The sequence below is a fragment of the Limanda limanda genome, chromosome 18 (assembly GCF_963576545.1).
Source record: "Limanda limanda chromosome 18, fLimLim1.1, whole genome shotgun sequence".
Lineage (NCBI taxonomy): Eukaryota > Metazoa > Chordata > Actinopteri > Pleuronectiformes > Pleuronectidae > Limanda > Limanda limanda.
Window position 1 is genome coordinate 14,796,172 of NC_083653.1, and position 138,504 is coordinate 14,934,675.

The window sequence follows — 138,504 nt, forward strand, 5'->3', positions numbered from 1 at the left end:
TTAATTTCATTATTAAGATTAACTGCTGTAGTGTGTGTGTGTCTGTTTGTGTGTGTGTGTGTCTTTCTACAGTCGGTGGGTAGAGTTTTGTACGTTTACGATTTTTTCCGGTGCCTAAACGGTGTCACAAACAATACTTTCCCTTAAAAAAAGAAAAAACACGAAATGATGGTTGACAATCGCAAATTGGAAGTTGAATCAAACAAATGAACTGTTAACAGTTTTAAGTATAAAACTTCACTTATATATTCAAGTAAATACCTTAATTTGATGAAAATCCGCAAAACTATAGAGACAAGAATGTGTGAGAGATGCTGTGAGGCAGGAGGCACAAAATAGAATGGGGGAGACTGGTGATAGAGTTTTGGGCTGAGAGTGGTTCCTATGGCAAAGTTTGGTTTTGCTGTGGCATACTGCATAATGTATGAGCATATTGTCATCGCTTTATCTGTGAATCTTCTGCTTTCCAAGGTACTGACCTGAGCTGATGGATAGAGAGAACAGGAGTGGCATCAGATTAAGGAAATGTGTGCACACAAGTAGCTACAGGCTGTGATGCTGAGAGCGTTGGAAGTTCCAGCTCCTTCAGGTGGTAGTTGAATTAAACACGTGCTTTGCTGAGAGCGGCTGGGCTGTCACTTTTAATAAATGCATGCAGAGTAAACAAACTTTTATTTTGTAGCCGCGTACGGCTCTGAGTGTGTGACAGTGAAGCACAGTCCAAACCAACAGCTCAGGTGTGACCTCACAGATGATGCAGTATCTAAGAATGGACATTTCAGAAAATGCTAAAAATATTGTCACAAGGAAGTATTGTCACCTCTGTCTATTTGTTGGTTGGTTTGTCAGTGAGGTCACACAGAATCTACTGGACAGATTTCCACAAAACCTGGTGGTAGGATGTGGTATGGTGTCAGGGAACAACACATTATATTTCAGTGAAGATTTAGACATATTCACCAGAGTTCCCCAGAGACTCATTCATGGATATTGAGGAAAGAAATCAGGCATATTAAGGAGCTCATATCAGAGTGCAGATCTAAATAAAAGACTGGATCTCGTGAAATTAAAAGAGTTTCATAAGGGGACAGTTGGGCCTCGGCTTAAGACAGTTTTGACTGTAGCAGTCATTAAATCATATTTGTTTCTTCAAACCAAGTTTATATTTAGTTAATTATATTTTAAACTACCCAATAAGAGTGTTTCATTTAAAAGCATAAGGGCTCCGGATAACAGAAGTTTCTTTCCGCTTGGCAGGTGTCTGCAAAAAACTGTGCTCTCACCACATTATTTTATACGTCGGACCAATTCTTTACATCTCAGCACTCAGCTCTGCTTCAGTGTGAAGATGCACAACTGTCTTGGCTCAGCGATGATTCCTCACTGGGTAAATTAAAGCTGAGGCCTGGCACTTTGACCTTGTTGTCAATGTTTCATTTCTAATCCAATGCCTCCAGTTCGGAGCCAAAACAACAACAAAAATGTGTCACTGTCCAAATACTTTCAGATTACACTGTATGTTTTCCTGGCTATCCAGTCACATGCTGTTCCGTATAATCCAATCTGACTCCTCGCTCCCTTCATCCCCGCAAACACCCACAATCCACCTGTACGCAGTCACGCTATAAGGGGTCAAGTGAGGGGGGAGAGAAAGACAGAAAATGGGATAAACGAGTGTGAGAGGTGTGACAGAGAGAAGTTTGAAGAGGAGCTTCCTGTCCCCTCAGTTAACTCACACTCACTCCTCCTCTCGGGCCTGAGGATTGAATTTCAGCTGCAAACAAATGCACAACACACATGAAGTATGCACACACACACACACACACACACACACACACACAGTGTGACTCACATGAGCCATTCACTTTAATTACGCTGCACACCAATGGGAGCGAGCAGGAGAAATAGAGAGGGGGAAGGGAGAGTGAAAAGGAAGAGGGAGTAATTTCCCTCCCTCTCATTCACAAAGATTTGCTCACCTCTCTCTCTTAAACATGCACACACACAAACACAAACACACACACACACACACACACACACACACACACACATCGCTCTACCTCCTGAGGCCTTGTGCATAATTATGACTCACAATCCACACTATTGTCACCCAGAATGCACTGTGTTATTACACAGATTCACGACAGAGACGATATATGTGACCTCACACCTGACTCTGCATGTTTCATCGTGTGCAGCATCCTTCTCCATTTTGCGTTGTGTACGTCGCTCTGCATTATGACGAACGCGGCTGTTATGACTCACACAGTGTGTCAGCTACAACCCCTGCATCATGCAAATATACACAAGTAACTGGAGGGCCATCGATTTCCCCTGAGCAAGCAGAGGAACTAAAGCTGCCACCGCTGAACTTCCAATGTTTACTATCACAGATGTCTGTGCATTCTTGTTTCTACCCCATTAACAAAATCTCGCTCATGAAACGCGGTTTACAATTCAGCTCTCGAGTGCAACATGAATGCGGAATTGATGGCGGGCAATAAAAACATCACAGCTCTATGCAGCTTTTAGTAGAAAGACTCAACCTTGTGTTTATGTAATTGAAAATCCCAAGTCTGCCTTCTGGATTATATCTCGTCCCCAAAGGGCTTTGTTGTTGTTCCGCACAAAATTGGAAAGTGGTGGATGATGGGTGTTGGAAGCACAGAACGGCACTGCTCTCCAAAGCCTTACATTAGATTCACTGTTGTCAGTATTTAACAAACCTCTCTAACATTATTGAAGTACTATGAATTGGCTACAAATTATCCCTAAAAAAGGTTGAACATGATTTAAGCACTTTGAGAACATTTTTTGATCATTTTGAGTCACAGTATTTTCCAACTTCAGAATTGTGCCTTTACAATAGAATTACATAAAACCTTAATCCGGGTGACATTGAGTTTCTTTCTCAAGGTAGTTACTTTTAATGGCACTAACTATATTCAGTATATACCAGTATATAATCAGTGGTAAATATAGGTAATTGTTTGAAACATAACTGAAAAAAATGTGAGTTTACATCAATCATTGTCGTCTAAAAGTGTAACTTAGGCCTTGCAGACTACTTCACACCTTATTATCCTTATAATGTGGTGCAATGATGTTAAATTTAGTCGCAAACCTAAAGTAGTGCTGACCAAACGTCAAGAAACAGGGATATATTGACATTGTTGTTGTTGTTTCTGTTGATGCTCATTTCACAAAGCCACAGTGGGCATACACAAGGTATCACCTTCACATTTCATACCTATACAAATAATCAAACCTTTATTAGGTACTGACAGGTTGTCTCTTTTTAGGGTGAAGTCACTAGCAAACAAAGTTTGCGACATTGTCATTCTCTTTTAACTCTGTTTTTGGTCTCCACCTCCTCTGTAATATCAGGCTCTTCAGCTGCTACATACAGGTAGTGTGTGCTGGGTTTGTCAAAGCATTAGTCTCTGGGAACAACGCTAATGGCAGCGGTGAGACTGAACCAGAAAAGTAAAGTTGTCATTAAAAAACATGCTAAATCACTCTGTAGAGGGTCTGTGGAGCTCTTTCACATTCACCGCCATTCAAAAATATTTATTATAGCATCTTTCACTATTCCCCAGATGGTGCTTTAATGGGTTGGAAGGCTTGTAACATTGAAAACTGATGTTGGACTTGTTTTTAGGGCCGTAAACTTTTTATTAAAAAAAGCTGTGCGGTGATTATAAAGTCGAGGGACTAATTTCTGTGGTTCAAAAATGAATCCCATGAGACCATTGTTTGGAGCCTGCAAATACCTGGACTTCAAGGTTGAAAACGTGATGAGGGTTTCGTCGAGAGTGCGCACCTGTAAAACTACAAAGCACACAGCTGTGCACTGAGACCAACACACAGACAGGAATCCAACCTCACTGATACAGCGGACATTGACCATGACATTAACATGATTTAATGTAGGTCAGGCACCAGATGCACTCACTATTGGTTCACAGTATTTTGTAAATGCTCATTGCCCTCTCACACCAGAAACCTCTCTGAAGCCTCTTCAACACACCTACAGTGCATTCATGTAACTTCAGGTTGGTACAAATGTGCAATGAGGGTTAAACTGACACCTCTACAGGTTCACCCTTGTCCTGCATCATGACAGCGCACAGCTACAACTAATGCTGCTATTAATATGGGTCACACACATACCACCGACTGCGCCTGTCAATACCCATCAGACCACACTAATGATGAGGGATCGATGGAGGCAGCACCGCACTTTCACAGCATAATGAAACACGCCAGTCCACGCAAATGGAGGAGGTGGCCACCATAGGCAAGACTAGGGCTGCAGGCGGGACCACACATCAATCCTGTGGTCGGGAAATATTTAAAAGCACCTCATTTAAAAAACAACAACTTCTAAGTAGTACTAGCTGCAGTCATTTGAAGCACTGATGGATAATTATTAAGATGTTATGAATGATTTCTTTATAGAATGTTGATTGTATCAGTCGTGTCAGTGAGGAAACAAAGTTTTGGAAAGTATAACAGAAATGATCAGTTGGAAAGTAACTTTTCCCTTTTAAAACAGAAGTATTGAGAAACAAGAGTCTTATTTAAGAAACTGAAAAAAAAGTAAAAGGAATTTACAGAAAAAAGTAATTTAAAGAGAAAATGGTTTGTGGGTAGTAAAGCTGAGTTACAGTTGATCCAGTCAGAGCAGTGGGGCGATTTACATTTACAGTTAATTAGCTTTCTTTTCTTTTCTAATTACTTCTGCCAAGGAGGTTATGTTTTTATAGCTGTTTGTGTGTAGCCGGATTACGCAAAAAGTACTGAACCGATTTCTTTAATCTTGGTTGAAGGGTAGGTTGTGGGCCAAGACAGAACCCAATTTAACTTTCTTAAACATTGTGAGAGGGTGTGAGCATGAGTTCACAGTTACTCAAAGCAAAATGTGTTGTCTTCAGTAGATCCCCAAAATATTCAAAGTGCAATGAAACAAAATTAACGGGCTTCTATCAAGTTCACGTTCATGTGTTAGCGTTTTGTAGTTTTTTAGTCATAAACCAAAGGATTTAGAAACATTTAAATTGTGACCTGGTGGTGGCACTAGATCACCACAGTCTCCAGATATTATAATCTATTCAAATGGGATCAATAACAGGTTGCACGGAATTTAAAGGCAACAGCTGAACTGTTTTGTCCAGTGATCAATTTCAGATCTATGTGTTCACTAAGGAGACTGCTGAGGTATCAGGTCTGTAACTGAGCAGCTGAGGAGTCGAGAGTCAACTGTATTGTGCACAAAAAGCAGCAAACAAGTGAATGATCATATATCCAAGAGCAGCCATTGTGTCAGACCAGGAGTTTAACAGCCTATTAATCAATAAGTGGGAGCGAGAGAGAGCTGGTGGAGATGGACGCTGGGAAGATAAAATGTTCAGCCTCAAGCAGAGTAATCACACAGACAGGCTCCATCAAGTCGGGGGATCAGCCCGTCAACATAAATCCCAGACAAGAGTCACCAACTGTGGCTTCTCCGTCTCAGGATTTCCTCCCAGAGACCGACATCACCTTCCACCTCCTCCCAGCTGGAGGTAACTCACACAGATAAAAGTAATCTTGACAAATGGGAAACAGATACAGCAACAGGCTGCTGTTGACTCTATGGGACTGAAACCAGAAGAGAAGAGCAGAAATAGGATTAGATCAGTTTAAACAACGGAAGACTATTCTGCAAAACCAAAGAGAATTCAACTGGATATAAAATAACATTTATTTACATGTTGTGGCATTTATTACTAACTTCATAAATTATTTTTAGAAATGTCTGAAGTGTATGTGATTGAATTTATATGTACTTTTGAGGTTTATACATAGTTTATGCTGTACTATTAGCTTTTGAAATTATATTTTCCCATATATATAAAGAGACAATAACAACTACATACAGGCCAATAGGTGGCGATAAAGTCTACATCGACGATCTGTCAAATACCAAAGAAGAGCGCTGTGGTCCCATGGTGCTATGTAATGCTGGTAATGTGATGCTAAATTTAGCTGTAAACTTAGTAAGACGTAGCAGTGCTAACCAAATGTAGAAAGAAACAGTTTATAACCACCATTTTTGTTGCCCCTTACACAGAGAAACATTGGGCATGTGCAAAGTAAGCTGGACATCATTGTTTCCCAAACACTACGTTTTACAGTTACACACAAATACACAGAAGTTTTTTTTTATATAAAACTGAAAAAGCTATCAATGACCTGTGTCCTTTAAAAACACTTCAAAATAGAAAAGCACTTAACTGACTAAACTGCACCAAATTTCACACACTTATAGATATTAGTTCCCTAAATGTGCCTGATCACAAAAATCTTGGGGGGAAAAACCATGGGAAAAACAATCTCACAAAATTAAACAAAGTGAAAACACTGTTCTAGGATCCACCCCCTGAACCGAATCCTCAAATACTGGTTTAATGTGTAATTAAGCTAAAAAACAAACTAAAGAAGCAGCCTCCTATGGTGGAGGTAACAACTCAGTTTCCTTGACTTGATACTCCAGTCAGTGCATGTGACCTTGAATAATGTATGCTTGGACAGCAACTCACAGCTCTGAGGTCAATACTCATTAGATCACAGCACATAACATCAGGTCATGTCCCACTGCATACTATAGCAGGAGACTGGCGGCTACACACACACACACACACACAAACACACACACGCACGCACACACAACCGGCTGCTGGGCACCCTCAGACACAATCATCAGAACCAGTTTACTTGCTAATTTCTGCATATCTTTAATTCCCCAAACATCAGGAGAGACGCAGGTACAGACACGACCACACACTGATTAACACACACACTCAGTTGCATCCAGCTGAGCTGCAACAAACTATGAAGTGGTGGATGTTGTGGCCTGAGTCACAGTCTATGTTGCCACCTACAGTGCACCTCGCAAAGCACAGAGCTGCTCATCACAAATTAAAATGTGTTGCAGCGGCTGACAGAGAAAACCTACAATAGCAGCGGACAGCTTGTCAGAGTAGTTTAGATAAAAACCCAGACTCCACAGTTGAACATCTTTGCGTTTCAGTATGTGTTGATGATGACTTATATGGTTTAGTTCCTTAAATAATACAGGTATGAAGCTGAGCTATAAACTCTGAGTATTTTTTTGGCCAAGTGACATAATAAAGTGTACACCTAAAAAAGCTGTTGACATTGGGCACCTAAAAATGTTGTTGTACATTCTTTGTTGGTATATTGTATTGTACTCCTTTTCGGGGGGTGTCAAACACTTAGATGCAATGCCATTCACAGAGGAAATCAAGGAGCTGTTTACAGCTGGACAATAACCGTTATAACTTTATTTATATAGCAACTTTCAAAACACAGGCTTACAGGTTAAAAATTAAGATTTGAAGGCAACTAGTTGTAATAAAGATTGTAAAATTCAGAGTAGTTTGAAGATCTCACAACATTAGGGCAATAATATATTTTACAAAAAGATTACAGTAAGAAAACTGCCTTATTTAAATACTAAGATCAGCAGGTGGAAATATATATTCATAATAATAATAATAAAAAAATGAAAGACCCTAAAATGTTTGTTTCATTGACGTGCACTGGTGCAATTGTTACTGTTTCTGCAATGTCTGTTAATCTGTTGTAGCGTAAATGGAAAAAAGTCATTGGGTATTTTGGTCCAAATTTGCCATCTTCTACGTATCAGGCTACAATATTAACATACATCATTATATGAAGCTTTGCTCAAAGGCACGTCAGCTAGTTTAAGAGTGTTTGGTATCATTAGAATAAAAAGGGCTGAGAGGATAGAGCACAGAGAGACTGAATGTTGTGAAGGTGTTGACTGATAAAACCACCACTGACCTTTGGTCAAAATCCCACTCTGACCTTGGGGCACACACACACACACACACACACACACACACACACACACACACTGATCCACACAGATTTCAGTGCCAGCAGTAATTAGACAGAGCCCAGGCCTCCTCCTGTTCGTGGTGAGCCTGTGCCAAAAAGCCAGTTCTCCACCCACGCTGTGCAGCAGCAGTCTCGCCTCTGATTGGCTGCAGGCCTGAGGGCCCTGCCAGTAACGCCTCAGCTGATAGGCTCCGGGAGTCGGCCACTCAACCCGGCGCTTACACCCCCACTGAGAGGGCTGCTTCTGGAAGCTGTGCTGAATCCTCTCCGCTGATTGGTCCACAGCTGGGAAGGTGTGAGCGAGCGTGCCTGTGCGTGAGCGTGCGTGGGTTTCGGCTTCGCAAAGTGTGCGCGCTCACACAGAGGTGTGTTGATAATAACAACCACGTGCGATTCTGTTGAATCAAAGGACCAGACCTATGTCACAATCAAGTATGTCCATCAATTGGGATGAGCGTAGCCTGGTTTCCATGACAACACCCCCCTTTTTCTGCTGACAAACCTCCACGTGACACATCACGGAGCTGGAGTCAGGGATGAGAGCTGGAGGAGAGGATGAGAGCTGGAGGAGAGGATGCTCGCTCCGTGTCTGCGCTCGCTCCTCATACAAATCTATTAAAGCTCTGTGTGTGTGTCTCCCAACAGGTGACCCGAGCCGTGCGTGTTCGTGTCACACACCTTTCGTGCTGCGCTGCCACATCCCATCCCATCACATCCCAGGCCTCTGCACGAAGCTGCGCCAGTAAAACCAACAGTACGTCTGCGAACAGGACTCTTTGGGCTTATCTCAGATCCGCTAATATCCCCTCAGAATAATGCGCAGTGAAATCTCTGCGCATCTTCTTCGCTGCAGCCGGAGAGCAAATAACGCATGTGCCTGTGCTCGCTTACCTCATCTTGCCCTGCTGTCCGTGTGGATGAGACGTGCAGTCTCTCCGCTCCGTGCTGTGCCCTTCACTCCAGCTCCAGCTGTGTTAGAAAAGGAGAGAAATGGTCCAGATGTTGCAGCTGCAGCTGTGTGGTAAAAACGCGCAGATGTTGAGGGAGGAAACCAGGCGACAGGGTGTGGAGGAATCAAAGGCTGCACGGATTGCCACAGTGTTCGGGTCTGTCCTGTTAGGAAAAAGAAAAGAGTGGGTTTCTCCGGGCTGCGTCAGGAGGAGGCTGCTGGTTCAGGCCATCTCAGAGAGCTGCACGCCGCTGTCCGAGGGACGAGGAGCCGGGCGGGGAGTGTGGGGACAGCGGCTCAATGTGAGGTGCCATCTTTTTCCTCACTCCAACCACTGGGAGGCAGGATGGAGAGAGAGAGAGAGAGAGAGAGAGAGATAGAGCGAGAGAGCGAGAGAGGGGCAGCTGAAATATTAATGTGCTGGTTTTGCTGCACGACTGCGCCCCCGGTGGTGGTGCAGCGACCGCGCAGGCAGGTATAAAAAGCAAACGCACACTGATTCATTTAGAGAGGAAGTTTAATAGAAAATGAAAATAACACACATACAAAATCTGAGTGAATTTATTAACTACAGAACAATAGAGTTTTACTGGAGTATCAGTGATGTGATTGGATATAAAGTCATTACCACAATCTTTAAGTGTGTGTGTGTGTGTGTGTGTGTGTGTGTGTGTGTGTGTGTGTGTGTGTGTGTGTGTGTGTGTGTGTGTGTGTGTGTGTATGCGCGTGTGTGTGTGTGTGTGTTCCTGTACTCATTTATTTGTGAGCACCATTCTAAGCATAGACCCGATTGAGGACATTTTTGGAAAGAGAGGACATATTGACCTCACTTTTTCAATGGGCTGTTTAAGGGTTAAGACTTGGTTTTAGGGTTAGAATTAGGGTTAGTCGTTTAGTCAGTGAGTGTTTGTATCCTTCGAAGCAAAGGAAGTGGTCTTCATGGTGGTCTTCAGAGGCTGAACCACAATGAGACAGTCTGGCCTACAGAGAATGTCCCTGGTTGGTGTCACCAGCTCGTCATCCCGCCCTTATTGCTGTTACCTAGCAACAGGGCTGGAGTCGGACACAGCTAGAAAGTTTCTATGCCCCTTGGTTTTTTAACATGTGTAATGTTAGCTTGAGTTGAGGTGTGAAATGGATCTTTGACATGTACTTAAGCTAACCATTTATCCATTACCCTTAGCTTTTGCAACCAGTAATTTCAACCATGGACTGTGTATAGAGATGGACGACGTGACGGCTCCTCAAAAAGTGAAGCCAAAACATCTCTGCCGCTAGTGGGTGGGACATTGGACAAACTAAAAAGTCAATGCAAATGCTGAATAAAAACTTTTTATACAGTCTATGTGTGTAATGTTTCCATAATACTCTTACACACACCATGCAACACAAATTCACATTATAAGATACCTATGATATCTCCTTCTTTGTCATCACTTATAAAATTCTGGGATTTCTAACCTCTCTCTGTAACTCTCTGAACGATGAATGAGACTGATGGCTGAGCCCATTCAACATTACTACACGCTGTAGTACAGAGTAAGAGCCTGATATAAAATGACAGAATGTATGGGGCACACACACCTGTCGACAGGCTGGCCCGACAAGCTTTAACATCTGTGCGTGTCTGCGTCAGCCAGCTGCTGTTTCCTCACATGGAGGGCAGACGTAACTCTGCTCTCTCTTTCCTGCTGGAAAACAAATCTATGGATTTCCTTGTTCAGGTCTTAAAGTGCCTCTGTGGTTTCTCTATTAGTGTTGAGTGTTTAAAATGATGCACTTACAGATTCACTTCTTGACTGTGTGTTCCATCTGTGATTAAAATGTTTTAAATCATGTGATATAATGGTTTGACATTGTGATAGAATTTCCTGTTGTCTGTTATTCGTCAAAAATTAAGTTAAGACTGGAAATTGACTTTAGGGTCAAAGGTCAGATAAAAGTATCTTCCTAAGAAGCGGTACATGAATGCATTACTAGTACATATGTACCAACGTGTTAAGCTGGACATTGTACTATTTTAAAGGTAGTGTTTTCTTTAAATCAGCCGCTCATGAAAAGAGATTAGAAACAAAAATTTGGGAAATAAATTTTACTTTTAAACAGAATGTGCTCTATACGTATTGTACATAAATCATCTAGGTTGTTATTTTAGTATTTTTCATATAACTGGTTTGGTTTAGGTTTTTCGTATTTACTATCTAAAGTGCATCAGAATATATTTTTAGTTGGTGCTATACAAATTCAATTTAACTAAATTAGATTTTCCCTCATTTTCACAATAGTTATTACATCACCATTTGTCTTTTTGGTGATATTCTCTTTTGTCGGTGATGCCTCCCTATTTTGTACTTTCCTCATTTAGTGGAATCCTGTTTAATCATCCATATTTGCAAGAAGACAAATACTGATTGTACTGGAATGTATCACACTAGGATTCAGACAGTTAAATCCACATGTTGGTCATGAAAGTGGAATATGCTTTTCTTATCTGCATCTAAAGCTGACCAAAGAAAAAAGCACACAAACAAGAACTTTTTATTTTTTTTTATTTTGTTTTTAACTTCAAATTTAGTTTTTAAACTATACCTAAACTCTAAAAACAGTTTTTATTCTACATCTTAACTTCAGACACAGGCTAAGGCTAAACTTCAAGCCAACCTGTAGTTGCAGTTGTTCCTTCTCACCAGCAGAGGTCCTTCTTGTTTCCAACGAGCACAAGAATTTCCCCTGTGGTTCTTGCGGCGACTTAGGAAAATATTTGAGGCCACACACTGGGTTTGTGATCATAAAAAGTTCAGAGCTTGTTTTAAGAGAACTTTCATTTTATTCAGTTAAATCTGGAGCCTCTGTTAACAACCACATGATGTTACCTTTTATTGTTACTGTATCCCAGTGTGTGTTGGGGGCTTTAATCTCCACAGGAGGGCGCTGAGGGTGGGCACTCACTTTACTCACTTTATTACAACTCACACATGTTTTTGAAAGGTCTTGGATTTGACTGTAATATCTCCAAATGAGGCTAAACTGATTCTGAGAGGTCAGAATTAAAGGCTTCTCACCCACTGTGAGGCAGAATTCATCCCTGGAACATCAGCAGGACCCTCAGCATTAATGTGAATGAGGAGCAGAGTGAGCACAAGATGCCAGAGCAATTTTGATTGCACCTTTAGATGTATAGTCAGTTGTCGACCTGATATTTATTCAGCTCCTCTAAGGATCATCTTGTGTTAGTTGGACTCTCAGAGGCAGTGGAAAATGTGCGGCTCAGAGCTCGATTATTTGCCTTGTCTTTATTTGACTGTTTATCCAAATGAAAAGGTTGTGGCACATGAAACGACTTTCAGCAGTTTCCTGTTCATCCCAGCACTCATTCGCTCTGTGCCCTGCAGTCCCTTTGTCAAAGACCGCTTTTCAGAGAAGGGCTGATTGGACTGACTCTGCCAGGACTTTTCATTAAAGCTGCTTTTAGACACTTAAGTCACTTAAGGCCGGAGAGTTTCCTGAGAAGGGGATGTATGTGACAACGCACATGTCTGAGTCAGTTACTTTCTAGAACCTTCCCTGGCATTCAGGTTAGGGTGGGGGGTGAGGGGGTTGGGTACCAGCTTCTGCCAACTTACAACGCCAACCCTTCACATACTGTACAAACACACACACACACACACACACACACACACACACACACAGTCACAGCAGCAGACAGCATAAAATAAAGTCATCCCGCTTGTGATCAGAACACAGTTGTTTATTGTTTTTTACTGAACTAGGAGCATTTTAGGTGAAGGTAAGATTTAACATTGACTACAAAACTGATAATATCACAGCAAGCAGGTAGGGAGATGGAGACGGAGATGGAGAGACACACAACCACACACACACACACACTCACACACAGATTCCCTCTTACATCACACAGTCAGTGCTCAAAGACGACTACAGACAAAGAAACATCCGTACAGCCAGACAAAGTGAAGACTTGAACACAGAAACACTGAAACAAGATACAGGAACTAACATGTGAGAAACAGAAACTACACAGTGCTCCTTAAAGTTTTCACACTACCCTGAAAATAAATATGAATATATATTAATGCCATAAAACCCTGTAGTGACTCATTTAATTAATCAGACTTGTTAATGGGAATGTGTGGAGATGCTGTACTGTAGATCTCAGAATGTAATTATAATCAATTTGAACTCAACGTCTTGTTTTTCCAAGATTAGAATCAAGTCTTCACTTGCAGTTTCTGTTCACATGGTAAATTGAGGCTTTAAATAATTATTATGCGTAAAATTAATGACAAAGTTGGAGTAATTCTATCTCCATCCTCTCTCCTCAGTAACAAATCTGAAAGTAGTGGCTGGGTGACTTAATGGGGCTCTTGTGGCTGGACGTGTCCTGGTGCGTGCTCTGGCTGGTCGTAGTCTTCTGCAGGTTCAGGGTCAAGGACGGGGTGGACCTCCTCTTCTCCGTCTTGCCGCCCCCCCTCGCCTGGGGGTTGCCAGGCCCGGCAGCGGGCCCGCTGCCGCCGGGCACCTTGGACGCCGACTTGGTGGTCTCAGAAGATCCAGTCTTTCTTGCTTGGGGGCTCAGATAGATCTGCATAGTCACTAAGTGAAGTGGTGAAGTGAGGTGTGGAGGTGGTGAGTGAAGAGACCGGAGAGGAGGGGAGGTGTGAGGGCAGATAGAGATGGGGTAACACAAAAAAAGACGTGAAAATAAGGGCGCAGGGGAGAGGAAGGACACGCAAGTCATGGTGAGATGTGAGGAAAATGAGGCACGAGCATAAAATAACAACTCAAAAACAATGTTCTCAATTTTACATGATGTTATAGATGATTTCCTGTATTGTCAGGGGCGAAGTCTACCTTTGCACTGTGTCACACGTCTGGTTCCTGAATCCAAGATAATAGAAAACATGAGATTAGTTTACATTCAGCAATTCCAGACTTCCTTTGTTCTTATGTCTCGACACATCTCCTCTATGGAGGCTCGATCAGCAGCTGTTTCACATTCCTGTTATGAGGCTGCATGCTGCTAGTTACAGGAGGGAATATTAAATAAGAACCAACTGCAGAGAAGCAGAGACGGTTTCTCTCTTACCTGCACTTACTGCATCCTCCTTAGTCAGGCTGCTGCTGCTGCTATAATGAGAAAGAGAGAGAGACAGAAATACTGAGTGTCTGTAAATCTGAAAAAGATTTCAACAGGTGAAATGCATCATATTGGATAAAGGCTAAGCATGAGAGCATCCGTTGAAACAGATAAGGAAGACGTATTCATGTTAAAAATTTTAACTTAGTACTTGAAAAGGTTTACATCCTATAATGTTCAGGAAACACATCCTCAAACTCTACATCGCTGCAGCTCCTCTTTTCAGCCTCTGTCTGAAATGTGTGTTTTTAGCTCCTGTCTCTCTTTGACAAAATTGACAAGGCATTTTATGTGCTTCATTTTAAGACTTGAAATACTGCAAAGTTTCACAGGTCTGAAGAATGAATCTTCATCTTACCCATATATATTGGGATTGTAAATAGCCATGATTTATTTTAGAGATTTGATTGGAACCTGATCAGTCAGGAATAACTGAGCTGCCCCAAAATCAATAGAAAATTGATGTACATCGATCGCTCACAAGAAGTGAATATGGGGACATTTTTATAGCAACAGGACGAGACAATGAAGGATTTTAAGACGGTGAGACCATATCCTGAAACACCAGTTAGCTTAATAGACAGAAGATAACAGGCAGTTTTACTTTCACTGGACATTTAAGTTTTGTGTAAAACGGAGAAGAGCTTCTCACCATTCCTTTTTACATGAGGAGGCTGCAGACGAGGGCCGTGATTTGGGCGTCTTACATGGGCTGTCCTTCACACTCCCAGCTGGGCTCTTCACACCACTGGAAGGAAAGGAACGAGCACTGTAAGATCATGGCTCTGTATATAAATATACACATTATCTCTATATATAGAGAGAGAAAGAAATGGAGAGAATAAGAGAGTAGAGTCAGTCAGTCGTCATCAGCAGTGATGACGACACCTCCCCCCCACATCCTACCACTCGATGGACATTCTTAAGTGGATGGAGATTTAACTCTCTCTGTGCAATCATATCAGCGTCCCCCAGATATCCCAGCAGCAGAGGCACGTTCAGATTCCACAGAGAGAAGCCATCACACTCCCTGGCTAATGCCATGTAATGACTGTATCATTCCAAAGGTAATTGAGAGGAAGAGAGGTGCCATAAATGGTTTCCTGCTTTATTGCTTTGAAATAAAGGCGAGTGTTGGAATAATTATTGAGAATCAATCCGGGCTGAGGTGAGGAGGGTGAAGCTGGAGAAGCTGAAGTGTGAGCTGCTTCATTTAACAGTTTTACATTAAGAGTGTACACAGAGGCTTCTTCATTGTTGTGTGTGCGACTGGGATGAGATGAATACCAGTGGGATTATTATTCCAACATGAAATCAATCAAACGTTTTTCTATTTTTGCTTTACTGTGCAAATCTTGATAAAGATAATGTATATTTTTTTAAAAGATTTCTCTTAGTAATAGTGATTAAAGAATAGATCAAGATAAACAACATTAACTTCTGTGTGGATAGGAGAGAGTCTCATTAGATCTTATCACAGCCTGATGTTTGGACACTGTGCAGTGATGTTTAACCTGCGAGGGGGTGTGGGGCTGTAGTTCCTGGCTGTGGAGCTGGAGGGCAGCGTGGAGCTCTTCTTCAGGGAGGCAGAACTCGTGGAGACCATGGGATGCCTGGAGGGCAGAGCCAGAGAGACTGGTCTGGCTGTGGGGGAACACACAACATGTTGGGTGATGAATGTGTGTTAGTGTATGCTGCTGAGGATCTTATGAATAGTCTGTTTCACTCTTCTGCCAATGTAAAGCCCTCTGCGATGTCGATTCTGAAAAGTGCTCTACAAATTAATTGTATTATTATTAATGTTATTGTTATTATTATTTTAGCGTGTAAAAGATTAAATCTTATGTTCGTAGGGATTGTTTTTACTGCTCTGTTTGTCGACTGAACAAATTAGACCCATTTTGGAATTTGAAATCATTGGAATTGGATTGTTTACACATGTTTCTATACATACATATGAAGCAATTGTATAAGAACAACACAATAAGCTAATTTAATCTTCTGGATTCTTTCCCAGATATTTGTCTGTTTTAGGTATAAATCCCATCAGTCAGATCCTTCCGATTTCAAAATACTGCAAATTTTTGTTTAAAACAAATCTTTTACTATAACTTATTTCTTGTAATTGTTTTTATGTACAGTGAAAACATCATGTTGGTGGGGATGATGCACTGACAGCTAAAGTAATTGTGATTATCCAATCACGCTGAGTGACTTTGCTCTCATTCAGGTGGATGCACTCGCAAAACAATGAGCGTAACCGGTTTAACTTATTCTTCTGATGAAAACAACAACGACCCACTAAAAAAATCGATGTCTTCCAAATAAAGTACAGGTCTACAAAATAAAAAACTGCTGTCCACATCGACACACAACACGGATACAGACAATCATCCACACACAGATCTTGGCTCACCTTTACCACCGGGCGCCCTCCTGCCAGCAGTGGCGGCGGCGGCAGCAGCCTGGTGCTCCTCAGAGATGTTGAGCCTCTTGAGGACGTCAGACAGCGCCATCTTCAACAGCTGGATCTCATCTTCCTGCATCTGCATCCTCTGCTCCAGGTAGGTCAGCCGGTCAGCCACATCCAGACCACTGGCTGCTGAGCTGCGGTCATCTGGAGGAAGAAGAGAAAACAGCATGTATAGGTGTTAGACAGGTAGGTCGGCAGGAAGGAAAGAAAAAAGGAAGGAAGGAAGGAAGGAAAGTTGATGGATGGATAGATGGATAGATGGATACATAGATAGAGGGATGGATAGATAGATAGAAGGATAGAGGGGTGCGTGACATGTTTGAACCAGGACAAAGCTTTTCAATGATATTACATAAGTGATAACAGGGTTAAAGAGGGTGACTCATCCATTACCTGCGTCCAAATCATCTCTCATTGTATTTCAATTAACAGATTTCATATAGCAAAACAAAGGGGGCTGACAAAACAAAACAGGAAAGACCCTGTAAACCAACCGATGCTGCAGAGGGTGACAGTTACACACACACACACACACACACACACACACACACACACACACACACACACACAAACACACACACTCACACTCACACTCACACTCACACTCACACACACTCACACTCACACTCACACACACACAGACACACACGCACACACAGGAAGGGAAAGTTGCCAAGAAAGTGAAAGAAATGAATATGCAAGTGACTCATAGTGAAACCACACCATGGTTTGGTACGAGAAAATCTTGAGCTTCGAAAAAAAGTAATCCTCCTGCCCCCATTTCGCTGTCTGCTCTTTTAAAACCTGTAATCTTGTGAAGGAATATAATAAAACATAAGAATATTACTTTTCCTCTAAGCCAAATATTGGTTCAGCCTGAGGCATTATCCGCTGGATGAAATGCTACCATGCCATAAACGCTGTTGTGTGAACAAAATATGAAAAGGAATAATCAGAGAAAGGAATAAGCTCTTTAGCATCTTCTGTTCATGTAGCAGAAATCGTGTTAATGAGGTCACGGCACAGCTGGACACAGCAGATTATCCACAGTGTCAATACACAGCAGCGTGTAAACAAAGGCACATATGCAAAACACTCAGTACCAGATAAACTTTCTCTTTCCACACGCATTAATCATCACCAGCGACAGAAACAATAGTTCAGAGGTTGATACCATGGGAGACTCTGGAAGTCTGTGAGGGGTCAGGGGTCCTCTGATGGCCGGACGGGCCTTCCACCATTGCTGCCACCGCCCCAGACGTCTTCCTCCTCTTCCTCTCCTCTCGCGAGCACAATCTCTTTCCTCCTCTGGCCCCGCTCAGATACGCTGGATCTCCCTCCATCTGATTTTGATCCACTTGCCTGTGTCCACTAAGATCTCATCTCATGTCACACACACACAAAGGGATCTTCCTTTCTGGTCTTTCACCCGCCTCTGTTTACAGCATCCAAGTCATCTGCCGCAGGAGATGAGGTGACTGATGATTTGATCCTCTCACATTTCCTCAGTGGTCACCCCATACACTCTGGACGCAGTGATGTGTATGACAGGGCTTAAAGCTCCTCTGCTCAGGGTGTGTGCCTTGTATAAAGGTGGGGGTGGGGCTGACAAAATGCTTAAAAACTCAGCAGTTCAGGCTAAATTGTCTGTGCACGTGTGTTTGTGTGTACTTCTGTGTGGTTGTGTGTGTGTGTGTGTGTGTGTGTGTGTGTGTGTGTGTGTGTGTGTGTGTGTGTTCAGACTATGATGATAATCCCTCAGACTGAGCCTCTTTGACCCAGCCCCCCACACACAAATCCCATGTCAGAGTGAGACACAGAGAGGAAACAGTAATAAACCTATGGTGTGGCCTGTTCTTGTGACGTGTGGTTGTAAACATCTTGTTCAGCCACAGAGACTCAGAGGTGACAACACGTCAGTGACAGTGAAGATGAGGCAGAGGCAGAAAGAAAAAAGCAGGTGGAAGTTATTCCCTTGTGTTTTTTAGCTGAAGTTAATTACGTAAGGGATCAGATGCATGTTCTTTAATTGTGTATTTATTTATTCATAATTTATTAAACTTTATTAAGTGCATCTTCAAGTATACTGCACAAATGGTCCGATGGTAATGGACTAATGGTTCAAATAAATGTACAAAAGTAAGGTACAATGGCATAAATAGGTAAGATCAATAGTAACCTCTAGTTATTAATACAATTTTAGATTGAAGTATTGGACGAATGGTAAAAATAGATTGATACAAAAGTAATGGATAAACGGAAGTTTATCAAATATTAGAAAACACTTTATTGGACGTGTTCTTTTGTTATTTGGTCTAGGTCCCATCTGCTAACATGGAAGAGGCAGGCCTTTATGGCCTGTAATCAAGCCACCCACCAGGGGGCTTCACTTTCGGGAAGCGGTCTTTATAAACAGTCTGTAGTTGAAATTAATGGTTGTGAAATGGATAAATGATGAATAAATGTAAAGTATCTAAAATAACCATAAGTCAAAACGTATCGCAACACACCACCATTATTATATCTCAAAAAAGCCTCTTATTACGTCTCCAAACGTGCTGTGAAATGCATGTTCAAACTGATTCATCCTCCCTCCCTCTATTCCCTCTATAAATCTGTGGAGATATGAGTCTTTCCTCCTGACAGGCAGCGATGATCAGCTGTGGACTGGGGCTCTAATCGGCAGAGCATGCAGCTGTAATCTGTCTCTCATGGAGAGTTGTGATCGTGTAGGCCTGTGATTTTTCTGTGTCTCCTCTTGTCCTGGCCGTGACATCATCCTCGTGCCACCTCCACACACCCCATATGGGATTGGGATTAGAATAGCACATAATCCCGCTGCTGTAAAAGGGAATTAGCAGCCCAAAGCTCAATCACTGCACTAACTCATGCTACACAAAGGGAAGGCAGGCTCCCCGGATACCTTTCATGCAAATGTGAACACGGACACACACATGCTTTAAGTCTATTTCTGTGCCTGTGACTCACACACTCACATTCACACATGTGCACGAGAGTCAGGGCCGCAGCAGCAGCCCTAAAAAATAGCATACGCCTGTTATAGATGTTGGCTAAAATGAAAATACATCGCAGAGAAGCAGTGGAGTGTTTTAATCTCGGCTCACAGATGGTGTTTCTTGAACGAAGACGCAGCATCTGTCTGCTCACATCAGCACAACGTGCACGGTGACACACACGGGCCACGTGGGCACGAGCAATCCTTCACTTATTAGTCCACTGATACTAATATCCCCGGGGGCACAGGGGGCAGTTCCCCCCTAAAATCTGCTCGGCCGAGCCACATTCCACACACCCACACACTGAGGGCGCCGCGTGTGATGCATCACACAGGTATGCAGGACTGCAGCTTAATTTAACCTGCCTGTTCAGTGCTGGTGTTAAACAGCGGCAGAGAAGACAGATGGATTTACACCCAATGCATTTCGGGAGGTTGTGACTTCCGTGATCTCAATTAAACCCGGATTTGTACAATAAATTGTCAGTCGGAGGTTCTTTCGTGCTGTGTGAGTCACATTTTCTGTGTTAATGGTATATATATTCCTCCAAGACTCACCTGTCATGAAATGTTGGAGATTCATTTATTTTTAACTCACCAAACCCTTAAAATCTGTCTATTTCTTGAAAATAACATGCCCACAACCAATAGAGTAAATCTCTGCAACCACAGGCTCTATATTAAGTATAGTAATATCGGTAGTATCAGTATAAGTGTTGCAAGGTCAGAGTAAATGAAGACGAAAAGCAACATAAATGAAAGATTTCATGTCTGGTTTTTATAGAATTATAGAATGAAATTACTCAGTTGGAACCCAAAACCTTAAGTAATCTATTGCAAAACATCTCAATTTAATGGGGGCCAAATTTAATTTGAATAAAGTGAAGCAGAGGAAAGTCAGACAGGTTCTAGTAGAGATGTAATCTCCAAAATGGCCCAACTTTAGCACCATGCGTGCCAGTTGAGATTTCTCACTTTAAAACTAATTTATTTTCAATTGTGTGTCGCTGTAAGTGTTTATTTCATCTTATACAACAGTTTATGCTGTATAAGCTCCCTGAATACATCAACAGCTCTGTGTGTCGGGCTGCCAGTGACGCAAGAGCTGCCAGTGACAATATAACTTAGATCCGTTGAGTTTTTTTCTGCTGACAAAGCTGAAGCAACATAAATGAATCTGTTTAGAAGTGTATAAACCACAAATGGTTATACATTCATATAGAGAACTATACAAGTTTAGCTCCGTTTTTTTTAATAGTATCAGGTTTTTGGGTAATTAAACTTTTTAAGCTTAACTTGTCAATGCTTGGATCTAACAAACTTATAGAGTGTATATATTATATAGTTAATAAATCTGCCTAATAAACTTACATAATAATCATCACCATAACAATAATAGAATGTAATTTGTTTGCACTTTCCTAAACAGTGTTACAAAGTGCTAACAAGCAAAGGTAAAAAAAATAACAAAACAAATGGAAACAACTCAATAAATGCAAATCAAACATTCCAAAAAGAGAAAGCTTTTAAGATGAGATTTTAAATAATAAAAAGTTCAAACCGTATGTCTAACATCTAATGCCACTTGGCCTTGTACCTGTCATGAAGTCGGTGTCCGGTGCCAGCAGTGAGTCGCTGTTGTAGCTCTCCTTCAGCGAGGGCCTCCTCATCAGGCCGTGATCCGTCTCCTCCATCCCCAGGCCCTGGTCCACCAGCTCCTCCATGAGAGCGTCCCCCTCCACCGCTGTGCCCGCCGCCATGGTCCCTGACACACTCCGTCGGTCTTCCTGAGTTAGTGAGCCTCAGGCTCCTGCTAAGCCTTGTACGCTTCACTGCTGAGATAATTCACCTTCCCTAAACCACCGGTGGACACCACCTCTCCGTTTCCCTCCCTCCCTCTCTGTCCCCCGCTGTGCAGGGAGAGGGTGATGTCACTCAGAGGACAGATTAAGGACCTGTAAGCCATCTGAAGCTCAGGACAAGACTAAGGGATCTGTGCTGGGCTGTGTGTCTCTTGTGCACATGGATGGATAATGAGAAAACAGGCCCCTGGGATCAGACGGGTTAAAGGCCCCCCCATCCCTCCGCTTCAGGACCACTGAGCCTGAAAGAGACACAATAACCTGCCAACAATATAATCAGTTGTTGTCTTTTGTGTCCTGTTGTAGCTTTGTGTCCTGTTTTGTAACTTTGTGGTCATTAAGTGCCCCTTTTTGTCCTTCTTGACTCTGCTTGTGGTAATTTTGTGCCTCTTTTTGTCAGTTTTTGTCTTTTTGTAGAAAGTCTTTTTTCTCTTTATGCTCATTTGGTGGACATTTTTTTCTCTTTGGGATAATTTTGTGCTTTTTTGGGTAGTTATTTGTCCCTTTTTGTCATGTTTGAGACCGTTTGTGGTCTTTTTTGTCTTTGACTTGTATTTTGTGTCTCTTGGGTCATTTTGAATCCCTACTCAACCAGTTTTCTCTCTATGGTCGTGTGATTTTCTTTATAGTAATTTTTCATGGACATTTTTGGTCTCTTCTTTGTAGTTTTGAGCTCTTTTAGCCTCTTGTGCCCATATTTTGTCTCTTTGAGATCATTTTGAGTCTAGAGAATTGTGTCAATTTTTGTCATTTTGGACAACCTTCTATTTTCTGGTCATTTCTGCATCCTTACTTATTATGTTCTGTATCCCAATGGTAATGTTGTGCATTGTTGTATACACTTTGTGAATCTTCATGGATTATTATGCTATGCTTTATTACCATTTCTTCATCTCTCTATATCTCAGTTTGTGTCCTTTCAGTTATTTTGTGTATCTTTATACAGAAGCTGTGGTCGTCATGGTCAGGATGTCATGGCCTCTGGGGTTCATGTTCCTTGTAGTCCTATTTGATAATCCATCTATATTTGTAGAGCATGTAGACGGGGGGTCAGGAGGCCTCAGACAGGGCAAAGACTTTCACATTAAAGACCTCAAAATAACTTCCTCAAAGATAAGTCACATAACACCGCTGTCAGCAAACAAGCAGCTCCTGCTTCAAGGAGGAGAGCAACGAGTAACAATTACTGACCCGTGCGCTGAGAAAACACACACACTCCCGACAAAAACACACACACACAGCAGGGTGGGACCATGCAATTTGCTGTTGCACACAAAGTTGCAGCCAAGCACACAATTATACCCCCCTGAAGAGCTTACATCATGCTACCATCCGGCGTGTCCAGCCCTGGTGCACTGTAAGGATGATGAGATTCAGAGATTAGGGAGCACAACTTGATTAATTACAGTCATCAGGAGGACAATAAGCCGGACGTGGTAATTAGACCGACAGAGAAAGACAACAGGAGCAGATGAAAAGCCAGTTAGGTGATTGTGTTGGGTCTCCCCCGGTGTAAGCTGGTTTTCTGTCTATTTTGCACTCGCTGCTCGGATTCTTTCTCCAACAGATGCTTCTCTTTGCTGATCAGTCAGAGCCTCCTCATCCCCATAGAGGAATTTAATTTGTTTCCTATCATGTAAAAAAATTTACTTTTCACTATAATTATTTTCCTGGCGTTTTATAAAAATCTTCAGACAAAAGATGGTAACCGGGATCAAACATATACAGGACATGCTGTGTGTAAACTTCCTGTTCCTCCCATTCTCATGTTTTCCCCCTCGATTTATTTGGTTTCTCTTCTCCTCACACTTCCTGTTGGTAATTAGGTAAATGCTGAGGTGGAACTATTTAGTGTAAATGTATGTTAATAAATGTAAGAAAACAATGAGAAAGATAAACAGTCACTTAATATGTATCTGTGTGGACGGTTGATTCTCCCATAATAACAGGCTACAGGGTACTACAATTAATTATCATACTTAAGATATTCAAATAACAGCTCTGATGGGCCAGAGTACACAGCACATAGAATAATAAACATGAATATTGCAGATAGAAAATCATATATAAAGGATTATGTAAGAATATGAGTAAGGCTGATTATTAAGATTTAAATCATATTAAAAAATACAAATTTGGCCTGTTATTATCTAAAATATAATTATGGATCCCTGTAGTATTTGTAAATACCCTGAACACAAACCCCTGTAGATTACATAACTGTAAATGCCTGTGTGTCTTTCCTTGTCAAATAATTATGATAATCATATCAAATATATAATTATTAAACATATAATTATTTTCCTCTATCTCCACCAATGCAATTCCAATGGAGCACCGTGCCACTACCTGACAACACACAGTATTCTACATACTAGACTCAAGCATTAACAATGAATAGATATTTTACCAGGCACAACCAATCCTTTTAATCATTGAGTACATGCCTAGTTTTAAAAGAAGTAACAAATACTTCTGCTAATGTTAATCAGTTGGTCTTCATGAAGGAAGTCCTCTCATTGTGCAGCCCTACATTTCACACTTAAGCAAAGTATAAGAACTCAATTACAAGTAATTTAACTTAGTTCAGCCGTGGTTGTTTGTCATATAGTTATATAGTTATGAAGGACATTTTAATGAGTGGCTGGTCCTTTCAAATTCAATTGGGTTGTTTGAGGGTTGATACCTGGTTTTAGGGTTAGGCAGTTAGTTGTGATGGTAAAGGGTAAGGAGCTAGGTAATGTGTTACGTCAATGAGTTTCCTTACAACTATAGAGAGACGTGCATGCATGTGTGTGTCAGTGTGCGAGTTGCATGAGGTCTAAACAATGGACGAAGGCCACAGACAGATAACAATTCTGCTGACAGGGGAGAAGAGACAGGGAATCATGTGAGTAAGACAGGAGAAAGTTCAAATCAATCTACACACTGATGCCTCACCATTTACAGATAACCGGCCAGTGTATTGGTCCTGGTTACTATCTGTATACAGAGGTCACAGAGGTCACAGACGGTCTGACCCTGACCCCTGCATATAGTCTCACTACTGACCTCCTGTGGGTATTGTACTTAATAACAGCTGGTTGCTTAAGGAATTTCATTGATTTCATTTAGAACACATGCAATGAGAAGTTTTAATACAGAATGTTGTTATATAGAGATAGTTGATACATACACTGACGTTAGATCCACTGCAAAATAATATTAACCTGTTGGTAAAGGTCCTTCAAAGAGAAATAGGTGACCTTTACAAATACTTGAATGAATGTTGGAACAAGTTGACGGGTCATGTTTAAAAGGAAGAAGAAATGAAAACACAGACACAATTTTCACAAAGGACTTAAAATTTATAAATATTCTTTGAATGGAACATTAAATCAGAGGGATGTTATAATAATTCTTCCAACAAATAAAAATCCAAGCAATTTTCAGAGAGCATGACAAAGTGACAATATTCTGATACACACATCGCTTCTCTACTCCAAAAATATCTAGACTCTTTACTGTATATCCCCTGTTTTTTTCCAGGTATATGTCGACAACAAGCATCAGCACAGACACAGAAAGCAGAATCTCATGGGTTGGTCGGGTGCTTTTGTTTGGACTCACTGAGGGAACGCACTTCCTGTGTGGCACCAAAAGAAGGTCATCCAGCGTTTGACCCTGGCCACCAAACCATCTCCTGAGTGACTGCCCTGCCCTGTTGCCATGGCAACAAGGGATGCAACTGTGGAAAATTAAGTTACATCAATAATAACATTCAGTCTGGTCCATGTTTTTAGCAGAGCTGACCAGACTTATGACTACCTCCAGGAAGTTCACTCTCAGTAGCCAAAAGATAAAAATTCAAGGCCATAGAACGAGGGAGGAAATTGTTGGACAGCGTTGGGATGTGGCCATGAGTCACACAGGAATTCCTGCCCTCTAGGGGCCAAACACCATCAATGCACATCTGGGAGAAAGGCAGCGGTGGCCAGCTGATGAGGACTGAGGGAGAAGCTGCTCAGTAGATCCTTAATTTGATTTTCTCATTAAGTATATAAAAAATCCTAAATTCAATCTCAGCCCACTGCTAAACCTCGTCATTTTAATGACTTCCATAAGGGGCTGTAGGAAAATGATTTGTGTGAAGGAAGATACATCTTAAAATTTGTGTAATAAATTCAATAAAAAACAAACGTCCACAGCCACATCAATATGTTGTTTAGACCCTTTTCTTTTTTGGCCGCTATGAAAACTGGACTTAAATTATGCAAGCAATTATTTAAAATATAATTATGAAACAAAAGAAAGCTAAAACAAACTCTCCTGCTCTCACAAATAAAGACTATCCTTATCCCTTATTCCTGACTCAAATTGAAAAATATAGTATTGGGCTAAATTCAGAGAAGTTAAACAAGGATGTTAAGTCATTGTCAATTTAATGACTTCAATGAGGAGGGAGATTTACTTGTGTTGGGATGAACCTAAAAAATGGATTTCAAATGAAAAAATATAATTATGTAACAAAGGGAAGTTATATCACCCTCCCCTGCTCCCCAAAATAATACAGAGTACACTTGCTGAGCAAAAATAAAGATTAAAACTTCATCTGACTGCATCATCCTCCGTAGTAATTTGTCCACAGTCCCAACATTGGGCTAAACTTAGAAAAGTAAACTAGACCTGGAGGTCAGAGGACGTCCCGTCCTGTCTCAGGTGTACCGTTGCCCTGATAGGACGAACTGATAAAAGCTCAGGTGACCACGTCGCCACGGCATTCTCCCAACTGTTGCACTTAAGGTCGGTCAAGTTGAGCAGGAGAGCTTGAAGTTCCACAGGCCTCAGGTTCAGTCTTGACTTTTTTTCAGAGTATCTAAAACAGGGAATCTGATCAAATGTTCAAATTTGTGTCGACTTCTGCTCTCCTGTCTGTCAGAGCGTGATATGGGTCTGGTCTTCAGCCCCCGACAGCAAAATGATTCAAAGTAAACAACATTTACATCTCCGTCGACAACCACTGCGCAAATCATTTAATCTCTAAACTCATAAATTACAAATAAACAGAAATCATTTAAATCCTGGAGAACAAAGAAACAAGATATAGTTCATCAATTAGACACAATATTTCCAAATAAGTTAAATTGAAATCTTAATATATTGTACTGTTTACTCCATTTAAATATTTTTTTTTTTACTTTAAATATAACTTTTACAGATCTTGCAAAAATACTACGCTGTGCATCGGCTGTCTGCTTGTTTTAAAGAGTGCCCAGTGCTTCCTGGATTCAGATATGTACACTTCAATAGAAATCGGCTGCAAGGGAATTTTCCTCACTGCTTTTTATCTACAGCCTCAGATTATACGACAGCATCGGCTCCCATCGTTCTTCTCTTCTTTTTCATTTGGTCAAATCTCAATTAACGCTCTGATGATTTTAAAACTAATTTGTTATACAGAAATAAATAATAATGCATATTCTTTTCTTGATCCTTTTTTTAAGTTCACTTTCCAAAAATAGCAAGTCTAAAAATATATTGCATATGCCATCTTAGGAAATCGACATAATAAAATATTCTTAATAAGGAGAAATTCTAAAGTAGGAGAATATATATATATTACTTCTTTGAAGAATCTGGGCTTTTTAATAGAAACCAAGAAAAAACAAACCTATTGAGCAGGATTTGATTTTGGAATCGGTGTTCGGAGTCATGATGCTCGAATAGAGAGAAAGTTAAAGATGGCTTTAAAGTGTTGGAAACGTTTACTGCTTGTCCAATAACGTTGGAATTCAGGGCATTTGCTGTGCAGTAAAGCAATCGGGTAATCGTTAGGTTGGTTTGTTTGTTTAAAAGGTACACACACTCCGACTCTTTTTGCTGAGCGACAGTAAAACACTTGCAGGTTCAAAAGGCAATGAAAGAGTTGCGGTGTGAAAAGGCGCCACGACTCAAATAAGTATCAAGCCCGAAGCCCACCAGCAACCCACCCTTCAATCCAAACACACGTCTAACACGGTGCTTTGTTCATTATATAGGCTGTGCATAAAGATGGATGACATGACAGCTCCCCAAATGTGAAGCCAAAGTATCTCGAATGCCCTCTAGTGGTGGGCTGCAGTATAGGTATACACCCCACCTTCTCCATGTTAGTGAATGACTCAAACAAAAAGTCAAATAAATGAAGTTCATGATGGTTTCTGTAATATTAGGTAGTTCTTTGTTCATTTCCCCAGTAAATTTGGTTTTTAATTTGTTCTTCAATGCTATAAAAACGGGGTGAAATGTTATGATTGACAGCTGAGTATGACTAGCGATTGGTCGAGCATGTGTATCTGCAGGCTCTCGCTACCACAGCTCCATTCCCTGATTGCTACCCCAAATGACATCATCAGCACAATATGGCGGCGCTCATATTCAAGATATTTTGGCTTCGTTTGTTGTATAGCGGGAGGAAGAGGAGACGTGTCGTCCATCTTTATCTACAATCTGAGTCAGGTCTCAAGCAGATCCCTTTCTGAAACCTCAGCACATCAACAGTGAGGATACATAATACATACATACATATATATATTGTATATTTATATAAGTATGTCAGAGCTGATTTTAAAAAAATCTAATGGAATGACTATTAATATACATATACTGTATATGTATACTGTTTATATTCCATGGGATTCAACAGGTTGTGCATCAGGTAACATGACAAACACACTGGCCAACTCCTCTACTGGTGAAATCATCGAAATATACAGTTTGCACTGACAAAAGCAGCCATGACATCGTTACCATTTCCTTCTCTACAAAACACACACACAGACCCACACACGCACGCACGCACACATTGATAATGATAAACAGTACGTTTCCCCAGGACAATATTAGTAGCTAGAACAAAAATGAAAAAAAAAAATCATGTTTGTTGTAATTAAGGAATGGATTAGTGCAATATAACACGGGAACGAGGGCAGGGGTGCCGAAGAGAAGAAGAGAAGTGCGAGGGAGGAGACGGGGACTCTGGCTTGTGTGACATCCTTTGGTTTGTCTTTGGGGAAAGAGGAGGAGGAGGAAGAGGAAGAAAAATCAGTATGGGTGTAGAATTAGAACGGATAGAATAGACATTTCCCAGGTGTTGTGGCACTTCAGGAAGCAAGGTGAGCAGCTAGAGCAAAGCAGGTCGACAACATGAAAAGTGCACTGGGTTTGTAACCAGTGTAGAGCTGCAACGATCAGTCGATAGATGTCAAATTAATCCGCTCGTATTTTGATGATCTTATCTTCAATCGAAGCCATTTAAAATCTTTGGGTTTTTGACAAGACACTTTTTATGACACAGGCCATTTTTCATGAGTTTGATGCAATTTATCAACAAAACCGTGAACAGATGATGAAAATACTTATTAGTTGCAGCCCTAAACCAGTGCATTTTCATGCCACAGCTGTCAATTGATCGGCAGCAAAATCCTACTTCTGGGGACAAGAGTAAATCCAATCTACCACTTCCTTATCGTGTGTGGTGAGACTAGCTGCCTAATGTTCTACCTGCAAGTTATAAGGCAAGTCACAGGGAACAGCACAGGTAAAAAAAATGACAATAAAAGAAAAGCAATGAATGATGGCCCTCCTCTTAATAAGCCTCTACAGGGCAGAGGAGGGTCTCGAATCTTCAGCAAGGGCTCTCTCTCTCTCTCTCTCTCTCTCTCTCTCTCTCTCTCTCTCTCTCTCTCTCTCTCTCTCTCTCTCTCTCTCTCTCTCTCTCTCTCTCTCTCTCTCTCTCTCTCTCTCTCTCTCTCTCTCTCTCTCTCTCTCTCTCTCTCTCTCTCTCTCTCTCTCTCTCTCTCTCTCTCTCTCTCTCTCTCTCTCTCTCTCTCTCTCTCTCTCTCTCTCTCTCTCTCTCTCTCTCTCTCTCTCTCTCTCTCTCTCTCTCGGATCCTCTAAGATCCTATTTGGAACAAAGGCTTCTTCAAACAAGGTCTGTGGCTGAGAAGAAAAACGAGTCTGAGGATCAACTGTGGTTCTAGTCATAGGCACAGTTTGGACTTCAAGGTTGGGGGTTCACAAGATACATCTAGGGGAAATGTAGTGTGTACAACATGAAAACGAAAATAATAATCATAATACCAGCAGGTGAACTTTCATAACCTGGCTAATAGGCCCAATGAGCTATGTAATATTGCGAGAATTCACATAGAAACCGAACTTGCAACACACCCAAGAGCACACAGTTTGCTGTCATGCACAATAAAGCACAAGACTGTAGCTCTCGTCTGCGGAGAACTGTGTGCTTCTCATCAAGGAGCGCTGCACGCGGTTCTACGATGAAAGGTGCAGCAAGTACAAAGTAGAGATCTTTTATGTTATTGTGAGTGTGTATAAAGATTTTGGTTCATTAGGAGACTGTGACTGGATAAATTGGACTACGGCGGGTCGCCACAGTCTAAGCTATTCATGGGAAACACGGTATTATTGTAAAACCCCTCAACCAGCCAAAAGTGTGCCTGTGGTCATAGTTGAGTTTGTTTTCATTAGTAGAATCAGTTTAGAGCCATGACCCCAGGTTAAAGAACCTTTAAACTAGAGTTGAGTTTGGTAATTAAAGGGTCTGTCTCACATACCCTCTTCAGGTAATTTAGTTTGAGAGGAGCGTCACTCAAGATGAAAATGTCAGTGAGCTGAAGCACAAAGGAGAGAGGAGGGTAGAAGAGAGAGAGAGTCCCACTTCCTCTAAAGCTGCTTGTTTGGTTTGATTGCCTGAAAGCCTCCTAAAAAAAAGCATCACACACACCCACATTTATCCATTTATCCATACTGACAACCCTCGCTCTGCCACTCGCTCACACTGAGACAAACTCAAATCAGGGGAAATAAGACGACACTCTCCATTAGCTGCTCCTCCACACTGGCTGGTTGAACACCGTTAACATCGAGCTGACAGTGCAGGCTTGTCTTCCCCAGAAGCACCTTAGAGGCAAACCATCCCTGAGCCATTGGTTTACAAATGGAACAAACATGATTGTTGTGCTAAGATGCTTTGGGGGAAATGCGGTCCTGACAGCAGCCAAGTCCAGCCTGGTGTTCAGCATTCCTGGCAGGCAAAGAGGAGGGGGAGACACAACCTTTTATGTAACTTCGGAGTGCTGTGGAAGCCAAAAAAATCCAAGCTGATGGACGAAAAGTGCCCTCCTCACTGTTCCAAAGCAGGAAATATCGGTGCCCTGACTGAGACAGATTCATCTATCACATAGTATCCCCCCTCTGTAGTTGACTAAAGGGATCTGTGCTTCTTAAAAACACTTTTTGCATCACCAACCCAACCCCATCATCCCCCTTCCTTCTGACCGTGAGGTCCACAGCAGAAAAGACCAGGGTGTTTGCTCCTTCGGGACTTGATGATTAATTCATAGATGCGACAAACCCTCTTCCCTCTACTGCAGGTTCTTGAGGATGCGTCCGAAGCGGAAGTCGTAGACGTGCCGGCAGAGATACACCAGCTCGGGGTCAACGTCTGTGGGCACACAGCGGTGGGAGGGGGGGGCAAAGTCCGAGCGGCAGGGCACCATGCTGGCGCTGCCAGATGGGGCACCTTCGGCACGCCGCTTCACCAAGGCACAATATCTAGGAAAAAAAACGGAGAGCAGGGAAAAAAATCAACAGGCGACGTTTAAAATCAAATATGTCCTCATGTTAGTAGGATTATCTGAAGAGCACAAGCTAAACAACTCGAAACAGATATTTGGAAATGATTTCTAAGCAAATATTCATGTCCAGTGTTCCCCTTAAATTCATTAACAGTTGCAGTGTCACCGATGTGTGATATGAAAGTCAGAAAAACCGGCTTCTGCATATCTCAGACGCTGAGGTGTTGATTAAAAGGAAAGACTTCTGAACAGACTTTCTGCTGACATATATTGCTGTGAGTGTGAGCATGTGTGTGTGAGTGTGAGCGTGTGAGTACTTACCTACAGTACTGGGCTAGTGGGAGAACATAGCATCTGTCTTCTATGCAGGCCACACTATTTTCATCCTGATGCCGAGAGGCAAAAATCTCATTCTGAAAGCAACAGTGGGTGGACAGTGTCACATCAATAAAAGTGTTTACTCTTGTGCGAGCTGAGGAAATTACAAGGATTTTTTTACTATTGTGAGCACAGACAGTCATAATTGTTCATGCAGAATAGGACTGTTTCGGTGTGTTTCTACGCTTTGATCTGAGATAAAACGCAAACAAACAACATACGCTGTAAACATGAGAAGAGTTTCACTAGGAACACTTTCTCTTCTCTTATTCTGTTTGACTGAGGCAGAGCTATCATCATTGTGCTTACGCTTAAGACTTAACCAACTATCGACAGTTTCAGGTCTGTGAGAGAAAGATAATGATGTCTCCTGCAGCAGTCAGCGTCTAAATATTTGTGCTGAGACAAGCAATTCTGTTCAGCTCCTCGCACACAGTTTTCTGACAAATCAGGACATTATCCCTCACTTATAAATAAATAATTGATAATCACAAAATTTTAACAAAGCAGATCAATAAATATTTAATACAAGTCATGCAATCGACAGTACCTGCTCTGATCTGAGAGAATAATATTTTCTGGCAAACTAAAATAAATAATGTTTCAAATTAAAAACTATAATGCCAAGGACGGTATTTGTCTTAAACTGATTATTATAAAACTTACTCAACAGACCATATCATTTAATGTCTTTTACAAAACTGGGTTGTATGTGTTCACTTTTGGGCTGGGAAATAAAATAATATCCATAATTATTGAAATATGAATACAACATAAATGTATATGGATACAACACTTATTCATTGTGTAGGCACAATGTGAATGTATAACACATAATTTATCTATAAATTATATAACCATCAGAATCCAATCATCTTTTATCTTTTGATGCTTTTGCCAAATTTGAAAAAAATTCCCTTGAGGTTTTCCTGAAATATTGTGTTCATGGGAAGTAATGGATGACACACACAGAAAACCAATAAAACTAAATGCCTCCAGCCACAGCTGGAATGAAAATTACACTGTGAAATAAAATCATAGTATTTTAACATTAAAAAAGCTGCAAATGAATACAAATAACTTGCAGCATAATCTGCTTTAGTGAGAGAATAAGGAAAAACATTCTGAAAAATGTAAATTATAACCAATTATTTCACAATGTTATGTTTAGGTTATAAACAAAGTCTTCAAATGGATGTTTTTTTCCATAACGTCTTACTTTTTAAATCAATATTATACCTTTGGGTCTCTATAAAGTCCTGAGAAGGCATTATGTTACTTAACTGAATCATATTAAATGTAACAATACTTTAATACTTAACACGTAGCAGTTTGTAGCTTAATTACAGGTTAAGTGATTTGTGTTTAAGATGGCACACACAGTTTTTTATGCAAGATGTGGCTGTTTTCCTGCTGAACTGTAATCTAACCAGCGGGAAAAATGGAGTTGCTCTGCTCTATTCTAGCCTTACCTCACAGTGTGCGCTGGGATCTCGGCCTCCCTGGGTGTGCTCAGGTCGGTAGTACCAGAAAAGACTCATCATCAGCTCTCCTGAGGCAGCGAGTTGAGACGAACACAGAACACACAGAGGTAACAGGTAAACAACCGTGGCCAGATACAACTTCAACCATCCATCCATGCTCAAAAACCATCGCATCCTAAATGATCTGCCCCCTCCTCTTCTCCTTTACCTGTTTTGGGGTCCTCCCACAGCGATGATATCTTGGCAACATATGGGAGGGTTTTCTTCCTGGGGCCCGATCGTAGCAGCACTGTGTCTCTGACATGTATCACTTCACCGTCCCTCTCCACTCCTTCATAACACTGCCGCAGGGCAGTCTCATCCTCCCCCTGCGACAGACACATACACAACGAAAAGGACCCATATAATAATCTTTATAGGGAAAATGTATTTCTTGAGTTCACGGTTACCTTTCACCTCCAAATTTAAACCAGCTCCTACTTTTGCCTAATTGAATGTTTGTGTCAAATTTGAAGATATTCCCTCAAGGTGCTACTGAGATTTCACGTTCACTTTAATATGACGGAGTGACAACTGAAAAAATTATGCCTCCAGCAACGGCTTTTGCTGGTGCAGAGGCATAACAAAATAATGTGTCACACAAAGCTGTTTGGTCAAAACACAATTATCTTCTCCCACATGAGCTGATTTCTTTTTTGCGAGGCAGCTGTGTGGATGCTGAGTTTTCTACTAACAGGGTGAAATCAGGTAACGGTATACAAGAGAGTGAGAGAGACAACCAGACAAGAGGCTCTCTAATAGTAGCTCATCTTAGTTGTACACAGACACATTCCCAAATAACGTACCGCAATGAAGACATCCCTCTCAGTGGGCACTCCAACAGTCCGCCAGCCGTTGGTGGCGCGTCTGCGGCTGATTTTCTTATGTTTGGTGCTGGTCCAGCTTGGCACAGGTGATGACTGTTTCTGAGGCAGCCGTGTTCGACCTATGGACAGAGAGCCGTTGGAGGGCTTGCTGCTCTGAGAGCATTCCCTGGCCAGCTTTAACCTGGCCTGGGGCTGGTCCCGCCCAGACAGGGGGCTCAGCACGTGGGGTTTAGTCTGGGTGGAAGTGGGCACACTGGAGAGAGGGCAGCTGGAGATGGGCAGGGATGGGGATACCAGAAGGGAGGAGCTGTGGTCACCCTGAGGGGAGGCGTAACCCTCTGGAAAGGTAAAAGATTAAAATAACACTTAAAACATACGGCAAGAAAATGCATAACCACTCTGCACTCTGTGCACGAATCACTTTTTGCACATAATGGCAGCATAAATGAGACTTAAGGCACAAATCCTTTGATGTTCAAAGGCGCTGAGCATAACTGATCATGGTCTGGAATGGTGGGCCGAGTAAAGAATAGGAAAATATAGTAAATGGCGATAATCCACATTGATGTTGTTAGCCAATGGCCTATAAACTGAACAAAGAAGAAGACCAGTAGCTAATAGTGGCTTATGTTAGCTCGTGTTAACAAAATTAAGTTGATTTTATTGCTGATATTCAGCAAAGTTTACACTAACTTTAAAATGGCAAAAATATATAATTGACCTAAAAAATAACCTGCTTCTCTTATCTTATTCATCAGTCCCTTATATAAGTACTGTATGAACACATTACATATTAGCCTCTTTATCAAGAAGCATCTGAGCCACAGCCTTGAGCTATGGACAACAAAAAAGGCCACAACAAAATGAGATGTTCACACTTGTTCGACAACATAACTTGCTCTAGGCACATTCAACAACAAAGGAATCTTAAGTTCTGCAAGTAATAGCTAAATCCAAGCATAACACATAACCTCATAACAAGGATAAGGGTTTCTTTCATAATAGCAGCTGTACAAAGAGGGCTTAAGGTGAGTGAATTAAACAGGCAAAATAACAATGAACTTGCCATAATTCGGGGGGAACTGCTCAACATGCTCCACATCTTACTGAAAAATGCTACTTGCGGCAGTTGCGGATGATTGGTCATCATATTACTATTTACTGAAGTTAGACTAGTCTTGTAGAATTGGTCAGTACAGATAGTGTGTTTTTCTTTTGTAGGTCGCATTAGCTCACCTGTTTTGATGCTGTGTGTACATCCAGTGCATCCTGTGCTGAAAGAGCAACCCCGGCTGGTGACAGGAGGCATGGCTCTGTAGGTGTAGCCATTGATCCCACAGGCATCACCATAACAGGGTGAAGCCACAGAGTTGCAGTAGGCAGGGTGGGCCAGCCCTGAGCTGTGGGACATCCGCGAACCCAGTAGCTTGGAGCCAGTCATCCGGTTAGGGCACAGACTGGATTGGGAAAAGTTCAGAGGTCGCGGGGCCAGGGATTGTGATGTTGTTCCAGTGTGTGTCGGGTGGGCAATGTGGACGTAGTAGCTGGAGAAGCAGTGGTCAGCGGTGCAGAGGCATGGGTGGGGGCTGAGGGTCAGGGCCGTGTGCGGATGGGAATGGGTCAGGGACGGTGAGGTTACGAGGCACTCGCGCTTCACAGGGGTCATGGCTGTGTTAAGAGGCTGTTCATCGGATTCTCGATAGGGCTGCTGACCCAGGAAGAAGGCCAAACGGTGGCAGTATTCTACTGAGCCCTCTGGTGGACAGCAGTAGTATGGGCTCAGTTCAGTTTCCAGCGGCTCCTCCTTCACTTGCTTTAGCGGGTATGCTAGCATGCTGCGCGACTGGTAGCCGGGTTTGGTCAGTCTGTTTGTGCAGTTGCTGGTTTCCCACTCAACTTTGGGCTCAAAGTCCGCCTTCTCCTTGCAGGCTGTGCAACCGCTGTGTGGGGAGGGGGCCTTCTTCCCCTTCTGCTTTTGTGATCGCCCTTTGTGTTTGTGTTTGACTCTGGAGTCCTGTATTGGGGTCGAGACTGCAGCTGGAGCCTTGCAGTCTGACGTGATAGTAGCTGTGGGTGCAGCCTTTAATCTCTGTTTACTGGTAGCAGAGGAGCTGGTTAACTTCAGCAGGGCTGCGGCATTGAGTCCAGCCAATCGTCTGGGGGCGGGAGCATCGAGACTCTCCTGACTCATCTCCCTGCGCTCATCAGCACGACTGACTCTGGCCCTCTTGACTGGCTTAGAGCTTTGGCACGGTTCACGTCTGTGAGATGAGGAGACTTTACTGATGTTACCTCGTGAGGCCTTCAGACCTCCAGGGACAGTTCTGGTTGGATCTGCATCCGAGGAACCCACTCCATTTGTGGGTTCTATCTGTCTCCTGGCCTGTTTGGCCGCTGGCTGAAGGTCAGAAGGCCTTTCAAGCAGTAGACTGTTCACTGCCTCAGCATTGAGAGAGGCCAGCCGGCGCTTGCGTGGTTGCAAGACATCGATAACCTCCCCATGACTTGAGCTAGCTGACTTCGATTTGTTTTTTGGTGAACTCTTTGACTCTCTTCTTTCATTGCGTTTCCCTTTTTGGGGTTTACTTTTGAGGGCTGAATGTCGGCGTGCATTGTTTCCTTTCCTTTCTGCAGAACTCTCTTTTTCACGTATACTTTCCTCCAATCGGGTGAGGAGTACGTGGCAACTGAGCCCCTCCTCACCTGAACCCCCAGCCCGCCCTCTCAAGGGATACAACTTCCTGTCCAATTTTTTGTCACGCCGTCGGTCCAGTTTCCTGTTCTGATCAGATTTTTCTCTTCTCCCCCTCTTATGAGTCATCTTCTTGCCCATTTCTTTCCCTTGTTTGGTGACGTCAATTATCTTCTTTGTCCTGCCAAATCGGAGTGAGCGCTCAGGCCCAGTGCCGCCCATAGTGCCACCATTTGGCCCAGGAGGACAGTTGTCCCACCACTCAGCACTACTGCGGCTCTGCCTGAGGGAACCCTTCTGCCTTGCGTGAGTCATCACATGCTTCTCCTGGGGGCCTAGAGATAAGAGACCAGAAAGTGGTTAAAACCCAGTTTGTCCTCGTTTCACCATGTCTGAGCAATGCTCACAATCTGCACAAAAACAACCAGTAATCTATAAAGAACTTCAATTCACAATCAAGGCTGTTAATTAGATCCATAGAGATATGATTCAGTATTAACCATTTACATTTTATAACATCTATGGAAAGTTTTGTTTCTTATTATCACGCAGAATATCTAACTTTTTTTTAATTTTCAGTACTTAATATCAAATAAAGCCGAACTTTTTTTTGATGTGTGGAAATAAGTGAGGCACAAAGAAAATGAAAACATGATTAAATAAAAAAGACACAACATAACTAAGAAAATGATGTTAAACAACATCAAAGCAGAAAATGGCTCTGAACAAGAGAATACAAAGATGGTTTTGGTTGGTTAGGAAGAACCCAGTCTTTAGTTTAGACTTTAATACAACAGCAACTTCTGATTCAATAAAGAAGCCTACTGAGGAGTAAATTCAGCTCAATGCTTTTGTAATCAATAGCTCCAGCTATTATACACCTGTTTCCTCTCATTACAATGTGCTTGTGTGGCCGTTTTATGTTGAATGGAAGAATCTGATACACTCTGTCAATCATTCACTGCGCTTGATGCCTTATCACCCGATGTGCACCCAGCATGTAAATCAAACCTTGTTAAGGCCAATTGTTTCGTCTGAAATATTGACTCCGACAGGAAAACGGCTAAAAGGATTCACTTCAACATCCAACTCCACTGAGTAAAATAAGACAAAATAAACAAGCTGACTAAAAGCCCATTTAAACCAAGCTATTTTGTACCTGTAATTTCATGGCATCGAATGACTCATTATCTCTATGTTACACAGAGGAATAGGATCTCTTGCATACATCTTCAGTATGTTAGAGCATAAATATTCCCAAAGCTCATTGTAAAATCATTTAGTAATTAAATGTACAACCAGCCGCAGATAATTAGCTTGGGAGTTTATTCGTGGGAAAAAAATAAGAAAAAAAACAAAAAATTAAAGTTAGAGCTGTGTATTTCTATAGTAAGGAGTTATTGTTTACCTGATGAGAAGGAGAAACTTGTTAAGACTAAGAGCATTAAAAACTGTGATTACACTGCCGCTCCCTAGAGAAAACCCCAAATATAACCATATTTTCTATCATTCAACACTATTTTCTAAATCAAACTGTTCTTTTCCAAACTCACAAGACTACCGATCTCCCATCCCATAATTAGCTATAACATTATGGCTAATTAATACAGTTTATGAAATCCCCTCTTAAAGACTATTGACATGCATATTTACAGCATGTGCTTCCTTGTAATCTCTAAAAAGACAGCATTTGTGAGGTTTTTCCTCAATTGAGCTTGATATAATCAGTCATACAAAGTCTTATCATAGCTTTTTAATGTTTCCTCATTCTTTCCATATGCAGTAGCACTTCTGAATTATGGTTCAGGGCATCTGTTCAGACTAGCATGGCTGTGTACAGCACTGAGAGGCCGGATGTACATTACTCTGCAGTTTAATCACATTCAAGACCGGGATTTTGGCACAACCGACAACTGGTAGGCAGCCGAACCCCGACAAGATTTCTCAAACATGTTTGATTTTGTCTCGTCTGAGGGCTTGTGCATCATGAAGGTGCCATAAGACTCAAATGTGAGTGATCCTGGCAGTAGGGTTTAGCTCCAGGGCTAATGATAATTGAAGCAATTTGAGATTTCTTATTAAGTCTGATTAATTATTTATGAATTGATCAACAACTTAAATAGGAAGAAGCAGCCTTGTGTCTGGATCCACTGTGATTAAGACACTGCACTTCACTAAATAAAAGATTTACATGTAACTAATGGCTTCAAGACCTTGAAGCAACAACAAAAAAGAACTATCATTATTTGACACCGATCTGCTCAGTGATGTGTGAACCTTCATCTAATCTTTGCTCTGACACAGAACGCCCAACTCTCGACTGCACTTCACAGAGAAGACCTAATCAGTTTCATGGTGTGACCTTGCCGACTAGGACCGAAATTCAATACCTGAGTGGCAACAAAAAAATCTGAGGTGTTTCTCTTCATGTTTAACAATCTAACTCTGTATTTGTATGTTAATTTAAAGTAGTTCTCTGACATCCAATTCGATATTTCTACACAAAACTGCCCTACTTCAAAAGCCTTGAAACTTAGCTTTTATCGTGCCGTGAAAGCATGACGGACAATTTTCCAGCAGCTCTTCTGGGACACTGCTACGAGGTGTAGGAGGGCCAACACCGAAAGAAATAACCTGTAAGATATTATCTCAGGTGGCAGCGCTCTGGTCAAATGGCAATTTGGCTCTTTAGAAACAGCTTGGCCCGGTGATCCTCAGGAAGTAATTTCACGTTTATAGCAAGATCAATGGCCCTGCGCTCTGTCTCTAATTGGTTAGAAAACAGATCATCAGTTCCTCTCTGAGCATCAAGCAGCCAGCTCACCAGGATCATGTTTTATCGTAAGACTTCTTCAAACTCATGAGAATAGGGTCAAAACAGCAACGCAGAGGAGTTTAAAGACTCTTCAGCATCGGGACACGCAAATGAAATTCAATTTGTTCGATGAGCAAAGCCACACAAACACGAATACAAGCATCACAAGCATGCATTTGTGGTAGCTAGCCATAAGTTCAATAGCATTGTGGTTGCCAAACTGTGGATTGAGACTCCCTTAAATCTAAGGGGTCAGCAATAAATAAGATTGAACTACTCTGATACTGAGAAACTGTTTATTTTAGTGGAAACTGTATTTTAACCCCTTATTGAGCATTTAGGGGGAAAAAATGAGCAGTGATTGTATTATAAGATGTGTTTATTTATGTTTACTTATATCTTTGGTAATGACTAAAAGTCATCATATAAATTATCTGTAAATGCCATTTTACAGTTTATGAATTATTGTTTACAGATTTAACCAGAAGTCTTTAGTAGTTGCAAATGCATTTATAAACTTACCAGAGAGTGATTTGAATTATTCTGGATGGTGATGCTTTAATTGAAGTCCCTTCATCTTGGTTATAAATCATTTTATGTGATTACAAATATAGTTGCGTCAGACGTATCAGAATAGACTTTTTCTTTTTGAGTAAAGTGCAACATTGGCCTTAAACAGCCTCTGAATGAGGCACTCAGACACCACTGCTCAATGCTGCTAGTGAAATTAATGAAAAAATATTTTTTTGAAGTTGAAAAATCTTCCTTGACACATGAAAACTTTTTTAAAAAAACACAGCCTAACCCAGATTATTTTAAACCCTTTTTATCCACTAATAACTTTAACATGGCCCCTACTTCTTTGTGTAATGCTGACATCATTTTGAGCCTCTTAAAAACCTTCAAAAGAGACTTCTCTGGGGGGACACCACTCGAGCAAGGAAAGGTCACATACAGGTTACTTTTAAAGGATCAGAAACCACTGCATTAGCCAACACACGTACACCCCTTCCAGCATAAAACTCAAACTCTGCTACAGCCACAAACACCTCCACACCTGCACCTGCAGTTAATACATCATCCACTTGTTGTTTTCCCCTCATTTCTCTAATCTTCCTGCGTTTCAACTTGCAGGTGGAGGCTGCACACATCAAAAATAAATAGCCAGCCTGGGTAAAGGGAGCCCGGTGGGTCACAGTGAGAGGGCTCTTCTTTTACATGCTCCGTGTCCCAGCTGCTGACGGGCAGGTTGAACTGGAGGCATTGGCATGTTTAGGTTTTTTTTTCTCTTTTTTTATCAAGAGCAGATAAAAGACGAGAAGAATTTCAAACATTAGCTGGCTGGGATTTTTCTTGTTTTCCTCCCAGACTTGCAGCCTTGAGCTTGATCTACATGCATTGAGGTGTCAGGGGGGGTTGCATGCATGTACTGTACGTCCACACCACATGCATACACACACACGCATGTATAAATGTGGCTGGGGAATACAGTAGGATGGGAAACAGTGCAGCTTGACGTAGCTTGCCCATCTGAAGTAGCCAGCCCAGGCTCTAAATATGGGCTGGAGAGGGGAGGGGGTGGCTACCAGAACACACATATACACACATACACACACACACATCAAGCAAAAATAAAGGGCAGTCACCCCCCCACCCCCTCCTGATCACATTTACTTGACGGATCCCTCATTACCGACACGGCGGCTGCTCGGATCCCCGGTCCTGGCGGCGGAGCCCCGGGAGGACACGGCACGTAGCGGCAGCTTCTGGTGCACGAAGCGGAAAAAATGGGCTCTGCGCTCCGCTCCTGGACGACTGGGCAGCCGGAGCAACTTCAAACATCCAGGGCCGAATGGCAGCGAGAAATAATACGAATTTCAAAATAATCAGAAGAAAAAGGAGAATGTCGCCACAACTTACGCGCAGACACGCTTCCCCGTCCCCTGCCCTGCCTCGCCTCGCCTGCCAGCCGGGGAGCCGTCGAGCAAATCCGCGGCTCGGGAGGAGGAGGAGGAGGAGGAGGAGGTGCGGGAGAAGAGTCGGACTGGTGCGATGGCAGAGCTCCGTGAACTGGGAGCGCTGGGGAGGAGCGGAGGGAGGACGGTCGGTGGCGCTGCCTGCGAGATGAGTGTGTGTCAGTGTGTGTGCGTGCGCTCTTCCTGGTTGGGCTTCCACCGATCAGCAGGACAAACTTAATCCAGCCTTCCTGCTCGACACCCCGGTCCCCCGTCCTCCGGTCCTCCGGTGAGGGACGGGCAGCTGGGTGCTGTGGACGGCTGCTCGGTCCGCGAGGAACTCAATATTCGCAGTAATCGAGGGAACTTGCCTCCAACACACGGAGCTAGTACATCACGATGGATGTGACTGCCCTCCTCCTCCTCCTCCCTTACGACGGCAGCCTCACCCTGTCATTCGACGTGACCGAGCCTCGACCAGCCAACCACCGTCACACTCTTCAAACACCGTCCGGAGACGTTCATGTGGAGGTGAACGCGGAGGGAGGCCATTAAAACCCATATCAACAGTGTCCCATGTGGTGAGAGGGACACATGGTTTTTAAATGATCCCCATTGAACAAAGTTCTGATGACTTAATCTGCACCACAAGCAAGTGAAGTTCATAAACAGAAAGTAAACTGCGAGGGGTTAAAATTATATTAAATGCTTCAAAAAAAACCATTGGGATTTATTAAACATATCCTGAGAGATTGGGTAGAGCTCAGTAGAGCTTACATCTCCGCCAAGGCCCAGCAGTCCCCTTAAATTCAAATCAAGCCACACCAAGTTGTCCAAATTCATTAAATATCAGTCCCCTAAATGTGGCTTATTTTTTTATCTTCAAGATCCATGAACGATTCCCTGAGAGACTGATGAAAATATTGAAAAACACCCTATCTTGCAATGTTAAGGAAAGAGATTCCTGTATCTGCCCCATTGTCTTTGCCGAAATGTAATAGATTCTTTCTTGGCCAATCTTCTATCCTTCCACCAAGTTCCGTGGAAATCCATCCAGTAGTTTCTGCCCGATCCTGTTGACAAGCCAGTCAGCCAGCTAATAGGGGTGGAAACATAACCCCCTGAAGGTAACAATACATATCCTAATTTATGTAGCTAAAATTCATCATTAAATGGATATATAGAATTAAACTCTTCATAGGCAGCTGGCGTTGGAAAGAAAAATGAACCAATTAGGCTGCAGATCAAGTTCAACATGTCCAGATGGGAGGACGCATGTATTCCCTCTACATGGCCCAAGAAACACAAGCAAACCCCATTGTGCATTGTTGGGTTGTGTCAACTAACGACAACACACATACTGACAGAGGCCGTAAAGAAGTTTTATCACTAAAATATAAAGCGACATATGCATACATTAACATGTAAGCATCAGTTTCGTGCTCTACCTGGTGGAAGTGAAGCTTAATAATATTGTTTACAGCTTTATAACAGTCATATTAAAGAGGTTTAATAAAAGAGCCGTATTGAAATAGTGGGACAATAAGTCGACTCCCTCCTCTTGTCTTTATAGTCAATAAAATGTTGTAATCATATCGATTTTTCAGTTTACAAGGTTTTCTTTTAGTATGTGACTTATTTTTCAACAAATAGGCTACTTCTCCATCCAATGAAAGTATGCCTTTACTTATTTAATACATTTTTAATATATTCATTTAAATATATCTAGAAAAACATTGTGTCAATATTTAAATGAAACTCAACACCGGTCTCTAAAACCCTCAAATCCCAAAGGTAAATTCAGAGAACATGACCTCAGCATCCGCAACTAAAGCTACAGCACCTCCATTAATTTTTTATGTACTTTAATCTGTAAAGTAACCCGTAACTGGACTGTCAGATTAATGTGTAAAAGAGAAAAGTTCAATATTATCCTTTGTGCGTAGCAGACAAGTGTAAAATAGCACTGAAAATATCCAAGAAGAGCGCAAACGCCTCAGTTTAGTAGTAGGTATTGGAGTATTTAAGTTAATTTTCACCACTGCTGACTGAGCACAGGGGTGAAGAAGTACAGGAAAGATTACTCAAGTTTTTGATGATGTAATCCATTACATGAAATAGAGTAAACTGCCTTTTGACAGTTCATTGAGGATGAGTGGATCTAGAGTGGTGAGGGCTAGAGGCCATGGTGTAATGTCACACCTTTTTAATACGGCACAGCGACTAATGTTTTGACATGAAGCATGTCCTCATCACAGGAACAAAAGGCAGCAGCGGAGCTGATTAAATTATCTGCACCCTAATAGATGTTCCCCATAGAACGGAAAAGTCATGGGTGTTGCTCTCAGGCGGGTGTCTCCAGCTCTGGAAATAAAGCCAGTGGTTCAATCCCGGGCTCCTTCACACTGCATGCTGAAGTGTCCTTGGGCAAGATACTGAGTCCCAATTAGCCTCTGGCAGCTGTGATGTGTGTGAATGGTCTGTGATAAAAAAAGCACAGCACTATTTGAATGTGTGTGAACAGGTGACTGTAGCTTGTATTGTAAAGCACTTAAAGATCGATTAGACTTCGAAAAATTCTATATAAATACAGTGGATTCACCATACTGCTCTACAGGAATGTCCACAAGTGAGTCATCATCTTACGCAGATGGTGACTCATTTTTTGACATATATTATCATATATACCCATTTCAAATTCAACAGTTAATCACTATTTCATTTGTCTACCTTTCTCAACACAATCTATCCCTGAAAAAAAAAACGGACTATGAAACAGATCAGCACAAACGTCTTGAGCTGCTGTCATACATGCACCGAGCTTCTGAGATCCTCCTGAGAAATATACATGAAAACGCAATTGTCCAACTGAGAGCCTTCGGACTTTCTCAGGCCAGCCCCCTAGTATAAAGTCTGCAGCAGGAGATCCTCCGCAGGATTCAATGTGAGCAAAATGAAAATGAAATTTTTTTAAGGAAAAAGAAAACAAATATCTGTAATGAAAAAGTGGTGCCGTACACGAAGAAGAGACCGGCGAAGATTTAGGTGATAAGAGCTGATTCCAGTGTCGATGTGCTGTAAACAAAAATCTAATTAGTTAAAATAATAAATATGTTTTTGTCCTGCCTCTGTCTGCTGCACCACTGAGATGTCTGCTTTGTTGTGAACATGTTTGAGCAAAGAATCTCCAGCTGTGCTCTTCATGTGTGAAAGGCGAATTCCAGAAAGCCTCCAGACCCAATTTTCGGAAGATCTTACGGAGGTCATGTCTGAAAACAGCTTTGTTTCTCTGCTTGTTAAAGAAATTTAAATACTATTGATTATCATAATTAAGGTATAAAAGTATTAGTTTTATCGGTTTTAATTTCCCCTGGCCTGTGTAGAACATTTGATGTTTAGCCCCTTTCACTCTCGGTTTGAAAGTCATTTTTTGTAAGAGGTTATATGATTTAAAGAATCCAATCTTGCCACCAGTGAAGGAAGCCAGTCTGCTACCAATCCAAACCCAGACTATTTTTAATGACAAGACATAGGGATGAAAGAGCTTTGATTATACACGTACAGCCTTACTTAATGAAAGAGTTGAATCCACAGTTATTACTTTGACACTCAACCCTCATAATCTACATTCCCAGTACAAAATACTCGTCTGTAAATACTTCTCAGGGAAGGAAGGCTGTGGTCAGTCTGGATTCATGGCGATTACAATCGTTTGTAATAGGGACCAGTTTTTATGGAATGGAAACATCAACAGAAACCTCTATACATCGTAACGTTCAGCATGTTCTTAAAATTCATATTCCCCCAGACCACAGGAATTATGTTCTTACTAAATGATTCCGCAGGAGATGCTTTACCAACTAACGCCAATGTTCTGCGCCAGCAAAGGAAGCTGTGGTGTTGAAAGGAAAGCATGTGGAGGTCATGTGTTCAGCTTGGACACTGGTCATCCGAGTTTCTGCCACATCGCAGAGCAACTATTGATGTCTGGGAATATTTTTGGACAGACATGTGCTTTGGGAGGCAGTAGAGACCAAACACTTAAAGTAGAGCAATATATCTCTTTTACACCAAAAGTCACAGGGTTTTTAAATACAGGTAAACCTACTAAAAAAGGCGTTTGATCCTTTCCCATTACCAGTAGAAGAGTTTGCCTTTCGGTTTTTATCCCGGGTGTGTTTGAGGTCCCGAGTGCAGACAACTGAGGCGCTCTCTCTCACCTTGTTCTTTTGACTAATAAGCGCGTTCACCCGGGTGTCATGTTTCCGTCACACTCCAACGGAGCTGGTGCCGATAAAAACCCATGTCTACTGCAGAGTCACTTGACCCGGGACTGAATGCTGATCATATCCATTCACATTGCAACAAAGGCCACATGTTAGTGCGGTTTAGTGTATTTTTTTTGGAAAAGAGGGTTGGACTTAAATCCGTCAAAACACAAATCAATCAATATGATTTGAACCATAAAGATGATATTTCTACCTACATGTCACAACCTCATAAAAAGGTGTATAATGTAATAGGAATAATGAATGAAATGTTAAGAAATGTACCCAGGGCGGGATGATATGGCCGAAGATTATCTCAAGATAAAAATGCTCATATCAGGGTTAGGGGTATAATTATCATAGTGATAATGTCACATTATTATTTCTATTAAGTTTACAGACTCTTTTGGTTTCAAACACTTCTCTATTAGCAAATGACTTACACTTGATTGACAGCAAATAAATTTTCATACCTGAGGTTAATCAATTAGGATCAGAAGCATCATATCAACATATATAGTACTTTGTTATTTGAAAATCATACTGCAATAATGATAGATTGTTATATAATGGATATTGTTTAATTACCCGGTCCTGGATTAGCCAAAATCCAATATTTAACAGTAAGCAAAGTTCATGTAATATAGCATTTAATGCAACTGAAGCCTAGTGTCCACAAAAGCTGAACTGGAGATGATAACTCACGCTCTTATATCTTCCCAACTCGATTACTGTAATTCCCTTTTTACCTGCCTCAGCAAATGGTTCAGAAGGCTGCTGCAAGGCCACTGACTTGATTCAGCAAGATGACCCATATCAAACCCAGTCTATATTCTTTACATTGGCTTCGCATTAAATTCAGAAATCATTTTAAGGTTCTCGTAAAATATAGAGAACTTCATGGCCAGGCACCTTTATACATTTTCCTACCTGTTGCTACCTTGCATCATCAGCAGGTCCTCTGATCTGGGCTTTCTAGTTGTCCCTCCCACACGATAAAAACAAAAGGTGATATTTGCACGACTTCGACATGATGGAATGTTTTTTTTCTATTGACTTAAGATCTGCGGTCTCTGTGGACGCCTCCAGAAAAGCTGAACATTTATTTCTGTGTGCAAATGCTTGGACTGTTTCTTTTATTGTTTAACTTTTAACATCTGTACTATTGTGAAGCACTTTGTGACTTGATCTGTCAAGGGTGCTACGTATATTTTACCAGCTTGCTATTTCACTGACAAGGCTAAAATCAATGTTTTGTTTGAGGTGAGGAGTGGGGAATTGTGCACATGGAGCATGATTGAATTTAGGTTTGATAGTGTACCATCACACACTTAGTGACACAAAAATGTATCGCGTAGCTGCCGTGAGTCTGGGTTTTGTTTAAAGAAGAGGTAATTGAGTGAACTGAAGGAGAAGGATGGAGGGTGGAGGAGCTGCGTGCGTACACTGTAAGAAATTCAGGATACATGTCTGAGGACGTTCTGAGAATTTGGATGATTGAAGCCGTTATAAGCAGTGTGAATCATCCCTGTGGAAGAAAAATGCGTGTTTGAACAGCCATTTTTCAAGTCTCTGGTTATCAAATGTTTTCAGCAAAGACAGATCGAGTTTAAGTTTGCTCATGAAGTGATTTACTGTAGAAAGAAACTAAAACAACAGAGACTCAAAAGCTGCTTTCGGACATGCACCGAACTCTGCAGTCCCTCTGTATATTCTCCGCCTGGCCCCCCTAGTATAATGTCCGTAAAAATCCAGGAGCACAGCATGGGATCCGACGCTGGACTCACAACAAGCGAATGGTTGGGGGGGGGAATGACGCTTCTATCCGCTGACAGCCGCAAACATTTTAAACTAAGCAAAGTAAGCAAATATTTCTCGGTGAGAAAGCAGGGACACATACGTAGAAGACACCGACGAAGATGTCAAGAGTGTTTGTGGTGAGAAGAGCCGACCTCAGTGTCTGTGTGAAAATAGAGTTAATACGTCACTTCCTGTTTCTGTCTGCTGCACCCGGCTGCTCCACCTCTTACCTGAAAAATGCAGAGGATTTATTGCTGTTGTGAACGTCTGTGCAGAGAACATTCCACTGCGGGTGAACTCCGTCGCCAATTCTCCGGATTTTATACGAAGGTCAAAACTGCTTAACAGAGACAAACTGGGCTTCATCACCAGCAGCTGTTACAGCTTTACTTCGAAACAGAATATGTAAGAAATCGATGTCTTCATGAAAAACACGCAACTTTCAATGAGAAACCTTCTATAGTGTTTCTTTTCTCTGCCCCCGCGAAACATTTCAAAAGCACAATCACGGTCATGCAATGTCAGCGATTGTATGAAAAACTGAAGATTTATTTGAGTGAAACACTGAAGACTACTGACTATGAACTCACTTATTCAAGTGCGTTCATGTATTGGTCGCCTGCAAACACTAAAGAAGTCCCCTCAAACACGCAACCTATTAATCATGCTTTTATTTAGAACACATTGTAAGAAAAAACATGTAGGTGAATATTTTGGTGTTCGTCCCATTTCTCAATGCCTTTTTAAACTGATCATCATCAGCCCGACTGTGAACCCCGAGCGTGGCAGGGCATCAAAAATTAATTCAATAATTAGGCCACAGCTTCTATAGTTAAAGGGCCACCATGGATTAATTATGAAATTAAACATATAGCACCGTGAAAAAAGACAGAGTCACACACGTCAGGATTTCTCGTTATTCGCGAGATCGAGCACAGACACTCACAAGGTGCCGTGAAGTATGTAAAATAAAAAGCTTTACTCATATAAGATAATTGAACTCATAAACTTGGTGTTTAGGTACAAGACTTCTTTAGAGCAATGACAGTGAACAAACATAAACAAGCCACTTCCTACGAAACCAAGCGACTGTGACTTTAATCCCATCGCCTCTCCTCATAAGGTTCTGATCAAACAGCCAATGTAAACACGTCGGTGCACAAGATGCTTAAATAAGCGTTTACTACCCTCTGTAATTAAAATGAATAGTCAATAAACCTAAGAACTGATAAGATTCCACAGAATTTATATTTTTCAACGATTTTAAATGAACTGAAAGTAGGTTGTATCATATAGCATCATTAAATATAATACGGTAGATACACAATCACTAACCCTCCTAGACACTGTACATTACATATAACTGAAAACTGAAAGAAGCTTCTAGAGGCGTTCTCCCTAAAATCCAATACTGTGTTATTTCTGTTGAAAAGTGCAGAAAGTAAAATTGGCCTTTTCCACAGCTCCGGTGTTACCTTCACTCTCAAAACGTTTTGCAGCGAGTTGCTTCAGTTTTTGGGCTGAACGACTGCAACAGTGTGCAATGGTATGTTTTCTTTCATTTCAACCGTGACATATATAAATCCATAATTGTTTCTTAAGTTATCTACTGCTGCTTGGTGTTTGCATCGATGGAAGATTTGAATGTAATCAATGGAACCAGCTTTTCCAGGGAGCAAACACTGAGACTGTAGCATCAAGCCTATTTTTAAGAGTTAAACATGCATTTAAACCCATTTTATCTACTGGCGAGATGTCTCCTTGGCATTCTTGAGGTAGGATGGCCTTCTCAGCTGCCATAGTTGCAACGCTTGCATATCACAACAGAGCGTTAAACACATGGCTGTTTACATTTACATAAACATTTTGCGACATTTCATCCAGGCTGAACGCAGAGTTTCTGATCACATTACCGATAGCTCTGCTCAGAAATTCATTTCATTATTAACACCCATGCTTCTCCTACTGTCAGATGTCAAAATGTCTGCAGAGAAAAATACCTATTAGAGCCAATGTATTGTAAACGATGCAAATGATGTTATACAGAACTGGAATAAAATAAATGAAAACAAGTAATTACATTGAATAAGATGTGGACCCACTACAAAGATGTTTATTATATCCAAAACAGGCTATTGGTCCATACATTTCAAATGTCCCCTTTTTCTTTGTGGATTTACACATTGAGATTTGTATGTTGGCAGAGATCCATTGCTAATCCACAGCTGATTGCCTTTACAGTAATAGCTCAGTTATTAGTCTTGCTCGGCTATTTAACGACAGGTCTGAGGTGTGAGTCATTAAAACACTTTTATATTAAGGTTTACGACATTTACAACGGTTTAGTGAGGTGGGGTGCGGTCGTCCGCTGGATCTTTCTGAACGAGTGCAGCGTTGTGGAAGTATACGTCCGTCCACGAGGAAACTCCAAAAGATTAATGATCAACTACAATAAACTGGGGAGTCAAAGAGTGGCCCGGCAGATCAGTTTCTTTTTCATCTACACTGCTGGGAGAACCTCGTGGCAGAGCGGAAAAATTAGACTTGGTAGGGGGAAAAAAAGTTATTTACGACAGCGTGAACAAGGGAGAGAGGTTTATATACAGGCCAGGGGTGGCTGTTTATTAAAATTGTTCAATCAAGCATGAAAAATACAAGGATTAAATGTGTAGCTGAGGAAGTTCTTTTATGTCTGCACTTCCTCTAACATTAAACCAACCTTTTATTACTTGACTAAATATACTTATATATTTAATTAATTTCTGACAGCACATCCTCTCCACTACACTAGATTACATTTTTTCCTTAACTACATTAATTTGACAGCTGTGATTACCACATGCTTTTTCAAATTAGGATTTCACTTCATTCAATTCAATTTTTTATATCCCCAACAAAGACACATCTTCTCTCAAAACTTCTCACAGGGTCGCACTGAAATAGCTGTCTTAGGCCCAAAGAGGTGGATTTATCCTGCACTTCACAATAATGAAATAAAGATATTAAATAAATAAATGAAATTTGTGTAAGAGGACTTTATTTTTTCCCGGCTTTTATTTCCACGCCCTCTATCTTGTAAATAAAAAACGAATGTAAAGCACTATTGCACACATGTATTTTACAGTGCATGTACTGTACACACCAGAGCCTCCAGCCCCAGGAGGTTTATCCATGATGTCATAATGGCATCATCCGTTATGAGCTCATTGCCTTAACGACCTAATTGACAAACTGTGATGTGGGCTAATTGCTCCGGCATTTGTGAAGCCTCTTCATTTGCCTGAGCTACACACACAGGTTTTCCCCGCTATCCTTATTAGGACACTGTATTGACTTCCCACTATAGTGCAGCCTAACCTAAACCGTATGCCTAACCTAAACCATGAAATTAAGTGTTTCCTCATTAAGACCAAAGCCTAGTCTTAATTTCATGAACACTGAACTCAGTGTCTCTACTGGAAAAGGTGTTTATGGGGCAAAAAAAACAAGTATTCCCACACACCCCAGTTGGTCAGACCCTTAAAGGCCCAATATGCATCACACAAAAATTTCAGCCCCAAGAAATGCCACAGGCGATCAGTAGCGTGAAGTTCGTAACCACACACTCTCACTCTCTCACTCTCTCACTCTCTCACTCTCTCACTCTCTCACTCTCTCACTCTCTGGAGACTTGCTCTAAACTAGACTTTACTACTTGTCTACCCTTAATCTAAGCCTAACGCGTCACCTAACCTTAACCCCACCCTAACCCCACTCTTAACCTAAACTTAACCTGACCTTTGACCTGACCTTAACCTAAACTGAATCCTTTTCCCACTCTTAACCTAACCTTAACCCTTCACCCAACCTTAACCCAAACGGAACCATAACCCCATCTTAATCTAGACTTAACCTAACCCTGACCCTTCACCTACAATTAAACCCTTGCAATCTAGTTATTTACGTTATAGGGACTTGTTTGTGTCCCCATAACGGGACTGGGTGAAGGATTCAGGTCCCCACATGAGTAATACCTGGATCCCACACACGGACTGATATCTGGTGAACACAGCGCATCCATCCAGCAGCCCATCATGATATCAGTGATCTCCGGGGCCATGTGTCACTATCACTGACCCTGTTTGAGTGTATTATGTGTCAGACAGGAGACTTCGGTGGAGGCTGCTGGTGGCACAGAGGGGGGGGCAGACAGAGGAGGGGGCTATGATAACACAGTGGAGGGCCAGTCCGACAGACAGAGTACCACTCCCTGGGAATCTCCTTCATCACCATGGCCATGATCTGCCTCCGCGACGTCCCCCACACAGCACTCAAATAACACTCTTATAAACATTAAACACAGCACACGGAGCGGAGGTGGCGATAGAAACACACAGGAGGAGCCGGAGTGAGCAGCGGCCACTTACCGTAACGTAGCTGTGCGCGGCGGCTTGTCAGCGGCCAGAGAGGAGCCGGAGTCCGGGCACCTGGTTCCCCCGCACGGCCACAGGAGGTGAGGCGAGTCCGCCTGGTTACAGCCGACGCAGCTCCACTCCACCGGGGGGAATACACACGACTGTGGCCGAGGTTCCTCCTCCACACCCGAGGGGAGCGAACAACTCGCTGGAAGCCGAGGAGGCAGCAGCACTCCTCCGCGACGAGGCAGGCAGGCAGGCGGAGGGTTCTCTGGTTTTACATCCGCTCCTCCTGCACCGACACGCGGCTGCGAGGCTAGAGAGGAGCCGCTGGAGACACACACACACACACACACACACACACACACACACACACACACACACACACACACGTCGCTGAGATCCGTCACTTGGCACCAACACACACACACGGCTGCTCGCACCAGTCAGTGTGTGTTTGCTGCTGAACAACAACTCGCAGCACACTGACGCACACACACACACACACACACACTCCTCCTCCTGCCTCACAAAGTCCACCAGCCTCCCAGCAACAACAAACTCTACACAAGAGCCTTCACGATATAAGTCACAAACGCGTTTTACATAACGAGCACATCCTCATCCTACTTCTGCGCTGGAGCATGTGATGGCAACATGGTGAGCCTTTTAAAGGCGTATCCACGCGTAACCGCGGCCAGGGGGGGCCGCCTCTCACTGGGTCCCCCCCCCCCCTCCCGGATCACTTAGTCTGGAGGATGATGTGCTGTGGTGTTAATTGGACACGGAGGTGGTGACTTGTCTTTCAGCCCTGGAAGAACCCGCACATCAACACATGCTGTTTCTCAGAGCGGGGACCATGCCAACGGCTGCAAGTAGGAGACCAACAGGGAGTCTTAACCAACGTACACACATTTAGGTCTTGTCCTTTTTTAATCGTACATCTTCTAATTCCACTAACGTTTGTCTGTCTCTCTGTGCGTGGAACTAATATCTGGCAAACCGTATTGGCTTCACATTTGCCCAAAACTAACCTTAAAGGGATAGTGGTGATAATTATCTACCAGCCACTATGCCGATGGAGGGGAGTTGACGTGTTTGAATCCACAAAACACTTTTGGAGTTTCAGGGTTAAACAGCATTCAGCCAAATTCAATACAATTAACGTAACTAACGACCACTTCTTTAAACGGTTAAAAAACAACACCATAAAACGCAAAATGTCTCCAGACTGCTCCTATGCTGTCATCCAAGTGTCCATGGTGGGCGCTGGTTAATCTGTAGCATCGCTTGTTCCGGTAGCAACGCTGCACAGCTGCAGTTACTGCTGAGTATCGCTGATGTCGTCACGTGCCCTTTGGGCAAGAGCATGGAGGCGCGAGCTTGTGCGGTGCTTGTGAGGTGCGTGCACGCGCGAACATGAAAGCGGCTCCAGGCAGGAGGATAACAACGGACATTAAGGCTGAAAACATGGTGCAAAATGACACCAAACATTTCATCCTCCCCTCCATCGGCTTAGTGGTGAGTAGAGAATGAGGACATTTTTTGTGAACTATCCATTTAACCTGACCATAACCTAACCTTTATCTAAACCAAACCCAACCCTTATGCCACCCTTAACCTAAACCTACATGGAACCAAACTTAATCTGTAAGTGGAACGCATATCTCGAACCGGTCTAATTATCGCCTTCACACTTGTGCATTAACATGAATTTCAGATTTTTTTATTGCACCATGACGGACTGATGAACTGACCCGCGACAGGTGCTGATCTGCGACCTCTGAAATAGCCTACATGCAATGTATGAAAAAAATAACAGCAGTTAAGTTAATCAATCAAACTTATATATATGAATCACACATGTGACCAGTAATAAAGCAAATTTAGTTTCATTTTATGAAAAAAACTAAATATAACTAACTTCACTCCGTACCATTGACTGTTTATAAAAAGCTCTGCAAACAATGTGTATAGCACACAACAGTACAAAGTGACAGCATGTTGTAGAGCTGTTGTAGAACTGAGGAGGATTCAGTAACGACAATTCTGATAACTCTGGAGTGGCTCCAGATCATCAACACAGGACAAGAGAACAGCTCATTCCAAACAGGCAGGATTAGAACAGGCGCTGCACAAAGTTACTGCTAAAGCAAGCAGCCAGGAGGTTTTTGAAGAGACATATTCTCACATTGTACATATTTTATTTACATTGTATATATCACAGCCCATTGCACGTTCACTTATTACTTTCAGATTTTTCGACTATGCTCTTTGCTGCTGTAACACTGCATATGTCCCTGTTTCAGGACTAATAAAGCATTATCTTATCTTATTTTGTCTTATCAATAGTCCTGGGCCACTGACAATGAAAGATTATTTGACGTGCACTTTGACTTTTTAGTTTGGTCTGTGTCCCACCCACTAACATGGAGGAGGTAGAGGTCATGACCTATGCAGCAGCCAGACACGTCATGTGCTTCATCTTTGCGTGGTTGTAGTGGTTGTATTACATGTTGGGAGTCTTAATATAAATGATGAGAATTAAAGTATCTTCTGTTAAGGAAATACTGTCTGGGGTTACAAATGGGGGTTTCTAATGCAGTGGCGAATGGGAGACATAATAAACTTAAATTTAAACCCAAAGTCAACAGGTTGGGTCCCAAACCCCCCCAATTTCCCTGTTTGTCAGTTGTTTGCAGGTTATTCTATTCATTTCCAAATTGTCTTAAAATATGCGCCATGAAAATGCTGCTTTAACTAAGGAGGAGCCTGCATGCATTTCCTCTCATTCTTCATTCACTTTTCAAATTAAATTTAGATTTTGTGTCTCCATAACCTCAATTTACACTCGTAATTAACTTCACGGAGATGTTTTTTAAGCAGCTATGACTTCACCACAAGTCAAACATGTTTGATATTTTCATTAACTGATAATTATATGTAGTTATTCCACCAAGCAATATAAACCTTGAATAGCAGCCAACAACCTGATTGGCAATTGTATTCTGAATGCTGCTGCTCCTGAATATTAATGTTTCATAACCCTTTAAGCAGCCTTGTGGCTTTGTTCCTGCGGCTGAAGTCCAAGTTCAGATCTGACCTCAAATACTCAAGGTCATCTGCAAGTTAATCCTTGATGCGTGAAGTCCAAGTCCTAGTCTCCGCTTTGAATAATCTACAGTATTTAAGGAATAGGAATAAATATATACATATATATAAAAAATAGCAAACATTTGGACTTGTGATAGGAGACAAACCATGTGGAGTTTCTTTCCTTATTCACATTCAGATTTTTCAAGGCTTCCCTCAAAAAACATCTTCTCTCTCTCAAATATCCTGTTGCATTTAAATTAGCTCTGCTCCTGCTCAAGACTGTTTATCTATACTCATATACTGCTATATCTGTAGATACCGGGCGTTTGATTTAGAATTAAAGACATTAGTTTGTAGCCTCTATGTTTTAAATTGTATTCAATTGTATCTGTATGCATGTTTTTTTTCCAAATTGATTGACTTTTCCTTTCTTCTTATTGTATTTTTGTTCTTAATTGGCTTTACTGTTAGTAGAACTTTTTAAAAGCATTTTACGGTATCTCATTGTCAGCATATTTATTTGTTTTATTTGTCAAGTCTGAAGTTCTTAAAACTGCACTAACCTGTATGAAAGGAGCTCCACAGATAAAGTTTGTGTGTGTGATTGATTGATTGATTGATTGATTGATTGATTGATTGATTGATTGATTGATTGACCGATTGATATACTACAAAGTCTTTACCTGAAGAAATAATGCACTCAAAATGAAAGAATGAAAGACCACTCTCCATATAAAGTAAATAAGAAATTTGTAGTGAAATTCCATATAATCAATGAATAAATGCAGTGATTAATTTCAACATTTGCATCTGTGCGGTGTCAATACATCTCCAGTGATAAAATTATATTTCAATGTACAGATTCTAAATGTGCTTATTATTATGCATAAATAAAAATGTGTATATTTCCCAGCCAATAGATTTTTATAATCGAATCTGAGGACCAGACCTCGGGTATAAGGCCTCGGACTTCTTCTGTAACTTAAATTATAGATCAATGTAGATTCAGCGTGATGTCTGCTGAATATTTCCTTTGTCGAGAGCCAGAAAAATGGAAAAAATAAATAAGGTTTGCGTAGAGTTGGGGCTATTGTCTGACACCTTGGTTTGATGACTATTACTATTAAACTTGTACATGCCATTTGATCAGGTTTCTGATTGCTAATTATTGGATTGTAAAAAAAGAACTGAGCTGTCCAGGTTCATCGCGCAACACTCAGTTTAACCATAAACTGCCCATGTAGGGCTTATTCTTAATTACACATACACAAACAAAGACACACACACACAGTATACACACAGTGGGATTCACAATTAAGCTGAATCAGGATATGGGATGGTTGAAGAGAACAAATGCTAACTAGACAGTGGAAAAGAGGAAAATAGGCAAGCTGGAACATGAACTGGTTCTGTGTCAACAGCAGGGTCCACAAGCTTCTGTCACACACACACAAAGACAGACAGAAAGACAAAGACACACACGCGCACACACACACACACACACACACACACACACACACAAAGACAGACATATGGTCATCATACCCAGACACATTGTTTTCTTTTTTTCAATTCTGGACTTTATATTTTATCCCTAAAATAAGGAGATTAATGTTCTAATGATCTATCACACTGACTATATTTGGACAGATGAGCATTTTGTCTTCTCTCATATTCCATTGTATGTTTACCACCCCCCTCTAAAACAGGAACAGGAAGTTTAACCAGGACATCTGGTTAGAAACCCAATTTACCTGAGCTCTCTGTCCTCTCTTTCTCTCTCTCCTCTCTATAGAGCTTTGACATAATCCCTCAACTTTCCTAAAATATTGAAAGAAACATAAGAGTTAACATGCTTACAAATGGTTATTAGGTAGAGATGTTAAAAAAAACAAAAACATTTATTGGACATTGTGCATCATAACTCAAAGTGTAGCATGTTAATTAAACCATAAAAATTAGGTGGAGAACATTCGATAAATAATAAGTGTTGAAGGATATTCCTGTTCTCGCAGGAATTGTATTCTGTGATGTCAGACACAAAGCTGGTCTCAAGATGAGGCATCGAAAAGCTCAAAGGTAAAACTTTAATGAGTCCCACCCTTCAATGTTTCCAGCATCCTCTTGTTCTCCTTCTCTCTATAATGAGAGCAACCAATCACCAATCGAGTTTCTTGCCACCTTTCAGATCTTGATAACAAGGGTTTCTGGTCAGTGATGCAGCAAATCATAACCCTCTTGACTTCTACGACAACAACACAGAAGTGACTTTTGGGGGCGATCTAGCTCATTTTATAATAATGAGTGGATTTTCTGTCGACCTCCTCGGCTTGAGGATCTTCATTTCTTGCATAGGACTTGTGGGTAACGTATTTCTCATCCTCTCCATCCTTAAGAACAAGTTCTCCCGAGTGAAGTCCTTTGAGTTTTTTCTGCTGGGCCTGGCCACGGCCAACCTGGAGGAGATTGTCATCATGAACATCTACGACACTGTTTTTCTCGAGGGTTACTTCATCATCATGAGCACTTTGCCGTGTCGCATTCTCAAGTTCCTGACTTTGTTCGGGGAAATCAGCAGCATCCTCTTCACTGTCCTCATCAGCATCTTCCGCTACCAGAAGCTGCGAGACGCCAGCCTGAGGTCCAGTCTCCCGATCTGTCTGGACAGCATCAGGTCAGCGTGGTTGGTGAGCGGGGTTTGTGTGGCGCTCTCATTGCTGCTCAGTCTCCCCATTTTTTTCATAAACCTGCAAGGCTCTGCGGACAATACGACGAGAAACACAAGCAACTGCCCGCCAGACTTCTTTCAGTGTGGTAGACATTTCTGTCCCCTAATCAACCGCTTCTACAAATACCTGTTCATCCTGATGTGCAACCTGCTGCCTCTCATCATTGTCACAGGCACCGGCTGCCTCATCATCAAAGTGCTGCTGAACCAGAGGAAGCAGGTGACGTCCGTGACGAGCGTGAGCGTGTCGAGCCAGACCAGAAAGAAGGGTAAAGGTCCGGGGCGTCAGCGCAGCCTGATCGCTGTGCTGGCCGCTATGGGGTTGTTCCAAGTAGACTGGACTCTCTACCTGATCTTCCAGCTGGCTTTCTTCCCCGATGACCTTCCTTTTTGGGATGAAATGGAGTTCTTCATCTCAACTTCTTACACATCCATCAGTCCCTATATGTACGGGATAGGTAACAATCTGTTCTCTATCAAAAACCTTATGAGGAGGTGATGGAGAGCCCCTCTTCAGGTTAGAATGATCAGATTTTTTAACTACATATTTTTTTGGGGAATTGTAATATAACAAATGAAATAGGTTTTTAAGCTCTAGATTCAAATGTGTTTTATGATATATGATGATATATAGATTATTATATGCAAAAATTATGTTGGGTTGTTACATTATTTGCAAACCCTTTTTTCCGAGCTTTCGTGATGAAGTGATCTTTACTTCTTCATATTACAGCACACGGTTTTGTACCCTTAACAACATCACATATGAAATAAAAATGTTTGTTTTGGTGCAAATGTTTGTTTTTGCAATTGTAAGAGTAGTTTTCAGTTTGTAAGTTTTATTATTTGCTGTTTAAAGAGATTCTCGCAGCAGGAGTAGGACAAGAGAATCTCATGGGGTGAAAGTGTGACCTGAAATAATTACTAGTCGCTGCCAAGCTCTGATAAATACAGACTCACGAGCTGCCTTCGGTTTTTCACTGCACTTGTGAACATAACAGCTGTGATTGGAAATTAACATTACACTGTTGTGCACAAACCAACACGGCCTACGTTGCTTCTTCTCCCACTAAGAACCAGCAGATTCATAACTTGACCCGACACTTTCCATCATCTCCTACTGCGCTCTCACTGCCGTGTAAATACAGATTTTGAGGATAGGATTTGAAGCTGCGTGCATGGACGTGCGAATGAACTCTGAAGTGCTCAGCTCTTGACAACCTGTCCCATCCATTAACATTTTGTCATGTGACACGTCGCGTGCATTGACACCTTTGACCTGACAGTTAGCTCAGGAGAAAGTGTAGTAACTTAAAAAGACCACTGTTAAAATTATTAGGGTTCCATTTTATTCCTGAGGCTGGTTGTGATAAATGTATATACGTTTATAGAGATCTGGTTGATGGCAGGTTGATTGTAACACTCTGATATTATGAGGTCAGACACGTCTCCCTTATAAAAATACAATGAGTAGTATCTGGGTTTTAAACGCTTGGTGATTGATTAAATATGTTATATCTTTTCATGGTCATTTTAAACTTGGTTTGACAGTTGTGACAGAACTCACAAAGGTCAAACAAGGTCTGTGCACCATTTATTGTCTGTGCTGCCACTTGTGATTTTGAAATGTCTCTAAATAGTTATTGTTTGTTATGCAACAAAAATGACCAAGAAGAATAAAATCGATAGTGATAAACCTCAGACTTTACACAATAAGGTAAATTTTGTATAACCAATGCGCAACCAAAATAATTATTAATTTTGAATGTTCACAGCATTATAAGTGTATTTTAAATGTACATAGCTGTCTTGTTTTACAGCTGTGTGTGTGTGTGTGTGTGTGTGTGTGTGTGTGTGTGTGTGTGTGTGTGTGTGTGTGTGAGTGTGTGTGTGTGTGTGCGCGCGCACTTGTCAACCCCTGAGTTATTTTACAGTTTTTAAATTGTGTAGTGATGAATTTATGTTAATGTAGAACAAATAATCTGATCGTCGCTGCACATTTATGTGGAAATTGAAAAAGACTGTGCAGTGGACATTTGATTCATGCATATTTATGGAATTTTATGGGGGGGTTTTACCACTTGGGTGTTGTTTTGTGCAGAGTAAATATCTTTATATTCATTTATTTATTCTTTTCACACACAGTTTGTATGCAAAAGCGTTTCAAAGTCCACCCCCCCACGACGGAATACATCGTTTTTAAACTGTCACAGCAGAATAACCCCACAGGTGTGATTATAGTTTTACTCCGGGATGAAGTGAACATGAGGTGTTGTCAGGAACAGACTGCAGCGCGTCACCACGAGACGTCCACGTGGGTCACAACCGATGGGTTCATCCCCCCACACTTCCTTGTCGCGATAAGACTCCGCCTCGTTGGCATAAACATCACGTTACATTTGATATGGTCGTAATTTCGTGTTTTCATATGAAAACGCTGGATGTTAACACCACAGTGAACTCAACCGTTTCAGAACATGTAAGATACTTGTGTCTTTTAGAGGCACAAGCGAGGAACGACCCAGACGTCATTATCTCACGATGCTGCGTGTTGTCGAACACAACAGCTGACACGCAAGCTCTCCACATTTATTATCATTGTTTGCACCTTTCTCATGGAGGCATTGAATACATCGCAGCGCCCCCCCCCCCCCCTCTCCGCCCTCCACCTATCAGAACCACGGTGGACAGACACCTCCCTCAATCCAAAGTCACTACTGGCACCCAGACCAAAAACTGTAACATTTAGATATTTTTCATCGACTCCATCAGTTCGCTGATCCATTCGATTTGGTGAATCATCTGGCTATATGGATGGCTGGTTGCTATATTAATGTAAGACATAATATTTAGTGTGGGAAATACAGTTAATATATATATATATATATATATACGTTTTTTTTTTGTTTGTGTATTTTAAACACACTTGCCAACATAAAGTTAAGTTACGTCCAGCTGCCATTTAAAAGAATCATAAAAGTAAATTTAAGGCCACATAACTTAGCTAAGGATAGTTGATTGTATTGTTATTAATTAGATAAGCATGTTAGTATAATATTTAATATAAATCATATCCCTGTGTACATTATAACTAAATATTAAGGCTAAGCAGGACTTACAGAGTGTGTATTTTCTTATGTTGTACATACTTGGGTATAAAAAAAATAGGTTACTGAAACCCAGCAAATAGCCACCACCCAAAAATCGCTTTATGCTTCAACTTCCTGTTCATGTTCAGTGGGAATTCTTACACAGTGATAGAATAACTTTTAACCAGACCATCAATATTCAGCTAATTTATTCAGGCTAAGTGTTTGTATAAAATAATATTAAAAGGCTATATAACTTCGCGAATTGTTGTGTTTGTTTAGCCTGTAGGTGTTATATTTAACATGTAGCGTAAAGGTACTTTCGAGCATATTTAGGAAAAACAATAATCAATAAGCGTTTATTATCTTCTTTAGTAAAGACTGCGAAAAACGGCAATACTAAGGTGCCGACGGCATCCCAGTAAATAGCCACCACCCAACACCCACCATGGTATGACTTCCTGTTCCTGTTTGGGAAACTCTTACATGACAATAGATAACTTGGTTATTTATATTCAGGTTGTTTCTCTCGTTATTATGCGGCAGATGTTGGCACGCCAGAAAAGTTTGGGCCGATGTGCGATGTTATAAATTGTTTTAACCCAGCGACTGCCGCCATGTTTGCGTGAGTCGCTGAAGTTAAAGACAGTGGGACGTGTCCACGAAACACAGCGGTTATATATTTAAATTGCGCAGGTCAGAGTTGACGATCGGCCATGTGTCCGAGGAGAAAACACGTGGGCGACGTCGTCATTATTTTATTTACGAACCAAATTAACATGGGGGGGGGGGTGTTTTTGGCCGTTTTTACTCCGGACAGTGTCACGAGGAGAAAATAATCGTGCGTGAGGGAGCGTGACGATTGGCTGTGGGACCACGTGACGTCACGACCCGAGAGCACGGATGTGTGTGTAGCTGTGTGTGTGTGTCTGTGTGTGAGAGGGACCGAGAGGAGTGAGTGTGTGAGAGGTGGGGAACGGAGATGTGATCGTCAAAGGTGAAACAAGTGAAGAGGAAGAGTCTCAGGTGTGTGTACGTGTGTGAGTGTCAATATAACAACACGCACGCAAACTTGTTGTCCTCGCACGCACGGACTCCCGCTCTCCTGCTGGCGACCCGGGAATCGCGCGCGCCATCGAGGAGAGAGAGAGAGGTGGGGGGGTGCTGATCTACGTGCATGCGCTTTGACTCCTCCGCGTGCACGCTCGGTCGGTCGATACGAGCACACACACAGTGGCGTGGCTCTCGGCCTCCATTTGCCAGGTCGTGTTTCTGTTCGAGGGACCAGCGACGAGCCTCGGCACCACCGACGGGACGGGCAACAGTCAACACTCTTCCCCGGGAACCAGTCCCCGCCGCCGGCCACGAGGAGCACCGACCCCCGGTGGAAAGGTGAGAGGCGTCGGTGAAACCTGCAACTTTCCCCAACTTGCTGAGTGGAGGAGCGGACGGCCTTCCTCTCCTCTCCTCCCCGCCTCGCTGTTATTAGAGCGGGTGTGAAACAACTTCCACCACCGGCCCGGCTTCATGTTTGAATGGTTCACGTAGTTACCCGGAGAATAGTGGTGTGTTTGCGTTGTAAACACGCCGGGAGTAAGTCGCTCGGAGAGCTGGCTCGGCCGGTTAACACCTTCCCCTCGGAGCCCAGCATCTGGGTGTTGGTGTGACCGTGTGGGATGAACCGTGGGGCAGGGAGCAGGTTTCCTCGGTGGCACCTCCCGTCGTCGAGGTTCCTGAAGGTGGGAGCCCGAGCACAAGACGTGGTGTCGGTGCTGGTGTTATCTGTAGTTAGAGAAACACAGGCCCGGTGCGAGCGTTGGAGCCATGTCCTCAGCTGAGTGATCCCTGCCAGGCCATTGGTCAGTCACACCGAAGAGGTCTCGCAGCTCGCTCCAGGAAGACAAAGTCCAGCTCCCTCACACGGCCGAGATAAATGATCAAACTGAGAAATAGTCACACCCTAAAGTCACTTGTCTTTTTTAAAATGGAAGTAAAATCAGACACATGTCATCGAATTTTAAAACGTGCTTACCCAAGGAGGTAGTTACAGTTTTCTCCTCCAGGGGCTTAACCCTGACCAGATTTAATTTAAAGTCGAATATTTTTATTGTTATGTTATATATGCATATTCATAATCATTTCAACCTATCAACCTACTCTCGGTGTCATGCCACTACGGCTGGGAAATAAAACATTAATCTTCGCAATATCATTTTCCCTAATAACAATATCACAACAGCCTAAATATTGTTATATATTGTACATAATGTATAACAATATTATCTTATTCATCTAGCACTTTTCAAAACAAAGTTACACAACTGAATACAAACAACAACAAAAAACATAAAAGAATAACAAAAACACTCATAAAAGAAACATAAGACATAAATGTAAGCAAAAGAAAGAAGCCTACTCATAGTGTCATGCCACACAAGGGCTCGGCGATACAACAATATCAATAATTATTGCAATTATTTTTTCCCCCTACGTATCCATCAATGTGTGAACAAGTCTCCACCAGCTCTACATAGGATGAGTGATCCCCCCCCCCCTTGTAAATAAATGATCATTCCTCCATTAGCAGCTAATTTATTTTTCAGGAGGCTATGGTCTGATCCTAAACTCGCTCTGAAATGGTTTGATTCTCCATGGGACTCTTATTTGACATAAAGAGCTCTTCTATGAATCATGCAGATCAGATATCTCGAAACTTGTCCCGGATGCCTTTTTTATTTCACAGTCATACAGCTAGTAACCACAGAAACCAAGAGTCAGATGCCCACCAAATGTGTACAATATAGAAACAAGGCTTTGATATTGACTGTCTTGTTTCTTGGGTTGATATTTAGAGTAGTGCTGCACATTGTACGTGGTACTAATTGCTGATCATTGTTTGCATTTGTTGATTAATCATTAGCAGCTTTGTCTCTCTGCCACTGTTTGCTCTTATTGATTGAGCTCTAATTGCTTCTCTTAATTTCTGTTGTCATTATTTAAAACAACATTTTTTGTCTTGGATTTCTATGCTCTGTCTTGTCGGAGTGTGTTAATATCTCTGTAATATATGTTGTACCTTCGGAGCGCCACTCTACTAAATGAATAACATTATTATTCTTGCATCTTTTTTTTACGTTAGGTATTCAATGAAGTGGAATAACAATATCCGTTGGTGATGCCGGCGACAGACTCTGAGCTCACGTCCATGGAGGACCCCCCTGTGGAGGATGAGAAGGGGGGCCTGGCTGACGTCCCTCCATCAGCTACTCCTGATGCCATCCTTGTTTCACCTCCTTTTCCTACCACTATGATACATTTCACTGGTGAGACTGAGATGGAGAACAGAGCCGTGTCCATGGCGAGTCATGACTGCAGCTCGGCTCTCTCCTCACCTGCTGAAGCTAGCCCAGCCAAGTCTGCACTAACATCATCGAACACCCATGAAGGGACTGTTGAAACCAGCCCACCTACCTCAAACATAGCATCAGCCTCAGACTCTTTAGAATGCTCAGGGACAAATCTTGACAACATCCCAGACTCATTACCGTTGTCCCAGTGGCCATCCAGCCCGTTTGGCAGTGCAGAACAAAAGCAGGATTTTCCTACGGTTCTAACTTTCAAAGGTGTCACTGTCTCTCTGGATAATAACAGCGTGTGGAAGCAGTTTAACAGCTGTGGAACTGAGATGATTCTCACAAAACAAGGACGACGCATGTTTCCGTACTGCCGCTATCGTCTGGCTGGCTTAGATCCTGAGGGCCACTACACTCTGGTCCTGTCCCTGGTTCCGTCTGACCAGTACAAATACCGCTGGAACAGATCCCAGTGGGAGAGCACTGCAGCAGCTGAAAACCAGACCCAGGGTCTGATCCGAGCCTTTGCCCACCATTACGCAACCAGCAAAGGCTCGGTGTGGATGGGCGGCCCGGTTTCTTTCTACAAGCTCAAACTGACCAATAATTTCCAAGACCAGGACGGTCACATAATCCTACACTCCATGCATCGCTACATTCCAAGGCTACATGTGATACCTGTCCCAGAAGGAGTCACAACCACACCCGATAATCCTGTGTTTGTGGGGCCGGAAAGCATGACCTTCACCTTTCCACAAACTGAATTCATGGCTGTGACGACTTACCAGAACTTTCGGATCACGCAGCTGAAAATTAACCATAACCCGTTTGCAAAAGGCTTCAGGGAGGACGGACACAACCCTCGTCTAGTCCGGGTCGGCGCAGAGGCTCAATCTATGGTAAAGATAGAAGCTCAGTTCAACGTGTTGGAGCCAAATGAAAGCAAAGAGGAGGCTGTGGATCTGAGGTAAGTTGCTGTTGTCCTGTCTGATTTGGTCACTTTGTAACTCATATTCCTCTTACAACGGTAGTTGACAAATAAGGGTGAAACAGTATTTTTTTAATAAAGTTCTAATAAGGATTACAGTTGTATGAAATTATAATGTTCAAATGCTGCATTTTTTTAAACTGCTAGTGTTCCGTGGATTTTTTGTATAATTTCATTGCGGCGTGACTGGCCGTCACACCACAGGACATTTTCATCATTTTGAGTCATTGCTATACAAGACTGACCTTAGCTATTATGCTAACTGAATAATAACACAGTTTAACCTTAATATGTTTAATTAAATAAAAAAATAAAAAAACGTACAATTTTTTTTAAAACAAATTTTTAACTACTGTCTGACAGAGAGTGAAATTTATGAAATTAATCAGAGGTTAACAGTCACCTTTCAACATACACAGTACATTCCAACATCTGGGGGGGGTTCCTGGTAGTGGAATAAACTAAGTGCCCCTATAGTTGTCCATGTAACTGCCGTTTCAAAAATCTGATTTTCCATGTCACGCCACGGGACAGCATTTGTGTTACGAAAGTTATTTTGCTGTAAATACTAATATACTAGTTTTGTGCATATTAAAACCTAATATTAATTAAGTCATTATATACAATATAATGCCAAGGCAGTTATTACCTGCTCCAGATAATTCTGGTTTATTTTGTTAATATGTAAGTTTAATGCTTCACCTATGTTACGGTCACACCGCAGGACATTTTGCGTATTCACCTTAAAATATAATCAAAACATAACAGATATTTCATACAAAATCATAAGTTTAAAACAAAGAACCATAATATGCATCACATCCATGTGTTGCTTAAGTGGTTGAATGCATCTAAATAAACATTAACACTTAATTACAGAAAAATCATGCGTCATGTCATCCACCCACAAACCATTCGACAGTTTGCTTAGTCAGGCCAATTAATGTGAGTTGTTATTATCAACTGAAAACAGGTTCAGTGCGCTTCAATCTGGATTGTTTTTTTATTGTTATGTTGGTGTTGAACACACATACTGACTCACTGCTTTTAAGTTATTATAACTACAGTATTAACTCAGTAAATCAACCCCAATTACATGTTTCAATAAATAATTAGGGGGGAATTCTGGCAGTACAGAAACAATCAAATTTACAGAATGTTGACAACTTTAAAAAGTGAAGTATTTTCTAAGACCAACCACTCAATTGAGCTAGCACCTGTTACACAATCTTCACTAAAACAAAAAAATGTATGTATTCATAATAATAATATATCCTAAACCAGTATTTATTGTGATCCAGTTGCTTTACTTTGCCCTTCCAGATAGAAGCAATTTGCGCTGCACTGGCTGCTGGTTTCAGACCTTTATAGGTGGAGTTTGCATCTTTTTTTTGTTTAGACATTTTCCCTACCAACAACAAGCTACCTGACTCTTAAAACACAACTGACATACCTACTTGATTTAAAATGGGTATCCACTGTACTGCTTCCCTTCTGGTGTCTTGATAGACACATAAATTCATGTCAGATTATTCAGGGAATTTAGACACTAACAATATCGTTTTTTTCTCCATTGTGCATTCCGTGCCCGACTGGAAGCTTCGTTTGTATTGGAGTGTTAGTCACAGCTTGCTTGAGAGCTCTCCAAGCTGTGTGCTGCCCTATAAGCAAGCAATGAAAATGTCCTTGTGCTATTGAGAAGAATGGGTTTCAGAGTGCAGCAATAGATATAAGATCCAATTCAGACTGTGTTATGGTTACATGTATTAGCATTTAAGCCTTTTACTCAAGTATATGGACATGTATACATATGCACGTATAAAGTATAAATGAAATGTGTGCCAACTAAACTACTGGAATTAGCTTGTCTAAATAGCTCCAACCCATGTATTACAACTAAAAAATGTTTTTTATTGAAATCATCATTAAATCTTTTAAACTGCTTCATGTTTACTATCAATAAACAATATTACCTTCAATGTATCTTACAGCACAACGAATCGTGTCGTCCCTGCTTCGGTCTCAAATGTGCCTCCGACTCGGCTGGTCCTGAAGCCCATAATGTCGACATCTTCTAATAAGAACCAACAATTTGTCCACTGCTTACGAGGCAAGCATGCTCTTGGTGAGCTTGTGCTTGTCGAACAGCAACCACTTGTGGAATCCGTGGAGGAAAACCTCGATGACATTGCAACCCCTAAGTTGCAGCACAGCCTCGAAGCAATATCCACGACTCCCACTACCTCAACGTCTACCCCGGAGTCATTGCCGAGGACCCGCAAGAGAAGGAAGAAGACAAACACACATTGGGTGACCCGGGGAAAAGAGTTGAGGGCTACAGCTACCAGCTCTTCCAAGGTCGCCCACAGCCCGTCACTGACTGTCGCTTTGCAACCAGAGCTGGACAATGTCGAGGGCCTGTTGTTTGTGTCATTCAACTCAAAGGTAAAACCACCATAAATGACTAGCAAAGAATGCTCGTCAAATATTAGCAGAGTTCTTATGATTTATTTAATATAATCCAGGTGTGGTTCCTCATCCAGTGAACAAATGAGCTTGTTGACTTTTCTGTGAAGCTGCACACATTTCTGAAATGACATTTTGTTTATCTTTAGCAGAAGGACTATGAGTGGTCTGTGGTTTAAGTTCTGTAAATGTCTTTTTTTTTTTGATTTCACAGGAAGCTCTTGATGTTCACATCAGGAACAAGCCATCCGAAAGCACAGCACCAGTATCTCCAGTTTCCCCAACGACTCAGGAGCCACTGAAGCAAACAGGTGAACATAAAGAAATTGTTGTTTCTTCACATGTTTTGATCTGTATTTGAACCTTTATTATACTGTTACAACCTAGTTTTATTTTACTCGACTAACAGTGAAGCAAATGTTGTGCTTATGTTGTGATTTGTAAACATTTCTCTTGTGTGTGTGTGTGTTTCAGAGGAGCTGACCCCAGCGACTGATGAGGAGAAGATCGTTCAAAAGGAGGACGTCCTGCTGCAGGACCTCAGAGTTTTCAAACACAGACAGGTCATCCATCCTGTGCTGCAGGAAGGTGAGTTCATACAAACACACACAATCATCCCAGTGGTTGACCAGGATTTTACCAAATAAAATAATGTTATTATTTTCTGCCTCCTTTCTGGCTCCTTTCTGTCCTTTTTATAGTTGGGTTGAAGCTGAGCTCTCTTAACTCGACCAAGTCTGTTGACCTGCAGTATGTGGGAGTTCATCTGCCTCTTCCTCCAGCGGATCGACCAGAACTTGAAAACTCCACTGCGCTCTCTCTCTGTGGTAAGTTGGACAGATTTTGGTCTGTTTGCAAACTTTATATATGGTATATTGTCATTGTACACACAATTTGTGCCAGTGTTGCCATAATAAGAAATTGAGTAAAGCAAGTAAACCCCAAGATTTAACTTTAACATGTGTAATAAAAGAGAATATAGGATCATAGACCCTTAATCAAGCAGCCTCGGGCTCAACTTCCTGAATAGTGTTGCACCGCAAGTCTTCAATTATACTCCTTGTTGGGTGTGCACACAGACAGCAGCAGACTCCACAGACATGAAGTTGTTCTTATCATACTTCTTCCTTGTCCACTTGGAAGAGCGTGTGTGTTGTTGGTGCCCATAAGGCATAGTTGTGCCAAGTTGTGTCCAATGGTCACCCGTTTCAAGGGGAAAGAATTAGGAATGAGGTTAAAAGTCATAGTTTCTCTGTCCAATTTGCTTATAGCCTGTCAATAATGTCAGCTGAAACTTTCAATGTTAGTTATCCAATCATATCAAATGTTTTCAGTTTGTGTAAGGACTTTATGAACATTTTCAGCACATTTGTAGATGAATTATCATCTGAATCTGAATTCTCCACAAACTTTGATATAAAAACCTGATACTTTAAGTTCTGAAACATCTAATTAAATGTTTTTTAATAAGTTAAGTGTAGTGACTGTGCAGGTGTGTCTTGTTTGTACTTGTTTGCTCTGTTTCCACCCTTGACATAAAGATAGTCAAGAGATTTTTTATGATTTGTAGACACAACCGATCAGAGTGTAATCTGATGTCCACACAAAGCCTTGCAATGTGATGACAAAATGTATGTCATGGTGAACCTTGCAGGCCTTTGCTTACGTATTTGCAGATGCAGAAAAAATAACTCTAGCTTAAGAACAGGGTCATTGCTCAGAAGCCAACTTCATCGGAACAGAGATAATGGTGATTACAAATATGAGATTAGAGCCGTGTATGACTGAAACAGAAGCTCAAGAAGTTTAAGAAAATAGCCTAGAAATAGTTTTGAAGTTGAATGTCTGTGTTGCAAGCACACCAGACCGAAATACGAAAACAAACAAGTCCGGAGGGTCTGGCTCTGTGTGGTTCCCAGGACACCTCCGCTTTGTTCTCATTGGATCGAAGTGTTACATTGATCAATGGACTAGATTTATCCCATTAAGACCTAAGGTGCTGAAACAAACGCACCCTTAAACCTAAGTCATTATTAAGTATTCACAGTGTTATTTACACACATCCCCTGATAATTATACATTAATACAATAAAACAGAGGCAGTGGTTATTCGTAGTTCCAATCTTGTTCCCTTGTCACAGTTTTTTCTATCAAGGATTGCGGCTCAACTTTAGCATTTTCAGGATTTTAATTTCTGTCAATTAACACATTGTATTCTGAAATAATGAGAATAACTGTAGAGAAATCTGTTGCCTAAGTAGCACTTAAACCCCACACTGTGAAGTTTTTTTCATTAGTGTGCTTTGTCCTTTAACTGAAGACTTACACAGAATATTTGCTTCACAGAGAAAGGACTACCCTTCATCTCCAGGACAGGGAAGACAAGTGACGTGACAAAAATAAAAGGATGGAAAAACAAGTTCATAAAAAACAACAAAGAATCATCTTTTCACAGTGATGGTGAGGCTTGTTCACCTTGTTGTAGTATCTTCTGTGTCCCTTTTATCATTCAGTGGGATTAGTATAGTCATTGTAATTACTAAAAGATTAACTGAACTGAAACCAGCTGAATATATTAGTGTCTGAATCATTATTCCCCGTTGATAAATTAAAGTCTCTTTATTCTTCCTCTCCAAAAGGATTACAAAAGAACCTATCTGCCTTCTGCAGCGACATGTTGGATGAGTACTTGGAAAGCGAAGCTAAGCAAATCAGTGAGCGGGCTGCTGCCTTCTCCATGTACCCAGAGGACTCAGTGGCCTATCAGGTGCCCGCTAAAGGCTCCAGCTACGTGAAGACCCTGGACAGCATGCTCAAGCATCGGAAGCCTGCTCCCAACAAACCCTGCCCGCTCTCCCACAAACCCCCCCTCTACTCTGCCGTGAGGTCATCGGCTCCTCCTCTTCCAAGCCCTGCCAAACCTGTTCAAGCCAAATCTCCGTCCACACCGTCAGATGCTGCAAAGGCTGCTTCTGGGTCTAGTGCTGTTTCACACAGGTACGCAAGAACGTGTTAGTCTACGGTTTTATTTTATTTTATTTCAGTGCTGAAAATTGGCACACTGTTGTAAAACTATGAATGAGACCAATGTGGAACTGATAACCGAGTCCTTGACTCCTTGGTCAAAATTGATCTCAATTCACTTGGCTTGGCCGTGGATGCTGTTTGCGAGATTAGGTTGTGTATCGAGGGGTTATTTCCTAGTCTGCTACTTCATATTATCTTAAATTATGGAGTGTAAGTATTTCTGTGACCCTTTTTATATCTGTCGTACTTGACATAGATGTTACATTTCATTCATTACGGTCTATAAAAAGGTCCTATATTTAACTTGTTGAAACCTTGGGCTTCTGAGATGCAGTTCTTTCATTTACTTGTGCATTGCCTGTTCTAAACCTGCCTGTTTGGAATGGACTTTTACCTCAACCTTTGGCAATGCTGGTTGCTGCTTTCTTTCTGAAATTGTAAACCTGCCCTGCAGTTATAGAGCTGCAGTCTACAGAAACCAAAACAGCGCCACCGCTTCTGCATAAAGAGCTGTTCACCTTTTGATTCAAAGTTTGGTGATGCTTCACTCAGTTCACAGAACCGTAAACTTGCGTTGATGAGTCCTAGCAACCGCTGCTACAGAGTGCTGGTTGCCTGTTTAATCAAATTTAATTAACGTTCAACATATCAGCTCTATTAAAGGGATAGTTTACCAAAACATTTAAATTCACTAATCTACTCACCACTTTGCCGATGGAGGGATGGGTGAAGTGTTTGAGTCTACTGAACACTTCTTGAGTCTCAGGGGTATACTTTGTTGAAGCTGAGTCCAATACAACTGAAGTGACTGGTGATACACACTTCAGACGTAATAAAACAACATAAAAATCATAACACACGCCTGCATACTGCTCGTGTGGTGTCCTATTCGACTTGAAACGGCGTCCCCTAAGCCCCCCCAAGTCCTTTACAACAAACATATGTATTGACCTAACAAAAAGTGAATAAGATAGAACCGTTCTTGTAATGGCCATTTACAGTTTCACAGCTTTTATCAAATGTGTTTAGTCTTAAATTTTTAGTAAGAGTAACTCCTGAGCTTATTTCTTGCTTAGCCCACTTGTCTTCCTTGTAGAGTATGTCTGTGTTTGTAGAACAATGTTAACATGCTTTCTCTCTCTTCAGATCATCTACACACCAGCCAGCGAGATTTAGGCAGAACAAGGGTGTAACACAAAGACCGGGGAGCTTACTCAAGTTTGAGGTCAAACTGTTGCAAATGGAGGCTGGAGCCCTGAACAAGGGTCTGAGAAGAACGCAGCTGACTCCAGACAGGCTGAATGTGGCTCTGTCTGTAATCCTGACAAAACAGGTATATGAAATACTGTGTTTGTACAATAATTTGATACCAATGACGGGCTGTGTCTCTTATGATGTATTTTTTGTGTCATGTAAAAAGTCATTCTTGTTTTTGTAATGTAAAATCTAAATCAGAGATTAAGAGGTGTTGTCTGTCTTCTCCTTTCCTTTCAATCAGATGCATTTTTCGGGCCAGAAGGAACCTTTAGATCCACAGTCTAAAGACACCAGACCAGAATGTAGTCAGGAGTTCTGCAGACTGGGCTGTGTGTGTTCCAGTCTGCAGAATCTGAACAGAGGTCCTCTCCACTGCCGCCGGCCTGAATGCATGTTTGGTTGTGCCTGCTTAAAACGCAAGATCACCAAGCACATTTCTGCTGGGGAGAGGGAACCAGAGATCCAACCCGTTTACTGTAAGATTTTGTATATCATTAATGTATTTTCATTCTGACCCCTAAATGGTTGTTTCAATATGTATGGCTTTTGATTTATTTGGACGTCTGTTCTCATTCTGCTCAGTTTGGTGGCAACCCTCAGTAACTCACAAGTGTTAACCACATGCTTTTGTCCTTTCTCAGCTATGACTAATACGCAACATGTGGTTCAACCTTGCCCAGGCTCCCACCCTCATAAACTGTGGAAACGCGACATTAGTGATGAGGATGCAGAGCCGCTCTTCGTCCCTGAAAGTCCTCAGTATTTTGTCCGTGCAAAGAACGTGAAACACAGCAGTGCATCTCGTATAAAACAGCAGGTAAATTATAAAAGTAATTTTTTTATTGGATTTAATTGAAGCTTTTCCAAATGTTTGTACTAAAAGCTCTTGATTTATTCATTAGATTCTTGTAAATATTGCTATGTATTTACTGTAAGTTTTATATAAAAAAGTCTGTGCCCTTTTCGTTTTTTAAAATTTATTGGAATTTGTATTATTTCAGATTGGAGAGGAGGACAAAGAGCCAGAGTATAAATACTGGGATGGCATGGCATGTGCTCGTGTCAGAGAGTTTAAAAGCAGAAAACACAAGACAACCACTGACAACCCACAGAGATACCATGCAAGTACTGTAAAGAAAACAGGTAAAGAAATGTACATGGGCGAATTAAAACATAATATAATCATGTTTGTTATACCACAGACAATAAGACTACATTTTCTTAAATCCTTATCTTGTTGTTTTGTGTTTTCTTACTCTTTGAAAATAGTGTTTCCTTTGTGTTGGCTGGATGTACCCAACTATATGATACTGAATATATCTGCTGTTATACATAACCATATCTCCTTATGTCCCTCAGGGAAGACAGGTCAGGAAACCACAGAAAATGAACGAAAGAAGCAGATCCAGATCCAGTCATCATGTCAGTGGAAAAAGGACCACAAAATGGTCCTAGGAGCTTTATGTCGGCGCATGAGTGAGCAAAGGTTGTCTCAGAGTTTCCGCATCGGACCATACCTCATCAGCCCACTCACCAAGATCTCCATGCCAACTGACAGTGGCCCGAATGTCATCTACAGGGTAGGATTCCAATTAGTAATCTATTGGTTTTAAGAATTATACAGAAGTAATGGTTGGGATGTTTTTTTACTTAAACTGACAGGCTTACAGCTTTGATTTCTTAGCTATTTGCATGACCATTTAAAAGAACAGCAGGTACACCAAAATAGACCAGCTTCTACATATTGTAAGCCCTCAGTGGTCGTTTCTAAGTAGTGTTTTAACCTTGTTTCATTACTTAGATGTATATATATATAGTTTATATAATTCTCCTACTTTACTTCTTGTAGGTGCACATAAGTGAACCATCAAAAGCCAGTGATAATGAGGAGGATGAACGTGAAGATAGCGATGAGGAAATGCTTGTTGATGGGGAAACCAACACAGAGGAGGATGACGGCCTCAGTGAAGAGTTGGAGATGCAGGTTGGAGTCACGCCTTTCCTCGGTGGAGTTTTACCTGCAGGCAATCTAAAAGCCAGGACCAAACCTGCTGGCAGCCAACCATCTGCACTTATACAGGTTAGCCTCAAGGAAAAACACCTTTTAACTTGTATTTAAGACTGACGGTGGTGATAATGATTGGGTGTAAAGTATGTACTTGTAATTGTTAAGATTAACATTATATATATATATATCTTTGCAGGTGAATGGCAAATCTTACAATCAGGCCAGACTACTGCTGGGAAGTATGGGATCTCTACATCCAGCTAACCGCCTTGCAGCATACGTGACAGGCAGACTTAATGCTCCCGCTGACATTTCTCGTAAAAACTCTCAGAAGCCTAGAACTCTGCATCGGAAAGCCACAGACACTGAAGTGCCTCAAACTATGACTGCAAGGAGAACCACACAGATGAAGATTGCAGTACAATCATTAGGTAAGATCGTCTCTGTTGTTACTCGTTAGCACACACACATTGTTGAAACTATATAGATGACAGCCCCCTAGTGACTAGTTGCATTCAATCCCTGCTTCATTCATGTTAGTAGATGTGACCTGGGTCAAACTGACAAAGTCAAAAGTATACGTCAAATACATTTTTCCCCAGAGTTAGTGCCTGTCATTTTATGTTGTTCTTAGTGTTTAATTTTTCATATAGCTGATAAGTTTAGTTTTAATTAGTTATTTGATGCTATAAAAACGGGGTGAAACTTAATGATAGCTGAGACTGACTCGCGATTGGTTGAGTGTGTGTATCGGCTTGACTGCAGCTCCACACCAGGATCCCTACTGCACAGCCTTTGGCTCCAAATGATGTCAAAAGCACAAGATGGCAGCACCAGTATCTGATATACATTTTAGGATCAAATAAATGAACACAAATCTTTGTCTGTGTTCTGTGCATTTTAATCATGATATATCTGTTACAAGTACAATAAACAGGCTGAGATAAAAGCTGCATTGTAGTTATATCAGCATTAATTAAACATTGCTGCCAATTCACAATATTAGAAAATCCAAGGACGGACCTTCATGATATTCGTTGGCCATAATTTTTCTTTAAGGATTGACATTCTTTGAATGTCTCTAATCAAGCAGGATCATTATTTCTTCGTCTCACTGCTCTGCCTCGCATTTTTCTGTTCCTTCAGTTCCGTTGCATCTCGACTCCTGGAGAAAAAGATCCACCACCTTCCCACAGCATTCACAAAACTCATCCAACGTTATCCCTGTCAAGCAGTTCATGTCAAGCCACCTCAGCTCAGTCAGTCACGTCCAGAACAGCTCCAAGTCTTCGCCGGTCTCTCTCAGCGTCTCCCCCGCCCTGAAAAGCCCCAGCTTCCTTGATCAGAGTGGGACTTATTCTTTCAGGATCTGCCCTCCAGCCAATGAGAGCACCAGAGGCCAGAATCCACCAGGAGTGGTCTTGCCTGGGGGCTTCACCCTCATTGACCTCCCAAGGCCTGGATCTAATGAGGCTACACAACCATCACAAACTGTAAAGACTTCAAACATGACCGCTGCTAAAAATATAACTCCCCCACAACAAGATGGCTTGTTTAATAATAGACAATTACTTAGTTGGGATGCAAACTGGCTCGGTTTGGACACTTTCTCAAGTAGTACATCATTAGAGCCTTGCTCCTCCTCTGACCTGGTATGTGGTGAAAAGATGTCTCCAGATTATGACGCCAACAGGAGACGGTTGGAATCAAACATGGATTACACCTCAGAACGCCTAAGCTCTGAAGACTCGGACTATTGTTGGGAGGGAGACGACGAAGACGTATGTTAAAGAAATATTTATTATATAGCGTAAATTGGTTTTGAAATGTAAAATGTGAATTATATGAACTTAAGAAAAACATCAACCTGTAGTCACAGCTTAAACAACATTGTGAATGTTGTTTCTTCAGGAGGAGCTATTGGACATTGAGACAGTAGAGGAAGTAAGACAACAAATAGCCATCGGACAAATGAAGGAGGCTGCTATGAAAACATTACAGGACTCATGGTAAGAATATGTGTGCTTGTGAATGAAAAGATATATAAAGAAGTGTGTTAAGTTTGAATTGTACTCTTAAGAGGTTTTGAAGATTTTTTTTTAATTCTTTTCTGCGATTCCAGTCTCTTCCAGTCCAGTCTTGTACCTGAAACGGAACCCAGCACCCAGGTACTCGCAACCGACCATTTCTAAAATCACTTTTCCATGACTTTTTAAGTGAAGGGTCGTGTTGGTTTTGCAAGTGTTGCTCATTATCTCTGCTGTCTCTGCTGTCACTCCCCCCAGGAAGAACGGATCAAAAGGAAGCAAAAGAGCCACACGGTGCTAGAAAGGCTGAGACGCTCTGATCAGCGGATCCTCTTTGACAAGCTCCAGACCATCCTTTGTGGTGACCTCGTTGGCATCAAGCCCCCCAGACTCCACCTTCTCTCAATGGTCAGTTCCACAATATCCTCACCAATTATGGTGGCCGACAAACATGGAGAATAAAAGCACTTTTATATTAGCTGTGTATCCCCCCCTTCCCCCCGAGTGTACCATTGAAAATGACCCAATGATCCTACCTTCTCGTTACTTGCTGACATAAACTCTAATTTGTTATTTTCAAGGGGAAAACAATCTCCAACATTTTATATAAATAACATTTTCAAAAGTCAGTTAAAGACAGTTATTTGGGACGACTCTAGAAATACAGTCACGTAAGTTAATACTTTCTAAATTTTACGTTATGTGTTGTGATTTGGGGACAGAAACAGATTCATCGAAGTCCTCCAAAGTGCACAAGATGTTTGTGCTTCAATGTGTTTTGGAAACAAGTAATAGAGAATAAGAATACGGGATCGTTTTACACCACATTCCAAATAACTATGCATGTTGTAGATTTGTGCTTGGCTGCCCACACAAACTGCAAATAAACAAATTTACAAATGCATAATTGTAGTCTGACAGGATAATCCATTCACAGCGCTGTTACCATCTTCACTGTCTTTTCTGGGGGGTTCTGTGTTTGCAGGCCGTGAAGGAAATCCAAGACTTAGCTGAGAAGTCCCAGTTCCTCGAGGAGAAGAAGAGATATTTGGCTCAGTTACAGTCAGACTATCTGAATAAGCTCTCCATTTTGTCTGGTATGTACAGTTTTTGTTCCTGCAAGTTGACATTTTAAATATAAATAAAATGCAGCCGTTCATGTTAAGTTGTGTGTGTGTGTGTATTTTGGCTGCCTTCACTGAAACTTGTTTCATGTGAAATGTCACCATTTTTTAGGCAAGTCCGAGAATCTGATCAAACACAAGCTGAGAGACATCTGCAATAGGCATAAAATGAGAGAGAAGGCGAAGAAATGGAGTCCATTCTTTTCCCAGCTCCTCCAGTCCAGAGCTGCTTTTCTGCAAAACGCAGCCTCCAAGTCCCAGCGCATGCCCCTGTTACATTGTGACTTCATCACAACTCAATCTGAGGTGCAGCCACACAAAACTGCTGCCCCAACAAATGCACAACCCCTGTTGAGCCCAACCCAATCCATTGAAAACCTTCCCAAACCCGTGTCCACACCACTGCCTCATCCTCAGGCTGCGTCCACGCCTGCCAAGGCTGACCTCACCGCACTCTTATCCCAGGGAGAGACTCGGAAAAAGCCTGGAGCTCTAGCCAAGGGTACTGTGCCTAATTTACAGTCTCAGGTCCCGGCAGGTAAAGACATCCCTCCAACCACTGCAACCCCTGTAACTAAATCACCCAAACCCAAAAAGGCCTTCAATGGTCGTTTACGGTCCGTTCCACTTCCTCTGATTCGCTCTAATACCAGCAGACTCATACTTCCCTCATCCATGAAGCCAAGTAAGTTCTTGCATTGCGTAAGAAATCCATGAAACACTTTGTATACTGGTTTTTGAAGAGTGCTGTATAAATACAGTTTATTAGTATTATTATTAGTTATTCAGGTCTTATGTTTCTTTTAAATTTCCAATTATCATTTGATTAAATGCATATTTTGTTTATCTTCTCACAGCTTCTCCAGGCTTCTTTACTCTCATGCTAATGGAGGCAAAGCTGAAGACAGGAGTGAATGGGATTAGCACTTTAGCTGGTATGCCGTCTGATGTGGAATCCAACAACCAGGAGAAGAGCCTGTCTTCATCCAACCCAGCCTCGGCCTCAGAGAGCAGCCATGCTCTGGAGGAAACGACTACATCATTAAACTCCGATCCAAAGTCTCCATGTAAACTCAATCCCATGTTTGAGTTCACCCTCCGTAACAAATCCATTATCATCCCTTCAGTGGCTGTGCAGGACAACCAGAAGGGGGGCACAGTGGAAGGTTTGAGCAAAACACTGCCAGCTGCTCCCTTTAGATTAAACTGTATGCAAGAGTTTTATGATGCTAAATCTAAATCTAAATCCAAACCTCTTGAAATATTACGCCGCAGAGGCAGGCCTCCAAAGAACTGCGTCGCTGCCCAACCGTTCCCTGTGGTAGACGAGACCAGGAAACCAGTCAGTGACAGTGCAACAGCTCCTCTGGTCGAAGAAAGACAAGGTAAAAAGGTTTCTTTGGGATTGACCAAGAAACGAGCAGCGGTCCGCCCAGCAGTGGCCAGTGATGCAGCAGGCAGTCCTGTCCCGGTGAAAAGAGGCAGAGGACGGCCTCCGAAGCAGAGGGACCCGGTAGAGATGTGGCTTCCGGCTGGACAGAGGAGAACAGGTGTTTCTAAATCCAACGAGGACAGCCCTGTCAGACTGTCAAACCTTTTTAGAGGCCATGATACCAATACTGCCTCACTAGGCGGGCAAAACGCATCACGGCCGTTAACACGTGGTGCTTTAGGAAAGGACCTCCCCAGTGCCAAGAGACGTTCGTGGATCGATTTAGAGAAAGAGCTGGAACTCGAGCTGGAATCTGAGTAGTTCCCTTAACTCCCTGCCGCTACAATAACCAACGCACACGATTATTTAACCTCAGTCTCACACTGGAACCACATCCCTCTCTGAGGCAGACACGCCTGTCTGACCGTCATCCTCCGAGTCTTACACATGTAGAGGGGGCTTGTCTTTAAAGCCTCACCAAACGTGCCTGTGTTTAAATCCAAAGGACCAGAGACCAACACTAGATGCTGCTCTTTTCTGTACGAGTCAGCACACAACTCAGTGGACCTCCTTCATACTGTAGAGACGGGGCTGTTTATACGGTGGCCGAGACGTCTCACACTAGCACATTTACGGAAAACACAAATGCAAGGGCCACAGCACAACTGCCAAAAAAACTATCACCACAGTTTGAGCGATGACGGATATTGACAATGAAATGAGCAGAGTTGTTGTTCCTGAAAACCTAGTCAAGCCTGCTTAAAATGTGAAGCTTGTCTATGTGAGGTGTTACTTGAGCCTCCATAAAATGAATTATGCACCTGTACCGTAACGCCTCAAATAGACAGGCATCTAATTTAAGTGGCGACTGGTTTGTGTGTGTTTCAATGAATTGACGACAGTAAGTAATGCTTGTTTCATTGTCAGCATAGGTTGTCACTCGCTTCCGCCGTGGTTGTGTTTCCAATGTGTGGTTTTTCTTGCTGTGTGGAGGCTTTTGCAGTGTTTTTTGTTAATTGTATGAGAAGTCTCGCCCATTTTCGTTTGCTGGTATAAAGAAGAGAAAGCATTACGTGACCTGCTGAATGTATGAATGAAATTTAGTTTTGATATTTTCTTTGGTAAATTTCCTCTTTAATTGACGCTGACTCTCATGTTTATTTCTTTTCAAAAACAATACTAAGATAAATTCAGATTGTTTTTGTTGAAGTCATTTATAACTAATCTGTCATATGCAAATGAATATTAAGCCGTACAGATGACATTAATTAATCTTCAGCCTTCCAGTGTGAATTAAATGTCTGTTTCCTGAATAGAATTAGACAATCCACTGTGTCATTAACTATGTGAAACCTAAATGTTAATAGGTTTTTTTATTTTTGTTAAGAGCTAGTCTAATGCGTATTTCCTCATTAGAATTCCTTCTTTGTCACCAACAGTGAAAATCATCTGTAGGAGCACTTTATGGTTCTTTTAGTATATCTGACTTGTATTGATCTTTATTTGGGGATTTAGTTCAATAATACATAAACCTGAGGTGTCACAAGCAATCAAGAGGCGGTTTGCCCTGTAACTGTAAAAACAACCTGTACATAATGTATTTCTTTTTTTAATCACTATATCTTTCCTAAGAGGGATTTTGGAAACACTGGTTGTCCTAATTCTTGTGAGTTATAAGTTGAAAATGTGAAAAGTCATGTGGCCTTTTGAAATTAATAAAAAGTATATGCATTTATCACGGCACACTTCAATCTGTCAATGTTTTGAGACAGAATTGATATACCCTTTGTGAATGGGGATCGAACACTTTTCCTCTAGAACAAACACAACTGGTCGGAGAATCTACTCATTGTTTTTAAAAAGATCATTAAAAGACACTGAATTTAAATTGGGAATTTTGTTTTCTGTTTAATTAATTTTACACTTAGTTATCGTCCAAGAGCAACAAGAACACACTCGTTCAGTAGACCCAATCAGTTCAATGTACTTTGTTTTTTTTGCGTAAATCATTGCCTCTGAAATTAAAGCACCTTGTTAAACGGTGAAAGGGACAGATTTGTAATCTCAGTGGGAGTAGCCAGATTAAATGGAGACAAATAATATGGCATGTCGTCACTGCGTGGAGGGGGCGTGGTCTGTTTTGACAGGAAGCCAAGTGGAGGGAGCACGTGGCCTGAGCAAACACTTGAAATCTCTGGGAATCACCTCAAACTGATAATATTTAAGCAACGTTACGATCTGACTGCTGGATGATAATGAAGCGCCCGAGACACTTGGCACACATTACTGTGCTGGCTGTCTTTTTATGGCTCTGTCTGATTTTATTGCATATGAATTAGATGAAGTGTCTGTGTCTCTACTGAGAGCTTGTTCTATATTACTGTATTAACTCATTTTAAAATAGATTTATATACGGCTTATTCTATTATTTGAATATAATTAGATTCTGTAATGGTAATTTTAGTTCTTGCTTCTATTAAATAATAATTATGATTGTATTATTGAACTATGCACAAGATGGATCAGTTACCTATAATCAATCAGCTTAGAACACAAAGAGCAGTGGTGCCTCAACATCCGCCAATCAGCGCAGAGAGTCCACAGTCTCCGCTTAATCCTATTAAATCAATTAGTACGAACTGCAACAAAAGCAATCATTGATTTAATCATGAGACCGGAGCAGATTAAGGCTGTGATGTCACACGCAGGCAAACAAACAGCCTCTCCTGGATCCTGGTCTGTGCGTAAAAGACAGCGCGAAACGCACCGAGGCTGAGCACCCGTCTCCAGCAGCAGCAGCAGCAGCAGTCCAGAGGATTAACAGAGACAAGCTGCAGGAGAAGAGAAGAGCGATCAGTGTCCCCATGTCCCGACAGCAGTGTCCAACTCCGTAAAGAGATCCACAGATCGTCTCCTGTGGAGGGTTCGGAGGATCATTACGCACGCTCGCTAACTTCCTCCTCTGGTGGTGGATCTGTCTCAGTGGAGGTTCAGCTGTGTGTGTGAGAGTGTGTGTGAGAGTGTGTGTCAGAGTGTGTGTGAGAGTGTGTGTGAGAGTGTGTGTGAGGTGGGGGTCTGCAGACAACATGCCAGGAGATGGATTCACGATCAAAAGTCGCCTCAGGAATTTGCTGCGCTCTCCCTCAACTAAGCAAAAGAAGAACAGGAGAGAAAACCTCAGCAGCAAGGCGCGTATCTACACACACACACACACGCACGCACGCACACACACACACTTCTATAATGACTATTAACGCAATTGGCGTCTCTTTTATTTGTAGAATCAAACCTCCTGCTACATTCAACAGTATAACTGAACAACTGTACTTACATGCTGCTGCAGAGGGAAAATATCTAATCAGACCTCCTTAATAAACATAGCTAATGGCATTATTGATGGCAATCAAATCATATCTATGAATCATATGAGACATTAACAACAAGGCCTTTACCAAGAACAACTTAGTAAAATATAATTGACATGAGATAAATGGACTAAAAATCTGTTCACAACTTTATTAAACATTTAGGAACGATAACTTACTATTGAGCCAACCCCAAATGTGTTCTCAGATGCAGGGTATAATAAAAGTTGTATATTTAGAAAGAGGTACTGAGGAAAACTATTAATTTATGATATAAGAGCAATATAGAAACTACAAGCTCACACTAGTTTGACTGTGTTTCTGGCCTGACAGTATCTGATATTGCTTTTAAACATTTTCTGTGATTATAATAATCAGGTACATTAATTTGTGGCTCCAGACGAATCAAAGACACTAACAGTTGCTTTATAAATCCACACACAGACATGACACGCCAAGCCGGCTGTGGCATCCTCTGTTGACTGCAAACTCTTCATTTACTTTCTTACTCTACAAAAAAGGGTGAAATTATAATATTAATATTTCAAATGGAATTTAGACTGAGCTTATACATGCGCTGCTCATATTAAATAGCAAAGTCACATTCGACCATTCACACACATTCACACAGTGCCTCTATATGCTTAGCTTTGTTGTTTGGTGTCACACACTGACAGAGCAGTTGCAGAAGAAATTAAGGGGTAGGGATCTTGCTAAAGGGCACTTCGGCATGTAGACCGGAGGAGCTGGGAATTGAACCACCGACCTCCTGAATCGTGCCGCTAGACTACTTCAGTCCAAAGCTTCAGTTTGGAACCAAGGAGATGCCCCCTGCTGCATGTGAATCTTGCCAGCTTGTTTAGCCTGTTTGTCAGACACTTGTTTGTTTATCAAGGGGAGAATAAGTCGGCATTATCCAAAGTGCCTGAGCAGGTCTGCTCACACCAGCAACCAACACATCAATGGTTCTTTAAACCAGGACACTATTAGAGAGATAAGTAGAGAGATAATACCTTTTTTGTATCTTATAAGCAACGGGGGGAAGTCCGAGTTTTGGAGATGTTACTGAGTGGTTTGATTTAAGCAGGTAACATGAAGCTAATCGTCTTTGCACAACACAATAGCACACAGCAGCAGTCTATTTCTGTCTTTCACTCCTCGACGAAGCTGCTTAGGTACATCCCTGCTGCCTTGCAATTATCCCAATGTCAACCAGCTCTACTCTTCCCTCTCACTGAAGAAAAATATAAAATATTGTAAATGGTATAGTGAATGTGTGTTTTGCTGCTTTGTGTCTCCACAGGTGACGTTGGAGAAGGTTCTGGGCGTCACTGCTTCAGGAAACAGTGGTCTGGCCTGTGACCCCCACTCTGGGCTAGTGGCCTACCCTGCTGGGTAAGAGGCCGATCATTATCTAAGCATCTGACCTTTGACCTATCAACACCTCCATGCACAGCTTCCTTATCATATCTACCTCACACAGATGTATAGTGTGCATATATCCGTGTGTGTGTGTTATCTCAGAGGAACTGAGGAAGAGAGCTCTGTGGGCCGTCTCATCAGAGAAGCTCCACAGCAGTTTATTATCCTCTCCTCAGGAAGTGTTCCTCTGATAGTCAGTGATACACTGATCTACAAAGCACTGTGTAGTTTTTATTCTGTGCAAACATTGACACTCACGATGCTCGGGGGGCCTCGGAGCTGCAGCACCACCAGGGTGAGGGTTTCAGAACAAGCAGAGAGGGTCCATAAAGAACTGAGCCCTGAGCCTCTTTTGTGTCGCAACGCTGTGTTAATTCTATAAGACGTTCAGCGGCTGGAATACAGAGGAGAATTAGAGTCGTTTACTTTATTACCGTGTCAGGAGGGGTCATTCATTCTACCTTGATTCATTCATCTGAGCATTTTTCCGCCATTCATCTTTTTGATTATGGAAATGAATAACTCGATAATGATTGTAGAATCACAAGGTGTTGCCAATAAGGAAGATATCACTTTTTCTCTGAAACATTCATATCATCAGACGCTCTCATGTCGGCCTTTTTTAAGTTTGAGGCTCTAACCCTTGGTTCTTATCTCAGCATAAAGACTGGGAACAGACAGGATCCTGCTCAATGATACTTCCACATGATGTGATCTGATGTGTTTTGAAGTGCAGTTTTGCTACTTTGCTTTAAAGTCCATAAATGCTTCTAATTAACATTCAGCCTTCTTTGACCTGCCTTTGCAGCAGTGTTTGTAATATTAATTAACTCAAGCACACTTCATTAGTGAATCAAAAGTATTATTAAATGTGTCAACAGAAGAATAAACAGTACACTCTGGTTTACTTGTGTACAGATTACCTGCTGGTACAGTAATGCTGTCTGGATTCCGGTGTAAACATCAGAGCTTAAATGTCTTTAAGTTCACAGTGTATAATCTGTACCATGCAGTGTGCGTTCATTCAACTTTAATAATCTGTTATTTTGTGTTTTAGTGTTTGCGTTTCCTGAGAACACAATGAAAGATGACAAATTTCCCTTTATACTAAATACTAACCTCAATATATATAACGTTAAGGAATTTTTAGAACCTGTTCCAACTGCAATATTTATATGGATTCATATGTTTTTTTGATCTCCTCACATGTAGGTGTGTGGTTGTGCTACTGAACCCCAAAAGGAACAGACAGCACCACATAATCAACACTTCAAGGTGAGTCACAGATACAGTCACACACGTTACACTTTGTAAAGTCCCAGTCGAGCAGAACATAAACGTCTCTCTCTCTCTCTCTCTCTCTCTCTCTCTCTCTCTCTCTCTCTCTCTCTCTCTCTCTCTCTCTCTCTCTCTCTCTCTCTCTCTCTCTCTCTCTCTCTCTCTCTCTCTCTCTCACTCACAGAAAGGCCATCACAGCTCTATCCTTCTCCCCTGATGGCAAGTACCTGGTCACAGGAGAGGTGAGTCTTCTAACATGTCAACATTGTTTTACTATGCATTCGCTCATAGTGCTGGATCAAACTCGCCCTTCCTTACGTTACTTTACCAAGGCCTTCACCTGGTGAATTTGACTGCAGGAAGGGGCGTTGCAACAGGGTGGGAAAAGTAGGCAGTTGCCCGAGTTGAGAGGGGACCCCCGAGAACAGTTGATTAGCAATACCTATTGTTTTGGGAACTCCTTGAATTCTATTATCGATGATATGCAGGAAACTGCAACACCACCGTGGTTGGAAACCCCCTGATAAGGACCTGCCAACAATTGGCTTTTGTCTGCAATGCGAATGAACACAAGGGGATAAATTACCCTGCAGTAAAGTTTTTACGGGCTCTGACTTTAGGATAAGTGTTCACAATAGATTAGATATTTACTGCAGCTTTCAGCCAATTAGATCCTTCCAGGTTCCACAGTGTAAGCAGGACGAAGGCCTTCTGGATTATTAACCAGGGATGATAATGAGGTATCCAGGGTTTTCAAGTTTTCCTCAAGTTAAAAACTAATGTGTCTTGTCATCAAAGCGTCCTGACCCACTGTGTTACAGAATGTGCTTCCACACAACATGCTTTCTTAATCCTCCCTCCCTTCCGCGAATCAAAGCCGATGAATGCCTTCTCTGTGTAAGTGGATAAGCACGCTGCACTTGCCATGACGGCAGAGACCAAAATTCAAAAACCAAATACGCAGAAGACAAGCTGTCCTGCAACCAATTACGAAACTTTGTAGACTCAGGGTAGAGGGTTAAGGGCGGAGGATGTCACACCTTGTTAAGCCCTATGAGACAAATTGTGATTTGTAAATATGGGCTATACAAATAAAAATTGATTGATTGAGTGACCTTAGTGTCTGAGAAGGCGTTGTTCAGACAGGGCCACGGCTTATTTATATTCATTGTACTCATTTAATGGCCAATAGTGTTATTTTGACTGCTGTATTTCTGTGATCAAGCCTCTGAGCATCTCAGCTCCCCTCGAGGATTTTCCTGCAAGAGGAGAAGAGTTTAAGATATTCCTGAATGATCTGATAAGAAACCAAAGACTGGCTCCTTTACATAAAGGGCAGGCTGACAGCAGACATCGTTCTTTCTTTATTCTCTCTTACTGTCTGTTCCTATTGGATGCTGCGCTGCCTTTAGTTGAGCGTTATCCATTTCCAGCATCCTCTAGGCTGCCTTTCCTCTCACCTAGTAACTGACCTTGGAGAGGTCTTTCCACCATATTAAAAAAAGAGGCGACACAAATAGCCTGCTGACCTTGTGATCCCGAGAGGAGAATAATGTGAGCAGGTTGAGGGACAAGTGCAGTGAGCAGAGGTCAGAGGACAAAGAGGATAATCTCTCAGAGAGCTGGATAGACTGCAGTGACAGGTGACTGCTGCCTGTATCTTGCTGCAGAGGACTTAAAGGAGCCATAGCATGAACATATTCAGGTTTATTTTTTAAATTTGTGTTATTACCTTTTTACTATTGCGCCGCACCCACATAGTTAATAAGTGGGTTTCTACCTGTTTGCATGCACATTATAAACTGTGTGGAAACACCAGAAGAACCTTCTTAATATTGCAAAAAAGTTGTCAAGCTTGGCTGATGTGGTAAACTGGAAATATCACCAAAAGGTTGACAACGTCAAATTAGCAATTAAATCCTGATGTACATGAACATGTGACTTAAAAGTGACATATTATGTTTATAGGTTCAGAATTTAATTTTAGATTATCAATTAAAAATGTTTACAAGCTGTAAAAACGTCACACTGTCCAATGCTGCAGTCCCTCTTTTCAGCCTCTGTCTGAAACGCTTGGTTTTTCGCTCCTGTCTCTTTAAGCCAAGTCTGCTCTGATTGGCCAGCTGGCCGCACTCTGTTATTATGATTATGATTAGTCAACTGCTTCCATCATGAGTAGGAGATGATGGCCCAAGTCCCTCCTTTACATGTCTTTGTTCTGGGGCGGGCCAGACTAGCTAGGTGAGCGTTATGCTAATGTGGATCATTGTGATGCCATCAGATTCACAGGAAGTATCTGCAGCAGCATTGATGGGGCAGTGTTTTTTGTGTCCCTTTATCAAGGACTTTGGCTCTTTAACTTTGCAGAACTTTTACATACACAAACACTGACACATTATAGGAAAGAAAAACTTTAAAATCATCTTTAAGAGATGTAATGGATACACACATTAAGCTCCTTCTTCATTGATGATCAAATATCAACACGTCCCTCTCCATTTCCCCAGAGTGGTCACCTACCGGCAGTGAGACTCTGGGACGTGGCCGAGCGACGACAGGTGGCGGCGCTCCAGGAGCACAAATATGGCGTCTCGTGCGTGGCCTTCTCCCCCAACAGTAAACACATCGTCAGCGTGGGAAACCAACATGACATGCTGGTGAACGTGTGGGCGTGGAAGGTACTTCACACTCCCTTTAAGCTCACAGCCAGCTCCTCTTAACGTCTGTGTGACTGTCACATGTATCGTTGTGTGTGTGTTCTCTTGTAGAAAGACGTCGTTGTCGCAGCCAACAAGGTGTCGAGTAGAGTGACGAGTGTGTCTTTCTCTGAGGACAGCTCCTACTTTGTGACTGTGGGGAACAGACACGTCAAGTTCTGGTATCTGGATCACTGCAAGGCTAGCAAGGTACTGAAGCGACGGATAACCTAAAATCTTTTATCACTACAGAAATGTGGGCTATATCCTCCCGGACCATGTTTTTGTCTGTCTATAAAGGAAAATATTGTGTTTTATGAGTGAATTTGTAGAAGTGTGTCCATCTTTATGTACCGTCTATGGTGGGAAAGCTCTTTGCAGTAACTACCACAGTGTTACCTGCTAACGCTCCTCCTTCTGTGGCGTTCAGGCCAGCGCTCCCGTCCCGCTGCTGGGCCGCTCGGCGCTGCTGGGAGAGCTGCGGAACAACTTCTTCTGCGATGTGGCCTGTGGGCGGGGCTCTAAGTGGGACTCCACCTTCTGCATCACCTCCTCCGGCCTGCTGTGCGAGTTTAACAGCAAGAGGATGCTGGACAAGTGGGTGGACCTGCATGTGAGTGACATGTGGTTTAGATACTGGTCCTGTTTTGTAAAGACAGTAATGGGATGGTAATGATTGGGCTGTGTCACTACAACCATCAAGGAAACATTATCTTTGCTGATACACAACACTGATTAATCAAAGTCAATAAGCACCTTTGCTTTAGTACAACTATTCTCTCCAGCTTGATACATCTCTCCATTTATGTTAGACACTGCCTTCTAATGAGAGTTGAAAATATTGTGATTTTTGTTGATATACACACAACATCTACTGCACGTCTGTCCGTCCTGGAAGAGGGATCCCTCACCTGTGACCCTCTCTGTTTCTAAATTAAACGTTTTTGGGGAGGCAGTTCATCTCCACTGTAATGGAGGGTTATAGAGAGAGGATGTCGCTGTATGTACCCATTACAGCTCTGTACCAGTCATGTGTATGGTCAGTGTCCAGCTGTGGTGTTTCATTAAGAGGTGAGGTTGAAGGCGTTTGGCCGCTGCTCCTGCCTTCTGTCGGAGGATCAAACACAGATTAGGACCAAGGACAGGATATGTTCCACGAGGACCTTTATTATGAGCGACAGGCAGGACTCCTGTGGAACGCACCTAAGATAAATTGTTATTTTCAAGGATAAAAACAAACATTTTTTTGGGGTTAAATGAGTAAATCTCCACAAACTGCAACTTATTACTCCATGTCCTGCTGATTGTTACTAAAAGCCTCAGTTTACATGTCTCACTTTACTCTGGACAGATTTCCCTGCTCCTCGGTGGTTATCTGTAAATAACAGATCTTCTAAATCGATCTGATGTGTCTACTTTTTTCTGTGATGCCCTGCAGACGAGTGTTGCCCAGTCTCTGTCCCTGTCCGAGGATATGATCTTCTGTGGCTGCGCTGAAGGAACGGTGCGAGCCTTCAGCCCTGCTGACCTGCACTTTGTCTGCACGTTGCCCCGGCCGCACCCCCTCCGCGCTGACGTCTCGGCCATCACCCGGGCCAGGTGAGGAAGAGCTCAGGAGCCACACACACGGCCAATCCTTGGCAGCGATCCACTGCGGGATCAAACGCTCTCTATTTATAGCACTTCCTGTCTCCAGCTGCACCATTTCACAGTCCAAGCCCTCCCTTATTGATGGTTCAAAAGAAAATATCTGATATTGTTATTCCATGATCTTTAAAGAACCTTTTCCTCTCTCCCACCAGCCACCTATTTTCCACCAAGGCAGATGACCATTACCCAGCAGCCATCTCGGTGACCTACGACCCCCTCGGCCACTGGCTCAGCTGTGTGTATAATGACCACAGCCTGTATGTGTGGGATGTGAGAGATGTGAGCAGGGTGGGGAAGGTGCACTCTGCCCTGTTCCATGCTGCTTGTGTCTGGGACCTGGAGGTAAACATCCAAGAGGAAATGAACGACACATGCAGACACATCCTGGCTCAATAGTTTGGATGTTGGTTATTGATTAGGTTGTTGATTCTGGGAAACGGGGGGGATTGATCAATATCAGGGACCCGGCTCTGGTTCCAGAAGTAAATTTCCCACTAATTCTCTCCACTGACGTTCCAGAAAGTCCTTATTAAGAGAGTATTAAGCCTGGAAGTAGATTGGCCAGCTACAAGAGGAATCATGTTCAGCTTTTGATTCGGAGCAAAAGTAATAGAAAATATTGTTGTTTATATTTACATTGAATCAGTTATATAAAGTTGTATTTATAGATGTTTTACATTTTAACTTGCTCATAATAGGCAATAAATGCTGGTGCAAAATCTTTTGTCAAATTGCTGTATTGCAGTTTATGCCAATGCTCCATTGTGACTGTAAAAGTATATTACATCATTGTTTTTCAACACGTTTAGCTTCCCTGTAGTTTATATTCCACAAACCCATCTTCTCTGCTTTTTCTCGTGAGATTTTCCCCGATGTTCCCGGGGAAGTGGCGGCTGGTTTGTCATCGGGCGCCTTCCTCAGTTGCTCGGCTGACAACACCATCAGACTGTGGCGCATAGACGACTGGTCTCTGACCCGTGCTCATTTCCAGAACATCCTCAGCAAGGTGAGTTTGGCGTTAATATCTGTATGTCCTCATGTCATACAAAAGAAATAACATCTCGTTAGTGTATATTTTCCCTGTGATGATGATTATGATAATGATGATAATGATAGTTATATTGGGGATAGAGTAGTGCGTACCTCTGCCAGGACAGAGTTCTAGAGGGTGGGGGCTGCCACATACTGGAGCCCATCCAGGTCCTCCCTGGTTCCCCCAAGCAGAACTCCATGATGAGTTATTTCTCTGTACATTACTACTTTGCAGGATCTCCTGAATATAATCTATGTAGACGGAAACACTGCAGCATTACTGGATGCAGACTGTGTGACGAATGCAGATAAATTAGGGGATGGACAGGCGACAGAAAGCAGGACAGGCATCAGGACTATCTGTGTCAGTCCAGATGGCAAACACCTGGCTTCTGGAGACCGCAACGGCATGCTGAGGTAGGACAGATTTAGACAATGGACTTTTCCCAGAGTTTGACTGATAATGACTGACAGGTAACCTATGAAAATGTCTTTAAATTGTGTGTGCGTGTGTTTGTCAACTCCAGGGTTCATGACCTCAGCAGCATGGAGGAGATTCTGAAGGTGGAGGCCCATGATGCTGAGATAATCTGTCTGGAGTACAGCAGCCCAGAAACAGGTCAGTGTCTTCACGTGTCTGTGCTACTGAATGAAGTGAGAGTTTAGTGTGCAATAACCGAGTGCACGATATTAGCTTTAACAGAGTTCTCCCTGTCAGGTCTGAAGCTGTTGGCCACAGCGAGCAGGGACCGTCTGATCCATGTGTTGGATGCTGAGGATGACTACAGTCTGGTGCAGACGCTCGACGAGCACTCTTCATCCATAACAGCCGTCCGCTTCGCTGGTGAGCCCCACAAGACACTGTCAACATCTGACAGCTAATCTTTCCTTAATCCTCGTTTTTCATCTCCCTCCTTCATGTCCCTCTTTCATTTGGCTGCTTGTATTTTTTAAGCCCCACTGAATAAAACTGCGTGACGTTGTCCTGCAATTAATTATTCTTGTTCCTCAGCCAACGAGAACAAGGTGAGGATGATCAGCTGTGGAGCAGACAAGAGCATCTACGTCCGGACTGCACACAAGGTAGGACACACGATTCAGTTTGTCAGATCTAAACAGTCAAATGTGTGTCTTGTGACATGTGGAATATGCTGTAGAACATCCAGTATACACACATAACTTTATCTCCTCTGCTCACATCAGTTATACTTAATGAGGATGCAATGGGTCAGAGAAGAGCCCTTTACCTTTGGTGTGGATTCAGGTCAGAGGGTAGATCCAGGTGTTTTTTTCCACTTTCTTTTCACAGATTTGATGTTTTTAAGACAGTTTCTTTGATTTCTCAGAGAATAATTCATGGACCTTGATGAAAGACCTGGCACATTTAGGAGACTGATATTTATGTGTTTGGTGCAGATCCAGATAGAACTCTGGATCTTGTGAATTTAAATGTGGTTTCAAGCAGGGGACTTGGCAGAGATATGTCAAATAAACTTCAGTAATAATATGCTATTTATCCAAAAATATATATACATAATCTTATTTTCACATCACTTAAAAGCAATAAGTAATTTGAGGCTCGCAGCAATTTTAATATCACTGTCAGATTCCTGGTTTCTCTGGATTTACTGTTTCATTTTGGTAGAGAGGGAAACTCCAGCAGGGTTAAATGAGTCATCAAGGCAAACACCCAATTTTACTATGCTAAAGAAAGTGCAAAGAAATTCCCGGATCCACCCGTTAATCTGTATCTGCTCAGACATTTAATGGGTTCTTCTCTGGGTCATGCCCCATCCCTCCACCGAATTTAATGGAAAATGGTTCAGTAGCTTTTGAGTAATCCTGCTAACTAACAAACAGACGAACTAGAATAGCACTCAGTGAACCTCATACCTCCACTAAGTCCCAGCAGTCCTCTTATGAATCCACATTTAATGAATCAGCTAGATCCAGATTTGGATTTGGATCCGCACCAAATTACAAACACTCATAAAAAACAGTGCTGTAAATATGTATATAAAAACCCATGAATTATTCATTGTGAAATTAATAAAAAAATTGAAACACAACACACACTGTTAAAGACAATCTTGGACCGATTAATCGAATCCGCGTTTTATCTTGGACTATATGGCACCTGTCCACCAAGCTTCACTGAAATAGAAGCTGTGGTTTTTGCGCAATCCTGTGAACAGACAGTCAAACAGCCATGAAAACACAGCCTCCTATCTGTGGTTTCTCCCTCTGACCATAACAGACACAGCGAGGAGCTCATCTAGGTTCAGTATTCTTTGCTGCTTTCTTGCCAAAGAGAGTTCTCACTGTGCAGCACAAGAGTTACACAACCAATGTAGCCTCTTTTTGTAAATACAAAGAACTTAAAGCATGTACCACATAGAGACCATCTGCAGTACAAGTTGTATAACTAAAGCAATAAAGAAGACGTCATGCTGCTTTCTCTCCCCGGGTCACTGTGGTATTTTTCTGTTTGATTCGTCTTGCATAAGTTACAACAATCTCCTTAAACTTAAGACAGAATTCAGGTCAGTGCACATTAAGATTTGCAGAGCACAATAAACAGTGGCTTATTAGTGTTGGAGCAGAACCTCCCCTCAGCATCCAGACACTTACAAACAACTCATGTCAGTAACTTACTGTGAGAGCCCTGTGCTCTCTGCAAAACATCAGTGAGCATCATCGGTGCTGTGATTTCTCAAGGATTCCTAATGGGAATGGTCTCCATTGCAGAAACTTCAAAAGCGATTTTATTATTTTATCACACAGTGGGTCATTGTCATACATATTCATTCCTACACATCCATTTTAAAGCATGCAGCAGTAAAACAACTACATGTATGTGTATATTCCTACTTCTAAGATACACATATTCCTATTTATTCCAACTAATCTCTGCACCTTTTAGATAATGCAGCGGCCATGTCTGCCTTCTTTGTATTCTATGTAAATAGATACGCTAAATTAAAGAGCTTAGAATAAAATTAACTCTAATTGGGTCTAATGTTTGTGTATCTAATAATTCCCGAAGTTCCTTTCTGTACGTGGAACGCATACGTCAAGAACCATTCATCTTATCCACTTCATACGTGGCATGTGTATTTTTAATACACATGCCCAACCATGTGCAGTTTTGGATATGTAGCGATTTGGACACATTATTTGTTTCATTAAAAAACAAATTAATAAACAGGTGACCAGCGCTCCGTAGCAGCAGCGACTGGGACTCATCAACCCAAGTGATGTTGTTGACAGCAACAACAACTGATTGTCCGGTTCAGGGTTCTACATACTGAGCTGAGCTTCACTGAACTTTGAATAATCATGTGAACGGCTCTGTGTGCAGCAGCAACAGCAGCTTCAGGGTTCTGTGGACTGAGTCCAGCAGCAGGTCTGGACTTGCAGCAGCTCGATTACTGCAGGTCACTTTCACAGTTTCACAAAGAAAGCTGCATCACCACAGGCCAAGAAAACAGCCCGTTCCAAACGATGGATTTAGAACCTGCCCTGCGCTAGTAATACAATACTTATTATAGAGAACATTATATTATTGATGTGCACAATAAAGAGGAAGTGCTGAGATGTAAATGAGAATCCATTTTACCATGTGACATAAGGATAACCCTTGATACTGATGCTGGTCAACAGGATGTAGAGATCCTGGGGATCTGAATGAGATGGATGTAGAGACTGGAGGTGACTGGAGGGGGCGGGGGAGGGGGGGGTCGTTCAGTGACAGAGTGGAGGAAAGGATTATTACGTCTCTATTGACCTCCACCAAGGAGGTTGTTTTCACGAGCGAGGTTGGATTGCATGAAAATTGGTGGAAGGGTTTCTGATGGTCATTTATTAGAAAACCCAATAAATGATGGTGCCCATCCGCATCATGGTTAGGGTCAACATTTTTTGCTTGTGTGAAATGTGGTGCAGACCCACATAAGAATCTAGATCTGGTTAATTCAAATGTGGTTTCACGAGGGGACTATTGGGACTTGGTGGAAGTGTCATTCTCGACTTCATTTGTTTTAACATCCCACTTTCTTTATGTTTCATTTGCATCTTTTCTTCTGATGCTGTTACTGCAGCCTCCCTCCTCCTCTGCACAGACCTGACAGTGTTTCTCTTTGTTCTGCAGACGGACAGAGGGACAGAGTTCAAGCGCTCCCACCATATGGTGAGCAAGGCCACGCTGTACGACATGGGTGTAGACCCCACCTGCAAGTACGCTGCTGCCGGCTGCCAAGATCGCTGCGTCCGGTGAGTGTGTGCATGGGGATGCATGAAGGACATGGAGGTTATAGAAACTGGAAATGCATCTTATTATAAAGTTTTTTTTTTAATATATTTGAGATTTCTTTCACCTGCCTGCAGGATTTTCAACATCAGCAGTGGCAAGCAGAAGAAGCTCTACAAAGGATCGCTGAGTGAAGATGGCAGTCTGCTTAGGGTAACATCTCTCTCCACTGTCCACTCATCTCTTACACACACGCGCACGCACACATGAACGCACACACAAACACACACAGTTCATAGACCATAGAATGTGTTTGTATCCGGCAGGTGCAGATCGATCCCTCAGGTCAATACGTGGCCACGAGCTGCTCCGATAAAAACATCAGCATCTTTGACTTCTACACTGGGGAGTGTGTCGCCACCATGTTTGGACACTCTGGTAACAGAACACACACACACACACACACACACACACACAAACACACACACACACACACACACACACACACACACACACACACACACACACACACACACACACACACACACACACACACACACAAACAAACAAGCACAATTCATGCAGCCAAACTGAGCAAAGTAAATTACACATTTTATAGCAGCAGGGAATAGGATGCAACGCCCGACACAGCCGGGGGCAATGAAATAACTAACCAGCCATAACTTTGTTTTTTTGCAGAGATTGTCACAGGGATGAAGTTTACCAACGACTGCAAGCATTTGATTTCTGTGTCAGGTGACAGGTGAGAGACAGTTTTGTGTGTAGTAGCTCTACTGGAAAATCCAGCACCGAGTTGATAGCTGGAATAATGTCATATTTCTGAAAAAGAATAGCATTAGTGATATATTTCGAATTGAGAGCTGTGACAACAATAAGCTGCGTAAGTATGAACAATTTCAGTGCAGTAGAATAAGATTGTACCCAGGATGACAGCTGCACCCAAATTAATATCATCTACAACCTCTGCTGCAGGAGGAAATGAGTGAGGAAATGTGTTTGCAGACAGTTTCCTCACTGGTGCAGCTGAAATGAAATGCTGAATTTTTAATGCCTGAATGCTTTTATCTCCCAGCTGTATCTTTGTTTGGCGACTGGCTCCAGAGCTAACAATCAGCATGAGGGAGCGGCTCTTTCAACTCAAGCCGAACCCAAACACGCCGCCCGCCACCACCAGCCTCAGGTGACGACTCACGCCGCCATCGAGGCCTTTTCATTGATCACGTTTGTTCTAGTACTGATCATAAAGCAGCCACTTTACACATATTTTTCTCTTGCCCTCCAATTGTGTTTGTGCAGGCGGGAGGTGTACAGCGCCCCCACTCTGGGCGCCATGTCCTCAGACAGTGACCACGAGCCTGAGGGGGAGGACGGGGCGGAGGACGCTGCCGACCCCAATGACCCTGAAGACAGCGCAACCACGACTTCCTCTGAGAGCAGCCATGGCGAGGAGGACACAGGTACGATCTGAGACTCTAATCCAACTGTTTATCAAGGGAATAAGAATCAGGGTGTAGCACTGAGTAGAGGAATGTCCTCTAGCAAACGTGTTAGTGAGCACACGCCCTATTGTGCTGTTATTTAAACTCTGTGCAGAGGGCAAGACAATTTAAAAAATCTAAATTCATTGCAAAAAATTGCTAAATTCATCAAAAATTGCATCATGGTGTCATCATTGTTCATAACTTTCAATGATTGTGCTTTTCCATACATCAGGAGTGTCAGATGAAGGACAGGAGTGGGAGCAGACAAAGGTAGGTGATTATATTCAATGGGGAAAAAAAGTATCAGTATAAATAAGATCAACTTTGGATGCATGTTTATAAGTATTAAATGTGTATAGTATTGTATTTGCAAATTCAAAATTATTCCATCATTATCTTTCAGTGAAAAAGTAAGGTTAAAGCAAGGTCAAATTAAGTCAATGAAAAGTCCTCTGTGTGTGTTTGTGTGTGTGTATGTGTGTGTGTGTGTGTGTTTGTGGTTGTGTGTGTGTGTGTGTTCCAGTGCATTTAGTTATGATTCAATGTTAATTACATTAAGTCACAATACACAACTCACCCTTGACTCCATCCCTGCTTAATTGTTTTATGAGCAGTGCATAATATTGAGTATAAATATGTATTAAGTATATACAGAATATTTTTAATACAGCCTGGACAGCTGATGTGTACCATTTCTTTATAAAGACTTTAGGAGGACTGAAGTGGCTTAAGGATCTCAGGCTTATCTCCCCCAAACATGAGATTAATCCCTCTGTGATGTGCTGGGGGTGGAGGCTGAGTCTTTAAAAGTGATATGAAATTTATTCTGAAATACGCAGTTCAATTTAGGGCACCATACGGTACACCACATACACCATCAAACTTTCATTTTCATTTCCCGGAACCTCTGTGTGATATATTTCCGCCCTGTCTTATAACAACAAAGGTCATGGTCTCCTGTCTCATTCGCAGCATGCAGTCGTCAACCAGGCCGCCCCGGACCCTGCCAAGCGTCCTCGCCGGCAATGGTCTCATCGCATGGGCAATCTGGAGCTGATGGTCAAATCCATGCTGGACCTGAGGCAGCTGGAGAGCTTGTCTCACAAGAAAAGCCCCCACGGCCCAGTGAGACAGAGCACGTCCAATCTGCAGGATCCCAAGGTGTGCATGCACGTACAGGAGGAAAAGAAAGAGGTATGTGTGTAATTGCTCTGCTGCACTAAGTCACCTTTCCTCATTTGCTGCTGCAGTTGGAGGAGAGATCCAAGAGGCATCCGGCCTGGCCACATGCTGACTGGCTGTCCTCACCCGCGTCCAAGGGCATCAAGGGGAACGACGGAGCAGTGCTGTACCCCGAGGACAATGAGGACAGCACAAGTCTTCAGGGCAGGTAAATCCCTGCTTGCTGCACACACACTGTTTTCATCCCAGTGACCGTGAGAGAGAACAAAAGGGCCTTTCTATTCTTAGTTTGCTGTTCCCCCCCTCTCCGCGCCTCTTCTTCTCCTCATTGTTATTTCCACCTCTCTGTGTTTTCATACGTCAGTGATTACATAGTGAAGGAGCAGCACCGCAGGATGCAAGGACGAGGGATCCGCAGTGAGAGCCAGGACAGCCGCAGCCCGGACAGCGCCTGCTCCCTGGGCTTCGACCACATGGAGTCCAGCCTGGATGGAGTCCTGAATGGTGAGGGCAAACACAATAAGAGGGAAAATAACCCGGGAAAACAATTAAATAGATGTGCAGCCTGCCATTTCTTAACTCATCTTCCCTTGAATAAAAGCACAAAGCACCACAAATTAAGATTCAAAGCTATTGCTCTGTTCACAGTTAGACATTTTCTGACTTTAGCCCCCCCTAGTGGTAGTATCAGAAAAGACTGTGCCTGTCAGCTGTTCATGCTCTACATTTACTAAAAAGAAAGTAAATGAGTTTTAAAGTGAGAAATCTCAAATGACACAGATTAAGCTTGTACATATCTCTTGTACATATCTCTCTAAAACCTCTTTAACTCTGCTATACTTCCCTTTATCAGAATTAAATTTGGCACAGGTAGTTTTCAGATGTTTTGCTGTGGATTATCAGAGGGTTTTTTGGCTGCAACTAAATGATTCCATAGAGGATATTCACTTTAACAGTTTAGACGAACATTACATTTTTCAGCTATGTTCCGTTCCATCTTCATTTACTCTAGTTCCATCTATACAAATTCTTACACCTCTGCAGAAATCGCACAAGACACCACGATTATTCATATAGACCCTGCAGTTGCAGAGACTTTTTTTGCTGATAGAAATATGTCAGATAATAAGTTTCTACCACATAAGCCTCAGAGTTCTGACTGGCCGTTTCTAAGGATTATCTGGTACGTGCATCTCTATTTGTCCTCAGATTTTGCAGATGTGGATTCCCTGAGCCCGGACAGCTGCGACGAGGAGGAAGATGAAGAGAGGGAGGAAGTGAAACAAAAGGCAGAAGTGACGAGTATGGACGAGGCTCTGAGGACGGTGACCGACAGTGCCGACCGCAGCCGGGATGACTTCCTCAAGCAGAACTTTGAGACTCTGGCAGAGAGCTGCAGCACGGGTCAGACAGGGCAAACACACACGTGCTAATACCGACACACACAGTATTGATTAGTCTGGTGGTTCTCCTTCTACTTTAGATTTGTCTTTCTTGGGTATTTCTCTTCTTTCTCTACCAATTTCTATGTTTCTCCTTTTGTTTGTTTTTATTCTAATGTCCACTGTCTGTCCACAGCTGAGCAGAGCAGAGTCCCAAGGCTCAGCATGTCTTCACGCTTCCTGGCCAGAGGACATAATAACAGGTACTGCTGACCACTTCAGACCAGTGTGGACTCACAGCTATAATTACCGATCCATGTGGACTCACGCACACTGCTCTGCTAAACCATCTGTGTACCCTCTTGATCCAGCTGGCTGTCGGTTTGCAAAGACATTGTTAAAGGCTCTCTGGGTGTTTTTGTGTGAGAGAACATTGTTGGGTTGTTTTTGGTCCTTGGATGACCTAAAGGTTGTAAAAATGTTTACTTGCATTTTTCATTGCATTGCAAAGGATCTTTTTCTTTCCGCCATCACCAAGCGTTTGCTCGTTGTGGGAACTTTTGTATTTCCTTATAATATTGTAAGGTCCTGACCTCATTAAGTGAAGTGCCTTTAGATAATGCAGGTTGTGATTTGGCGCTAAACAAATAAAACTAATTAAATTTTGGTATGAAACATTGCAGGAGTGTTTGGAATTCACTTGTGTGAAATGTTATTTAATTTAAGAAATGGTTGAATATTTTCTGGAAATGTGTTTATCCAATGGATGCCATGTCAATGCAGTTCAGCAAATGTGAAGTTACAGCCAGCAGCCAGTTTACAGATTGGAACCACAGACAAACAGCTAGCTTGGCTCTGTTCGATGATAACAACATCCATCCACAAGTTAATGAAGTCTCTGCTGGTTGCTTGGCAACTGGTCTTAGCCAATTCTGAAAACCCTGTAAGACATACAATTTGTTTTTTGTACAAACACAACAAAAAAGATTCAATGATTTAATGTGTTAACTAGTGAGCTGATGGGTATTTCTTTTTTTACACAGAGCCATGTTAGCTGTAAGCTGATATCTGTCTTCTGGCTCTGCCCACATAGGCTGTGTAGCATAAGGCCTGTAGATACTTTCTCAAAAAGCTAAAAAAAACCATTCATCTAAAATGAATGTAAAAATCTATGTGTATAATCAAATGTCTAAAAGCTGATTTGAAAAAGTAACATTAATGAACTGTTTCAGGTGCATTAGAATAACCAGCTCGTAGACATAGCTTCATATTTATTAGAGTAGTATGGATCCTAACGTAATTTTGCTAACTATTGATTTAACAGGAGATTATATTGTGTATCTGCTCCTCTAACCCTGTCATGATTTCTGTCTAAATAGGAGCAACCACTCCACCAAGCCTCCTGTGTCCAAAGTACGCCCCTTGATGGAAGATGGTCCAGGCAGAAACATGGAGGACCAGACCCCAGTGTCCCCTAGCTGGACTGAGGGGCCAAAGTAAGGAGGAAATACAGACATGGATCTGAAAGATGTTTAATCTTAGACAAGGGCTGCCTTGTAGAGTAATCAATTATAAATTAAAAGTTCACAAAGTACAATTTGAAGGCTACTCTGTTTAAATAAATGATTAGAAATCATTGGTAGAGAGAAGATCATCAAAATGAAGCACAGACTGATATTCACTTCAGCTTGTTTTTGTTATGTTGTGACGAGTGATAAATGTGCGAGAAGTGATTTTAAAGCTGCCGTGTCTCAGCAGGGCCGATGCTCCAGAGAAGGAGTGCACTCCCACCCTCAGAACCAAAAAGACGAAGACGTCCAGGTCCCACCTGTGGAGGATGTCCAACCCTCCTCCACCCAAAGCTCAGCTCCTGCTGGACAGAAGCACGTGTTTGATGAAATCACAGTCTACTCAGAACCTGGCCTCGGCTGGTACGTTCCATCCTCACTTAACTCATTTATACTTTATATTTGAGTTTGGTTTATTAGCTGATGTATTTAACAGGGATCCTGCGCGACGCAACCATTAAGTGAGAGTTGGTTATGGAGCTCATTTGCATCTGTGGTCCATGGGTAGAAAAATATATAAGATAATACAGTACAATGTTGTCTCTGTAATAATTTAGTGAACATGAGGTCCTACTATGAAATATAACATTTTCCTACGTTTTACTTTTGATAATTACACAGAATTGACAATTTATATATGTATTTATATATAAAAGCCATAAAGTTGATATATAAAAACTCGAATTCATCTCCACCTCAACATTATTTCTCCAGCTCCTCACTCCCCCGTCCTCTCCACCGACCGAAAGGACTTGCGCAAGAGACCTCAGCACCTTTTCCTGGACCAAGACACCCCCAGGCCGTCCTTCCACTTTTCCTCACCCTCCTCGGGCTCTCCCCAGTCTCCCCAGTCCCCTTTACCTTGGGAGAGTCCCAAACTCAAGCCCCCACACTCCTACATGAACCCTACAGCCAGCTCCATGGCCAAAAGCAGCCGCTCCTCCTCCCTGTCGGAAGGTATCCAGGGCGGGACGCCGCCTTGCTCCCCCTCCTTCCTTAAGGGCAGGAGGCTATCGGGGGAGATGGAGGTGGAGCTCCCGCTGTTCACCTCCTCTCCAATCCCTGCTTTCCCCTCTATCGTCTCTTCATCGTCATCCGTATTGAACCCTGTGGCAAAAAGTCCCTCCCCTACTTCTCCCCATCGTACAGCTACAGTTTCACCTGCTAGTTTTACCCACAACATTCCTCCCTCTCGCATCCCGCTGCCCAGGCAGCCTCTCAGCCCTCGACGCAGCCTCTGCCTGGAGGTAAAACCGAGCACCAGTGGGTTTGGAGGCCTCAGAGACCCCCAGTGTGACTTTCCAGGAAACAAACAAGGTCAGACAGCCAGCCTCATCCTGTAATGTGCCATATATACACATAACTACATTCTTACATGTGTTGCCTTGTGCTTATCTTGTTATTTTTGGCAATAGGTCGACATCTGTCTCTAACTTCGGATCTTTCTTTGCCGAGTTCACTATCAGTGAAGCAGAGTGGAGGCTCGGTTCCTAAGAGGTAAAACACTTTCACTACGTGTTTATTACACTTTATGGTTTTATTTTTGCCTACAATACACTTTATTTGTTTTAAACTTGTACTTTACTTTTACTTTTAGTTTCACTTATATTTTTTAGACTTAATACTCGATAATTGCTGAATTTTCTTTACTCAATTATATATAGTGTAACTGTAATCTTATTTGAGCTTGTCTTATCTTTTTTTTAAAGGGACAAAAGCACATTAAATAACATTTATATTTGAGTCCAACATGTAAATGTGCCGGATTGTCATACAGACTAGTTTTTATCACACAGTCCCTGGCAGGTTGATGGGAAAATCATACTATCAGAAACATATACATACACACGCAATCAGTGAAATTAGACAGAGAAAAAGTACAAAGAACTATATTCAGTACAACAATGACCATTCGCCGAATCACTACTTAACTTGAGGAAAATGTTTGAGTATGCAATAACCACTGTTTTATGTTTTATAGTTCCCTCGCTACTTTTGTGTATTTGCAGAATTCAGCTCATTACAGATTTTGCTCGTTATTTGCTCTTCTAATTCAACATGTCACAGTTGCATTAAATACAGTAACTGATGCAGATTTCTCTCATTCCTCCCCAGTGCCTGTGAGTCTGGACAGGTGGCTGCGGCTGAAGAGTGCCCTCTGCTGAGCGGACAGGCCTCTACACCGAGCACTGACCCTCAGCCAGGTCTGACTCCCCACTAACCTTTTATTAACCTGACTGTCGCAAATGCCCCTTCTCTTCATCACTGCACCTCTTTTTCACACTGCTTGTCCGCTGTCTGTTAGTCTACTTATGTCTGCTCTCCTTCTGTCAGTGCTGCTATTACAAATGAGAAGTTTGATTATGTTGTATCATCCTCTCTTTTGGTTTATTATGGCCCGAGCACGACTGGGCAAAGGCCCTACTGCTTTTGGTTTGACTATTCAGGTAAATGATTTGCATTTATGATAGCCTGAACATACTCGAAAACTCACCAACCTTCACGGGTGGGTCAGGCCTGATGAAATTGTACGTATGCTGGAGTAATTTGAAATGGACGTGGGAAAAAAGGCTCAGCAGCGCCCCCTAAAACGCAGCAATTCCGTTGGGTTTAAACAATTTTTCCGAAAATGATTACACACAAGTATCATGAGAAGAGGGAAAAAATAGTTCCCTGCACCAATTTGATAAACGCAACAGGAAGTTGGCCATTTTGGAATTTTGTGGCTATTTTACACATTGTGTTGTTTAACAAACTCCTCCTAGAAATGTAGATCCAATTCAAATTCCTTGAGTGTCATCTTGACTGGGGATTAAAACGTACTCAAATTGTAAGTTTTAAGTCACCGGGTGTGAAAGTGGCGTGAAGGCAAATTTGGTTTCATCCCTCAGTCGTCTTTTTTGTCTGTGTCTTTAAAAGTTGATGAGATGATGATTAAAATATGAGCAAACATGATTGTGTGCTGCTAAACATGTAAATCGATCTGGAGAAAAACACCAAGATCTCATGCAATAGGCTTGAAACTTGTCTCTTAGAATTTGAAAACATTAACGTTAATTTCCTTAAAATGTATAGAGCACATTCATGCTTCCTAAAAAGATAGATCCTTTCCATGTTGGAGACATCCAGAATGAAAATTAATTAATAATGCATAAATTTTATGCTCCCAGTTTCCCTCACATTTCTCACTCAGTAAATACATATATATGTAATAGTATCAACATTCTGTGGTGAACCTTACTGAGGTCATTTCGTGCCTCTTGCTGCAGTCCGTTGAAGTGTGTCGTAGTATGTCTATACTGTGTGTGCACACACTGATTTGCCACATGCCGCGCTGCACCTGAAAGACTCCTTCTCCTGCTCTCTCGACAGATCACTCTATCACCCTGGAAACTTGCAGGCGGACGGTTATCGAGCTTCACAACAGTCTGAGCAAGACCATCATGCTCTACACCACGGTCAGTGAGTGTGTCTGTGCTGTATGTCCAGGTGTGTGTGTGCGTGCATGTCTGTGTGTGACACAATTAAATAAGAGGAAACGAGAGAGATGGTGATGGTTAAGAGGGAAAGTTAACATGTTTACACACCTGTCACTCTCATGTTTCTCTCATTGTTATAAATTGCATGTATAGGTTAAATATTTACTGCTTAAATTATACACATTTTTATAATGTATTGTTTTAGAAATTTAACTCCGGTGGACGCTGCTGTTGTTATGTTTGTTCATCTCGTTTCTGCAGAAATCCATTTTAATTATCACGCATACATTTTTTCATCTTAACTGTAGGCCTGAAATTATTATTAAATATTCTAATATCAATTATATTATTATTGATTATTTTTATAACCAACTTAAAACATATTATTTTCTTGACAACCTATGTATAGACAATTTATTGATTTTCATAATCAATGTATCCTTTGATTGTTTCACCAAACTGTCTGTCTGTCTCACTCACTGTCTGGGTCCTAAATCCATGGGTTGATTTGAACCAGGTTCTACAGAGTGGCCAACAGCCCAGTGAGGACCAGCAGCAGATGAGGAGATTCCTGTTCGAGGCCATGTCCACGATGAAGACGGAGCTGGACTCTGTGCTTCAGCCGCCCCCCTAGTGCGAGGGGAACCAGGACCAGGACCAGGCTGTGAAGGGTTAGGGAGACAAGGCCCTCGCTCTGCTGGAGCAGTAAGCTGAGCTGCTGCTGAGGTCTGTGGAGAGGAGGCTGGAACTAACACCTGACGTATGCTATGCAACACATGAACAAACGTATGTACACTCAGCAGCACTGTGAATTGCACACTTTTTATTTGCAAAGAGATGTTTTTAAACTTAATCTTTTTTAACTGTAAACTCATGAGATGTTATTATGTTTGAAGAAATTGGTACGAAATCACGAGTGTCATGCACTGAAATAATGAGTACAAATGTTGCCTTATTTTTCAAGATGCCTAGTTTGTTTTCCACTTTAATTAAACCTTAATGAGTCGATATGTGATGGAGGGATATACTAGAGGAGCAATGAGGAAGTTACATGAAGAGCACAGTTGGAATAAAACTGATTCAGATCAAACTGAATTCAGTTCAGTTGTATATATCACTAAACAGCCACATCGTAAATCTCAGACACTTTACAGAGTAAGACTAAAGTGCTGACTGCAGGACAGTCACATTATCAGGTACGCTCTGCTTGTGGAACAACAATCCCTTTGGTTTATACAATAATAAAAACAGATGGTTGTGACGGAGGGATCATGTTCAAGTGGGACTTTAAAGGAAGTGAAGCTCTGGAGTAGGATGTTAGAGGTCACGTGTCAGATGAAGGATATGGACAAGACGGAAATTTAGCCATGTGATTCTCTTTTATTGCCAATAGTGTCTCCTTCAATACAGAAGTAGCTGTAACCTTTGATACAGTTATTGCTTAATGTATGTCATGTAATGAAGATTTGTTATTGTCTGTACATGTATGAACGTTCTCATAGTGCTGGATTTAGTAAGATCTTTATAATGTTGTTGTCAAAAACTTACAAACTGCTGCACTGTCTGTAGAAGTCTCTTACAAAAAATAAACAATGAAGACGTTGGATTTGATTGTTTATTTCTCCGCCATAATCTAATCCAAGAATAATTACAGTAAACAGAACCACAGAAAACTGAACCATAATAGATCCTGTGGTCTTCAGACAATATTGATAGATGTTTTATTGTCTCTTATTAGTGACAATTTAATAGTACAATTGTGCACAATAAATAGCAGGAGCATCTTTATAATGAAAAGCTTTATGTGAACTAAATGGTTAGCAGTGTTATTAATTGTGGCACTTTATAGAATGAAACAGCTCTTGTGATTATTCTTAAAAACACACAATTATTCAATCTCTAAGCACTATGATATAAAAAGAGAAAGCTTTAGTGTTTCCACATTACAATGTATTAATTGCCTGTGTGTGGGCAAATTTCTATGTGTCCTTCTCTATATGTGTTTTTGCTGCATTTACAACGCACTCTTACGTCTATACTTGTTTTTGCCAGTACACGTATACATGCATATGAGTTACAGCGTGTTTTCTATGGAAGTGTCTCGACGTTGACGAAGGTGAGGACGACGTCATGCAGGATGTTGATTCTGTCGACCCGGTTCAGCTCCCTAATGCGGTGTCGAAACTCAAACAACGGCATGTTGTTCACCGCCACCCTGAACGCCTCCTGAGTGCACAGGATCTTCATCTGGAATGGAGCGGGTCACCACCAATGTAAAACTCACCACACACACTGTGCTATCAGACTACCATGCATGCAGTGCTCAAGTTAAATATATAAAAAACATAAATAAATCACAGGCAGTGACTGTATATAGAGATGGATCAAATGCCTCCACTTCCTCCCACTGTACAAAAATGGACCCAAAATAACTCATGTTCTGGCACTGCCATCTTGTTCTGAGGGAGTGCTACATTTCACATGTACTTTGAGTTTTTGGTTTTGTCCATGCCCCATCTGTAAACATGGAGGAGGCCAGGCTTATGATGTATGCTGCAGCCAGCCACCAGGGAGCAATCAACAAGATTTGGCGTCACTATTAGGAGCTGTAATGTCGTCCATCTTTTTATACAGTCTATGATCACAGCACTTTTTTAAGCGGTTGTTATGTTGGAAAAGTATTTTACCTGTCATTCCAAAACAGGATAATGATGTAAAGTTAAGGATTTTCTTTCATTATTCGAAATCCGGTAAAACTTTAATCTAAAACTGCAGTGAAACACACAGTGGTTGTTACTTTTGTCAGTAAACACGGACATGAGGACTCTCGGACACATCAGGGACAGAAATAGCTTCCTCAGATTAGTCACCTCCTGGAGAAGCATAATTGTTATTGATGTTATTGAGCAACGTGAGACCCCCACTGACCTCCAGGAGCCTCCCTGCAGTACAGCACTTCCCTTATCTAGGACTCGCCTGCACAAACGACTTTCCAACCCTTTCAGTCTTTTCCAAACGTTACCCTGACGTTAACCATGAGAAAGTGACCTCAGTTCAAGTTGACGTGTGGAACTTTGAAACATCAATATCTTTTAAAACTCTGACCACAGACAAATGGTTAGAAATGATTAGTAGTGTCTGTTAATTGAATGTAATTATATAATGGTATATTAACGGCAACAGACGCTGACACTTGAAGGTACATGATAATGATTTTAATTATGTTAGCATGCTACATATAGCATCTGAATACACTATGAGGTTTCTCTTTCTAAAACTCACCTCAAACGAGCTCCCGGGGGCAAAAGGGAAGGGCCCCTTCAGGTCCCTCTCTTCAGCGCCCCAGCGGTCGCCAAGTTTGTGGTTACGGACAAGCACCGGCTTGCCCCCTTCATTGAAGCGAGGGTTGATGTGAAAGGCGATGTCATTGCCCCTCAGAAGGTTCACTGTGAACCTGCAGGAGACCAAAGCTTGACTTTCACTGATGCTGTATTTTCTCTGTTGTGTTTAATTTGTCGGTTTTTCCTTTGATAATTAGACTTCCATATTTTGAATGTACGCTGATTGAAAAAATGAATATACGAAACAGATTGGCACAGGAAGACACTGAGTACATTTAAACATGCTTACATTTTAGCATTAGGTTTCACGTGGCCCTGGATGGTCAGCATCATCTTGTCATACACCCCGCGGGCCAGGTTGAAGTTGTATGGAACACTCTGATCAGCACAGAAGGGAGAGAAGGACCATAAGCCAACCTGATAACCAAGCACCATTGTAGTGAGATTCCTTGCATTTGACTTACTAGTGATCCAGATGTAGGTGGAAGCCAGCTGATAGGCGTCATATATGGATTCTGTCCAGGCCACCCTGACTGTCCTGGGTTATAAGGCCAGCCGGGGTGGGCAAGCCACCCAGGTAAACGTTGATGGGGGCTCGGAGCAGGAGCAGGGGCGGGAGCAGGTGCTGTAACTGGGATTAGAGTTGTGGCCGGGGCCGGAGCCGGGGCAGGAGCAGGAAACTGGGCTTGAATTGGAGCTGGCGGCTGAAAAGGCTGACACCCGGTGCCTGGCCAACAAGGGTTGCAGGGCTGCCCTGAGGCTTGAGCTGGAGCTGGCAGCATGGTGGTTGGTACTGGAGCTGGTGATACAGCTTGCACCGGGGCGGGAACCAAAAAAGGAGCAGGGACGGAGACCTGAGCTGGTTGTGTCCCAGTCCAGCAGGGTGAGGTTGGCTGGCCAGTCCAGCACGGTGCGGCCTGGGCGGGCTCTCCTGGCCACCCAGGGAAACCAGTTCCAGACGGAGGCAGGGGTGGCCAGGGGCTGTTAGTCTGTGGGGCAGAACCATAGGACGGGCAGCTGCCACAGAGAGCGTCAGAATGCTGAGAGGGAGGACAGGGGGAGGAGGGAGAAGAGAGAGAAGGGTCAGGGGCGAGGATAGAGATGCGAGGGAGAGAGAGGGTGGAGAGGATGGAGGACACCAACTTGCAGTTGCAAACATGACAGTTTGACACAAGCAAAGATGTAACCACTCATGTTTAGATGGAAAAATGGAGAGAATGACATGTGTAAGTCTTACCAGTGCAGATATCTGAGAATTTGATGAGGTACTTACATCCATGCTGCCTGTCAGAACAAGATCAAGTAAACATTTAATTATTTTAAACATAGCGCAAACTGTAGAGATAGAAAGAGAAGAAAACTAAAACAGAATTAAGTCATAAAATCATAAAAGAAAACGGAAATGGCATCTTATGGGACATAACGGCCAATTAAACCAGTGTTGAGATAAATACAAAATATTTCAAACTGTAGTATTGAGATTGTATTAAATGGTTTCGTTTATTTTCTTTCTCTCTTTTTTTTCTTTCCTTTTTTCACTCCAAACACTGAGTTGTTTTATGCTGTGGGGAGGAGAAAATTGTTCTCCAGGTGACCACCAGGGGACTCTCGAGCTGTTTAAAGATGTCGTAAAGTGTCAGCAAACAAATGCGTTAGTGAATGACTGTCTCCATAGAGACATACATTGTTTACTGCAGCTGATTGGATGCCATGGGACACACTAATGGAATGATGAGAGCAGAAAACATAACAGCCTATAGACTGTGGGTCATATGTGCTGTTAGAGAGGAATGTGCAATAACAATGAATCCTGTGACTCCTCATTTGCTTTTCCTGGTATAAGGTTATTTCAGTCAATACTTAGACTTTGCGTTAACTATTTAGAAAAAATACAACATATATCGTTATGATTATGGATTACTTATTATATGTGTTTACATAAAATAAAATAATACTGTGTAGCTAATGCATGTTAAAGGGACTCTTACCTTTGTTGCATTTGAGAATTACAGCACATTCGAATCATCCCGCCTTCCTCCAATGCCCCACCCCCTCGTTCCCATCCGCGGTGTTTTTTCTTTTGTTTTTCCCCCTGGGAGCGGCTGTTTCAGTACGCCGTGGATCACTTTGGTCTGCCATCGTCAGTCGCTACGGTCGCTACTCGCTACTGTCTGCCGTGGAATCAAAACAAACCCTCTAGTTGAGGACGCGCCTTGATGACGCGGGCCCGAATGCGCCACAAGAAGCAGACGGAAAACCTGCATGTCCATGCAGCAAACAGACAGGTCTGTCGGCCAATAAGGTCCTTCGGTCCGAAGAATTTTATTGGTTGAAGTTTTCACTAAATATTACGAGAGTGAAATAATTGTTTGCTTTAACTCCTGGTGGGTCTGTCTTGCATTTTAGAGTGTCATTACCTTATTAATACCAATTTAACCTTATCCACAAAAAGTGTAAAAATGCAACAAAGGTAAGAGTCCCTTTAAAGCAAAAGTGTTGATAAGTCTTTATAATTACACATATTCAGTATTTAGGAATAAGGTTTAAGGCTTATCTTCAAACCTTATTTTTGACCATGATATCACCATCATTACTAATAAATACACCGCAATCAAACCAATTCACGACATATAGATTGTATGCAGATTGTTAATATTTATACAGTATTAGAATAACATTATATTATTATTTCTATGACAGTATCAGTCCAGGACCAGGTCCAACATCTTTTTCCTGACACCATGAAAACTTTTGGATGTGAGGAGCCTTTTTGGTTGTGATGCATAGGAATAAAATACAAATTTAGAAATTTAAATAATTTCTATAAGCTGCTACAGATACAATTTAAGCCCAGAAGTTACCTTTTTTGTTGTCTCTCGTCTTCAGGTGGACACAGGATCAGGCTGCAGGCTGTGGTGTGGTTCAGGTGAGTCAGTCGTCCTATAGCCACCAACAAGGCAAGTTAGGCAACTCTCTTTTATAGCTGCAAACCCTTCCCAGCACTGGGTCCCTCCTCACTCCATCACTGCACCGTCACACAGAGATGCCACGCCCTCACATGTCACAACATATATGAATGGTGAGTGATAACTTCACTGTAAAAGTTCACTCTCATACGGTTTGTTTGTTAATGTTATCGTCTTCGCCTATTCCTCCGAAGACAGCTTATCCAGATTTAAATTCGTTATGAAAGTTATGACGGTTTTTAATCAAATAAAATGGAAAGGGACTAATTCTAGGCTGTTATTTATTCCAATCTAATTAATATTTACCGGGTATTCACCAAACATACTAGAATATATGCAATAGTGTATAGACTCCAAGTCAAATCGAGTCAAGTTGAGTCGATTTTATTGTCACAGAGCCAAATAATAACAGAAATTATCTCTGTGTACTATTCATACAAAAACACAACTTCCCCTATATTCGTATATGTCCATTAAAAGAGTGATTCTGACGTTTTGGAAATATTTTGGGTTGAACTCAGTTTTGTGTGTATATGACTTTTTTGTGCTTACTTTGGGATTTTTTCTGTAACTTCCTGTTTTACTCTGAAGTTACTTACCTTGGGTGTCTCATTCTTCCTGCTTTTGTCTGGTTTCCCTTTTGAGTGATTGTCTGCCGTGACATATTCACCTATTCTGTTTTATTTCTTCCTCCCATGGGTATTTCTCTCTGTGCTCCACAGTCTTCTTATCTGTTAAGTTCCAACTCTGCACCTGAGTTCTGTTGCCTGAAATCTTTGTTTAAGACCCTATGAGTTTCTTTTGATTGCAAACCTGGACTGTTAGCCTGTCTATTGGATTGACTATTATTTTCTACACTAACCTCCCCTGTCTGCTTTTCTGGGTTCAGTAAACAACCACATCTTTTAACACTAATAAAAGAAAGAGAAATAACATGAAGAAACACAAAGAAAACTTGAGCTGAACCAGCTTCTGGCTGGTCGAGAGTGAAGGAGTGAAGAAGAAGTGTTGCTGGTGAGGATGACATTCTCTTTTTTACCCCTGACCAGACTCGCTGACAGCACAATGACCTGTTCTGTTGTTACTGATGTTCACTTCACTGTGGAGCGGTCATGAGACGGTGTAACACATATCTGTCTAAGCTTCACATGGTAACACAATTACAGCAGACAGACAATAAGTCAGGCCTCACTGCTGTTTTTCTGTATGTTTCCTGCTCAGTTAATCCGCAGGTTAACTCAGTGTCATTGACTCAGTCAGACTTCATGTGATATATTGCTCTATTGTTGAAGTCTCTGTCCTCCTCTAACCTGTTAAAATACTGATCCAGATAATTTTGATAAACAGGAGACACGTCAGGGTCCAATTATGAATCTCCAGGGAAACAGGCTCAATAACAAGTAACACATATGTGAATTAACACAACTGCACTGGTTGTCCTCACAGTGTTATTAGATTAGCCATCACCTCAGCTGAAAAATGTCAGAAATTGCAGAAGCGTCTCAGAATGCTGAGACTTAATCCTCAAAGAATTCAGCGCCTGACATTTATGCAGCTGGGACTCTTAGTTTAAACTCCATCTGGAGACAGAGAGGATGAAGAACATCCCTCATATATGAAGAACATATAGATAATATAATTTACTGTACGTCAGTTTAATGAAACTTGCTGTCAAAGCTGACCCTCCCTCAGATAAGTAGCCGCTCAGGGTTACAGGTAATTGCTACCTCCAATACTGCTTTGATTGACAGGATGTGATGGGTTGAAGAACCAGGTATTAAGGTATTTTTTAGTTAAAGTTCATGCAAATAAGCCAAGCTACATGTACAAATTATTATTCACAAATCAGCTTGACACCTTCAATAATATCAGTTTTATAGTGCCTGCTTTAAAGGCATGTTAGAGTGTTAGAGTATAAACATACTGGAGTAAAGATATCCGAAACTTAACTGTTGTATTAACTCTACTCCCATCAAATTATTTGGAGAAGCATGAAAGCCCTGATAAACCCACTGTAACCTAGAAGTACCAGACCAGTTACTGAAGATAGTGGAGCAATTAACTGCTTAAGACTTGGATATGTCTCCCCAGGGCTGGTGGAGACCAAAACAGAGATTAAATAAGACTGAACATTGGTTTTACATTCCTCTCTTGTCACATGTATCACAGCTCCAACCAAATGTTAAGAATGTCTCCTATCTGCTGGACGTGGAAACTGTTTGCCAACCTGTTTATCAACTGTAAAATGTGAAAATGTGTCATTGCTGAGTTTTCGTGTTTCAAGTGACCATAAAAAATACTCTTTTACAACCGAACGTCACTAGAGAAATTCCTATTCCTGCTCGCAGGGCACTAGATCATCTACAAAACCCTTGGACATGTGTCTCAAGGACACTTAAGCAGTGGGAACCTAAAACACGGCTGTAGCTCAAACTCCGATGACTCAAATGTTATGTTTCTACCTGCTGCTCTGACGCACTATATATTCTCCATTGGACACTTTCAGCTTCACCTTTAATGAGACAGGCATCAATACCTTCATGTTGTGACTGAGCTAATGAACTGAATGTAATACACAGATTTCTCATTTAAGCAGAATCTATGGGAAATCGTTTCTTAAGCTTCTTGTGAGGATTGTAGGTAACTTCTTTGCTCAGGATCCCTATTGTCAGAAGAAACTTATCGCCAAGATGCAATCCACAACACTTGGTTCATGTTAATTCACCCAGTTGGCCCATCATCAGCCTGTCACGTTGGAACTGGCCAAGCTGGTTTCATCCCGATATGTATCGTTGACATAATGTGATAAAGAAAAGTTATGCACGTTCCACAAATAAACCTCAATTTGAATTTGAAAGCAGGGTGCAGTGCTTCATTTGAGTGCAGGTTTAACATGTGGTCAAGAGAAGGAGTCATGATGCCACTTACAGGAGATCTCCTTTTGTAGTTTCAGCCAATGGGAGGGCTGTTGAAAAAAGGAACACGTCCGTGAGGAGCGCTGCTGTTAGGCAGAAGAGAGCGTTCTGGCAGGAGCAAGGTTTTCCAAAGCGACGGTGGTGGCATTAGCCTCTGATAAGCTCTGGGCCTGGTTCCAACACTCGTAAGCTGCAACCTCCTTATCTCCCTTTCTTCACATTTTCCCTCTTTTGCCACTTTTTCTTTAATGAAGTGAAAATTTCTGGGTGGTTGAAGTACAAAAGAAACACTCCCTCAGGGTAATCCCCAAATATAGGTGACATTTCTACATGTTCACCTGTAATGAAAGGAGTGGTTTTCTGTGAGATAGTATTTTTTAATAACCTGTGGCTGGCAGATCTCACTGAGAAAAGAAAATAGCTTCAGATGCTTTTGTGCTTTCAAAGAGCGAGTAAACACACGAGTGAGAATCAAAGCGTGTGTGTGTGTGTGTGTGTGTGTGTGTGTGTATGTGTGTGGATGTGTGTGTGTGTACGTGTAAGAGACTGGTTGATGATTCAAAATAAAATTATTTTGCTGCTGTTACCATGGGGACAGCAGCATGTTTTAGTGTGTGTCTGTTTTTGTGTGTGTGTGTGTGTGTGTGTGTGTGTGTGTGTGTGTGTGTGTGTGTGTGTGTGTGTGTGTGTTAAAATCATCATGACATCTGCGCCACTATGAGATCAGTTTAATAACTACAAAGGATTACAGTGATGCACTGTAGTAACCTGTGTGCTTCCACAATCCAGCACTAGATGGGGTAAAAATACTCACATGTGGGCTGGAGGGATTGTGTCACTGGAGTGTCCTTTATTCTAGGAAATAAGATTTCATGAGTCTGCAGTTTATGTATGGTCAACAGACATGATATCAGCATATAGCATGACATGACTGAGTCACACAGCAGCATAGGGATGTAAAGCAGCTCTCTAACCAATAAAAGTGATACTGCACTGTTAAGCTCTAGTTTAAGGTGCATAAATCAAGTGCTGTCGTCCAAATAAGTTCATTTTATCTTATCAGGCGTTTTGTTTGGCATTGGTGTAATGTTTTTTTCCACTTCTTGGTTCATGCACAGAATGATTTGTTTGTATTTTCTGGCATAACGCCACTATCTTCATTCAACATTTTTATGCATACTCCGTATTTTACATTATTTGTCTTCCTTGAATAATAGATGTTGTTGTTGATTATCATTCCTGTGAACTAGGTGTTTATGCCGGCCTGCAAACCAAATTTCCTTTGGGATAATACTTAAGTCAAAGTTGAAGCTATAGCTCTCCGTGAGGCTTTTAAGAAATTGCAAACCCTAACACCTTCCAATAATGTAACTAATTGATTCTCAAGAGATATGTTTGGGGTCAAGTGTCCCTCAGAGTGCTTATGCAAGTGTTTCTAGAGCTTAAGACGTGTACCATTATTCATCTCTGAGAAAACTTAATGTTTTTCTGCAATGCACACTTACTTGTCCTGTCCTGTATTCTATCTAGACACGTGTTTAACTCGTTCAATGATTGAACTCCTAAACTAAATCACCAGGCTCCCCTCCCCTGTGTGAAGGATAGATGTGGCTGTCCATGCAGCCCATAATCAACTTGTCTCAGCCTGGAATAGTCCTGAGCTGCAGGGGTGTTCCCACTGCTTATATAGTCTGGGCTCACATTTCCCATGGAGATTTATGGGGGATGGGGATTTGGCATGGCAGACGGAGGAGGTGAGGATGGTGTCATCAGAAGAGAACAAATCACCGGAGAAGATGTAGAGGTGAAGAGGAGTGTGTCAATTTGCAAAGTGTACGCCCACTTTTAAAAGCATCTACGCTGGTTAGATATGGTACATAGAACAGATTTAGAGCAGAAATGCCCTTCTGATTTATTCTGTAGGATGTGATGTGCATTGAAGTCCCCACCTGTAGGCCCAGCTCGGGAAAAAGGAGAATGGAATCTGTTTCCTTGCAAGTAATTCAACTTATTTGGCTGATGAGCCTGAGGGAAGATGGTAATACAGGTGGTAGCTGCGCCCTCATTGATCCTTATATTTAACAACATCACATAGAGCAAGACCATGGAATAATAATGTTTTCTCACCACCTCCTCTCTCATTTTCTCCCTCAGTTAACCAAGGGGGTTAGGGGTAGGGTTAGAGAAACGGACTCGTGCCCTTGTAGATCCAGTCACTGTAGTCGGGTGAAGAGTCCTTTGCAACAAATGGCCCATCAGAAACAGAGATGGGACACTAAGGGCTGTGACACTGCAGGAGCTGGCAGAGACTGACCCACTGTGTGTGTGTGTATCCCTAATGCTCTGGACCATAGCCATGAGCCTGGCCTCTCTTAAAAAAATACTTGAATACATATCCAAGCCCAAGTAGCAGAGAAATGTCAACATAATACAGTAATGCACTTCAGAAGAGGTCTGGCTCAGTTTTTGTCTGAAGCAATAGCTCAGTGGAGTAGTAAACCTCAGGAGAGAAAAAAAAAGAAAACCTACATTTGAATATCCGTATGGTTTACTGACAAATCTCGACGCCTTGTTCAAGAGCGCCCACGTGCCAAAATTAAAATCTCGGGTTAAGAGTTGGAAATTCCCAAATTAATGCATGTTTTTTACTGTGTGAGTGTGAAATCAAATCACTACAAATCAGATATGCAAGCAGATACTATTCCGGCATATAAACCTTCCCCCATTAACCTGATTGTACTCTGTGTGCAATGACAGGGGGGTTAATAGGGGATCCTTTTTGCCATGGGGCCTGTGAGAAGGTCACTCCAGCCATGTATAGGCTACATATATAAACATAATAATTAAATAATGAGTCCGCCTTGAAATGATCTGCCCCCACAGTCTTACGTTAAGATTAGGACAGTATATAGCAGTATACTGCTTGCACAATTGTCATCCACTTTAAGATAACCTTTTCAACTATTTAGCAACAACCTTTATTTCTACTATAAGTAAAATGCATATAAAACACTTTGTAACTTTTAGCTCACTGTTTCAGAAATGTATTTGAACTATTCCATCAATAGATTTAATCAATGAATTCATTAATTTCAACCATTTCTGCTTTAATTGTTTAACTCTTCTCTGCTCACTAGCTAGCTAGCTAGTAAGCGTTGTTACACCTGTGCTTGGGGCGTCGGTGCAGATAAATATACTTGTTTAATGTAACTAGTAAGTAATCATTATAATTATAAAGTAACAATACTTGAGTACTGTTTCTGTCTGTTCTACCCACCACTGATCCACAGGGATGTAGCATGAGGTTGTGGTCCACTTATCCAGCTAGGTCTAATTATTTTTATATATTTACCTGTATCTTTTAGCTCACTGTTTTATAAATGTATTTTTAGTTTTAAGACAATTGATTACCATCCTCTGCTCCCTAGCTAGCTAAGAAGTTAGCATTACAGGACCTGTGCTTGGGTGCAGATAACTCAATATATATCTGTTTAAAGGTCCAGTGTGTAAGATTTAGGTGAAAAGGATCTATTGGCAGACATTTTTATATAAAATAATCCTAGTGCTGTCTTCACAGGTGTCTTTCATCTAAATTTGACAAATTGTGGTTTTCTTTACCCTAGAATGGCCCCTTTATATGTAAATACTTTATATTTATATCAGGAGCAGGTCTTCTCTACATTGGCCACCATGTTTTTTCAGTAGTCCAGACTGAACAATCTAAACACCTTCTGAGTTTTTATGACAACTGAAGGTTACCACAGGTTCTCCTTCACGTTTGGAAGGGGAGGGTGAGGTGAGGTGTGTTCAGCTGCAACATAAAACTTCACCACTAGATTCCACTACTAACATTCTACCCACTGAACCTTTAATGGAGCCAGTGTGTGTAACTGAAATGAGTGACACGTCAGTAGTGTCCAGCGGGTGGAGGTGGGAGCTCGGCAGCCTCCTCTCTGCAGGTGGAGGTGTGGATCGCGGTGTGGATCATGTAGCTGGAGGTTTGTCCCTCTGCTCCACACACAGGTGCTCCACACATCCGCCCTCTCCGCCGCCGAGCGGCCGCGCTCATTCGCTGTCTCCCCCCCCCCCCCTCCAACAGCCCGGATGTAGCGCGTACAGACAGCGCCGCACAGGGCTCCACTCAGCGAGGATAACATGGCGCTGGCAGACACATAACGGTGCCCACCATAATAACACTTGCACAGGAACGGACCAAAATAAGCGACGGGACATGTGAGCTCCTCGACGACCCCCCCCTCCTCCTCCACAGAGAGCAGGTAGGTGCTGGAGCCTTTTATTCGGGGCGTGCGCCTTGACGCCGTGGTTTAGATGAAATGATTAAAAAAAAGGAAAAGCAATGTGGCTGCTGCTGCTGCTGGTGCTTCTTGCAGGGGGCTAAAATAGCCGCTGTGCATGGAGAAGGAGAAAGGCTCGTTTGGAGGGTTTAGTCCGGGTCTGTGGGTGAAACAGCAGCGTCATCCAGGGCAGGTTTGCGGTGCATCCGTGCAGAAATGAATCCTCCTCTTCTCGCAGTGCATGTGTTGTCATGGCTGTCAGGCTCCCAGCGCGCCGGCCGCTGTCCTTGGTGTTGAACTGGGTGGGCACATCACACCTCAACGCATGCTGCTGGTACATAGTGGAGGCCTGTTTGTGCCCTGCTCTCCTCCAGTGCTGCCCCACAAGCGAGGTGGGATTGTTGTTTGCCGATGGCTGGAGGGTTATCACTGTATTAATTCACCCACAGCCTCATAATGTACAGTGGGGGTCTCGCAGTGCGTGGACGGGGCTCAGTGGTGAGTTGAAGCTGTCATGTTGCTCCATCTCTCTATTTGGTCCCTTCGCATTGAGGCACCGCTCTCTGATGATGACAGTGCAAGACATTGTGTTTTTGCACTGCCTGTGTGTGAGTGGGTTCAGTGTGTGTGCTCGGCTAATGTAGGCCAGGTAGGGGCAGGAACAGATGGCTTGTTTTCAAGTTCAATGTGGCTCCTGGATTAGAATGTGTAGACGAAAATTAAAAGTGGTGGCTCGGCCCTCTGAGCCCGGGGTTCCCCTCCTAAGCTCATAATCGTCCTTACAGCAACTACGGCTCTATTAATAGGGGTAATAATAACATGTAGAACAAAACCTCTAAAGCTGTCAGGACGGCCATATTTTGTCAATAACATGGGACATGGACCAGACTGCTCACTGGTGTTAGGCGTAAAGGTGATAGTGGACACAGTCTGCCAGACTATTATTATGTTTAGAAGTGATATAAAGGAGACAAACGACCTTCGGTTGACAGATATCCCAAAGCAAATCACTAGTGATGAAACAATAAGTCCATTAATGAATGCATTGAGCGACAGAACATTAAGCAGGGGTTTGTTCAGATAATCAATTGAAGATATGATTCTTCAATTGATTGTGTACCAATTCTTCATTAAATGTCCAGACCTGTGTTATATACTTTGTTGACTTGTGTACTAAGCAATGTTTAAACCCAGAGAAATCCCCAATGTAAGTCAAGGTTACGGGATGTTTCCTATTGATTTAAGAAGGAAAAACCCACTTGTAGCCGGCTAGCCAGGCAACTTTTTTTAATGGATCACGATTATTGCTTTGCTGCGTAATGTGACTTAATCTTAAACACGTTACCTCATCTGTGGTTTGCGTCAGGTAGATTTTCATCAGCAATGGAGCTCATAAAAACAACTTTTATGATTCCAGCCTGCATCACGACGTCATCAAACTGGGTCTTTTGTTATTGTTCTGATTGAGAGTTTATTTTACAAATATTGGCTGCTTGCCTGTGATAGTAACTCAGTGGCGCCCCCCTTCAGAGGGCGAAAAAAGTGCATGCCCCCAAGCCCACAATGTTTTTTTAGTGAGATAAAGGTCAACACGAGCACATAAGCGCCCTCTTGTTTGTTCATTTTTATTTAACTCCATATTTTCCCCTGGTCATCCACGCTCCCCCCCACTCCATCCCCCCCAAGGTGGGGACTAACCTCCCAGTTTAAGAACCACTGGAGTATCTGAATATATTTTGGTTTTGGACTGTTTTTTGAGGAGATGTTCATGTGATTTAAAGAGGGATGATAGGCATTTTCATTTACACATTTTATGGACAAACCATTCATTCATTATGAACTGGATAATGATTTCTGGGGTTGTTTTTCATCACTTGGCATTTTATTGTCCAATCAATTAAAGTAGCACTCATTTTGGTCTTTATGGCTGGACATGCCAAAACCTATGTGATATTTTTTCCGCAGATTCATGGATTATGAAAATAATCATTATTTGTAGCCCCACAGACAACTAAAAATGTCAGTTATAAAGAATTTGGCATCTTCATAGAAACAGTTAACACGCGATTAATTTGATCTAAAACTTTAAATACCATTTAACTGTATTCTGCAATAACTATGAAGGCTAAAGTGGCTCAAGAGTAATGACCTCCCAGCAGGGTACTTTTTAGGGACTGATTAAAAAATGTATGGTATAAAAATTTCCCATAGGATGATGCAATGACTTTCAGACGAGTGAGTCCTAAAATTCCAAAATTGTATATAAAGCAACTCTGTGTTTACCCTTCCTGCCTTGTAGCATCCACATATTTAAAAACTCTCTAGTTTTTACCTCCACCATGGAAGTTATGTTTTCATCAGCATTTGTTCATTGAAAGTTAGCTGCATTACACAAAAACTACTGGATTGATCACCATTAAACTGGGTGGAATGATGCAGAATGGGTCAGGGAAGAGGCCATTGGATTTTGTTGTGGATGCAGTAATTCTTTTCACTGTCTTTACCATTGCAAGATTAGCATTATGATGTTTTTACAAATTCCCAGAGAAATATCACGAATCCTGATGGAAATTAAAGTCTTTAGGGGACTGATACCTATGAGTATGACTGTTGGGCCTTAGCTCAGCGCTCCCACAAGTGCTATCCTAGTTACAAATGTGTCCATGAAACCGAAGCTGAGTTAACCCCGATGATATCATTACTTTTCCCTCAAACTTGACACAGCCCCTCTAGAAGCAAAGTAGCCATTATACAACTGTTTTCACGAGATGATGAGTGGTCTCTCTACCTACTATGCTGATCTTCATGTATCGGATTTGCGGAGTACCTCTGTAGTATCATCGTCGTTTGCCACATCTGCATCCTCTTGTCCAGATCACACGTCAACGTGAGGTCAAAGGTCGGAGATGCTCTTGGAGATTCATAAGCAATGCATGGTGTTTTATATTTGGGAGAAAGTAAGAAGCAGCTGAGTCAATGTAGGGTCTGTGTACCCTTGTGTGCGCACTCTGTAATGTATTCAGTGCCAGCAATGAGCACAACAGCTTTACATAATGATCAAAGCTTGAGGGATGCTGGAGCATGGCTTCAGCCCACAGTATTAATAATAATAACCTTTGAAGTTATCACAATCCCACAACCTCATTCCCTTCATATTCTGCCTCTCTCTGTCTTTATGTGTCTCTTCCTCTCTCTCACACGCATACACCTACACACCCGTGTGCAGACCCACTCGACTTTCCTCTTCTGTTTAATGTTTCTGTGTATGGGCTGAGCACTTAAAAAGAGGATAGCGATAATGAACACATGACTAACTATTTCCGTCCCGATGTTTCTGCGCTGCACTGCACAGCTCTCGGGGTCTACGAGGATTCAGCCAGCGCTGCTCGCACAAAATCGCAAATTTACGTAAGAGTCGGCGGGAGTCATACGTTGAGTAATTTGGCCAGAAGAAGAAAATCAAGCTCTGCGCTTCCATCCACGCCTTCTCTGTCGGTGCGACTCCCTCAACCTTCAAGACTGACCTCTTGCTACTCGCCAATCTCTTTCTCTCTCTCTCTCTCTCTCTCTCTCTCTCTCTCTCTCTCTCTCTCTCTCTCTCTCTCTCTCTCTCTCTCTCTCTCTCTCTCTCTCTCTCTCTCTCTCTCTCTCTCTCTCTCTCTCTCACTCTCTCTCTCTCTAACAGTGTTTGAAATGCATGGGCAGGAATGGGTTCTCTTTAATTGAAGTGTCTGAATCAACCTTATATTTATATGGGTGCCTCTCGAAAGACTCATTGGTCAACCAAGTGTCTGGCAGTCTTGCGCGGGTGGATCTTGCTAATCAGGGCACAGAGTTAGGAAGCATGAAAGCTAGGTTTAGGAGAGAGGAGAAAAGAGGAGAGGAGAGGAAAGGGGGGAAGATGGTAGACTAAATGAGACGTGAGAAGAAACAATATGAGAGGAGAGCAGGCAAGAGGAAGAGCAGGACAGGGATAGGAGATGGGGTGAAGTTGAGAGGGGATGGTGGTTTAACAGGAGGTGGGGATAAAAGAAAAATAGAGAACAGGTAAAGTACAGGGATTTCAAAAAATGTGGTTAAATGGTGGAGTGAAGGATGAAAAAAGAGAAGGAAGTGGAAGAATTCAAGTGTCAGAGACGCATAAACTAACAGGAAGAGTAAATGGGAGGGATGAGATTATAGAAGTAGAGTCTGAATATCTATCTGTGTCCGTGTTGGAGGTCTCACTTTCTCTCAGTCTGTCACTTCTGTTCACTTCAGCTGCTGCTGAGCAGTCTCTCTGAATACCAAAGTCATCTTCAGATGTCAGCACTTTTGTCCCAGATTATTGCATTTTGCTGTTTTTGACCTGGGATTTAAAAAAGGCTTCCATTGTGTTTTCTGCATGACTTGGCATGTCAGTATCAAAGTGTGGTGTGCGTGCGTGTGTGTGTGTGTGTGTGTGCTTGTGTGTGTGAGTGTTTCTGTGTGAGAAATAGGAAGACAGACAGACTGAGCGTCTGAGACAATATGACAAAGGAGGAGTGGAGCAAAGGCAATATAGGAATAAACTGTGTGTGTGTGTGTGTGTGTGTGTGTGTGTGTGTGTGTGTGTGTGTGTGTGTGTGTGTGTGTGTGTGTGTGTGTGTGTGTGTGTGTGTGTGTGTGTGTGTGTGTGTGTGTGTGTGTGTGTGTGTGTGTGTATGTTTGGAGACAAGTGTCTTCCTAGGCTGTAAAATGGATAATAATGGATTGCTGTCAAGTCGTCCATCTTTGTCTACAGTCTGTGGTTATAGTTTAATTTGTTAATCCAAGTTGTGGTTAAATGATGATTACACTTTACATGTTAAAAGTAATGTTATCATTATTATATTATTTTTATTATATATAAAGACTCCTCTCTATCTATCTATCTATCTATCTATCTATCTATCTATCTATCTATCTATCTATCTATCTATCTATCTATCTATCTATCTATCTATCTATCTATCTATCTATCTATCTATCTATCTATCTATCTATCTATCTATCTATCTATCTATCTATCTATCTATCTATCTATCTATCTATCTATCTATCATTATCTATCTATCTATCTATCTATCTATCTATCTATCTATCTATCTATCTATCTATCTATCTATCTATCTATCTATCTATCTATCTATCTATCTTTCTATCTTTCTATCTATCTATCTATCTATCTATCTATCTATCTATCTATCTATCTATCTATCTATCTATCTATCTATCTATCTATCTATCTATCTATCTATCTATCTATCTATCTATCTATCTATCTATCTATCTATCTATCTATCTATCTATCTTGTTAAATTGGGATGAAATTGGGAGGAAATTGGGATGACAATGGTTTAAATAAATCAAAGTAGATCTGCACAACATCTGGTGTCATCTGACATGCAGCAGCCAAGTCAAAATGCTGTTTTACCCTAAATGTTGTGCCAAATTACAGCTGTGTCATGGCTGTCATACACACACACACACACACACACACACACACACACACACACACACACACACACACACACAACCACACACACACACAACGCGTAAACCTAGATACTTGGCAGAATCAGAATTAGAAGAGACACAGTCCACTACTGCAGCTGACAGACTCTCAGTTTTCCCAGTCTAGCTTGTATGTGTCCGCGTTTAGTGAGGCTGCTGTACTTCTTTACCAATTCCCCTCTTGTCCAATGCTGGAGAGGCCTGACTAGCTCTGTGTGTGTGCGCGCGCGTATATGTGTGTGTGTGTGTGTGTGCCATTGGTCATGGGGCTAAGGCATCAGAGGGCACTCATGAAGAGGCCCAGTGAAGCTTGAATATCTAGTGATGCCCTCAAGCTACCAAGTGCTGCATCTGCCTTTACTGCTGCCCAACACAGCCCTGGCCCTTGCAGCCCTGTCACCCACCCTCCAGGCTAAGGGTGTTAACGCTATTTCTGTGTGCATGGTGGGTGGCAAATGTGTGTGTTAACACGCCTCAGCCTCCCTGCATGTTGGCAAAAAGGAGCTTCTTACTGTATGGTTCTTTCTACAATAGGTGTGCAGCAAAGGCCAAATCTGTTGCAAACCTGTGTGAGTCTCAGCGTTACTGTGTCTGTGTTTGTGTATGTGCTATAGTAAACAGCTGTAGTAACCAGTTGGAGCTTAATTCCAGTTTAATCGCTATTAAAGCGATACCTGTCTAGAAAGGGCAGCCACAGAAAGCCAATTGCTGTGTCTGCACCCTTCCCCCCAAAGAGTTCAACAGTGAGTGTAGTAAAAGATCTCCCTTTTGTTCAATCTGTAACCTACATAAAGAGATAAAGCTTATTTTAATAAAGACTGCACAGACTGCTCTGTTTATTAAAGCAGTGCATGTACTACGTTTCACCCTTCAGACAAACTGGCAGCAACAAATATAATATTTCAACTCTTGAAAGCAGTTTTTATCTCACAAAGGGACTTATATTTCAAAACGCTACAGACAACAGAGCCGGCAATAAATTACCAAAAGCCCTGAGATAAGACTGTTCCCCAGGACAATCCACTACAGTGTACCGACGAGTCAACTCTGGAGAAAGACTGCAGACTGACCACACATTTTAAAATCTTAATGATTACTTTCCCGTCTGAATACCTCAAACCCTTAATAAAATACTAGGTGAGTTACATAAAGCCTGAGCACTCCTGTTGTATTTTTTTTTCTTGCATGTGGTTAAACTACTTAGATGTTTTGGTATTTGTTGCAATTGTGTGGAGCGTGGTTTCCTTCATGCTTTCACTCATGTGTGTGCTTTGTCCTTGCGGTCCACTGTACTTCAGGGCCATGAATGGACTGTTGCACATCAATGTGAAAGAAAAATTGGGACACTCTCATTTGTGTCATATCCACTGTTTTACAAAATGCCTGTCCTGCACTTTAGGGACAGTTCGTGAAGGAAGACTATGAGCACTTAGAATATAGGTTTTACAACATTTCTAAAATATCATCATATGAATCAAAACGAAATAGTCGAACTAATCGAAATAGTGTTGATGATATTATTAAAATGAAGATCAATGTAAAATGAGTTTTAACACAATAATACTGTTCTCACTTGTAGGCTATGCTTTGGAGGCTTCAATCGAAGAGCTGCTCATTCACTTTGAATGGGGTGACGTCAGTCGAACTGCATTGTTGTTCAGTTGCATACAGCAGAAGTTATGCATCAGCGGAGGCACCGGCCAATCAAATCACCTCAATGTGAAAGAGGAGACAGAAGCAGCTGGTGTGTGCTCATCTAGTCTAGGATTTTATTTCCTGTATACTTGTCTTTAGCATTGCATTGATAGCTAGCATGGCACGTTAGAACAAAAAGCTATGTTGTGTGCTTCGAGCATGAAGTTGTAATCATCATTCTTTTGAATATCGCATCAGCATCAACCATTGGACATGGCCACGTTAACGCAATGCAAACCTCTGGATCTAGCTCAAGCACTCAGTCTTGCAACAAGCTTGTTGATCTCCCTCATCTTCTGCTTTGGTTGAACTAAAATGCACTTCTCCCTGCAGTGTTACAAGTCCTGTTAAAAAAGAAGAGTTGCAAGGCAAGCCATCATAAACACAACTCATAACCTGCAGCAGCAGCAGTTGGCCGTACGCATAGCTAAACACTGTTGAGATCCTTCTCTATAATTACTTCATTCTTACTCCTGGCCGTCTTCAGTACCTATCTTAAAAGCTGCAGGCTTCCAGATGGGCCCCAGACTTTTAAAAGCCTGTAGATAACACTGCTGCACCTCATCTCATATGAAGTGTAAAAAAGAGACATTGTATTTGCTCATTTCTACGTCCACACACTGACTGTTCTGAAATGAATTGTGAGATAAGTGAAAAAGCAGCTTGTATTTATTGCTTTGGCTTTGTTAACAGGGTTATTGTTCTGCAGTGATCAGTACAGTGTTTTTTATGATGTTTTAATTTGGTTGATGTATTTGAACAGTGCACTGGTGAATGGACCAGGGCTAACATTGAGTAAATCACTTTATAGGGCTCATAAAACATTTTAATTGCTGCATGTGTTCATAATTGTAGCAGGTTTCAGTACATGAATGCAGCAGTAAATTATGTCTCGATTGTTTAAATGTTCCTCTGGGTGTATTCTCCTCTTAGAAAGGGAAAAAGCTCTATTGTGGAGGCATGACAAGTATCCAGGAGTGACTTGGACTGTTTTGCGCAAGTGAACAAACTCTCGTCTGATTTCATCCTACGCAGTGATCCCTGAGGAAGTAGGAGGGAAGGGACATAAGAAGCAAAGGGAGGACACAGTAGAGTATTCTGAAGGGATCATTGAAGTCACTCAACGCTTTCCATCCTACTGCCAGCCACCTTGGTCCGACAGTTGCCAGCCAGCTTGTTCTGTGATTTGAGATCAGTCAGGTGGAAATTCATCAAAGCAGACTTGAATAAGGACATTCATTATGGCTCAGCTTGATTCACTACCATCCCCCAGCTCCCTCACCCACATGGTAAGGCTTCAAAGGGAAGTGAGAGGTTGAAGATGCAGGCTGCGATCGCACTGAAGCTCATATTAAAGAAGCCTCTTCGCCAACTACATGGTTCTCTCCCTGTGAGAGGTGATTATGAGACGATGTGGCCCAAACCGGACCGCTGTGTTTTTGAGCCAACTCAATCTGACCCTTGAACTGAGATCATTCACTAAGCCCCAACGCCTTCAGCTGTTATTGCTATCCCTGTAAAGCTTAACATCTTTGGTTAGCATATTAGCAAACACCATATGAATGATAATATTGGCAGATTTGTTTCTTGAAATATTTTTCTAGTATTTGAAACGGCTGGTTCTTGATTTCAAGCAGCATTTTAATTTCCAGCCATCTATTGTACACGTTTTGCAGCTATCATATTTGATCAGCTGTATAAAGTCAGATAGAAAGCTCAAGTACTGTTGAAAATCCTATCTTGTAGCAGTGGCTTTCCACCATGATGTTTCAATCATTTAGTTTGGTCAATGTCCCATTCATTAACATGGATGAGGCAGGATTAATCACCAATATCCTGCAGCCAGCCGCCAGGGGGGGATTGAGACTCTTTTCCATCACTTTTGGGAAGTTGTCATGTCCATCTTGATATACAGTTTAAGATGGCTACATGCAGGACATGACAAAAAATGGAAACACTGCAGCTAGCGATGCGGAAAGACATGGAAACACATGAAAGCATGGTTCACATTTTCCTGTGTAAAGATGGTTAGCGCCAGTATTATATGTTAGGAGTAATAGATACTTCTGTTGAATCCAAAGATATTTATTTTTAAATAACAAGTTTAGCTTTGTATGCTGTAGAATAGACTTCTCCAAATACAATAATGAGAAGGTCAAATACATAAATGTTAGCCTAGACTCGAACAGCTTCCAGGACTGGTTCCCACACTGTGGGTATAGGAGTTGTGATTGGGGCTTTTTTAATGTAACCCCACAAGCTACTGTAGTTAGTTCCTGACATTCCTCCTCCGCCTACCACAGTGCTAAATACATGGCTTCTACATGTGGAGAGATATGAAACTCCGCAGACCTTCTGTCCCTAGTTAGTGTTTCTGAACCATGATTGTCCAACTGTTTTGTTCAGGAGGGATTTAGCAAAAGGTCAAGCAGACTAAATCTCACAAATGTTAAGTTCTGATTTAAGCCATTAAGCTTAAACTGCACAGGGAACTGTGTTCTTCTTCTGACTCAATGAGTGAAATCCATTCAGTCAGCATTACAGGAGGACAAATAGTGTCCTGTCGTGAAGCTAATTATACAGAATAGATGACTGTCTGATTGGACGCAGCCAGTCGACAGTGATTTATATGAGTCAAGACTAATCTATCCCACAATTAGTTTTGTGATCCAGATGCTTTCAGTAGATGTGGATGTGTTGTCACTGTAAACACAAGCAGACATGTATTAATACTGCTGCTCAGGGTGGAGGATGTTGTAGCTTGTGGCGATCTCCTGCAGAGCCCCAGTCCTCTATTTCCTCCCTGTTTTGATGATGAAGAGTGTTGTTTCTCGTCCCTCGTCATTCAAAACCAGTGATATGGCCTAAATTTAGCACTGCTTGGAAACTTGACCATCACACAGATTAGTGTCCGTGATGTGATGTCTTAAGATGGACTTCAGCCGGGAACCAAACACAACTTGGGGCATAAAATAAGTCCCTCATTATCCTCTCATGTCATCTGTGTGTGTGTGTGTGTGTGTGGGTGTATGAGTCAGTGTGTATATTTCATTTTTAGTCTTGAGTCCTGCATGAGCGCACACGCAGACGTGTGAAAGCACATATGCACCTAGACTCATACATAGTGTATATGTGCATAACTGAATGTATATGCACTCACATGAGTACTCACATAGCCCTAACCAGCCACACACACACACACATACACACAGACAAATACACACATCAGGGCGGGCGGCTAATGATGTAGGGTAAGACAGAGCACCCAGATGCACTGGCTGAATAGATTAAAGCATTCATCCAGTGACACAGCTGTGCTCTCTTTGATGCCCGGGCATGAAACTGCAGGAAATTTCGACAAAAGAGGGATGCAGAGACGTAGCTGATTAAAAAAAAAAAGGAAAGAGAGAGTGAGATCCACTCTGACGTGTACGGCGTGTTAATGCTGTGTAACTTGTCAGAGCAGCAGCTGCAGGCCAGTGTTCGTGTGGTTGTGCCTATTAGATTGATTGATATACTTCTCTATTTGTGGAGTACTTGTAAAAAAGCAACACAAAATCTTTAAGTACTTACTACTATGCAATTTACGGAGCCCCTGAAGGGTCACAAAGATTATTTGAAGAATACTTTGGTGTTCCCTCTCAATATGTTTCACATTATCTTGCAATAGTTTCCCATTCTCATCATGCAACACTGTCTTTTCGTTATAGGTGCACAAGTGTGCAGTCATCTGTATATGTGCAGTTGTCCAATAACTGGTTCTGAATGAATCTGACAGCATCCTGCAGATCACGTACTGCATTATTCTGCAGAGACCTCTTGATGTAAGAGTTTACTTTTACTTATTATATAATAAGCAGTCGGACTATATCAGCATACTTCATGGCCCATTCAAAGTAAAATTCAATAACCTGATTGGAACTACAGGGTTTGTCGGAAGGCCATGAAATGATATTGTTAGGGTCAGGTGAGTTGATTTGTTTTACAGATAAACTCTGAAATCGAGGGAAAAGAGCAATAATCGTGTGTGTCAAGGACAGATTAACACAAACTCATTGCAGCCTGATTTAACTCCAATAAAGGCTTGGGTCAGATTCAAACACAAAAACATGCCTGTCGGGTTCAGGTGGGACTGGGTTAGTTTTCTCTCAGAGTTGGATGGGTACAGACTGGAAAAAACGGCTCAAGTTGCAGTTTACTACAAATATGTCCAGAAGGAATAGAACAAGAAAAGAATTGCAAGGTAACACAAAATTATGATGGTAAAGTAAAATGTGAGAGAACGCAAAAGTAACAAAACACCAAATCTTTCAGAGGTGAACCTTCTCCTACCGTTCTCTTGCAGTCAGAGCAAGCAAAGAGGGGAATAAAATATTAACTCCCTGTGGTCAAGTAGATGGCAGAGTGGCTTCACTGGGAGATCACCTTTGGTAAGTGTGAACTTCGCTTCACACTCACATATGTGTGACCGTGTCCTAATCCTCAAAAATAGTTCTTGAGTTGACCCATCGGGGGCGGCGTAATAATTAATGCCCAACACTTCATAATTAACCATAATATAAGATCATGTATGAACAGATGTTTCAGGAAGCAGCAGCTCATATTCTCATGCTTTTAAACTGACTTGCTAATTCATAGCTGAGGTAAAGCTATCTATTAGTTTAAAGGGAGTTTAAAGGTTCAGCATATAGGCTTGTTAGCTATTTGTACCCCAAGGGGCTTTAGTGTGTTTCTGATTGCCTGGGTTGAGGGTTCTGGTTGTGCAGCGTTCACAGCCCTGCCAGCGTAGCTCTAATTAAACCCGGCACGAGTTTCTTTTAAACCCCCCTGTGTGTCGAAAAACGTTCTAAGTCTACCGTGAGACGCAGGAAGAAGAGGAGGAAGAGGAAGCTGCATGCTTCTGAAATATAAATGGGCGGCACATCTTTTTGTTGTTTTTGTGAGTATGCAAGGGAGCAAGGGAGCAAATGAAAAGTCATTCTGAATTTATTTATTTGAAAATTGTGTTGTTACATTATCTGGTTAGAAATAGAACGACCTCCGTCACCCAAAAATTGAAACTAGGTCCTTCACTTCTTTCAGCTCTGTAAGCAGCTACGCTGTCTCTTTTGTAACGCTCCAGGAAAAAGGCAGTTTCCCTGATTGTGCAGTTATGCAGCATGCTACGATGCATTATGAATTATTTGGCTTTGTTTTCCCCCTGTCATTCTATTATCCTTCCAGCTAAGCCTCTTCATTTCCTCAGACGGCCGTGCCATTGTGCATTTCCCTCTCTGTTTATCCATCTGCAAATGGACCATGCACTAGTGTGTGTGTGTGTGTGTGTGTGTGTGTGTGTGTGTGTGTGTGTGTGTGTGTGTGTGTGTGTGTGTGTGTGTGTGTGTGTGTGTGTGTGTGTGTGTGTGTGTGTGTGTGTGTGTGTGCGTGTGTGTGTGTGTGTGTGTGTGAGAGAGTAATAGGAAACGTTGTGTTTAAGAGTGATGATTGCTCTGGCCCTCGTGGTTTACAAGCAGACAAGGTAAAGGCTGCTACTTTCTCAGCTTGCTCCAGTCAATCCCTCTGAAGTGAGTCAGTGTGTATGTTTGTGTGTGTGTGTGTGTGTGTGTGTGTGTGTGTGTGTGTGTGTGTGCAGTAGGAAATGGAGCTAAGAGCTGTCATGGTTTACAAGTAGTACCTCGGGTTATTGAGGGCATCATCATCTTCCTGAGCAACATTTTAATGTTTCTTTTTAAAGTGTCTTTTTATGACAAAACAATCTCATCACAAGTCTCATTTAGATGCAACTCCGGAGGTTTCCACACGTATGGATTTTATGGTGATGAAGTTGGCAGCCTCATCAAAATTCAAAGTAATTTTATTAGACAATGTGTCCCTGATTGAAGACAGAGATACACAAAAATGCTTCTCATTTCTTGGCAGTGACCATAGAAATGAAAAATGTCACAGTCTGATTGTTGCTGACTTTTGAATGTTTCTGTAAATGCAGAGTTTAACCTCTGATGTCCTCCCTGGTCCTAGGGGGAAATGCCGAGTTACTAGTGTAGACACTAAGCTAGATGAACATGCCAACAATTGCAGCTTTTCTTATAGCACCTTCTTACACAGATTTCAATTCTTAACATCTTTTCTCTTGTGTTCTTTTTTTTTTTTTTTCCAATTCATCATTCTCCAATCCCTTTAGATGCATCAATGCATGCACAGGTGCATGCACATCTGCATTGTGGAGAAATGTGATGGTTTACTGGCCTGCAGTATCTCCACTAGAGCCTGATAATATTATCAATTTTATCCACCAATATGAGCCTTTTACAGGCATATTGGAATTTATCCATATCAATGATCTTAGATATGTAGGATTTTAAAGATCATCTTTGTGGAATAAGTTAAACAGGAGCAATTTCAATAAATTCTGGACCTTTTGATGGTTTTTATATTGATAATAAAAAATCTGTACATTGTTTCTCAAAGACTGTCCTTGAAAAAGCAGACATGACCATAAAGGCTGCTATATCTCATCTTGCTCATGCCAATCACTGTCAAAGCATCTGTGTGACATGTGTGTGTGGATGTGCCACCCTTTATTTATAGTCTTTTGCATATTGAAACATGATGAGCAATATATTAATCATTAGTCAACTAAAAGCGCATTTCTCAAATGGATTTATATTTAAGTTTGCTGGTTGGATGTTGTAGACTCAATACAAATACCACGAATGTGATTTGAACAGATATACGATATGAAAGAGTTGTTAGAAAGGGAAAGACAGAAAGAAAAAGGAATGAAGAAAAAAGGATGGGGAAGAATTATAAGTTGAATTTAACTGTGTCATGTCTGAGACTAAGAACACACCCCGTCTCATTTTGTATTGGGTGCACATCTGATTGTAATGGGCTCTGACAGTATTATCTTCTATTACTTTGTGTTCGTGGAGACGATGGCCGGAGTAGTAAGAGAAAAATAGAGTTAAAGCCATGAGGGAAATACTGAAAAAGCTTTTACTCCTTTTACACTGACTAGCCATTAAGTGGAAGTATTTCTGTACAAAATTAGTGCATTAGAGCATGTGAAATGTCTTTTTCTGGTCAACATAATTTTGCATTTATCTTTTTAGCTGTAAATAGACAATAGACTTTATATAAAGATGGACGACATAAAAGCTCCGCAAAAGTGGAGCCAAAGCATCTTGATCAGCCCCCTGGTGACTGCCATTTACCCCTAAATGGCTCCTCATAGATGTTGTGCACTAAATCTAAGTCGCTTTGGATAAAAGCCTTTTTTCAAATGACATGTAATGTAAAAGTGTAGACATATCGTCCATCTTTATATACAGTCTAAGAAATAGACTTTTTATATAGGCTTTCATTTTTAGTAACCATCTTAATGACTCAAAACGTTGTGACCCTTAAATTAAATGTGTAGTTGCAATAGTTGCTAAAAAAGAATGACGCAAAATGTCTATAATTATATATATACATGTTTATATGTATATATATCTATACAGATAGAGAGAGAGAGAGAAAGAGAGAGAGAGTTCAGTTTAAGAAATTGTATTCTTTGGGACCCCTAAGAGTGATCTTTGGCGTTTCCCGATCCCCGGATTGAAAACCTCTGCCTCAGACGCTCTGGAATCTGGTCCCATCGCTGCTGGTGGGTACTACCAGCAGGAATTTGTGGCTATGTGGGGTGTGGATATATGTGGCTTTTTCCACGGAACTTAGGCCTCTGCACTAACTCACACACACACATTTGTGCACACACTCGCATATCGACACACAGTGGCCCTAATCCGGCGCTGTTATCAGTGAGCATCAGCGTGTGAAGTCATGTGGACCGGTATGAGTCTGCGGCTGAGACTGAAACACCGCACAGCTGAGATCCGCTGATGAGAGCATCTCCGCTGGACGCATGTCATCCTCTCACACCCCGGCCCACCACTGCCTAGCAGCCCACATTAGCTCAGAAGCTGTTTGGTGGAGAGGGAAGGGAGGCTATATTTAGCATTTCGTGTAGTCAAGAGGCGTTGCAGTCAGGAGACCAGTCAAAAAATATTTTACAGCACTACCCTGCTGTAACTGTACTAATCCGACTTCTCCGGGAACAAAAAAATCACATCTAGTATTCCATTTGTTTTGTCTTCTCGAGTACAAAGAGACACTTTGTTTTGGCGCTCCAGAGACCCAGTGAACAGACTTTTGTTAATCCACAAATGTTTGTTTCAGCTGCTATTGAACTCCCTTTTATTGAAGTAAACAGGCCTGTGAGTCTCTGTACACATTATCTATGGAGGGTCGAGGATTTGTTCCACACTGGTATTGAACCGCATCAGCTTTGAATGCTCGACATGACACACATTAGATCTGAACCCACTGTCTTTGTCATGTCAGTCTCTATTTGTTTGGATCATGACTCAATTTGTGTCGTCTACAAGCATTTATTAGAAAAATTCATCACCTCAGCTGCCATACACCTTTTTATTCATCTGATACACTGCCACATGCATACATTTCATTTTCTTCATCTATAACGACAGCGTGTCAACCTCTTCCAACTCCTCAAGCTGCCCACACAAACTGAAACTGCATTAACGTGACATTTAAAACAAAAAGCTGAAGCTGTTTTAAAGAGTGACCGTCAGTGTTACAGTACCTGGATGAAAGCAGCATGAAGAGTGATGTGTCGTATTGAGTGATGCTGAGTCAGGTGTTTGTGTTGTTGGACTGGAGAAGTTTGGAGGCTGGTTAATTGGAGCCTTTATTGAGTAACAACTTTGGGCCTGTGCCTGAATTGACTTGTCCCTTGTTGGCTCAATAGAGCTGATACTTTATAAACAGTGATTGTTTTCTTTCCGCTGTGTCGATCAAAAACTTTTTATGGCTTTTTTTGTGAAGTATTTTATACAGCACTGCATGTTGATACACAGCATCAGATCTACTGTATGTAATGTGGACATAACAGTTTCTATAGGCAGACTGCATTCCCTTGAATAATGGTTAAGGTGCTTATCTGTTTTCCAATTCAGTTCAAATGAAGCCATTGGATTCACCACAAGCGAGTGGGGGGGGGGGGGGGGTTGATGACGCTTCTAACATGTGAAAGACGCAAAAAAGAAAACAAATATCTCCGGGTGAAAAAAGCAGTGAGACACATAGAGGACACCGACGAAGATGTCTTATGAGCCGAAAACAGTGGCGGGTTGCTGTAAACATGATCACATGACCTCCACAGCGGAGTTAATACTTCGCTTTCTGTCTCTGTCAGCTGCACCGGGCTGCTCCACCTCTCACCTGAATTATTCGGAGGATTTGATGCTGTTGTGAACGTGTCTGTGCAAAGAACCCCCCCCGCTGTGTTGTGCATGTATGAAAGGCAAACTGCAGCTAAAGTCTGTAGCCGACTCTTTGGATTTTACCCGGAGGTCATGTCTGAAAACGGCTTAACCGAACTCAGTATCACTCTGATATGCTTATGTTGACAGCAACAATGTTCAGCCTTCGGGGAACATTGTTACCAACAAACTGAAACCAATAAGCATTTTTATCCAATGCATTGCATTAAAATGTGTTTTCACATGGTTCGAGGAGACAGTTTCTTTGTCAGATGTTGGACAATATTATTAGGATTCTGAGAATTAATCGTTGCCTTAAAATGTCTATGGTATACAATGTATTAGTGAGCATGTGGACAACTTTTCTGGGTTACTGTCTATTGAGCCTCAGGTTAGTTTTTTGCATCCACAATGCAGTAAAGGACCAGAGGGTGAATTATTACCAATGGTCCTTTTCTGTTCAGTGTGACATTGCTATTTGGAAGAAACTGCCAATAAATTGTGTTCTTCCTTTATTTGGTTGTGTTCTTGCATGCATTGAAATCTGGAAACTGTATAGGAAGGACTGTATGTGAGAATGCTGAAAATGACTTAAGAGGAAAAAGCTGTGTTTTGTAATGAAATTCATTGTTGCTCTGTCTTTGTCACTTGAGCAAGAAGTGTTACTTGCTGTCATATGTGCTTGATTGAACCCAGGTTAATCCAGACAAAAGATGGCCATTCTCTATACATTACTGAGCTCTCAGTAGCACAGAAGCAACTTCCTGTGTTCAGGCCCAGCAAGAAACTGGTAATCTGGGTCAACAGGTATAAGCTTGCACTTACGCTTGCACTTACCATGCACAGCTAAAGACAAGCGAGGTGGAAGAGGAGGCAGTGGAATATAAACACCCTACAGAGGGAATGGGTTGTAGAGGAGGAGGAGGAGGTAAAAAGAAGGAAATGGTGGCAAATGATTGGTCCGTAGGCCTTAGTGGGGATCTAATCAATGTTTTATAAGTATCACTTCTCTGTTTGTAGGTTAGACTTATCTTTCCTTTGCCATGTGTGGGCTAATGGTGGAGCAGTGAGACACACTGGATTGCACCGGTGAGATAACGCCCTGCATTGTTCGTGTGCATTGTGTTTTCCCAGTACAATTAATCTGAAATACAATTAACCGACATTACCTTTCATTTAGAGAGCATGGAACCATTTGAGACTGAACAGTGCTGTTGCCAGATAAGATTAAGGTTTCTATGGTTGCAATTATATGGAGCAGATACAGATATATTTATAGATGTTTTCCTGTTTAAATATATATATATATTATTTCAGCAGAAAGGTTACAGGTGGACCAAGCTTAAATGTCAATAATTTTAAAGAAATATTTCAGAACCGATGTTTGATATTAAATAAGTCAGATATTTCAAATGAAGCTGGTCGTTGACGGAAAATCAAGATCCACATGTTCTGATTCGCCTGCTTCCTCTCTCAACATTATCTCATCATTCCTCCTCTTTACTCATCTTATCCTTTCTGTTCACAAGTGCGTGCACACATGACTTTTTGCTCTTTAAAACGAGGTCACCCCGGTCGCCGCTTCATGTGTGTGTGTGTGTGTGTGTGTGTGTGGCTCTCTGAGGATTAACATTCATAGTAGAACTGGTCCGGAGCAGCGGTGTACACTGGATTGTCCTCTGCCGTTATGGTGAAAATCCCAGGTTGCATCATCTGTCAGAGCGGACGTTTTGCTCTGCGTCCTTGGCTGAGATGTGAGGGATTGATATGCTGTCAGAGCGACGTTATCCAGCTCATAAACAGCAGGCCTTGCCACAACTTTTACAGAGGTGCAGCCCCTAGTACACCCCCCACACAGATCGACCCTGTGCTTCCGTTTCATAGATCGCAGTCAGACAGTGACACTGACACGTGGCTGTTGAATGAAGAGGCAAATGCTAATCAGGTGACCAAGCCCTCCCACGTGCAGCTATATATAGGTCATAGCTACGATCTCCCTCATGCTAAAATGATGTACATGGGGGAGTTAGAGCGATATTCCGCATCTATGGTGTATTTTTTTTCCAGCAGAAACTGACATTTTTTTAACAAAGCAAGTTTAAGGAAGAATTTAAAGATTGTGTGTGTTAGTCACAAGCTGCAAACATTTGCAGGCCTGGATAACTTTTTAAAACCTACAGCAGGAGCTGAAATCAGGAGCTGCAATCAGGAGCTGCACTAATGGACAGTATTTAGCATATAAACCTTTTCAAGTAATAAACTAAATTAGAATTATAAACCTGGATATGAACATAATATGTCTCCTTTAAATTTCAATGCCACATGATTCCATTGCACATTGTAAACATTTCCTTATATTCGTACTTCCAGTTTTCAACCTCAGCCAAGAATGAAAACGTCTTTGAAATTTAAATTTAAAAAAAAATAAAAAAAGTGGATAGAATACAGCATATTATATATTATCGAGGGGGGTGCAGCTTAGTGAAGGTCAGGTATAAGACAATCATGTCAATATGAAAAAGACTCATGTTGTTTTGATTTTATTCTATGTCTCCTGCTCTGGAAACACTTTGGCCACTGTTACCACTTTAAATCAAACATATATTCTTTCTTATCCACACACTCACATCAGGAAACCTGCTGGGTCGACCACTTACACACGCCTTACCCCAGCAGTTTTTAGGCTGGAGAACATTCAAACATTTCAATATACTGTACACATAAACACAGTCTCATGCTGCCATGAAGTGGCTGCCTGTACAAATCCTTAACGTATGTCTTTTACTTCTCTGCCTTAACCATTTTCCCATAGCACCAGGGGGGAAGGCTTCTTGCCGAGCTATCAATAATAAACGATTAAGCTGAGAGTTTAACATCCTTGTGTAGATAATGGGGTGGAAAGGAGGAGGCTTTCAAAGAACAGAGTGCTTTTAGCCTAGAAACCACAGGCAGGAAGTGCTCGGTTTTTAATGGTCAGAGGCTGAAGGTGCCGGCTTACTGTTCAAGCATCATTTCTTACACGTGGTAAATGGTTTCTTTCAAATTACAACCATTAGTGCTAATGGACAGTATTAATTTAATGTAGCATATACATGTGTGTCATTTAAGATATGATTAACTTATTACTCAATATTCAAAATGTGTTTTTAACATGACTATTAGGATTGTATGTAAAGTGGAGAGTGATTATTATTTTCAAATAATGCATAATGGTATCATTTACACAATTCAAATCCAAGTAGCCTTAATTGATTGTTTTTCTCGGTGGGGGGTGAAGCTGAAAAGCTGGTAAAAGGCTGCCAGACTAAATCTAAGATGAATGCAATCTTAATTTTCGTTGGTGGCAAATAAGAATTGCTTCAACATTATTTAATGACGCAGTGTTTGTTTGGGATGGGTGGTTTGCTTGACCTGTGTTAATGCTCTGGAGGTACTTGAGAATTATTCTTATCATTAAGGAGTCCTCCTTAAAAACAGTTCTACAATAATCTCACTTTCTTTGTGTGTGTGTGCTGGACGTTGTTTGTAGAGCCTTCCTGTCTGGTTTACCTGCAATGAGGCCATTGTGCATTCAATTCACCCCGTTCCCACTGACTGCTACAGACTGCTGGCCACCTGTTTATTCAAATGTTATTATTATTGAACGTATGGTGTCTCCCAACGGCACTAAATTCAACACTGCACTTCCCTGCGCCTTTACCAATAAACATGCCAAGTTTGAAGCCGATAAGATGAGCTGTTGTTGAGTCATGAGTTCCACATACAGATAGACAGAGATAGCTGGAGGTATAATTTCATTGTGTCAAAAATATGTGCTTTTTTAAACAACAACTGTTTGTGACCTAAACATGCTAAACCCCCAGACATCTTGACCTCACATCATCAAATCCAATTACCTGGTGACTGGAGGGTCTGGGTTAAATTTGCCAGACAGCTGGGGACACCGAGTTAAGTGAATTAAGAACTTAATCCCAGCAGTTCGAGTGAAATGACCAACAGATTGTGATTTTAAGTCATTCTGCCACAGTGAGTGCTTACGTTTGTGACTCCTCTTGCCCTGGCCGATGATCCTCCATGCACTCAGACAATTTCGGATTAAACTTGATATCTGTAGTTTATAGTTGTAAACACCTCTTTAATACTACAATGTGCAACACTGAGCAATTAAACCTGAAAGAGATAGATTGTGCTCTGCACTGTGAGTAAATAATATACTTGCATTGGTTATTTCACGTTAATACAAATTTATAGATTTATCTTATTGATAAGAGGATACATTTGTATTGTTTAACCAGGTACCATTATGATCACAGAGCATAATAACTTATTTCCTGCCAATTATTTATTTAGTGCATCTTAAGTGGTTGTACAATATAGAGATCCATCCGCTAAGACTGTGGCTCATTCAGCATCAATAGCTGACCATCATGCAAATCGACATAGACGTGTACACTACAAACACACACACACACACACACACACACACACACACACACACACACACACAGACATTCGCACGCTCTTCCAGACGCTAACGTAAACAAATAGTCAGAGTTCCCTACAGCGTTGCCAGTCACTCTCTTTATGTCTGACTGTGTCTCATTGAGATGCCGAGTCTATCAAAAGGCAGCTCTCAGTTAAAAAGAAGAAGCATTTGTCTCCCCAGGCTGGATGTGGATGATGTCTGAATACAGATGTTTGCCCCCGAGCTCTGAAACTAATAACATATGGCGAGAGTCTTCTCTTCAGGTGCTTGATAGCAAGGTTATTCCTTCATTCTTTATCAGTAGCTTCTGTTGTCCAGATAAGGAACATGTCTTTATCTACCAAATTCTTTTTAAATGAATGTGTTGGAAAGCTGCATTTTCTAAAGTTTGGGTTTAGACCATGCAAAAGGTGTGTTGCATCACAAAATAATAATAAAAACATCTTACTTCCAACAGCAGCAGAGGCTGTGACACACACACACACCTACATGTTGCAAGAATACCAGTGTCTCTGATATCTATCGCAAATACATATCCATAAAGCACTTCTTTAAGTCATGAATGTCTTTGCAAACAGGAATTGCTAATAGATATATTGGCTAACCTTTAAATATGCAGTTTACAGAAATGTAAACAAAAGAAAACAAATTTTACGTGGTTGATTTAATATTGAGGGCCCTTTTTGTTCAAACTTGCTCTAAGCTGATCCATTCTGTGCAGTTATTCTTCAAGCATTGAATTGTGCAGTTCAACTTCTACTAAAGAATTAAATGGAAATTTATGATTTATATGATGATGACTCATACCGCATAATAGAGGGTTTAAAGACTAATGTTTACATGTGCTGCTCCTTCACTTTGAAAGGATACAGGGAGGCCTGTATGTCAGACACATCTCACTGGAAGCAGA

General features: G+C 41.8%; 5 protein-coding genes and 1 pseudogene across 6 annotated transcripts; 3 read left to right on the plus strand and 3 right to left on the minus strand.

The window, feature by feature from the left end:
- Nucleotides 1–13,217: 13,217 nt before the first annotated feature.
- LOC133024900 (echinoderm microtubule-associated protein-like 1) lies at nt 13,218–21,285 on the minus strand. The gene is made up of 7 exons (XM_061092063.1): nt 21,123–21,285; nt 16,453–16,653; nt 15,551–15,680; nt 14,689–14,784; nt 13,986–14,026; nt 13,751–13,777; nt 13,218–13,492 (listed from the first exon to the last, which is right to left on the minus strand). Exons 1-7 carry the CDS (start codon nt 21,283–21,285, stop codon nt 13,218–13,220), a joined length of 933 nt encoding a protein of 310 aa, XP_060948046.1.
- A 9,506-nt stretch (nt 21,286–30,791) lies between these two features.
- LOC133024610 (bromo adjacent homology domain-containing 1 protein-like) lies at nt 30,792–36,753 on the minus strand. Its single transcript, XM_061091767.1, has 6 exons — nt 34,969–36,753; nt 33,712–34,070; nt 33,075–33,234; nt 32,855–32,934; nt 31,326–31,417; nt 30,792–30,981 (listed from the first exon to the last, which is right to left on the minus strand). The coding sequence occupies exons 1-6, from the start codon at nt 36,737–36,739 to the stop codon at nt 30,792–30,794; spliced, it is 2,652 nt and encodes an 883-aa protein (XP_060947750.1). The 5' UTR covers nt 36,740–36,753.
- Nucleotides 36,754–57,052: 20,299 nt separating this feature from the next.
- On the plus strand, nt 57,053–57,979 carry LOC133024715 (cysteinyl leukotriene receptor 2). Its single transcript, XM_061091883.1, has one exon. It carries the CDS (start codon nt 57,053–57,055, stop codon nt 57,977–57,979), a length of 927 nt encoding a protein of 308 aa, XP_060947866.1.
- A 3,851-nt stretch (nt 57,980–61,830) lies between these two features.
- On the plus strand, nt 61,831–80,146 carry magl (MAX dimerization protein MGA-like). Of its 2 annotated transcripts, none has more exons than XM_061091682.1 (22): nt 61,831–61,961; nt 63,709–64,889; nt 66,902–67,355; nt 67,591–67,687; nt 67,851–67,964; nt 68,078–68,203; nt 69,723–69,836; nt 70,016–70,373; nt 71,550–71,736; nt 71,902–72,136; nt 72,302–72,477; nt 72,662–72,803; nt 73,020–73,240; nt 73,510–73,740; nt 73,865–74,099; nt 74,815–75,449; nt 75,580–75,677; nt 75,791–75,836; nt 75,954–76,103; nt 76,681–76,792; nt 76,932–77,504; nt 77,677–80,146. In XM_061091682.1, the coding sequence occupies exons 2-22, from the start codon at nt 63,745–63,747 to the stop codon at nt 78,570–78,572; spliced, it is 6,345 nt and encodes a 2,114-aa protein (XP_060947665.1). In that variant the 5' UTR covers nt 61,831–61,961; nt 63,709–63,744; the 3' UTR covers nt 78,573–80,146. The 2 variants fall into 2 exon arrangements, with proteins under 2 accessions (XP_060947665.1, XP_060947666.1); XM_061091683.1 differs by having other exon boundaries at nt 72,341–72,477.
- Nucleotides 80,147–81,337: 1,191 nt separating this feature from the next.
- On the plus strand, nt 81,338–103,867 carry LOC133024901 (mitogen-activated protein kinase-binding protein 1-like; annotated as a pseudogene).
- A 1,277-nt stretch (nt 103,868–105,144) lies between these two features.
- Nucleotides 105,145–107,676, minus strand: LOC133024929 (galectin-3-like). Its single transcript, XM_061092095.1, has 5 exons — nt 107,635–107,676; nt 106,862–107,437; nt 106,687–106,775; nt 106,339–106,510; nt 105,145–105,303 (listed from the first exon to the last, which is right to left on the minus strand). The coding sequence occupies exons 1-5, from the start codon at nt 107,674–107,676 to the stop codon at nt 105,145–105,147; spliced, it is 1,038 nt and encodes a 345-aa protein (XP_060948078.1).
- Nucleotides 107,677–138,504: the final 30,828 nt, after the last annotated feature.

Bases quoted from the DNA above. Each gene is read 5' to 3' on its own strand.
- LOC133024900 (XM_061092063.1), bottom strand. From the start codon at position 21,285: ATGGCGGCGGGCACAGCGGTGGAGGGGGACGCTCTCATGGAGGAGCTG. The intron at 13,778-13,985 runs GTAAGAGAGAAA...TCTTGGATTCAG, and splicing joins GGAGGATGCAGTAAGTGCAG to GAACCAGACGTGTGACACAG. The intron at 13,493-13,750 runs GTAGACTTCGCC...CACTTCACTTAG, and splicing joins ACGTGTGACACAGTGCAAAG to TGACTATGCAGATCTATCTG.
- LOC133024610 (XM_061091767.1), bottom strand. From the start codon at position 36,739: ATGACTCACGCAAGGCAGAAGGGTTCCCTCAGGCAGAGCCGCAGTAGT. The intron at 34,071-34,968 runs GTGAGCTAATGC...TTACCTTTCCAG, and splicing joins TACACACAGCATCAAAACAG to AGGGTTACGCCTCCCCTCAG. The intron at 33,235-33,711 runs GTACGTTATTTG...TGTCTGTCGCAG, and splicing joins AGAGGGATGTCTTCATTGCG to GGGGAGGATGAGACTGCCCT.
- LOC133024715 (XM_061091883.1), top strand. From the start codon at position 57,053: ATGAGTGGATTTTCTGTCGACCTCCTCGGCTTGAGGATCTTCATTTCT.
- magl (XM_061091682.1), top strand. From the start codon at position 63,745: ATGCCGGCGACAGACTCTGAGCTCACGTCCATGGAGGACCCCCCTGTG. The intron at 64,890-66,901 runs GTAAGTTGCTGT...TGTATCTTACAG, and splicing joins GAGGAGGCTGTGGATCTGAG to CACAACGAATCGTGTCGTCC. The intron at 74,100-74,814 runs GTAAGATCGTCT...CTGTTCCTTCAG, and splicing joins GATTGCAGTACAATCATTAG to TTCCGTTGCATCTCGACTCC.
- LOC133024929 (XM_061092095.1), bottom strand. From the start codon at position 107,676: ATGGATGTAAGTACCTCATCAAATTCTCAGATATCTGCACTG. The intron at 106,776-106,861 runs GTAAGTCAAATG...TGTGCTGATCAG, and splicing joins CACCTACATCTGGATCACTA to AGTGTTCCATACAACTTCAA. The intron at 105,304-106,338 runs GTGAGTTTTAGA...GCTCCATTCCAG, and splicing joins CCCCCGGGAGCTCGTTTGAG to ATGAAGATCCTGTGCACTCA.